Source organism: Artibeus jamaicensis, unplaced genomic scaffold (assembly GCF_021234435.1).
Source record: "Artibeus jamaicensis isolate MK-2021 breed Jamaican fruit bat unplaced genomic scaffold, CSHL_Jam_final scaffold_754, whole genome shotgun sequence".
In the NCBI taxonomy this organism is placed as follows: Eukaryota; Metazoa; Chordata; class Mammalia; order Chiroptera; family Phyllostomidae; genus Artibeus; species Artibeus jamaicensis.
Window position 1 is genome coordinate 6,331,555 of NW_026522054.1, and position 141,848 is coordinate 6,473,402.

General features: G+C 51.7%; 1 protein-coding gene across 4 annotated transcripts; it reads left to right on the forward strand.

Moving 5' to 3' along the window:
• Window positions 1-2,546: 2,546 nt before the first annotated feature.
• NEK7 (NIMA related kinase 7) lies at window positions 2,547-119,900 on the forward strand. 4 transcript variants are annotated; one of them, XM_053659548.1, is made up of 10 exons: window positions 2,547-2,565; window positions 70,955-71,039; window positions 80,972-81,112; window positions 86,717-86,779; window positions 88,651-88,761; window positions 97,700-97,808; window positions 98,612-98,719; window positions 107,308-107,402; window positions 111,343-111,456; window positions 117,000-119,900. In XM_053659548.1, exons 2-10 carry the CDS (start codon window positions 70,983-70,985, stop codon window positions 117,108-117,110), a joined length of 909 nt encoding a protein of 302 aa, XP_053515523.1. In that variant the 5' UTR covers window positions 2,547-2,565; window positions 70,955-70,982; the 3' UTR covers window positions 117,111-119,900. The 4 variants fall into 4 exon arrangements, with proteins under 4 accessions (XP_053515523.1, XP_037006777.1, XP_037006778.1 ...); XM_037150882.2 differs by lacking the exon at window positions 2,547-2,565 and adding an exon at window positions 42,537-42,830; XM_037150883.2 differs by lacking the exon at window positions 2,547-2,565 and adding an exon at window positions 43,218-43,301.
• The last annotated feature ends 21,948 nt before the right edge of the window (window positions 119,901-141,848 follow it).

Genomic DNA, 141,848 nt, shown 5'->3' on the forward strand with positions numbered 1-141,848 from the left:
GGACCAGAGATTTCACCTGTCCGTGCCTCAGTTCCCCGCGTGGGAAAATGGAGGTAGTCATCCCTACTTCCTCGGGTGTTTAACACATACATTAAATGAAGCAACGTAGCCACCCTTGTGCAGAGTCACCGCTCAATAAACGTCAGTGGTTCTTGCGATGGCTATATTGTATTTTAAATCTGCTCTTATTTCAGGGACCACAACATCCCATGACTTCCACAGACAAAAGTTTCTGAGATGAAGGGGGTAAAGGGAGAATAATTTTGCATCAATTTGCTGGTGACTCTGCCATGTAATCAGTCCTGACTTCTGACGGGGAGGCAGCTCTACTTTTGCAAACTCGACGAGCGAGCGCGCGTGCACATGTGTCACTCGGCACTGGGCGGGGGCACCTGAGAATCCGTCTGTCACACGGCGAGGTGAACGCAGCTTCCCCCATGGGGTCTGGCACCGCCTCGCCCGGTCCCCACTGAGAGAATGGGCTGGCAACGAAGGAACCTTTGGAACCAGACTCTGGCTGTGGACGCAGAGGGTGAGCTGAAGGCAAACTGTGGCGTGGACGCTTCAGGTGGGGGTCAGAACTGGTCTCTGTAGAAGGCGTTGTTTCCCAAGTTTGAGCTTGTTTTTAAGAAATGATGTTCACTGGTAGGTGGGACCTAACACAGAAAGAAGCAAATGAGCAAACCAGATAAACAAAAACTCACAGATGCCAGCAACAGTGTGGTGGTTTGCAGAGGGAAGGGGGTGGAAGGCAGCGGAGGGCAAAAGCGCTCAAAAACGTGGTGACGGGAGGAGATGGCTCTGGGTGGCCGGCGCCCAGGGCAGAGGACACACCACCTATCATGGAATTCACACTATCTCACTCACCAATGTCACTGCAGAAACATCAATGAAAAAAATGATGGAAGTCGATGACAAAACTCAACTCCTGCTTCGAACAAAGGTCCCCTGCCCCCAGAATGGAGCTCACCCTGAAAGTGATGTACCAGAGTTGATGCTTAAGAGGAAGTGAGAGAGGCCCCTGGAGGTGCTTTTGGTACAGTAGGAGGGAGCCTTCCCCTGGGTGACGTTAATTGTCCACGCATTTTGATGGAGAGCTACTTTTCTCTTGTCTTTTGGGGAGATTACTTAACTTTTCGGTGCTTCAGTGTGCTTATCTAGAAAATGGGGATAATAATGCCATCTCGTTACAGCTCTAAACGTCCATGATTATTTTAATATTATTTTCTTCCTTTGCTAATATAAAAAGCATCCAAACATATTTGAAAAATAACTAAATAAATGTCAATAGAAATAAAGGAAACACAGTGTAATGACAAAAATACAACTTATGGATTCAAATGTAAATGAGATGTGTATACTCCGTGGAATGTAACAGACGTTTGTAAAAGGATTTCATTTAAAATCCAGTGTTGCAGACTGCGTTGGGATCAGCACCTTCAAGTCTCCCTTTGGGGCATCCTCCCCGCCGTCTCTGTGTAGCTCGACCAAGTTGTCAACCATGGTGCCTTGACCTTGGACATGGGAGTTAAACCTGGACAACCAAATATCTCATCCCACTGACCAGTGGTTCTGAGATGAGCAGGAGAATAAGGCTGGGCACCTCCTGGGACTTGTTAGCTACGGCGTCGGGGAAGGCTCTGCCGCCTGCTTTGGGGGTCACGAAACAAGAGAGCACGAACTTAGCCCGCAGTCCTTCGTGGTGCCTTTGTATACGTTTACCTCTTTCATGAATTTCCATGTCCCATTTTCTGACCCTGAGAATTTAAAAATTTATATATTTTTTCTAATCGCTGGAGAAAAATAGCGTAGTGGTTAGTATTTTGCTTAAAAATTTGTAATGTTTTAAAACAAGTATGTGTGATAAGCTATTAAATCTTAGTAGTGGTTAAATTTTGTCTGGATGAATTTTCCATAATGACAAATAATGACTGCCATACTTATTAGGTTATTACATAATTATGCCGATGTTCATCCAAATAATACTTTGTGAGTCACTATGGGTAGGCGACTATCAGTTCTCACGTGGAGATTTGAAATGTAATGGCTCATTTACATGTATAGGTGAACTGAGAACTCAGAGATGCTATTCCAGCTTAGTGCACAGAGGGCGGATGGGAGGAATTGCATCCCTTTATCTGGTACACTCACACATCAGCAAGAGAGTTTTTAGAAAGTTGGGGTATTTACCAACCAAGATGGCAGCCCCCAAATGGAAAACAGCACTTGGTCCAGAAGCCCAGGTGAGTCGGTCATTAGACCAACTAGGATTTTAGATGATCAGTTTCATTTTTCGTCAGTCGCAGTAGAGTGACGTATCGCATGAGAACAAAACACTTGTTCTAATTATTGTCATAAATACAAAAGTTGCTTATCTTAAGAGCCAATCAAACTGTAGTCACAGGGGAAAAAGGATTCTATGAAGTAACCAACACCCCTTTCCAGGCGTCACCTTGGTGTACACTGTGGGACCTGAACGACCGTGCCCGGCAGCCAGCCCCGTCCCCCGGCCCCTGGAGAAGGGGACGACCATCAGCGCCTGAGCTGGTCGAGCACCTGTGACAGGTGAGCCGAGTCTGACCTCTTTGTCAACCTCTCTTCACCGTGGCATGATTTTTCCGGGGACCCACAACAGCCCAGTTCTTGCCAGGGTCAGATGTTGGAAGCTGCGTCTGTGCGATGCAAAGGCTACAGCCTGGCAAGTGTTACTTTAACTGTGTCAGCCTGAAAGAGTTGGACGATTGTTTGTGTTTCCAGGGACATTCTTTTCTCTGCCCACTTGTGAGCAGATCAGAGGTGGCTCGGCCCAGAGGGAAGGCTGCTTTTTGTGGGGGTGTGTCACAGAGACTGGGGCTCGCACCCCAGCCCTTCTGCACCGGACCCTGAGCTGCTCTTATGTGCCTTCCTTTGCGGTCAAGGTCAGCGCTGTGGCAGACAGAGTGATAGGCAAGGCTTAGGAGGAAATGAACTGACTGTGAAGAGAGCTGCCCACATCAGCTTTCTACTGAGGCAACACTGTGTTGATTACGCAGGGTCGGGCAGAAGCAGGGCCTGCGTGAGTGGGGTTGGTACGGTAATAATAGGGGTGTAATCATTTACAGCCGTAACTTGCATATCTCACCTAAAATGTCCTATGGTGGGCTTGACTGCCGTATTGTTACGTTACAGCATGGCATGCTTATGATTCTGCATTAAAAAGGGGTGTTATTTGTGCTGGACCCTGTATGGCTCACAAGGTAAAAAAAAACCGCATGTAGGTGAAAACACGTATCAATAATACGTGTGCCCTTTGAGAAACAGCAAACAAGAAGGTGTGATGTATAGCATCCTGGGCCAGGACAGGAAAGATTAGGCACCAGGCTGGCAGCTCTTGTTCTCGGCAGCAGGTGACAACCGCCCGGTGCCCAGGTGACAGGCGGGGACCCTAGACCTCAGTGCAAAGACGTGGACTCAGTGGGTCTGGGGCAATGCCCGGGAATCTGTGTATTTTTGAAGCAACACTGGTGGGACTGGGATCCATCCACGCTACGGGCTCTTCCTTTTACTCACCCAGCCTGAAGCTTCCCACCCTCTATGGCTCTGCCCCTGAGAACAAGCCTGGTCCTCCCTGCAGTCACTTCAGTGTCCAAATGCCCGCTGTGCTCAGAGCGTGGTCTGCAGTGTGCTCGGAAACCCAAGTCCATGGGGCCCGGTTTTTCCAGAGGTGAGAATCTACAGGGGGAGGTGAGAGGCAACCTGGGAACGGCAAGGGTTTGCGTGAAGTCCTCGCTCTACCTGGCCAGCATGACAAACCCGGGGACCTTCCCCAGGCCTCGGTTGTTCTACCGGGGATACGATGTTGCTGGCAGAGGCTCCTGGCTAACATTCAGAGATAAAGGAGCCCATGAATTATTCTAGACAGCTCGAGGAAACTGCATAGAGCAGTTCTCTGTCGTATGAAAAGGCAGGAACGGTTCCTACCTGGAATTCATCACACAGAGAGCCGCGTTTCAGGTCTTCAGATCTCACTGGAGCATCCCACGCGCCCTTCTGATTGTTGTTGTGGATATACTGTCTCCATTTATTTAAAATATAAAAGTGCTATTTTCCGAATTGATCTATAATTTATAAAGAACATCATTATAATTACAAATGCGGCATCATTATTCTGCATTCATCGTGGTGGAAGGGGAGCCCGCAGCTTATGGTAATTCCTCCCTGTCCCCCGGCTGATTTACCACGTTCTGACCCAGCATCCCTGCCCACCCCCACCTCTCACTTCTCAGAGGGATGTGAATCACGCAGTACGCTGGTCAGGGCCGCCTCGTGTGCTTCCACGATGCGGTGCTCCGTAATTCATCACCACCACGAGTGTGCTCCCTACACCTGTACTTTTCCTGGGTCACTGAACTAATGAAACAGCTCATCCTAACCATTGTCGCAAACCACAGCCCATGGCTTCAAGGCTGTTAGTAAAATGCGTAAGGTACTCGGACAATTGCCAGGTGTTTTTGGTTGGGTGAAAATGTTAGAAAGCTTTTGTTTTGAATTAATGTGTGTGCTCATAGGATCAAAAGTTGCCTTCTTGTGTTATGTCGCACGGAGGGTATTGTTTTCCTAACTTTTACGTATTTGTAAAAGTTTTAAAGATAAAATTGGAGACAAGACAGGGCTCATCTCGGGTCCTTTTTCTCCATAAAACAAACTCGGTAGCACGTTCCAGGTTTTAAGTGAGGAGTCTCGCTCCAACGGCGTTTTTTTTCATCTGCGGAGCAGTGGGCTGCTCAGAAGGCGAGGGGTTGAAATGTGGATACCTTTTCTTACGCTTTATTTGGGGAGAGCTGTATCTAGAGAGGGGGCCCTGTCATCCTTTATCCCCCATGAGTTTAGTAGTGGCACTGACAGGGACACGACAAGGTTTATTTCCTTCCAGTGTGGAGGAAGGAGCCACAGGTGTGGTCCCCAGGTCAGCCCAGGCCCAGAGATGCCCACAGCAAGGGCACGTGAGAAACCAGGACCAGAGCAGAGTGTCAGGGACACGGGAGTCAGGATTTTAGGCTGGGCAGAGGGGACGCAGCTTGCCGGAGCCAGGTCAGCACCCGCCTTCATTCGCTGACTCAGGCAGTCACGCAGCTGTTCAGCTGTCACCTGTGGGTCATCTACCCTGTGTGAGGTCCTTCCCCTTATGGGGCCTAAGCTGAGGGGTGTGGGGGGTACAGGCAGACCACATGTGATCACACGTCATTTGGGTAGGTTGGTGATGGGTGTCGGGACTGCCCACGCTCCTGCGTGGCGTGGGTACCCAGGGGCCACAGGATGAAGCCAAGGCTGGGATGAGCTGAAAGGATGAACAAGAATTATTGGAACAGGAAAAAATACACAAAAACATGAGATCCAGGCCAACCTTCCAAGCTGGCGTCAGGGCAGTGGGGCGGGGGGAGCAGATGGTGGGGAGGTGGGAATGTTCATACAGTGTGGAGCGGTAGGGATTCAGGCAGACAGAGTTCAAATCCCAGGCCTGCCGTTTACTGGCTGTGCCACCATGAACATGGCAACATCTTCGAGCCTCAGTTTCTTTAACAGTCACAAATGAATAATGCAACGTAAAATAAATAATGGCTAATAATACCTACTGGCCATGGTGTTGAGAGAACTAATTTTAAAATTTTGCTATTCTGGAATTTAGGCCTCCATCCACATTACTAGCTACCAATAATTCAGATTGCATTTGGGTTATGTTTGGAGTTCATGGTGAGGTATGCCTTCATGCTGGACAGGTGTTGTTGATTTGCCTCGGAATCAGGGATTCCAGTGAGAATATTTATAGACATTGTATAGTATTTTAATGAAGAATTTGGCCTAGGTTTCATATTCTGGACTTTCCTTACCTCCTGCATTTTATGAGATAATCAAACATGCAAACATAACTGTTGACCTCAGAAGAAATGAATTGACTTGGTCACTAGGGGGAGCCCTAGCCAGGTTTTGCAACTTGCCCCAAGTTTTCAGAGGAAATTTTTTCTTTACACATTTGTCTCAGGAGATAAATGATGACATAGGAAAATACAATAAAAAAAACTTGGCAGTCCCAACAGGAGGATTGGAGATGGGCTTTTTGTCATTGTTACTTTTTTAGGGGCCCTTGGCTAAGTGTCAAGGTGCAGAATACACCTCCGGGGACACAGGCTGAGGCAGCTGAGGGGACTGACTGACAAAGGGTTTGAACTCAGCTCCCCGTGGCCGGGTCCTGGCGGGGTTGTAGGGGCCTGGAAGCATCTCCAGGGGCCGAGACTTCAGGGCAGGTGGCAGACGGGGACTGAGTGTCTTCCTCAGCGGCCACCAAGAAAGCTGGGGCACTTAACGAACACGTGTTTTTCACTGGGGTTTTGGCAGTAGTAGTCCGTGCACGCGTGTAGACCTTTTTCTGTTTTCTGGTCATCAAGGTTTTCGATGTAATCTTGGATCATAAGCACTTCCAAGGAAGTAGATGGGGCAGGAACTCTCTGGAACATTCTGGAGAAGGAAAGGGGCGAGGAGTGCAGAGGAAAAGGCCTCCGGGAGGCAACGTTCCACGCACTGCTTACCCGAGACACTGCCTCAGGCAGGTGTGCGGACACAGGTGCTGGAGTGATGTTTGGGTGATGACACCTCTTCTTTTAAAATTTATTCTAATTGTTCAAGTGCAGTTTTCTGTCTTTCACTCCCATCCCAGCCCCCGTGCTCCCCACCCCCCGCCCATTTCCACCCCCTTAGTTTCTGTGCACATGTCCTTTATACTAGTTCCTGTGAATCCTTCCCCTTTTCCCCTGAAATCCCCTCCCCTCTATTCTCTATTTCAGTGTCTTTGGTTTTATTTTCCTTGTTTGTTGGTTTGGTTTGTTGTTTAGGTTCCTGTTAAAGATGAGATCACACGGTGTTTGTTTTTCCCCGCTTTATCAAACACAGATTCCAGCACAGAACTCAGTTACCGGCAAAGCTGTCTGTCATCTCAAGGTCCTTGACTCCTCCAGTGCGTGCGTGCTATTTTGTGAAGGACACGGCATACACCAGTAGACTTTTAGTGACAAAAATTAAGAGTTAACATAAACACGGAATATAACTTGGTTAAGAAACTTAAAAAAGTCACGTTGGGTATATGGTAGATATTAAATGCTTCTGATTGTTCAGTTTATAAACATCGAATTCTGAACTACTTGCCCGAGAGCTACTTTGTGTCTCACAGCTAGGACAATCGGCTGGCTGCGAGGGGCAGTCGTCCGAAGTCCAGGTGACTTCCATCAATCGATACTTCAGAAGATGAACCTTGGTTACGTGTGTTTGAATTAGGTGTCTAGAAAACCAATAGAGATATTCTAAGGGGGTGTTTTTCCTGGTCATAAAAATGAGTGTATGGTAAGGAGATTTCTAGCCATTGTACTTTCTTCCGTGAGTGAGAAACACTGTTAACATGGGGGCTACTTACTTCCTCGGAGCCCTCAGTTCATGAATTTTCTCAGTTGTTTGAAATCATGCCGTGTGCGTGATTCTCTAAATTCTTTTTCCCAGGAAGGCTGCTCTGTTGTCCCCACATCATTGGAAATGGGTCACATTTTATGTTCCCCTTTTAAGGACAGAAGCACCACATGTCGTTCTAAACTGCATAGTTCTCCAACCCTTTTTTTAAATCATTAAGAGCCTTTGTAAATATCATTTTAATAGTTAGAAGATATTTCATCACATAGACTTATCACAATTTATTCTACAAATTCCTTATTTTTAGAGACTTGACTCTGATAAATGATGCTGTAATCAGTATCTTTGTTCATAAAATTTTAGGCACATTTCACTGTATTTAATAAATATCTTTTGTATTGAAACCAAAAAGCTATCTTTCTAATGAGGTTAGGTTATTTTAAAACAAACACGAAGAACCACTCATAGTGGGACTATGAAAAGTACAAGAATGAGACATTGGACCCCACAGCGAGCGGGAAGTCCCATCCTGGAGCCAGAATTCGCCTGCCACATCATCCGTCCCCAAAGCCAATATTACTGTGTCATCTTGTCCCGTGCTGGTCTTATCCACCCTGCACCAGGTAGGAATATAAAGTTGTAGGGTTGGAAGAGACCGTCTCTGTGGGGCCCTGAGAGCATCAAGCACCTTTAGATTCCTGGGGGGCGATACTTTGTATTCATCTGATTGGCCCGTGATCCCTCCTATCAGACAAGGTTTCAGGATTATTCACCACGATGTTCAGCATCTCTGTTATCAGCCGTTTTTACCCCAATGAATGCTCAGCACCCACTGTAGATGTTAAACATGATTATATGCAATTATTTCTATTATTTGCCATAAGAAGGCTATGATTTCTAGCTGGACTTAATAATTAATACCCACACGTATAGTATTTATTATTCAGAACATTAGGTAGAGGCAGAGCCACGCTGTGCCATAATTAAGACCTTCTATGAAACTCTTTTGACATGAATTTTTAGATTTAGGGAAAGCGAAAGGTTGATTAATAGCACATTCCTGCTAAATGTCATGAAAACAAAACATATGCTCTCCGCCAGTGAATCAAAATTACTGGTAGCCCTGGAAGAATGCGTAATTAGAAGAGTGGGTGATAAGATGCGGACTAACTTTCATATTTGAGTTATTCAAGGTGAATTATTAATCTTTACGGACCATAGAAATTATATTATTTGAGCCAAAAGGGTGAGGCTTAGCACGCCACTCAGCAGGTCTAATTTGTACCCATGACTACACAGTTAGCTGTTGGCTGCGGTGAGCCTGTGATAACATGGTGTCACGCCTTATACGAGAACGAAGGTTTCTTGGTTGGGAAAAGGCACGCGATGGGCTCTGCTGTTACCCGACATAAGGCAGTTCTCAGTGGCTTCCCTTCACAATTATTGAGATGCAGTTTTGGGGTCGACACACACATTATTGGGACACGTAACTTTACTGCTTGATTATTCAGTTCAACATGTGTTTATCGAGCCCCTATTCAGTGCGCAGCCCTGGACGAGTGTTGAGGGGTGGAGGGACCCACAGAGGGTGATTATAGTAGGAAATTCTGGCTTGTTGCTTCCGTATCTATGACAACAAAGAGTGATCTCAGAGGTGTCAGCAGGCATCCTGAAACAGGTTCGTTTCTGATTAAAAACACAAAAGTCAGGTCCCTCATAGCATCTGGTTGAGCTTCGGGTCCCCTCTGGGTTCAGGCTGTTTGCTCTGACAACCCCCCTCAGCCTGTTCCACCGTGACATACCGGGGAATTGAACGGCGGCCCAAATAAAGATGCGGTCCTGCCACTTCGAGACGCCTTGCCGCCTTCTGTTCTATTCTTCCTCCTAGGCTCCCACCTCACTTTTCATTCCGCTGCTGCCCGGATGGCCCCCGCGAAGCTTTGAGAAACCAAAGTGTCCTGTGAATATGCTTTGGGAAGTCATATCACCTCCTAATTGCAGCTCGTGCCAGTGGCCCCAGGGACACTGTGTCACTGTACGAGAAGTCTCTATTCTCTGCACCACACCCTTCCTGGTGTGGTCTTGTCTTCCTGCCAAGACACGGCCTGGCAGAAAGTTCCTGCATCTTTCCTACGATATTCCCTGAGTGGTTCAGGACTGCACAAAGCAAGTGACAGTCCTTTTTGCAGAAACAAAACAAAACCCCCCAATGTGTTAAACCCATGTGCTCAGTGTTCCCTGCAAAGGGACCTAGGGGTCTCTCGTACACTTGGGTGGGGCTGGGGAGGGGTTGGCCTTCGCTGGGTTTCCTTACCACGTTGGGGTTGATCCCCAATGCGTCCTGCGCCGGTAGTATCTGGGAGTCTGGAGTGTAAGACCATTGATGCGATTCCGTGGAGGGTGAACTAGGAATGTCTGCGATGGGCAAGCTGCACAGAGGCACCCAGGCACCATGCAGAGCAGTGACTCAGCCAGTGGTTGTGTAAACCAGAGCTCACATGGAAACTTGTCAGTGCGTTCTGTGGGCAACTGGATTGAGCACAGTTTCTCAATTTCTGAGACTCAGGTCATAAGCCGCCGGTTCACCCATCCGCCCCACCCAGCTTCATAGTGTGGGCTTAGAACTGAAGGCCAGACCTGTTAGTAAAGGAATAAAACAACATTTTTTTGAGCAGGAGGGGACTTACAATTCAATTCTAAAACTGAGGATTCCCTGACTCATCAAGATATTATAAACATCTGTAAGTTCAGTGAGTGATCTCCAAGGAGCTTGAACATGTGTGCAAAGGAAAAGTTTAACGGTCTCTTAAGCCCTGAAAAAGAGCCTTGAGGAAGGTCCAAAATAATAGTTCATACTCAGGAATAGCACTTTGTTCTGCAATCTCAGAGCAGGACACACCACCGTATTCTTACGGTGACCCTTAGGCAGGTAAACATGTCACGTTAAAACTCTCCCCGCCGTGTGGTTGGCAAACACGAGGAACACAAGAAGACGGTTGTGAGGTCACCAGGTCAGAAGCCTTGGTTCCCGTTAGGCTACGGTTTTGGCTCAGAGTAGACAGATTTTTTAAAATTAATTATTTTTAAAGAAGGAAAGAATGGAGTACAGAGCATAGAAAGTTATGCTTAGTCTATATAGTATAGAAGGTCATGTCCATGATCTAAGCAGACTGTCTCTGGTGTGATCTTTGTTGCCCTCTTTATAAACATGAAAGGGGTAGAAATAAAGTTAAGGACACAGGCAGCGAGCGCGAATTTCCCAGGGCGTCTGTCTTCCTCCCCGCCTGCTCTCACTTCCTTCTTCTCACCTGGCCCTTTGTTTTCAAAGACAGAGATGCTACGAGAGCAGGGAAGGCAGTGGCATTATGATTAGACGGTGGCCCTTTGGGCTCTGTCTCTCCTTGGATGTTCTGGGACCACCCTCATTGCTGGCCGGGACCCAGGAGAGGCTTCTGAGAGCACCTTTTGGGCAGTCACCCCGCTGGCCTGGGGTCCCCAGTCTGAGGCTGTGGCTCACAGCACTGAAGACCCCAGCATCGAAGTGCTCCGCCACCTACCTCATCACCCCTCACCCAAGGCAGATTCAGTCTCCAGTCCATTCCAGTACAAGTCTGCTTTTAGTTTCAACAAACCACAGTTCCCCTTCACCCTTGGGGCCCACGACCAGCGTGAACCAAACAGGACAGGGAACCATTTGAGTGGCATGTAAAGCAACCCAGGAGAAACAAGGAGATGTGTGTGTGGAAGTTGACCCCCCCTCGGACCGTCCCTGTCAGCTGCTGAAACCTTCTACAACCTGTTCCTGTGACTCAGCCCCACAGTTGATTGTCCCAAAGGAGAAAGCACCTACGTACATCTGGGGGGTGGGTCTCACGTCAGGCCCTCAGGCAAAAAAGTCATTAGGAAACAAGGACTTCATCCCTACTGATCACTCAGGTCGTTTGCTGTCATCAGCCTTGCTGTTGGTGTGACTCTGATCCTGGGCTCCAATATTTTGGAGCCCTGAGTCCCTTTCTCCAATGCGTGCCTCTGAACCTGAAGAACCTGCTGGGCCTGCTGACCAGGCTCTCCGCTGCCAACTACCGCCCTGTGTTCTGCCATTGGACCACCTGTCACCGTGGATACCTGTGTGACAGGCACAGCAACCGTGCCCGCTGACGCCAACCCCCGGAACCTGTAACCATGTCAAGTTACATGATGGAGCATTCAGGTTGCAGGTGGAATTAAGATTGCCAATCTGTTGACCTTAACATAGATTTTCCTGAATTACCCAGATGAGCCCAAGGCAGTTGCAAGAGCCCTTAAATGTGGGAGAAGGAGGAATTTGTGTCAGCGTGATGCAGAGGGACAACAAGGGGCTGGCCGTCGCTGCCTTTGAAGAGGAGGGAAGGGGGTCGTGAGCTCAGAGATGTGGGCAGCCTCAAAAAATCGGAAAAGGCCAGGACGCAGATTCTTTCCCGGAGCTTCCAGAAAGAGTGCACATCTCGTTTTAGTTCAGTGAGACCCACTGCTGACTTTGACCTCCAGAACTGTAACATAATGAATGTGTGATGTGTCAACCCCCCAGTTCGAGGTGATCTGTTCGAGCAGCGATAGAAAATGGATTTGTCCTTCTCTCCCACGGTGTTTCCCCAGCAGTGAACCAGCTACGCTGCAGTGTCTTGGTGGCTGTTCTTGCGACCGTCACCACAGTGATGTCTGTTGAGTTGGTCTGGGTCACAGGGTGTCTCCTCGGCTCCGGCAACGTTGACCTTCCCATGCCCATGTCACCATGGTTGATGCTCAGAAGCCCAGCGAATGGAGCCTGTGGTTCGGGAACTGTAACGAAACCCTCGCAATGCAGGGAACATAAGTCAATAATGTCGTCACTCTGTTTGGCGCCAGACGGGGCCTACCGTGGCAGTCATTTTGTAAGGTAGGTAAACACCGAATCGCTGTGATGTACACCTGAAACCAATATGATATTAAGTCCCCACTCTATGTTGATAGGAAGGGGCTCGTTCTGTGGACACCCCCCAGAGGAACCCCGTGTTCATAGTAGGCCACTTACATGTTGTGTGTCTTCAGTAAACATCGTTAGGCAGAAAAATAGTCTATGGAACACCCATTGGAATGACAATCGATGTTCATTATTTTGAAATACTGGTACATTTTCTGGTTCACTGTCACCTCACCTTAGTGTCCATGGAATAAGCCAGGTCTGCCAGAGGTCTCTTGGTCCTGAGGTCCTTGGTCATCGAGACTCACAGTGAGTGGCATGGAGCGTCACATCCTGACCTGCCGAAATGTGCCCGCCACCCCTTGTCTCTGCCTGAAGATCCGGCTTTGTGATCGTACAACCTGCTTCATTTGTGTGGTCAACTCAGCACACTCTGGTGAAGAGGCCAGGCAGGGGTCAGGGGTTCGAGACGGCCCCGGGACCAGGGAGCCAGGGCCCACGTGAGAGTCACGTGGGTGTCACGAGAGCCAGGCTCAGAGGGGCTCTGAGGACCCGAGGGCTGGACCGTCAGCCTGTCGTGCCTCTCGGAGCTGAAGGTCCTTGTGGCCCTGCCAACACCGGGGGTTAATTATCACGAACCCTGCTTTTGGGCTTTAGAAGGAATCCTGCTGTAAGAATTTGAACTGTGATTTCCCGGCTCCCACCTGAGGTGTGTGAGCCTTTCATTTTTTGGGGGGGGTGGAACTCAGAGAAAATGTGCCGCGTGATTTCCCCCGAGACCCGAGGGTCGGGCTTCCTGCCCGGTGCCCTGACTGGTGTCATCAGAACCGGCCCACTGGTGGCTGGGGGAAACCTCATCCCCTCTGCTGCATCCCGAGATGAAAATCCTATGCGTGTGCCCTGCAAGAGCCTATAAAGCAGTGTCCTCACTTTGGCCTTATATTAAGTAATAATAGGCGGGCTGCACTGTTTTACGAGGCCATATTCCAGTTCCTGAGTGGGTAGGAGACACTGGCGCTTGCCAAAAATTGTAATTTATTCTGACAAGTACCTGCCACCCCGCTCCCTCCCTGTAGGTGACGAGGGAAATGGGTCGAGGCGTGTACCTTGTCGAGGGTTAGAGACAAGACAATGAAGCTCACGTGGAGCACTGACCAGCAATCGCAGCTGCCGCCTGGGCAGGCATTTGGATCATTTTGAAGAAGAATTCTGGGTTAGGAAATGAAGGTTTTCCGACAGTTGACTCTTTGTCCACCTAAGACACCAGGCAGAAGTGGTGGGACCCACTGCTGGTCCCCGGCAAAGTGCGGGAGCCCCGGGAAGGTGCCCCGTCTCACAGAAAGGAAAGTGAAATGTGTTTTCATTTTTCCCCCATAAAAATAATTTCTAAAGTACGGCTTGGTTTCCAGACATTTTTAAGAGCTGAAAGGCCCAGGGGCTGGGGGCAGGGTGCGCTAGGAATGGTAGTAACATTGAAATGTGCAAAAAATTACCTCAGTGTGGGACTTTCAGGAATTCTATGTTTGACATCGATTTCCTTTCAGATCAGGGGCTGAATTCTGAAAATATTCATATTCTGCAGCATCTGGATACAACTCAGTGATAAAATGAGATGTTTGAAAAACATTTGCTTCCAGAAACTATGGTCCCAAAGGTCCCCATTTTGGTCAATTGGACGTTAGAAGACCTGTTCTGGGCAATCAAATCTATGCCACTTAACAAAGCCCAGGAACCAGGCTGCCTTCTACTCCACTGGTAGGAGAAAGAAGTCCCTGGAAACTTGCATTCTTTTATTCTGTTCTTGAAAATGATTCTTTAAACATGATTCTGCATGGCAGATGCATGAAGCAAACTGATCCTCAAATGAACCTCAACTTATAAAATGTCTGAGAAAGTGAGTCCATCTCTGGGCCCTTTCGCCTGGAAGGAGGGGGAGGTCGCACGGACCTGAGACACACAGGGATCAGCCGGATTCGTTCCTTGGCCCCTCAGACATTATGTGCATTTTCCCAAAAGCCTTTTCACTGCCAAGAAGCACAGTCCAAAGTCATGCACATTTTTCTCATTTGGAGAAAGAAAGTACATAATTGAAATGTTTCCAAGAGCAAAATATTTGACTGCACCTTTGGAAGTGGCTTTTGGAAAAGGTCAATAAATCCAAGGACCCAACAATATGAAAAAAAGAATCTAGAAATGTCTTCCTTGTGGTCTTCCAAGCAGCTGAAATGGTCCCTTGGACTCAGGAAATAATGGGATACCCCAAAATCTACCTGGAGGTCTTTACAGTTCCCTGTTGCATATAGCAAACACCCCCAAACACAGTTGCCATCATTTCTCATGGTTCTGGAGGTGACTGGTTTCACCTTGACTCAGTCACCCTGGTCCATCCATTTTCTGCTCTCAGCTGTGACCTTTGGGCCCTTCTCCAAGGAGCCTCTTGTCCTGGAAGTCTCTGTGCCCAGGTGGCCTGCTGGAGTGTCCCAACAGGCTTGAGGTGGAAACTGTAAGGCCTTTTTAGGCCCAGACTCTGGACTTTAGCCACCTTGCCTCTGCCACAATCTACTGGTCCCAGCAAATCACAAATGGAGCCCAGATTCAAGGGGAGGGGAGAGAAACAGACCCCAGCCTGACGAGGCCAAGTCACATGGTGAGGGCGTGCGTGTAGTGGGAAGGGGGACTGTGTTCACTCTCTCAGGCTGTGCTGACTACATGCTGTTGGCGGGGAACCTATTGTCACCAGAAACTTATTTCTCACAGTCCTGGAGGCGGGGACATGCCGGGGCAAGGCGCTGGCGGGGGCAGATGGCTGGTGAGAGCGCCCTTCCTAGATGGCTGCCCTCCCGCTGTAATCTCAAAAGGGAGAAGGGATGAAGAGACCCTTCTCAGGCCCATTTCATAAGGATGCTTGTCTGTTCACAAAGGCTCTGCCCTCCTCAATCACCACCCCAAGGCGCCGCCTTGACCTGACCTGATGGGGGTGTTTTTGTTGACCAGACCGATGCTGACAGACCGGGAAACGCGTTCACAGTGCCTAGCAATTTTCGGCAACCTGGACTTGACGAAGCACCAACGTGACCGGAACGTGGCCAGCCCCTGGGGGAGCTGAGTAAATACTGACTGCGTGGACTTACAAAAACACAGGTGGATCAAGCTTGACTCCTTCCCTAAGCAATGGGTTTCTGAGAAGAGGAGCCCGTGGTTTTCTTGAAGGGGTGGGTGGGGTGCCGTGAAGCTGGGTCCGCACTAGCAGTCAGATTCGAATGCCCCGTGTCACACTTTCCTGACGCATTGCAGGAACGAACAGCCGGGTGGTGAAGGGAGGAGGCAGCTGGCGTGAGGAGCCTCCCAGCCCCAGGGCCGTGGAGGTTGGTATCTCTCAGTTCTCAGCAAAGCTGGCATGAGAAGCTCTGAATGCCTCCGGTGACCCTGGTCACATCACTTACCTGTGGCGTGATAAGCATCAGGTTATCACCCTCCCCTGCTCCCAACAGGTGTAGGAGCATAAAGTAGCACCAGGCAGAGTTGGGGGGATGGCGCCCTGCATTCCCCGAAGTCCAGGGCTGGGGTGGGCATGGGTGGGATCCCATTATTTTTTGCAAGTGAACAAAATCACTCATGGAATTATAATAGTCATCTATCCGTCTGACACCAACAGGATCGCTCTTTTGTGGTTTGGAAACTCAAAGCAATGTCTGCTCAATAGTTACAGCCGTTATTCCTTCCTTTGTTGCCTAGAACACACCCAACCCCTTTGTGTGTGTGGGGGGGAGTCCAGGTATGTTTCAAAGAAAAAGCAAAGAGCTGAACATTATGAAGTTCTCCTGCCAATGTAGTCCAGTCCCAATAACAGTTTCTATGAGCAAAACGGTTCTATGCCGCAGTCCATAAAACTCCTTTTACATGTTACCCGTTTGACTTCTTTCTCCTGCTGTTATTTTAAGACGTGTAGGAGGGTGGCCAGAAACATTCCCAGGGTCTCAGGTCAGTGCGAATTCCAGGAAAAACTGAAGCGCACTGAGGCGCACCCCCAGGGCTGGTCCTGTCACCCTGGGAATGCCATCCGGGAAACAGGGCAAAGTTGGGAGTTAAGTCCCCGGCTTCCCGGTGCATAGCCCGGCCTGACTCTGCCGGCGTCCACCCAGCTTGGAAATCCCATCCTTTGCTAATACATTGTGCATTGAAATGAAACAAAAAATGCTTTTACCAATCATTGTTATGTCTTAGAAATTTCTCTTAAGAATTTGAAGATCACAGTCTTTTCTTACTCGGCTGTCTTCATTGTATTCTTACTTCCCCTCACTTTCTGCCTCATTCTTCAAGAAAATATCATTCTCCTTATTTTCTATGGATCAGCCCTCCTGCTTGGAGGACACCAGAGGTCTCCGAATCCCAAGTGAGTTTATTCATCATTTCCCCATCCAAGGTTTCTCACTGAAATAATCCCCATGTGAGTGAATAAAAAGTGAATAAAAACCTCTCTATCCGTAAGCATTATTTCATGCCCAGTTTTTATGGTGTGAGCTGATGTCTATGTTCTGTTTTATTCATTGAGATTTCTAATGGCATTCTATTGAAAAAAACTTAATTGTGAGTTGTTCTCTTAAGGTTTAAAGTGATCCTTCAGCAAATTGTCTGCATGTCCCAACCCTTCCAGTCCCCCCCAGACAGCATCACACTTCCTCCCCAGCCAGCTCTTTCTTCTCAACCTCTGCCCTGGGGCCTTCCTTCCAAACTCACAGATAAAACAGGGGTCACGTGGCGTTAGTCCTCAACTTGGTGCCCCTCCGCCTAAAAGTGTATTGACATCAGTACCCAAACCTTCCTTCTGTCTGGTCTCAGACGAGGGGGTCCCTCTACCAGCTCAGAGCTCATTCTGCCAACCACCTGTTCTCTTGATCCCATCAACTCCTTGCGCCTCTGGTTTATTCCACCATCTCCCCCTGATCGGATGTGCCAGCCTGTCCGTTTCAGCAGTCTCTCCTGAAAGTCATGGTCAGCCCCACTCTTACTATAGTGCCCGATTCTTGCGTCCGCAGCCGAACTCCCTAGGTGTCGGCTCCTACCCACTGTCGTGACTGACTCTTGTTGCCGCTGGTGTTTCATCCTCTCCCTTCTGGTGGTCGCGTCTGATTGCCCTCCCAGGAACCCATCTCTCCTGCCTCCTGGGGATTGCAGCCTTATCTACCCAGTTGCTCAATTTACACCAGCAGTTCTGATGGGTTCAGAGACAGAGGCACGACCCAACTCAGGCCAACCAGAACCAATCGGACTCAACTTTGGGCGTTCGTTTGAGTTCTTGAGAAAGTAGATTTCCTGTTCCTAGGACTCCGCGCTGGACACGCCCAAGCGTTGGGGCTGCCACAGGCTGACCACCAAGACCAGGGGCCGGGCCCGCTGACGACGGGAAGAAAGGAGAAACGGGATCCGGGTGACATCATCCGGCGGCTGAGCCCAGTGATGAGTGAAGAGAGAAACACTTGGTATTTTAGTTCCATGAGCCGGTACATAGCTTTCTGCCCGAGTCATCGCCGTTGTGTCATTTTGCCTGTTATTTTCAAGCAAAGAAAAACCCAGCCTTACATGAGGCGCCTCACCGTTTCCAAGTTCCGCTTCTCATTCACTCCTCAGTTGGCGGTGGCCTGCCCTCCAGCCTCGGCGCCCACCATGAACACCCTGTTGAGAATGTCACCTCTCTTTGCCAGAAATTACCTCACTTGCCCTTTCTGAAGAACTTGGAAGTCTGTCCTTTTTAAAAACGACCTTATCCCTTGAATTTCATTATTTTGTTTTTTATTGGTCTTGCTCCCGCCTCTCTGCATTTTCTCTGCTCCCTCCACTCTTCAGTATCGCCTGCCATCATGAGAGGATCGCCCTCTTCTTATTCTCTAAATTGGCATTCTTCTCTTGTGCGATTGCATCAGCGGCCAAGGTTTTAATGATCATGCATGTGCTAGTAGTTTCCAAGTTTCTATCTCTAGCTCCAAGTTCTCCTTGGAGAACTCTAGACTCCTAGAGCCCAATGTTCTTAGGCTTCTTCCCGAGAAAGTCCGTCTGACTTACCCTTTTCCTGAGTCTCCTATCGTTTCCTGTGTTCTTACATTTCTTGTCAGGTGATGGCAACACTGCCACCCAGGCAGCCACCACCGATGGCTCTGTCCCCTTTAACCCTTCTCTTACTCAATGTCTAGTTCACCACCAATTAGTTATAAGACCTTGGGAAGGTGTTCCAGGCTTCAGGCTTCTCCCGAGTACAGGAGGATATTAGCTCGATTGGTTAGGAGCCTACATGGGACATTTCCTCAGTGCTCAGCACGTACGATGTTTTATGCAAACATTGGGTTTTGTGTAAGTTGTCTGTTGCTGTGTCACAAGTCACCCCCTAAGTCAGTGGCTTAGAACCCACCTCTCAGGAGTTTATGTTGCTCGTGAATCTGTAAGGAGTTGAGGCGTGGGGGAGGCTGCTGTCTGCTTGGTATCAGCTGGGCCAGGGGCCCAGGGGCTGCACAGCCCACCCCGAGACGGCTCGCTGAGGTGGCGTCTGTGGCTGCGTTAGCTGGGGCTGTGGCCCCGAGACCCGACCTCGTCTCCATGGGACCCTCTCTGCCCCTTAGCTTCCCTCACAGTGCAAGGCACGACCACCCACGAGACAGGAAGTGAGCCCAAGACCAAAGGCAGGAAGTAGGGGCTGTTCATTTCCAAAACGCGCTCGCTGTCACTTCTTCCATATTTGATTGCTCAAGTGGTCATGGGACCTCATTTGAGGTTATGGACATCACGTTTTTTATGGGGAAGATTGTCAAAGAATTAAGGCACCAAGGTATAACACCACCATAGTTTTTTCCCTCCACCCTCCCAGTGCCCCATAGTGACTACCAGTACTTTGCTGCAAGCTTTAGTATATTTTCTGAAATTTTACCACTTATGAATTTGTCTCCTTGCTCCTCCAATCTCTTTCCCACACCGGTATGTCTAAGACAACATTGCTCCCTCCTTCAAAATCCTTCGACAACTTTGAACTCTAGACCCAAATCCTTTAGTGCCACAGTTCCCAGACTGTGCACCAAGGTGCCTTGGAACATAACATGGTGGGAGACTTCAAAATCTCAAGACAAACACAGGCACATCTGTCAGCTCCTGCACAAAATTCTAGCTCAAGGTCAATAACAGTTTCAACATTAGATCGAGCTCCCCTTCTTTACATGATGCCATACCTTCGCAAAGCTTGGCGTTGGGCGACTTCCGCTACAAAAAATGAGCGCTGTGGGAAACTCAGTGTGGGATAAGAAAGGAGTGGGAGAAGAGGGTGCAATCTGGCGCCAAAGGCCGAGATGATTGATGCTCAGTCCCCACAGACGTGCACATCCCGTTGGTCAGTGACAATGACATAGAAATGACTTTTTCAACTTGAAATGCCTGATGTTGGGACACAACTACTTAGTAAGTTGTCTGGACCCAATTACTTAATAAAAAGAACTGTTAAGCATTTCACATATCCTAGGAATCATCGAGAACTTTGCCCATAATGTAGGAGACAGAAATTTAGGAAAAGATACTCAGAAGTGGTCGGCCACCCTTTGTTTTCGAAACCTGTCCCCGACCACCAGGGTGCCTGGGTTGAGTTTGTCGGGGTCGCATTACTGTCTGCCTCCAGTCCTGTTTCCTCTGACTCTGCCCAAAATGTCAACCCCTCTGGCCGACGTTTTTCTCCCAGGTTCTCAATCCCACAATGCTTTGTGCTCTCTCTCTCTCTCTCCTCCAATCTAGGTTCCCCTGCCTCCATTCTTTCTCCCAGGGTAGCCTCTGGAACGTTCTCTATGGCCTAAGAACTGTCAACACCCTGAGCTTCGTCACAGCATGCATTCTGCTCTTGAACCACAACCAGTTTCTCCCCTGAGCCACGGCTTCACCAGCAGGCTTCTTGATGTCAGTGTCCGTTCCCTTCTCCTAGGAGTAACTCCTTACACATTCTCTGAGTGACTAGCGTGCTCTTCCAAGCCTTCCCTTTCTAGTTTTTTCGGAACACTCCTGCCCCCGTGAGGCTGTGCCATGACGTTAGAGCTCTTACCTGCACTCCAGCTCCCGTTGGGGTGTCCTTACCCCTCTCTGCACCTCCCACCCTCGCCAGTGACTTTGCCCTCTGGCTCCCCGTCCTTCACTCCACCCTGTCTAGTGTCCATCCTGAATGACCTCAATGGCCATGTGGGTGAGTCACCCGCAGCCAGGGCTCTAGGTTGCTTGGTCCCTCACCTCCAGTTATGCTCCCTTCTACCCTACATCACACAGATGGAGTTGGAGCCTAGGCCGGAGTCCTCGGAGTGCGTTCGGGGGTCGGGAGCATCAGGATTGGGTAGGAGACTCGAAAAAACACGAATTTTGAGGCCAACTGCCCAGTTCTACTGAATTGCATTCTTTGAGAACAGGTCCTGGAAATCCACAGGTTCGCAGTCCTCCCCAGTGATTCTCACACAGAATAAACGTCAAGATCTGCTGTGCTATGAACTTGCTTCTCATTAAGAAAAACTACCCCACGATGTAATTTAACAACTTGGAAATCTCAGCCTCTTACCAGGATCTCCTGTCTTTCCAGAGAATTCTCTCAGTTATTCCAGCTACAACGGGTCTTTATAGAACGAGGCCCCTCCTTTTGCTTCTTTCTCCTCGTGTGCCGTCTCCTGGCTTGATTTCCTTCTCTCTTCAGCCTAGATTTTTAGAATTATTATTAATAATAACAAACATCCACTGAGCACCTATTATGTGGCAGGTGTTATTCTAAATCTGGTATTGTATTCATTTCTTTAACACCAACAACTTAAGGTGGGGACTCATTTTACTCCTTATTTTTTCTTGCCCCAATTTTCAACCGCTTCCCACTGCAGTCTTTCTCTCCCTCCATCCGGCCATACCTACCCCAACCCAGGGTCCTCCGTCCAAGGCTGCACCCTGGCCCCGGGCACAGCAGGAGGGGTTGGCAGTGTCCGTGCAGGGCCACCTGTCCTCGTGGGCCCTGAACACCAAGTCTCTGGAGCCGGCCCTCTCTTGCTCTTAGCCAGGTTTGAGAATCCACTCTCTCTCCTTTCTCCTGGCCCCTTTATAAAAGGCCACCTGTGACCCGTATCTTCTGATGTCACAGCGGGGTGTTAGGAACCGCTTTGTGGACTCTGGGGAATCCATTTGCCTTCTCTGCTTGGTGACAACCGCATGACCGATGACAGTAAAGATGTGCTTCGTCATCCTGGAAGCTTCGGGCCACGTTCCAGCTCAGTAAGGCGCTTGTGACTTATCAACCTGTGGTCTTTTCTCTGTGATCTTAACAACGCCCTCCCATTCTATTTTCTCCCTTGTTGGTCCAGAGGCTTTGACCTATGAAACATTCTAAAATCTACAACAGTAAATGCGCAAACATAAGGAGGTAAATACAAGACTTTTAGTCTTTTCAGCCACTGCCTTCCAGTTCAGCCATGTGTCTCAGAGCAGGTGAGTTAAAGGTTTGGAGAACCAGACATTGCCAGGGTCCCCCACCAGACTATGGGCAACACTCAAACACAGGGGTCATGACTTAGCAATTTCAGAAAAGTGGGGATCCCTCATTCTTTTAGGTATTTAGCGTGCTTGTTATTTTCATAACTAATTTTTCTAGGAGGGGGTTTATTCTATTGGATGCCTTCCCTGAATGGTCCGCTTCATTAGATCATCGGTATACAGCAGGCATCCAGGGGGAACCTGTGCCTCTGGCCAGGTGGCCACTCATGGCTTGGAACAGGTTGAGCTCAGAATTACAGGTTCACTTAAATAAATGTTGCAGCCACACAGAAAGGTCCCTGAAGAAAAAAGAGTACACAGTAATATTTCACAAAGAAGAAAAGTAGAGAAGCATTCCATCGACTCTCAAAGTATCGGGGGCCACCCACACACCAGGCCAGTTCTGGGCACCAAGGACCCAATGAGAAAAACCAGAGGCAGGACCTCTGCGACCTGGGAACTGGACGGAGGCTTTGCCCAACCCCGGATATCGTCCTGTTTTAGAAAAATGCAGCCCATTAGAAAATTAGCCCATGTACATAGACGTACCTGTTTTAAAAGCCATAACCAGTCAGCACATCCATGACAAGAAAGTGCTCTTCCTAAGTATTAATATTTGAGGGTACAAAGCTTTTCATGACGCGTGATCTGCTTTGATGGTATTCCCACTGCATAGCTCACTGCAGTGGCCTATGTAGGTATTTCAGAATTCCTTTGGTTATTTTTTATTTGCTCAAAGGCACACTGGATAACTCATTGAAATAAATCTGTTTTAAAAAATAAATAAAGATTTAAATAGAAAGCACAGGACACTGTTTTTTCTCCCTTTAAACCAAAGCTTTCTTTTTCAATGATTTATATGAGTGAAGGAATGTGTAGTCTTATAAACTCTTGAGAGTTGAGGGATCAGGCATGAATATCAGTACCATCACTATAAACCAGCTGCAAAAAAATGGGGAAGCGTTATTCTAAAAATATTTCAGATGTAGGATAAGGGAGAGGACATATTTCCTTTACGTGCAAGATGAAGAATGTTAAGTATGATTCAGCCGCTTTTATCTGAGTCATAAGGTTTATTCCTCACAGCTTTGCTTTTCTTTCTCATTTTTCTAATTTGACTTCCTAGTCTGCTCTCTCTGCCATTTGCCGCACTTATTCCCCAACAAAATAAATAATTAAACTATAGATGAACTGTCAGAAGGGAACATTATTCCAATGCAACATTAACATTTTGGTAATTAACATGGAAGTTAATGCATTTAGCAGATGTAACAACATTAGACTTGTAGATTTTAATTAAATTAATGGTTCGTGATAGCTGTAGGGAGCAGGCATGCTCTCTAGGTGCCGAAAACACGTCCAACGCGATTACAAATACTGACTGTGGGAAAGAGGACCACACTGGCGGCGACTAGTCCCCATGTCCTACAGAACCGGGAACTGGAAAGTCGTTTTGAATGAGGAGCTGGCAAGCAACTAGAAGTTGATAGAAGAGGTGATAATAATATCGAAGGCCTGAATCTACACATACCGACTATTCCGGTACACTTCCCTTTCTGTGGGAAGCTAGCTTAGATCATTCCAAGACAAGCCAGGACAGTGTTGAGTGATTTTAACCAAGGACTGAGGTATCATCTTTCACTCTGTCTGCAGGTTCTAGTAGAGAGCTGCCATTCAACGTCATGTACAGGGGGCTCAGACTAGATTTTTAAAAGAAAGAGTCAGTTTCTTTGAGTGGCAAACAGACAGAACCCCTCAATAGCACAATTTTGCTAAAATGATGAAAACGATGGTTGATAGGTAGCCACACTTATTAGCCAGCCAAAAGTGTACATACTATTTAAATTCAGTGCCAATGATAGACACTTCATATGGGAAGATCAAGTTTGTGTATTTACAAATAGGGTCATATTCCTTTAATGTTTCCCGAAGTATCTTTATGTCCACTAAGGCCCAATTAAGGCTACTTATTTTAACCAATTCACTTAAGTTACTGTAAATCTTCAACCCGAAGACATATCTTTTTATTTACTAGAGTGTAAGTTTGTTGTTTGTCTTGCTAAAAGAGCACTTGACAAAAATAGAAACTCAATAAATATTAGTTGAATGAAAGACTAACTATAATAAATTTAAAGGTAAATTAGCATGCTAAAAATTTGAATATCATAGCAATTTAAATTTGTAAACTTACATAAATTTATAATTAATATCTACATTTAGTACTGATTACTAATGATATATTTTGCATATTATGTTCTATATACAGTTAGTATTGCTTTCTTGTTTTTTTCCCCAAAGCCGTCCTAAAATCCATCATGTCTTACAAGGCAGTGGTGTGGAATCAAAATGTAGGAGGTTAAATGTTTCCATCAAACACTTATTCTCTTAAGAATGCACTGGACGCCCAAGGCAATAAATCACGCCCGCTCTCTAAGTAGCCGTGAGTGAAAAAATTTCCTGAATCTTCAGCGAGAGCTCAAAATGCAGAAGGCTCAATCCCGATAAGCTTTAAATACCAGGGACTTTAGCTGTTGGCCCCCCACCAAAGGAGCCACAGGCCCAAGACATCAGGGCTCGCTCGTCACTGTCAGATTCCTCCAGTGGACAGCACACCAACTGGTCAGCCCTGACTCGGTCTGCCCGTGCCCGGACGGCGGTCTGAGCTGCGTGGCAGAAACTGGGGACAAAATAGAGGCCATTTCACCTTCTTTTCACACTCTCTTCTTGGCTGGGTTTCCAACCTCGAGGTAGACGGGCTAATTTGCTGAGCTAGTGAAAGCTGGTAGCCCCGAGGTTTATGGTATATTATAAATCTAATGGAATGTTGAGAATTAAAACTCACCTTCCAATTGGCTACTCTAGGACTCTTTAAATGACTTTAAACAAAATGACTACAACTACAACTCGGACAGAGTCTGTTGGCTAATGACCATTCAGCTTCTCACATTTCAACACATAAAACATTGATTATGTAATATTTTCGTTATGAATTTTAAGCCTCTTCCAATAATAACGGTCACCCCTAGGTCAGGTATTTTCTGGTAATTAGTCACTAGCTGGATGCAGAGTCCAAGTCTCATAAAATATTGTTGAGATGATTTTATGCTTTTATAATTCAGAAAGGTCAACCAGTCAACTCAGGTAGTCCTCTGTGTGGTGGTGTTTTTTTTGGAATGGTGAGTATGAACTTCCATCTCACTTAACATCTCTTGTCATTTTATAAAACATGGTTTCCTACTCTAATCAGAGGCAGAAGAAGACAGTTATGAGAATATACATGTTTGAAAACACAGTGAAGATAAAGAAATAACATGTACTGGCATCAGCAGAATCTAATTTAAAGCACGGCCCACTGGCCAATCCGGTGTGGACACAGAGAGGCTTCCAGCCCCCAGTGCACGGTCTGTTCGACCCTCAAAAGGGTGGAGATGGTATATCAGCAGGGCAAAGAGTGTTCTGCTGCAGTTACCTGGCTTACTAAATAAAAATATGAATGCCCATTTACACTGGAATTTTAGATGAACAAAGGCCATTTTTTCAGTAGAAGTATGACGTAGGACATACCGAAATAGAATGTCACCTCTGGCTCAGGGTTTTGCCTGAAACTACTTCTGAGTTTTCAGGTTGAACGAGTGGTCCTGTTCACTGGTGCATGGGCTTCTCAGTGCGCTGTGTGGTGCAGCCAGCCTTTCTGGTTCTCAGAGTGCTTTCTTATTTACGGAATAGGACAGGTTGGGGGAGAGTTTAGGTAGCATTTATCGGACGACTGTTATGTGGCGGGCAATGTGACGTATTTCATCAGACACAGGTCGAGAAGAATTCCTAACCTAGGGAGACCGAAGTGCGGGCAAGGCACGCATTGGAGGCAGACGTTGTGAACACGGGGCCTCGGAGGTCCCTTCTCGTTGTAGAGAGCATGACCCTGTGCGCCAAAGCCATCACTCGATGTTGGGAGCGGATCCCAGAACTTCGCAGTTTCAAGGACCCAGGTTGTTAATGCAGTCAAATTGCTTCTTTCAAAAGTGCACGGCTGCATTGTTCAGTGGTTGGGAAGTTTCAGAAAGAGTCCCTCTGTCCTCTACAACTGTGTGGTTTGACACTTCACGTCCGTCACACTTACCCTGTCCCGTTTATCTCATCAGCGGAGCTCGTTACCTTGTAGATTGGCTAGTCCAAATCAGAAATGGTCATTTCTCTGAGATTGAATTTGCCTTTATGGGGGTGGGGAGTACCCACACTCATGTATGTTTCCTTCTTAGCTCAAAGTGAACATCACAGTGGGATCAGGTCATATATACTGTTCTACAATTTTCTGTCCTCTGACCTTTGACCGTGAGTGTTTTCATCATCGTGGTTCAATTATAGCATTTAAAAAAGTACCCCCATCTTGACCTGCCCATTTCCGCTCTCCCTTCCCTCTGTTAATGGTCCCGCCAGGCTGTTAACAGGGAGGCCGGATGTGCAAGACCTTGACCATCTTTTCGTAGCCACTGTTGGCCACTTTCAATGTATTTTTTTTCCCTAATGAGCCAAAGTCATGTTTTAAAAATACTAAATTTAACTCTTCCAAGCATTAGCTGTGTCATCTGAAGGCTCCACAGAAAGAAGTTTGAACTTTATTGCAAATGAAAAGAAAAATCGCAGAAGGGTTTGGGGCTGGGAAGGTCACCCTGGTGACCTGAAGATGTCACCAGTTTCTCTGATTGCTGTAGGGGGTTTGGTGGAAGCAAAAACTAACAAGGGGGCTTGAGCAGGGGTTTAGACGGGAGGTGACAGAGGCTGGGCCGAGGTAAGAGCAACAATGACAGCTGCATGAGTTCTCAAAGCATACGGTCGGGTTAATTGGCAAGAGTGTCCGGTGGATGGGAGGCGAGAAGTGAGGGAAGGAGAGTAACTGAGGATTATGGGGAATGGGGGATGCATTCAAGGAGGCAGTTAGAGATTCCATTGTGCATATGTTCATTTTGGGGTGCCTCCAATATGTTCCGCTCAGGTGGAGATCACAGGTGGGCACTCATGAGCATACATGCGGGGCTGGTCAGTATAGAGATGGCAGGTGCAGCCATAAAAATGGAAGAGGAGAGGGCGCACAGTGGGCACAGGGATGCCTCTAAGGGACCGCTCTCTTTGGAGGCTGCACAGCAGAGGGGTCTTCATCTTCCAGCATGGGGTTGGCAAGAGAGTGTCTCTAGCTGCTGACATTCACCAAGGGTGCCAGCTGCCTGCACTTGAACAGGTTTCACTGAGCAAAGAGGAGCCATTAGCATTCATTATGAATCCAGCAATGAGAGTTTCGCTTCCGAAGGGCTTTAATGAAATAAGCTCAAGGCTGTTTCCAAGGGAAGTATTCCTGTCACAGAACAGGTCTGATGACAAAAGTCCTTGGTGTTGCCCACCAGACATGAGAAGGACCCGCCTCTGCTTCCTGTCAAAGCACAATTTTGTGCGGGGGAACTTGGGTACACAACAGTAGGAGACCACTACCACACTTAACACACACACACACACACACACACACACACACACGGAAGCTCCAAAGGGCTTGTTTCTTTTCCTGGTTGGGGAAGGTCATCAAGAAGATGCGACCAGAGGCTGACCTGTGAGCTGGACCTGGGTCGTTGGAGGCTCCTCACTCCCCCCGGGCTTCGGAATGTGCCCACCAGTCTTCCTCCATGTTCCCAGAAGCTGTTCCCAGAAGGCTACATACATAGCCTTGGGTTGGAAACGTGGGGTTGGAACTATCTGGACTGGGGACATGACTGACCCCAGATAAGACACCCTGGGGATGTGACTAACGCACATAAGTCCCCTATGTAAAATGTTAAGATTCTGTTGGGCCGGCGTGGAGACCTGCTGTCTCACAGCCACCCAAGATAAGCCTCGTAAATCCTTTTGCTTATTAGAGCTGCGACCTACCAATCCGCCAGCTACCTACCCTTCTCTTGGGTCACCCCCTGCCCCTTGTGTATGGGGGGTCAATTTCAGGTCACATCTGGGAAGCAGCCCCAAGAGGCTGCAACCCAACATTTGCTTGTGTTGTTCATGCACTAATTAGATTTTGAATAGACACAACTGATTGGCAGAAACTAGGTCATGTGGTCTGTTGTAGCGGACGGGGAAATGGGACTGAATTTGATTCTTATACGGGAGAGGAAGGAGCCACCCCATTGCTGTTCTCCCAAATGCGGTGGTCAGACATGTTGCTGGAGCAGATGAGAGCTGCCTCCTGCGTCAGTGGAACAGCACTCGAGCACAAGTGGATTATTTACAGCTGCAAGAATGATTTAGAGTCTGTAATGACTGCTTTGTCATTGTTTGTCTTGTTCTAACAGCCTGAACCCTACGCACAAGGACGTCCTGTTGGCCCCGTTTTCAAAATATATACAGAGGACGACTCCTTCTTAATGCCTGTGCTCCCGTCTGCGGCAGCCGGTGCCCCACATCACCGAAATAGCTTCCCAGCTGGTCCCCCGGCTTCATTCTTTGTCCCTTCAGAGAACACTCAGCTCAGCAGCCAGAGAATTCCTTTCAGGGTGTAAGAAATGTCCCGTTACGTCCCTGCTCGCAAGCATGTGAGGACTTCACAAACGACTCTGCGGATGACTCAGAGTAGAAATCTAGGGCTTCCCGGCCTGCTACTGACTCCTCTGCACTAGGGCCTCACCTTCCCCACCCCCGCCCTCAGCGCTCGGCCAATGCGCCTGCTGTTGCTCATCGGGCGTGAGTGACCAGCTCCTTGGCACCTGCCCTGCCCAGAGCGTTGGCCGGGGTCCCCACAGCCACCTCTCACACCCTGAAGGCCAGCCAGCGCCCCCCATCCCTTCTGCGTGACCACGTGACTTTTCCTCTAGGGTTCTCTGGTCACCTCCTAATGCACTACTTAGAATTTACTTAATTATGTTTATTTCCTGTCATAGAAAGGCAGTTTTGTCTCTTTTATTATCTGCGTGCCTGGATAAGCTCCTTGGAATGAGAAAACAACAAGCAATTAACTTTAATATTCCTTTGAACGAAACACCTTGCTAAATGTGCTTATTTTTATTTTGACAAATTTCAAGTGAAGAACAAATATGCGTGTGCTCCCCTCTTAGCTTTGTCAGCTCTTCCTTCACTTTAAAGTTATTTTTAGGATTTTGTTCTTTAAGTTGCCTGATGTGAGCCCTAAGTGTGGGTCTGGATGCTGCCTGAGCTGAAGGTTCGCCTTTGAAATCCTGCCAGGTGACCCCACGATTCTTACTAGTCATGGGGGTAATAACCCATGTCCTCCGTGGAAGGGATTTGACACATCACAACTAGAACGATGTCGTTGAGTTCGGATGGACAAAATATGGCTCAGAAGTGTGTTTCTAGATATTTTTATAAAACATACTAGTCAAATTCTCGAGACAGCTTTTTTTGTTTTTCTTGGCAACTCAAAAGCAGGCAGAGGGTCTCTAAGTCGTGCGTGTGTGCGGGAAGACTGCGCATAACCGAGACTCCGCTGATGACTCCGGAAAGCTCGTTGCCGGGCGCCAATCCATCCTTTCAATAACAATGGCCATTCGTGTCTGTTGTCTCCACTGAAATGTGCACGCCCACCTCCCACCCGTTCTGTGGAGTGCCATCTCGGTAACGGATGTGTGATGATGCTGTTCCCTCTATACCATGTCGCTTCCCACTGCTCTGGAGTGGCTTTCTGGAACATTTCTGTTACCTGGTTATAACCCACCACTCAGCAGAGATGGCGAGGAGCAGCTGAGTGATTTGGGGACTGAGGACGCCACATCACTCTTCAATCTGTCCTACTTGCCAAATTAATGAGCTGTGTTAGCTCCTGCCTCAGGGGAGAGTGTCTGATGGGTTCTGATCGGGCTGTCAGGGGGAGGAGTGGCTGAGGGATCGGTGTGGGGGGAGAAAGAAGCCTGGTTCTGTTAGGAAGGAAAAAGAGCGCAGCGTATTTTAATAAGAGCACAATTAATTTAGTACCTTGGACCATTGTGACTGACCGTAATTCTTAAAAATAGTAAAAGGAAAATCTTCACACGCTGAGCCTTTCGACCTGGTTTCCTCTCCCTCCTCGGGAATTTCTGAGCCAGCCCGGGTTTCAGGCCACCTGTTCATTGTGCAGTTGACTTGGACGGGGACAGAGTTCCTAAGTGTAGTGGTCTCTAGACCCTCCGGTGAACGCTGAGTAGAAAACTTAACATAAAATCCTTGGGAATTATAACATTCGCCTCAAGATTTTTCCGAACTCACATTAAGAACCAAAAATGTGGTTAGAGACAGGAGAAGCACTGATTTCCTTCCTGTGGAATCCTTCGTGCTCATCTGAATGTGACCTTAACCTCTTTTGAGGACTTCGCATCATTTCCATTTCTGTCAACTACAAAATACCGACTTCATTATTTTAATCATTGGGACAGATCTGAAATCTCCACAGAGCTGCAAAACTGCTTTTCTTCCTAAGTATCACATTTTCACAGCTAAAACCACCCAAACTAGCCCATTGCGCAAATAGAAATTCAGAGAAAGCTATGAAAATTCAAGAGAGCTATCAGAGTTTACTATCAAATCTATCTTACTAGATGTAGGTAAAAGACCAGCAAAGCTCAAATTTAAAACTCACCTTCCCCGCAAAAACCACCACACTTGTTAAAGAGGGAAAGTGTCGTGCCCTGGAATTCCCAAAGACTTGTTCCTCTCGTAGAGTTTGGAGACAAAAGGAAGCTTAGATTCATCTTTATTCATTTCCCAAGACTCTACTCAGCATCTTATCGATAAGGACTAAAGATTTTTATACTAATTCTTAAAATGCCACGTCCAGTTTGGTTCCTTTAAAAAGAGGAGCTGAATCTGCTTAGTTTTTAAAAAGGCCTCTCTACCACAGATGGATAAATGGGGTCATAAGATGCCGGGTTAGTTCGCGAGGGCGGCTGTAACTAAATGCCTCTGGCTAGATGCATTCAGCCACAGAAATCCATTTACTCACAGCTCTGCAGGCTGGACAACCCAGGTCAGGAAGTCGGCAGGGCCGGCTTCCTCCGAGGGCCCTCTCCTTGCTTGCGGGAGACCACTGTCCTGCTGCGTCCTCACACAGCCCCTTCTCTGGTGTCTCTTTTTGTGGGTCCAGATTTCCTCTTATATGGACACCGGTCAGGCTGGATTAGGGCCCAGGCACACAGACTTGTTTTAACTTAATCACCCTCATTAAGGCTCTATCTCCAGATAATCACATTCTGCCGGCCTGGAGGTCCAAGCTTCAACATTTGAAAGGGGTGGAAGGTGGTGGGGGTCACAATCCATCCCATAACAGACGCCACATCAGCTCAGCATCTCCGAAGTTAAGCAGTATCTTTGCAAATAGTCCTCTCTGTCCGCCCCCATAAACACCCACCTACTTATGCCACTGATATCGAAAAGCATATCTGCTGAACTTAAGAAGCTGGATGAATTAACGTGTATGAACATTTTAAATGGGCAGTGTGAACATTTCCTGTGTAAATGAACACCTTTCATGGATCCTTAGATCTATAAAGTGGATGATGAGTAGGGGCAGGGGGTGGACAAAGAAACCCAGGGATGCCGACACGCACGTGGGAGCTGGAGACACGTGGGAAGCAGAGGGTACCCGTGACAGAGACCGGTCACTACCCTCCCTCCCAGGCGCTGGTGGCCTTGGTCGTGGCAGAGTCCGTCCAATGCAGGGAGTCTGTCGACTAGTCCCTGTAATAAAAGAGACTTCTGCAGGGTGAGCCGCTTTCTTTCTTCGAAGCTGCGAAAGGATGAGGATTTCCACTGCTGGGAACCCTTGGCGTAAGAGCACATTTTCCCAGTGTTATCCTTACCTACTTCTTTTTCTCCTCTTCCTTCCTCATCCCTGTCTTCTTCCTCTTCCCTGCCCTTCTTTTATCATTTTCTTGGAAATTCAATAATTCAAAGTGTAGCTCTGTACTTCCACAATTCCCTACAAAGGGCAGAAAGTCAGGACGGAGAGTTTTGAAAATTAAGTCTCTTTTTTCCCCAGTATTTTGCTCTAGGTCCACAACTATGTCCTTGAAACAAATCAGTAAATTTGCGGATTGGGCAGTACTCTCAGCAAGGGCTTTAAAGTGTTGGGGCCCCCTTGACACAGATTGGCAGTGGCTTGTGTGTCTGGCTGGTTACAACATAACATATAAAATAATTCTGTAATCACATAATAAACCTTTGCTGGTATTAAACTTTCATCACTCTAAGTATTTGGAGTCTCCCTGTTTAAAATACTAGCAGTGTTATTCTGTTCTAAGAAAAAAAAGAAGAAAAAGGACGAGTAGAAGTTTCTCAAGAGTGTTCGTCCTGTGCGATGAGGTCATTTCCAAGGCTGAGCTTCTCTGCCTTTTTCCCAGCATGCCTGGCGGGAGGGCCCCGAACGGTGACGGCCTGAGCTCTCGCTCCCACGGGTAAGGATCGCTTTAGTGACGCTGAGCCTGCCTGTCATGCCTCCGCCGCAAATGTCATCTCGCTCCTTTGTCTAAAGCTAGTGCCCTGCCAGCTTTGAAATTTCTAGTACATGGCCCGGGAAGTTTTCCTGAATTATTGATAAACCTGCATAATTTGGGGAAGCAGAAAATGGAAAATGTGCTAGAATTAATAGTTGTTCTAATTCTTTCTTCAGGGATACAGCATTTTACATGTGTTCCGCAGAAGGAAGATCTTATAATGAAACAGTACCTTTGTAGAAGGTATATTTGCGTAGAAATAGGAGAAGAATACTTAGAGGGGAAGGGCGGGTACATGGTTTAAAGTGTAATCATCGACCTTGAACTCAGAATGCGGCAAACTAATGTTAGAACTCGCTGTTATAGTAACTTTGATAGAATAATTGGATGGGATGCATTTAATGATCAAACATGACAACCTGAAGAATAAAGAGAAATGGTTAATTAAAACCAGAGTGGAATGTTACTGTGCAGCCATTAGAGTGGCCAGAATTAAAAAGACTGAAAACGCCAAATGCTGGCTTGGATGCGCGGCCCCTGGAACTCGTACAGATTGCTGGCGAAAGGCACCAAAGTATATAGGCTTGCATTTAATGAGAAAATATAGCACACACAGCAGTAATCTCGGGGGAGAGAAGTCAACCAGGGTAAGGGGATTGACTGAAAAGGGGTGATGAAAGGTGTATTTGGGTTATACAGGCCAACATTCATCAATCTGTGCAATTAATTTCATTCTCTTTATTGTACAGAATCACACCTGCATATAGTACTATTAAAATATTACATGAATCAGTGCATAACTATTTTATAAAGTAAAAGTGCAACAATCCCCATGATTTTAAGTTAGGGAAATAATCTAATACATCTATTTTTTTAGTATAATAATATTGATTGCGTTTAATCTCATTCAACACTCATAATGACAGCTTGTGTTAAGGATCCTTGAGCCCAGCTCAGCAGCAAGGAGGCTGAGATGTGGAGAGGGTTCCAGATTCTGGCGAAGGAACGTGAGATGCGCCTCCACTTCACAGCTGTTCCATGTTTTTGAGTAGAGTACGTGAGAAACAATGAAGTGCCGAACTTACGGGGTGCCGTAGAGTTGTAATGTGTGGGAGACACTGAATACATCAGGGGAAGGGAAGGAAGGAAGGGGGGAGAGGGAAGGAGGGCAGAGTGTGGAAGGGGAGGGCAAGGGAGGGAGGAATCAAATCCAGAAAAAGAGCAGAAAAGAATAACTACGTATGCTTCCCAAAGCATTGGCATAATTCTAAGCCTTTCTTGGTGGGAAACTTTCCCACTTTTTTCACACATGAAAGTTTCATTCATTACATCAACTGTAATTTGACTATTTCTAAGTTAGTAACAATGCAGCCACTGAGCTGACACCTTTGTAGCCCCAGATCTTTGAGCTCCTCCGTGCATTCTTTTCTTCCATGTGCAAGGTGGGGGGGACAGATGTAGCTGCACTAGGGTGGCTTCTTTATAGCCTTCAGATTCCACTTTAAAAGTCACCTCCTCAGGGAAGCCTTCCGGGACTCCCAGCCTTAAGGGGGTCCCTTCCTCTTATTCCCTCTCAGAGCATCTTGTCCATTGTCTTCCTCAGACTGTCTCCCCACAGGGTGCTCCTTGAGAGAGCTTGGTGTGTAACTCCTTTCCAAAAGCACATACACTTTGACAGAGGTATTGAAGAGCAAAAAACACTTAGGAGCCAAAGGAATGAAATGCGTACTCATTACAGAATTCAGATTGAAAAATAAATGCAGTGATGTGCTCTAACACTCTTTAAATCTTAAAACTACAAAACTAACTAAACTAACACTTTATAGTTAGTGCATGATGTTAACAGAGGCCAAGGCTCAGTCCAGAGGGGACCGAGAGTGAAGCAAGAGTGCACTTGACTTCCACGCTTTCCTGGACCTGGGCGGCTCGTTAGCTAACGTGCAAGCTTGTTGTCATTTATTGTGGGGGTGACTTTCCTCGCAAGTCCCCCCATGTGCCACGGATGAGAATAAACATGACTGAGACATGATCTGCTTGGGGAGGAGAGGTGGCCAGCTTCCCAGAGGAAAAAGGCCTTCAGCAGTGGCCAGTTTCTCAGGGGAAAAGGAGTTGAGCCCCTTCCTCCAAAGACTTTTATTGGGTTGTAATACACCCAATAAATACAGGGTGGCAAGGATCAAACAGTAGATAACATTTCAAAGAAATCTGAGGGCTTAGTGTGAGTCAGAGTCTGTCGGGAAAGGGGGTTTCAGAAACTTTGGGAGAGATACTCTCATTTCCTCTGGGATCCTTATCATATGAATGAAAGCCCTCTTAGCAGAGCAGATTTCACTGGTTTATCAGCAAGTCTTTGTGATGCCAGATTTTTCCCCCGGGACAGGCTCTAGCAAGGCAAGGAGCTGCACCTCTCCCCATCAGGTATTCAGGCTTAAGGGGATTAGAGCCAGGAAGAGCTTCTCCCAGAGGACATGGGGACTCGGGCTATCTTAAATTGGGGGGCTAGAGTCCATTGCTCTTTGTTGCAGCCCCCTGAGTCCTTCCATGATGGCCTGCCAAGTGATCGTGTCTGGCTGGGTAGCCCCTTCTCTGAGGGGCCTACCTGTCAAGAGCTTCCGACCACACCTTGGGGGCAGGGAGGAAACTGAGGCAGCATTTGCTACCAGAGACAAGCTTTGTCTCCTGTGGCTTGAATTCCAGAGGTCTTTGCTCCCTCATCCTTAGCCACGGGGGGTGGAGTTACAATTCCTGAATCCAGGCAGAGCGGTCCACCACAATTTATGCCAGCTAGTAGGTGAGCTTGTATGATTCGGCTCACCCGCTCGCTTTTGGGCAGGTTACATTGAAACCAGGCGAGAGGGATGAGCTCCGCTGCACTGGCAAATTTTACTGGGGGAGGTTTTACTGGAGGGCACCGTGTTCACGGGCGTGTGAGGTCACTCCAAGTGTGCAAACCTCTTGCTAGGGCAGCTGGTTGTCTCAGTGAGTGTTAAACTGGTGGGGGTTGGGCTTGGTTTCCGTCCAGTTTATACTCACAGAACTTTAGAGGATCTTGGAGCAGGAAACTACGTAGAATATGATAAGAAGAATGAAAATGTTGGGTTCTGAAAGAGATGAAAGGAGATCCTAGCCTTCAGGGGCTGAGCAGCTCCAGCTAACATTCAGATGACGCGATCCTTCTGACTTCAGGGCAGAACAATCCCCTGTAATCAGTGGGCCACTGATAAGAAAGGTTTGGTTTCGTAATGCTGACAGAAGTGTATTTTAAAATTGTATGCAGGAAATTAAAACTACCTAATGTTGACGTGACGTGATTCATTCTCATGTGTATTTTTTTCCCAATTACCTGTAATTGACATTGTGATATTTCTACCAGCTTCCTGTGTCAGACAGCAAAACATACTGAACTACTTGGATAGAATTTAAGGATATAGACCAGATGAAGTATTAACTTCACTTAATTTACAACCTAAACGAGTAACATTTAGTGATACTTTTATTATTTACTTGTCTTCAGAAAAAAAAAGTGATAATTGTCTTTCTAGTTGAGCCAGGAAAGGACAAATAAAAACAAGATGGGATTTTAAACAGTTGCATACTTTGGTTGCCCCAAAGTACATCATGTGTGTATATATTAATATACTTTGAAATAATTTTTGAGTTGTTTACATTTATATAACTTTAAAAATTGCTTTATATCTCAAAAATAACAGCTATTTAAGAATAAAAGTCACATAAAATAACTACATTTTATATGAATAATTTGAAGTTCCTACAGGTTAAATCAACCTACTAGTTACAGAGTGATAAGTCACAGTGCTGGCCCACTGTGACATGTTTGTCCAATGAAAACAGTGTCTAGTCTCCATGGGTGACACTGCAGTTTGCTTCCCCCGTTCTTTCAGAGAGCGGGTTATCCCGCCCAGCTGTAGAGAACTTGCCTTTCCCAGTCCTCGAGTGGCTTGTGAACTCCCGGGATCCTGCCCTGGGGACTTCTGTGGTCGGTCCCTTCATCGAGCGTTGCTCACGTCTCTGACTTGGGCCCCGAACCTCGAGCTTTCCAAGCAGCACTGTCTTAGTCTACAAAAGGTTGCCTCAGGCTCCTTCCGATGCCTGGTCCTGCCTTCTTTGTGGAGAAGCGGAGGGGACAGTGAACAAGGAGATAGCGTGCCTGCATCCCTTGGGTGTGACCCCGCAGTGAACTCCGGGGCACAAGTGCGGAGGACGCGGGGCTGTGGGATGAGCTCGGTCCACCATCAGGACAGCGAGCCGCTTTCGGTCCACAGCGGGCGTGTGGTGGCGGGGTTCCGACTCTGGTCGCGCCCAGGTGCTGAGTTTCGGAACAGGTCTCGCATTTCTGAACAGGGCGATGGAAGTGCTGAGGAAGTCATCGTGGACGGGTTTGAGGGTGCACTTCCTCCCGGGAGTAGAGCAGCTACGGAGGAGGGACACGGAATGGGGGCTCGAGTGCTTTCAGCAATCCAGGCTCCAGGGCGAGCAAACAGGGTTAGAAACCGGGACCCCAGATGTCACCTCTCTCCGGGCCGTTGTTGGAGAGCTGCTTTGAGACCTGCATCCCCAGCGCAGCCTCTTAGTGCGACTTGGTGGCAACCAACACTACGTGTGCATGGAAATACTTAGAGTTTCCCATTTCTTTTATCCTAATTAGGAAACACAACTGCTTGGGTCGCTCCAACCAGCATGGAGTTCGCGCCCCAGGAGTGCGGTGAGGTGTCAGGGGAGGGACAAGGAGGCGAGCGAGGAAGGACTCTTCGAGACCGTGCCGTCTGGGGGTGCGAAGTCACGGGGTATGGGTAACGCCTGATGACTGCACCACCCCACCTCGTTGGCGTCAATATTTAAGAGGTGATCGGGGGCCCACGGCGAAGATGCCACTGTCGCTGAGGGCGGCTGCCCCGTGAACCGCCTCCTCCTGCGGCGCCACATGGAGGACGGGCGTCCAAGTGTGAAAGGGGAAATGGTTTCTGAGCGTGTTTCCTTCACGGCTCTGACGTGTGGCCCATTGCTAACGGCGCCCGGCTTCTCCACCGAGAGACGACAAGCATGAATTCAGTGGGGTTCTGTTGACCAGAGGAAATCCGGATAGAAGCCCAAAGTGCCTGCTGTACTTTATTTCCTCTTGTGCCGTCAGCATACGCCGTGACATTTCCCTACGTTTAAAAATAGATGTTTTATCTATGTGTCTGTTTATGTGTGTGTATATGTACGTATGTGTATATATACGTATCCATGACTGAAATGTCCCCTCAGTTCTCTAACTGCTGTGAAAAGGGCTGGACCATGTTTCTTCGTCTTCTCATTTTGGCAGCCTCCCCGCGTTTGAGTCTATGTATCAGGAAGAGCGGCTGTGACTCTGTGTCTTCATAGTGTGGCCCAATGTAGGAGGTGTCCTGTAGGGTCCAGTGGCACGGCCTCCCCTGTCACCTAAGCTGGGTGCTCGAGATGCACCCTTTGTGTGGCCTGGGTACACCCTCCTCTTGTAGTTGAGCCTTGGTTGCTGTTGATGGGTCAATGGGAGGGATTTACCCAGGCCGGTCAGCTGCAAGGACTGCCTGTGACCACTGACCGCCAAGCTCCTCCGCCCTTGGAGAAGGATCGGCTGTGCCGGGGCAGGTGGTGGTGTCCACTGGGTGCGCTGGTCCAGGGTTTTTCTGGGTGGTGCAGGCCAGGGTCAGCCATGACCTGTGTTTTGCCTGGGCCACCCTGCCTGAGCTATAACGCAATCCGAGATGGCTGCTCCTTGTGCTGGGCTTGCAGATTCCCAAGTGAAGCCAAACTGTGAGTCTAGGCTGCTGGTGCTGGGCCTGGGGCTCACTGAGGCCAGCTGCTGCTCGTTTGAGAGGATGTAGGAGCCAAGAGCAGCCGTTTCTGCGGAAAAGCCGTGGGTATGGGCCCAGAGGTTGGGGTGGGGTGGAGCCTTTTGGATCTCCAGGTTGATGGAGTCTCAGATGTGTGCACCAGCCTACCGCCTCTCTGCGGGGAAGGCTCAGCAAAGAGACAGTGGCTTCCGCTTGCCCCGATGCCAGACACTTTGGTCTCTCCCTGTGCACCGCTGCTGCCCTTCAAGCTGCCACCGTGGTGCCGCAGCCCAGAGGGAGCAGGTCTGAGTAGGTGAGTCCCTGTGTGGCTCCCCAGGAGGAACTGCTTAGGGCTCCAACAGCCTCCTCCACCAACTCAGCCCCCGCTGGTTCAGAAGTTGTGGGGACTTATCCTCTTGGGGCTGGGGGGTCTGGTGTGCGGCTGGCACTCCTTGCTCCTGAGCTAGCCCTCCCAGATTTTTATCCGTGTGGATGTGGGACCAGCCCGTACCACATGTGCGCCCCTCCTACCAGTCTGCATGGATGTGGTTTCTTTAATTCTGTAGTTGTCAGACTTCTATTCAAGTCCATTAATGATGTTCCTGAGTGATGGTTGTTCTATATTTTAGTTGTAATTTTGATGTGGTGTGTGAAGAGGCAAGCCATGTCTGCCTATGTTGACATCTTGACTGGAAGCCCTTCTATTTTTAAATCCCTTTGTTTAATCCTCATGAGAGGATATGTTTGACTTTAGAGAGAGGAAGGTGGAGAGAGAGAGTGAGAAACATCGATGTGAGAGAGAGAGAATGGTATGTTTCCTCCAAAATACCCCCAGCAGGGATGGAACCTGAGACTTTGGGTGTCCCAGATGACGCTCTAACCAACTGAGTCACCCGGCCGGGGCTGATCGGACTGTTTTCATTGAAAGCTCATCTGCGTGACCTATTGACAGTGAAATGCATGGAGCCATCCAGGTGAAAACATCGCTGTCTAATATTTTTCCTGAGCGTTTCCAGAGCATGAGAAAGATTTATCTTCCGGCACAGCAGTGGCCACAGCCAGGGCCCGACAGAGAGGAGTGACCTCGCTTGGGTCGTCTGCCGTCTGCACTTCAACTTCCTCCTCTTGGCCGTCCAGACATTTCAACAGCTTGACTAAGCCTCAGCACCGCGGAGCTGCCAAATTCGGTGGCTGCCAATATGCCCGGTAGCTTTTTAAATCCACGTGTTGCCAGCGCCGCGTTTGAGTCTGGTCTTCCCCTCCGTGGTTAGGATCCTTTTCAAAGGAGAATTATTTTTAATATTACCTCATCATCCTTCATCAGGAAAAAATGTTTCCAGCAAGCCTCTCTCCTTACAGACAAGTCGCCTTCCTGCGGAACCTGGGCTGGGTTTGCCTATGGATAAAAATCGGTTTTGATAATCAACACTACCTCTGATTTTTTAGATTTTTAATTGTGTGGGGCCTGGCAAAGCTGTGTGAATTAACACAGTGTGACCACTTGGTGTAAACAGACAGGTTTTTAGCGTGATAAGCAAGTAAAGTTACAGCGAAGTTAATCTGGTAATGAGTGGCGTGTATCGCATTGCCTGGCAATGAGACAAAACACTCAGTCACTCCTGTGAAAAGAACTGGAATGAACGTTTCTCATTGGGCCAGAGGAGCGTTTGTGGACCGAGCCGGGTGGGGAGACGACTAGGAAAGAGTGAGCCGGGCTCTGCTGTCGCCGTCTCTGTGACCAGAGGAGTTTCCTTGGCCAGGCTTCTGTTTTTCCATTAGCACTTGCTCCAGGCCAGGGGCCAGAGGCTGGGGACAGCATTCCCTGTCTACCACACAGGTGACAAAAACGTCACAGGGAGAAAGTTCAGCGGATTCAGTTCTGACAGTCCCCGAGACTTTGCAAACATGACCCTACCACTTGGTTGAAAGACTTTGTGGTCTTTCAAGGTGAAGAATAGGACGCATAGAGATGATTTCAACCCATTGGCCACCCTGTCCCCACTGTCAGGATACTTCCAAGACAAGGTGTGCAGCCCCTGGGGCTTCACGAGCTCATTTGGATCCAGTTGCCTATCAGTGAGTGTTCAGAAAGTGGCTGTTTTCCTTGCACTGGAAACCAGTGAAATATCTGGTCTAGAGATAGATCTGAGGTTTAGTTAACCTGGGCTGTTTTATCGATCATTGGTCGATCTTCATTTTGTAAAAGAGAAATGCCTTCTGTATTGCCTTGAAATGTCTTTACCCTGGGAACACCTGGTTATTTCTCCTGCAAGAGGTGCCTGTGAGCGACTCCAGGGGTGCTGCTCATGCTCGATTGGCTGATCTCGGGGTGGCGAGACCTCACAGATGATCCGGTTCAAATGCCAACATCGCCGGCTCCTCCCTGCCGCTCCCCCGTCCAGTCCACAGGCAAAGCGTGTTGGCCGTGTCTAGAAATGCATCTGGAGCCATTCTTGTCCACTCTGCTGTCGGCACAGTGGTCTAGGTCATCAGTGTCTTCCACCTGCCCATCAGAATAGCCCACCGTGCTAGCTTTCTCTATCCTAAGCTCTTCCCCACAGTACAGCTGTGCTCTCCCCAACCCGAGTCCTGCTCGGTCACTCCTGCTACGATTTGCCATTTCTTTCAGAATACCTCTTCAAAGTTAAAGGGCCCTCCATTTGTCCCCTTGCTGTACCCCACCCCCTCTTCTGACATCACCTGCTCACCCATTGTTCCTCGGATTTCAGCTGCTCTGACCTCTGTCCTCTTGGTCATTCCTCAAACAAACCACATCCGCTTCCAGGAGGGTCCGTGGGTTTGCCGTGAATGCTCCACTTCTGGGCAGACAGGTGGCTCACTGCCTCCCTTCCTTTAGGTCTCTGCCCCAGCCTCAGGTGAGCCTGTCCCAGACAGCACCCCGCCTCCCCACGTCTCCTGTGGAAGACATCTCCGTGTTTGTGCGCATCACCACCTGACATAGTACCTACTTATAGGATTATTATTATTGCCTTTTCTACTGTAGTGGGAACCCCAGGAGAAGGGGGGCCTTTGTGTCTCGTGATTGCTCAGAACCACATCCAGCACCTTGGTAAATACTTCTAGAGTGATTGGACTCAACACCTTCTCTTGAGATCTCAAGTTATTTTCCTTCCAAAAAGAAACTTTCCAAATCTTAATTCCATAGCCTTAACACTTGAAGTATCTGAGCTATAACCTCCTCGTGCTCAGCTTGAACCCCTTTGGTCGGGAAGGCAAACTGGTCACCAGACCTGGGGGCAGTGACGACGACTGTATTTTGCGGTGTCTGACGAGCACCCACGCCTCTCAGCACATTATGCCCGGGATTATTATACCCGATATTGTACCCATGGGACGTAATCATTATACCCACGTATAATGCACACCCTCATGGTTCCCTAAAGAATTTGGACGAAAACGTGGGCCTTATACACACTGTGTAATGAGTACTTCTTACCTGCGGGGCCCGTGGGCTTATTAAATACTTTGCATTATCATCTCAGGTAATCCTCGCCACTGGCTTAGAGACAGGTGTTTATTACTGCTGTGGTCTCCTCTCTCAGATGAAGGGACTGATACTTGAGAGAGGTGAAACCACTTGCCACCAGGTCAGAGTCAACAGCCACTGAGCTGGGATTAGAAATCGAGGTGTGGTTGACTGCACTCTGCCTCCTGTTTCCGCACTAGTGCCTGTCCAGTGACGGAAGCCTGGAAGGGGCTGGAGGCAAAGCATCGCCTTGGGCGGCTCCTGTGCTGGGGTTTTGGGATATGAATGTGTGTGTATATTATAGTGTATATTATGCAGAGCCTCCCCCCTAAGAGCGCAGGTACAAGCTGGGCCGCTCACCTCTCTGACACATTCCCAGAGCCACTGGCTACCAGGTTGGGACTTTAACGCAGGCTCGCTCAGCTCAGCTTACAGGCGGTTGAAACCCCATAGTAAGAGAGGATGGGATCCCAGCACTGTGACCCAGAAGAAAGGGGCCGTCACCCACTGGGTTCACTGCTTGCAAGAGGGGACATTTAAATATAGGTGAACAAAAACCAGCTTGTCCAAAAGCAGGGAGAGACCCCCGCCCCTAGTGGGAAGCAGGTTGGCCCAAAGGCCGGGGCGGGGTGGGGAATAACGATGCTCCCCCGCACCGCCAGGCCGGACGACAGCAGCAGCGATGTGTGGGAGGAGGTCTGCCTTGCTCCAGGGTAAGGTTGCGGGGCTCTCTCTGCTCTGCGGGGCACTTTGGAGAAGGCCGGCGGGGACCACCCCAGAGTCTGCCCTGGGGCTGGGGGAGGGGGGGGGAGGGAGGGGGGGGGAGGGAGGGGGCGTGGCTGGTGGCGCGGTGGGCGTGACCGAGGATGCCCCGCCCTCTCCTCGGGGATGCCGGGATGTTTACACTTCTGACAGCAGCGTCCACCCGAGGAGGAGCAGCAGTTGCGGGAGGATGGGCTGCTGCTAGGCTCGCGCCCGGGACCTGCGGGGCCGTGAGAGGGTGGGTGGACGCACCTGCAGCGTCTGCAGGGGCAGCGTGGCGCGAGGTGGCGTTGGGCTCAGGCCCCGCAGCCATAGCTCTCGGCCCTGCGGGCCTTTCCGCGGCGCTGCCTCGCTGGGCCGCCTGCCCGCCAGCCCCAGGCCCCTCGCGGGCAGCAGAACTGACAACTCCCCGCTTCCTGGTGAGTCGTTGTGGGGTCGCGGGCGCGGGGCGGATGGGGCCGGTGAGTCCAGGCCGCGCTGGCGTCCTCCGTGACCGCAGCTGGGAGGCCGGGCGGGGCGCGCCACGCTCGAGCCGGGGGCTTGGTCCCGCTCGTGGGCTGGCACTGGCGGAGGCTTTGCGCCTGGCACCGGTTCCGGCCGCGGTAACTAAGAAACTGCGCGCCCGCGGCGGCGGTGGTGGCGGCGGCAGCGGCGGCGGCGGCAACAGGTCTTCAGTTTCAGGACCCGAGGAACTTGGGTGGAGTCCCGCCTCCCGCCGCCCGGCGGGTGCTGATTGGCGGCCTCAGTTATTTTTCCGTCGCTGATTGGTTAGGCCTAGCTGTCAGGATTCCGCCGCAGCCAGACTTGGCAGAGTGAAGTTCAGTGGCAGAGGGCAGCTGGTGGGATTCCCCAGTGGCTTGAGAAGCGCGGGATGACCGGCCTGTTGGACAGTGAGTTTCGTGGGACTCCATTAGGGTGAGGAATGCCAGAGACAGGGATGGCAAGGCCCTAGCCATCATGGGTGGCGATGGTGGCAGTGGGAAGGAAATTGAAAATAGAGGCCAAAGCCAGAGAGACGAAGGGGAGCCCGAAGGAAAGAAGAGAAAGGTGGGAGGATCATGTTGCCCAGGACAGTCCCGGGAAGAGAATGCAACCCTGCGTATGCTGCAGCGAGGTTGCCCCTTTTCTGTACTCTGTAGGCATTGGGACACGAGGTATCCAACAAATCAATCGTGTCCTCACATTGCCATCGTCCTTGTAAGGGACAAATACTAACCATATACTACTTTACAGTAAGATGTGCCCCCTCCCCCCCTTGAGCAATGGTGGTGACGGAACTGAAAGTCAGAGATATGTTACAAAATGAAATGATTTTCCCGCTCCTTTGAGACTAGTGATCCGCAGGGTGCAGTTGGGGGAAAAAAATCAGATGCCCCTTTTTTTGTAGAGCATTGCGTACTCGTAATTACAACCGCTGTTTCCAATTCCTCCTTGGAGGAATTCTGAGTTTCAAGAAGCGTGTGCACTCCGCGCAGTGACTGAGGGGTGTCGTCAGGTAGTACAGAACGTGCATCCATCAATCCCTGCAGGAGCGCCAGCTGCCGCGGGTGGGTCGAAGAGTGGCCCAGTACTTTAACTCAGTGTGTGGTGTGTTGAGGACGACCCGATAAACCTGGCAGCGGGGAATCATAGCGAGAGGCCAGTAGCCCTGTGATGCATTGTGGCAACTCCTGATGAGTGGACGCTCGGTACGCGTGGCCACAGCAGTGGTGAAGGCATGCCAGTGCACGGAAGATAGTTAACGTAAAACTTAAGTTCTTTCATTTGCCAGGGAAGGAACGAACCTTCCGCTGGCCTCGGGGAGATCCGGGCCTCACTGGTTCACTTCTAAAACCGCAGCATCCTCTGGCCCTGGCCAGGGAGCTGGCTGGGCTCGGGAAGAGGAGGCGGAGCTTAAAAACTTTGCCTCCAGGAGGAGTCCGAGTGCAGAAACTATGGGGATGGTGGGAGACGGGCCTGCTATATAAAAGGGGAAGGACCCTGTTGTGTGTGTGCTGGAGGGTGGGGCTGGGGGGGCTGATTGCTTTCTTGTGGACTGGGGAGGCCCCGGCAGCCAGCCAGGTGCAGGCCAGAGATTTCGCTCCCGAAGCACTGACGGCCTCCGCAGCCAATGAGTGACGAGGACGGAGGGTTCCCGCTGGGGGGCGGTACTTCCGGCCAGGGCTGCGCCAAAGTGCGAGAGTTCCCGGGAGGGAAGTCTGTGGGCGGTGGGGCGATGTGCCATTGGGGCGCTGTGCCGTGGGGCGCTGTGCCACGGAGCTCGAAGGCCTGCAGCGTTTGGTGTGCACACGAGGGCGAGGAGCCTCTGGCGTCCTCTCGCCCCTGCAGCACGTTCCGACCCACAGGTTGGCTGGGTGCATGGGAAGCCAGGCTGCCCAGCCAACTACACGTGGCCCCAGGGACCGACCTGGTTTTCCCCTCAGGGTCAGACTCCACAGTGACCTGGGCATCTTCCCACGGTTAAACTAACCCTATCTCAGACCGGTTCTGTGATCCGTGTCCTCTGTCCCGCTCACGCGGTCCCCCGTGGGCGAGCCCCAGCGCTCGCACTCAGACGCCGTGGGGAGCGCAGGCCGAGTCCTCAGCCTGCGCAGGTCAGCGTGGCAGGCGCAGGGACCCGAGTCCAGTGCGGCTGGTGCTCCTGCTTCCCTTCCCTCAGTGGACAGTTTGGGGCTCTGGTTTATGTCGAACAGTTCACTATTGTTAATTATCGTGTATTTACTGTTTTTCCCCCCACTTAAATATGTGGTTTGAGATAGCATTAGAGATGTTTACAATGTATCTAGAACTAAACACCGTTTTCCTAGGAACCAGATCTGATGTTTCAAAATATTTCTGTAGGGTATTAGTAATGTAGCCATTGCCATTCAGTACATCTGAAGAGTGATGATTTAATGCAGTTTTCGAAAAAAAGTTGCTTAATTAGATAATAAGTTCCAACATTCCTTTCAGGTTTTGTTTCCTTTGATTTAAAAAAAAAATAGGTTTTGGTATTTTAAAAATGTGTGACATCACTGTGGCTGCACAGAGAAGCACCCTGTCCACATTCCTGGTGTCATTGAAATGAAAATATTTGTCTCTTCCAGTACTTGCTCAAGTTTAACGTGGTAGGTATTTTAATGCACTGTATATAAAACATGATAGCCAGCTTACTCTGATGCTTGAGGGTGTCTCACAATGACATGTATGATTACTGTTTGCTCTGAATTACTTTATCAGCAATTCCTCCACATTTCTATCACTATATAACAAGAGTTTCAATGAACATTTCTTCATACTTCTAAATGTTTCAGTTTAATTCCTTCTCCCTTATGTTTATAGGGCATGGGTAAACAACATTATATAATTGGAATCAAATATATTTTATGTGCAGATAAGTTGAGAGTTTTTAAACCTACACATACATGTAGGACCGTCTACTCAGAGTTATGAAACTTCTAAATTGCTGACTCCTTTTTTGGTGATTAATAGTTGGATTATTCTTATGTGTTATGTGTCTTCAAGTATTTTTTAATTCTAAAGAGAATACTTCGAGGTTTTTTTCATGGTTTTTAGTAGCAGTGGGAGAGGAGGACAGGCGGTCATGGCGCGTTCCTCAATTTTGAGCAGGGTTGTTTTGTGACCTTTGTCAGAAGAACAGCTGTCACACTATCCACATTTTTAATAATGAGCTTATATAATAAGATATTTCGTAATAGTTATATACAGAGATAATCAGAATAGCGTATAAGTGAACAGAACTTAATCGGTGTATAAAATTTAGAAAGGTGTGTGTTTTCTGTTACTTAATGGAAATAGATCTTTCTGCAATTCTTGACCTTGGGCTTCTGTTGATAATCAGTATAAGTAAGTCGTGGAGGGCAAGTTTTTCACTTCGGGTTGCTTTTGTGTGGGGTGGGGATTTCCACACTTCTCTCAAAAGCGTCAGGTGACAAATAATTCCAGCCTGTGAGCCGTGTGGCCTCTGCCATAGCTGCTGCCTTGTGGCCACGGGCAGTAGGCAGACAGACTGGAGTGGCTGCGTTCCGGTGAAACTCTCCTTCTGCCCTGCGGCTGGAGGGCCAGCGCTGATCTGGACCCCGGCACCACAGATCTAAAGACGACTCGAGGTCGCAGACACTGGGACTGACAGATTTGCCATAGCAGTGCCATATGGCCTGTTCCGTCCCGTGGGCCCCGTGACAGTCTCACCACCTTCTCTGATCAGCTCAGAAGAGTGTGCAGTTACTCGTCCCCAAACTCTGTGTTCTAGCTCAGAGATTTCGGCAGTGTATGGACCTCTTCTAGACTCCTCCACCTTGTGAGGGTTTCCTGTCGTTCGGTGCCGCTGGGGAGTCAAGCCCACTCCTGTCCTTCCAACGGGGAGTGCAGGTGCTCCTCCCCCAGCTCCCGTCCCACCACACTGGTGTGGAGTCCGGGGTCAGAGGCCCCTCTTTTCCCGTGGTTGACTGAGAGCACCTGAAATAAGCACGTGCTGGTGCGCGTCCTTGTGGCCGTCACTGTCAGCCTTCTGCCCTGACCACGTTCCTTTCAGAGGGGATGTCTGGCCCGAGCAAGGAGGTGGGCTGATTTTCTCTTCTCTAAAAAAAGCGACTTAGCCTTTCATAAAAGACCCTTTCCCCACTGAAGTAGAAAAGGAACACTGTGAAGGGCCGCTCTTCGTGGGGAGGGCCTTGAGCTGGGGCTCGCGCCCATCCTCTGGCCTTGTTCTGGCCCCGTGGCCCCAGCCGCGCCCTTTCTGAGGGTCCCGTGTTTGTCTCCTCCTCACTTTGTTCAGACCAGTTTTCTCAGCTCAGGTGAGATCGAGTTGAGGACAAGATGGGAGCATCTGTGTGAGAGTGTGCCAGGAAGCTCCGTAGTGTCAGTTTCATGTCACCTGTGTCTCTATTCTTAGGCCTTGGGGACCTTTCTCGTGATGACCTGCCCCGCGGCCCCTCGGCTGGGGCCTGGCGTTGTCTGCAGGGGCTCCCACCCAGCTCCACGCTCCTTCCCTACTTCTGCTTCCTCCCTGCTCTGCGGTTTCCACGGTCATAAGTTAATGGTTCCCACGTCTGAGTTAGTGTTTTGATGATTTTGGGGGGTGAAATGACAGGGAGAGGCAGTCATCCTAGTTCCTCAGGTGGAAGAAAAACCACACGCAAAGATTTTGGGGGTGTTATAGTTTAGACGACAAACAATGGGAGTTACAAAAGGACCCTTAAATACTGATTACAAAATGACAAGATTAAAAATATCCTTTCTAGTGTGCTTGTAATTCTGTTTATTGTTAAAATATTTCCTCCATAGCCTCATATTTACCTGGAAAATTGCTCTTATTTTTGTTAGGGTTGTAACCCTATTATATTTATTATATTATGATTAGGAGAAATAAACAGATATACTTATTAAAAATGATTATACTTCTGAAATGTAAACCATTGCAAATCTTCCATTGCCCTTCCCTTTACTTTTGAGAGAGAGGGAGAGACATCAGTGTGGGAGGGAAACTTCCACCAGTTGTCTCTTGTACGTGCCTGGACCACCGGGACCGAACCCGCAGCCTGGGCGTGTGATCTGACCAGGAATCTAACCCGTGACCTTTCACTTTGCGGGATGAGGCCCAGCCGAGTCACACCGGTCAGGGCTTCCATCACCTGTCACGTCCAACTGCTGGGCCCTGTTTTAAAGACATGCGGTACGTTTGCATACGGTCCTGAAGACGCCCAGAACCAGATGGCAGGTCATTTATTGGAGGCAGATAGAGGGTCCCCATTCTGAACAGTGGATTTCTAGGCATGAACCAAATACAGGCACATTGAAAAATGTTTATTATACACGGAGAATGCGTACTGATGGATGGACTTTGTGGACAGGAATTCATATTCTCAGTAGAGGCATTGTGTTCTCGTCGTCCACTTCTCCTGAATCAGCAGAACCTCGCTCTGTTTGCGACGCGCGCTCCCGGCACACCAGCCGATCACACGTGGGCGCTGCACCCCAGCCGCCCACGTGAGGGCTGCCACGCGAGGCACCAGGCCCCCCAGTGCGCGGTAGCCCCGTGCTGACGCATTTCCGTTGCCTCTAAAATGAGTCACGGCGGTGTGCTGCCACACCCTCGCTGCAAAATAGGACTGGAGCAGGAGCAGGAGTGACCGTGGTGGGGGCCGATCCTGGGAAGGACCCCTCAGTAGAGGCGGTGGAGGGTAGGAAAGGCCGGGACGGCCGTGGGTGGCCATGGGCTCGTCCGGGCAGTTTTCCAGAACTCACACTTCGGGACGTCGGATGCCTCGGTAGGTAGGGGCCAGCCTTTGCCTGGTTTTTCGTTTTGGTCCATTGACTATGACTCACGTGCCCCCTGGTGTCCTGCACAGGAGCCTGACTGGCAAGCCCACTGGGCAGCTTCTCCTCCCATTTGTCCTCCTGGATTCAGGGAGGCTCTGTTCTCTGCACCTCGGTAGCCATGCCTCTCTTCTCTTGAAATTAAAAGTTGGTTCTCATTTATTATCCGTGTTCCCTGTTTCGATGAAAATTTGAACTTATAAAGCAGAATGATCAGCAGTTAATGAAATCAGTCCTAAACAGTTTATTCCGTGAGTCCTTGAAATTGCTTGTACATGGAAAGTAACTTTTGCAAAATTTGTTCAGCTGTTCAAGGACATAGGGGTGAGCTGTTTGCCTCTGTCAAGATGGGCTATATTTTCAAAGCGTGGCTCGGGCGGTTTCCGCCTGCAGACTGGGAGAGCCGCTCGCCGGTCTGTGGCGGGAGCCGCACCTGCAGTGAGTAGCGCAGTGAGCCACCTGAGAAATGCCACGTGGTCTGTAAAAATACATGCATTGCATTTAAAGCATTCCGGATTCATTTATGGTGTCCATTCCTGCTACTGCAGCGTCTCCAGTAGTGTAGGCCTGTGGGTCAGCCTCCTCCACTGCTTGTCACCAGTGCCAAGTGCTGGCTGTGTGTCCTCGAGGACACTATTACGGGCCAGTTAAAATAAGTTTGATGGAGAAGCGTAAATGGTTCATAAGTAAAGCCCACTGCGAGCGTGTGAAAGACAAGAGCGCAGCTGAGTGTTGGTTCAGTTGCCTCCCAACTGAATGCCCCGCAGCCCCACTCATAGTGTGGGCTCTCTTAGCCACGGAGGGAGGCCCACTGCTTCCTGCACCCTGGGTGGCTGGCAGCCCCCCTCCCCGAGGTGATCCAGCAGCCCCCCTGGCTCCCGGGCCAGTGGCACCCAACGTTTCTGTCTCTTGTGCCTGGTGGTTTGGACGGTGTTCAGGAACGTCATGATGAGTGACCCCCATGGAACTCAGCTCAGAGGGGCAGGCGTGTCTGGTTGAGGGGAGGGCATTGCTGAGGGGCTGATAGGCAGCCTTGGCTGGGAGGGTGGGCGACCAGCATGGCGTTAGGAAACACGGGGCCCTTGTCTGGTGGGAGCAGTCCCTGACAAGGCCTTGTTCGGTCAAGTATTGGGTTGTCGCCCATGAAGGGCAGTATTTCCGCAGCAAGACACGTAGGCCCATTTTCTTTCACGTGGACTTGGTGGGGTGTTTGCATATGCTGCTGTGAGGGTGACTCGGGCAACTGCTCCATCTTTGAGACTCAAGTCAGCTGCAGGCCCAGGTCGGCTGGCTCTGGACTGAGCCTGAATACAGGGGCGCCGGGCACTGACCCCAGGGCACTCCCCGCAGCTGCAAGGAGACCGCTGCTGCCTGGCTTCTCCGTCTCGTTTGGCCCTCGTTGTCCCCACCCTCCCGCTGGGTCCCACCTGTGGTAGGTTGAAGAAAGGAGCTGGGGGGTTGCTGGTAGGTAGCAGAAGGCGGGTAAGCAGTCTAAACAGAGGTCCAACCCTCTGCTTCCAGAGCAGCTCAGCTCCGAGCGCCTGCAGAGTGTGGGGCCGCACGAGTGACCCCCCACTGCTCCGACGCGCCTGGCTCAGCTGCTTCTCGGGCTGTGGGTTTGCCCTGACCCCGACCTGTCTTTCCAGATTCCGTTCTTTGTGCTCCCCTGTGTTTCAGTCGGACCAGTTGCCATGGTTTTTGATAAATGTTGTGACCTTTCCGGTTTCCCTGGTTTATCTTTGTGCTCTTTCCACCACTTGTAAGGCCTGTGTTCTGCACCTCAACTGCTCAACCTCAATGTGTTAAAATCACCTCCTTTCTTCAAGGTTCTGCTCACACATGCACAGCAAGTCTAAAGAGGTTTCTCTTTGGCTTCCGTGGGCCTCGAGGACGGCTGAGCCTGCCCGGAGCTGTGCTCGGATCGGCCGCCGTCCTGGAATACGAGCTTCTGGAAGGTGTGAATCATGTCCTGCACGTCTTGTGTTTCCTCTGAGGCCCTTCTTGTCAGAACTGGCTATTCCGGGGCTGGCGGAGCCCGCCTCCCGGTCATGATGTGGGGCAGAAGGCCGGGCAGCTCTCAGCAGTGAGAGCGTGTCCAGGACGATTGAGCAATTGGTTTCAGGGAAGTCTGGGAGGAGTGCCAGGCGCACGTCCCTGCAGGGCCTGAGGAAGGACGTGGGGTGAGGGAGAGCTCGTGTGTGACAGCGACAAAGGTCTGATCCGTCGGTGGTCACTGGTGGGACACCCAGAGACCTAGTGGCAGAGTCTGGGTGTGGCGTCCGAATTGCAGGTTCTGAAAGATGTCCGAGAACGGTGACATGGGGACCAGGGCCGAGGAAGATGGGGAGGAGGGTGGAGTTCGTGTAGAGATGAGTGTGGCGATTAGTTCAAGGCCTGACCTGAGTTCTTGGAATTCCGATGGGGGGATGAGGGGGGTGGGCTGTCAGAGAAGACGGGTTTGAGCTGACTTAGCTGCTGTCTCCCTCCTCAGAGGCCGGCCCCTCCCAGTCCAGGGCTGCGGCTCCCCACCGAGGGGCGGTCACCTCTCCGCCATTGCTACCAGAGTCACTCCCCTCATGAGAAAGCGGCACCCTGAGTTTCATGGGGAATGACTAGCTTAACACTGAAATTATTCCCGCTTTTGAAAGTATTTTTATTGATCATGCCATTACAGTTTTCCCAATCCCCCCCCTTCCGTTCCCCCAGATTATTCCCTTCTTACTAAAAAGTACTTTGCGGTGAGTTGAGGGAAGATCGCCGCCCGGTTTGTGCCTGTTGGAGGCGGACGCGGCGTCCTGGCCTTTCGCTTCCAAACAGATGGGCCTTATTCAGCTTCTCTTCACAGCTCCGACTGCCGGAAGCCTGGAAGACCAGTTACAATGTCAACAATGACCTTTAAAGACAAATTGCTTACAGAGGGCGTGTGCCAAGCAGACCCGAGATACAGCGTCGGCTGGTGGACTGGCGAAGAAGCTCGAGGGACGTCCCCCTGGGGCGGGGCCAGAGCTGGCATCGCCCGGGCCCGGGGGCTGCGCCAAGGACGGACCCCCGCCGGTTCCGTGGGTGCCCGCGGGGTGCACGCCCACCTTCATGTTTTCTCTATTTTGGTTGCTGTAGCGACATGCGCTGTAGTCCCGTGACAGCCCCTCATCTGGTTCTTGGTGGACGGCAGGTCAGGACCCAGCACCAGAACAGAGCCGAGGGCAGTACTGCGGTAAAGAGGGGCTCCGGTAGCTTCGCTAAAATGGACCGAGATAAATTCTGCTTCTGCGCTGTAGGGAGGGATGAAGTTTAGACTTGAAAACCCGGACTGCAGCTATTCTGTCGTATGGCTTGAAATTACCCAGAGAAAGGGCCGTGTCATTTTTTATGGAGAGGCCTCGGTGGTGTCTTCTTCCCCCCCCAGCCCCCCTTTAAGATCTGGGATGGAGTTCCGTGTGTGTGTGCACATGTGTTCGCTTACCTACCTGTGCATCTTTGCAAAGGACACGCCCACATGCCTGCTCCTCGGAGGCTCTTTCCCACCAAAACTCTTCCGCCCTTTCAGAGATGTCCCCAGGTGGGCCCTGCCCTCGCATGGGCTCCCGCGTGGTCTTCCTCCCTGATGGGCGGCACCGTGTCCCAGGCTTTCCTCGGGAGGTCTGCCCCCTCTGCCGCCTCTGCCCCCACCCGGGCCCGCAGCCCCCTCCGAGTCTTCCCTGCAAGGCTTTGCCTGACCCGCAGCCGCTCAGGCGCCCTGCCTGCCCGCTCGGTACTGACAGTCCCCTTGCTGCCACTGGCCGCAGTCCTGGCATCCCCGAGTTGTCAAAGCCTCTTTCTTCCTCTCCCTGTGAATCAGGGCCAAATCCTCTTTGTGTTCCAGCAGCAGGGACGGACACACAGGTGTGCCCCAACATGCTGACGGAAGGGGCAGGGCAGAGAAGGGGGCGAGGGACCGAAACCCGGGTTCAGAAGGGTCTCCAGTGCCCACACCTCTCCTCCCTGCCCCGTCCCCCCCTCCTTGGAGACGTGCTGGCTCTCACTGAAATGGGGTGAAAGAAGGAAATGGGCAGCTCTCATCCCTGTGGGGTCTCAGGCCGCTCTCTTTGGGCCATGGGCTTGGCCGCCTCCCCAGAGCTGGGGTGTGGGTGGCTTCCACCGAGTGTGAGTGGGAAGGCTGTCCTTCCACGGGGACTGCTTTCCAAGGAGCAGGCAGTTGTGACTGTTGTCTTTTGCCAGCAGCCAGGGCGGGCGTTGGAGACCTTCTCCTGTCTTTGTCCCAAGCATGCTCACAGCTGGCCTGCGCGTGTCCTTGGTGCCAAGACCGCAAAATGGCACAGACTCCCGCGGGTGGGTTAGGCAAGGTGGGCGTTGGCACACTCTTGAGACGAATGGGAATACGGGTCTTGGCTCAGTTATCCATAAAGCTGTTACAGTGCCTGATGTTGGAGAACAGAGGGCGGCTGTCCAGATCAGCTGGGAACTCAGAGGCTGCTGGTTAAGTGGAGAGTGTAGGGTCACTGCCTGCATTCTCGTCGAGTGGACGTTCAGCAGAACCGGTGGAGGCTAAGCAATGGTTCCTCAGTGAGGCGGGGCGGCTCTCCTGGTCAGTGCGGGATGCGCAGTGACATCGTCCCTGAGGTGGGTGGTCGGTCGTCTGGAGCCTCAGCTCCGCAGATGAGCCTGGTCTCCCTGGACCAGTGCTCTGGTGCCTCGGTGGAGGGCACGACGCTGCCGGGAGGTGGCCGGCGAGTCTGTCCCAGGGGAGTGTGTCCAGGCTCCCGGCGTCCTGGCTCCAGGAAGGGCTGGCTGTCCTCGCTGCGGCCGCTGCCTGGCTTCGCTCGCAGAGAGACGGTGGAAGCTGCGGTCCTGTGAAAACCGAAATCATGCCATTGTCGCAACTGCAAATCCGTGCCTTGTGAGCCTCTTGCTCAATGCCAGCTTCCTCAGACTTTTTCGTTAGAGAAACGGACTTTTGCAGATTTAGACGCTTCTGGAAACAACGTCACAGTAGATTGCAGTTACATGACTCTGTTTTCGTGTCTGTAAGACTACGGTCGCTGTCAACCAGATTTCCAGTGTTTTCTGGGAGTCTTTACGAGTCTCTCAGGTAGAACCCTGGGTGGCTTCCTCAGCATGACGTCAGGTGTGCTACTCCTACTGTTAATGTCCAGTAATAATCCTGTTGTCTGGGTAGTGCCTCCATGACAGTGTAGCCTCACAGGCTAAGCGTGCCCAAGCGAGGCCACTGTTCCAGTGCACGCGTGTCTGCGTGTGCAGAGGGCAGGGTGTGTGGTCGGCCTGTGCCCGGCGGGCCGCAGCCGCCCGGGGCGAACGACGCGGGTTCGGTGGACGGTTGCTCGGCGGTGGCCGTGTATCCCACAGGCACACGCTGGGCCGGCTCTGCGGCCTCAGGGATGCAGCAGCCGTCAAACTTAGTTTGTCAGGAGGCAAATTTCAACACGGAAAACGTGTCTATGATCTACCCGATAAGCAAGGACATTGAAAACTCTTTTTTACAAAAAAGATTTTATTTATTTATGGTGGGGGGGAGAGAGGAAGAGAAACGCCCATGTGCGGTTGAGCTCTCCCAGCCGGGGCCCCGACCCGCAGCCCAGGCCTGTGCCCTGACCAGGAATCGAGCTGGCGACCTTTCGGTTTGCGGCAAGACGCTCCATCCACTGAGCTACACCTGCCAGCGTGAAAACTACTTTTATGAAAAGCTGGGGCAGTGATGGGTGACTAGGAGTCAGGCAGTGGCTTTTCTCCCTCCATTCTTAATTTTCTCATCATTTCAGTTTGCATTGGAAATCTGCGCACAGTGAACAAGAGACCAAGCAGGCTCAGGGATCTGGTTATTACTGCGCTTCCTTTGTTTGAGGGGGAGGGGGAGCGAAGGAGGGAGAAGGCAGCGATTTCAGCAGAATTAAGGTGACTGCTAGAGTTGCTGTGTTAGCCACCACTTGTCTCCTCCTCACCGAATTACCCGCTAAACAGACCGTTGAACGACCAGCTCAGACCCAAAGGCCATGAGGAGGCCCGGCCTGCGGGTCAGAGAAGGCTCACTGGCCGGGGCGGCAGTGGGCACGGCCGGCGCTGCCTCCCCCGGGTGCACTGGGCCGCAGCTCCTCGTCCAGTCTGCAGCAGCAACCAGGGGGTGACGGACGGGCGGCAGGTCCTTTCCTGCTGCTGGCAGGTTACTGTGCGGTGTGTGTGAACAGAGACTGGCTGGGAAGTTCAGCAGTGGTCAGCGCGGAGGGTCCGTGGTAGGGCAGGTGCATACAGCGGATGAAAGGACCGATTTCTATCCCGATGAAGTGTTAAGTCGTATGTCAATTCAGCCAGGCCTGTTAGATTTTTTTCCTGATTTTATTTAAATGAGAAGTGTCTTTTTCTGATGATTTTTTTTTTTTTGGTTCATAAGTAGTTGTTACAGACCAGAGGCTGTTAAACAAATGACCTTACAATAAATAATTCATACTAACGAAAGCATTTCCAAGTACCAGCCTGTATTCCATAGGGCCCTATCAGCTTTGCTACGATAGAACCCACTATGAATTATTTAGTACGAGGAATTCAGTGGGATGTTTCTGTAATCAGGTTCGGAAGACGGCCCCTGCTGTTTATCTCAGCTCTTTATATGCGTCCACCTTTGCTGTGGATGGTCCCAGGTTGGTCGCCCTGATTCTCCCAGTTTGACAGCGGAACGAGTGACCCGGCGTGGGGAGGCCCAGGCAGACTCTTGGGCACAGCCGGAGTGAGAGGCAGGCGGCATGACGCAGCCGGGCCTTCGGAGGACGTGTGAATGGTTCACAAAGGCCCGAGCACACGGTTTATACAGGAGACGTGGGGGCAGGCTAGGAGCCAGACTAAGAAGAGTATGTTTTGTTCAGGAAAGGGTCGCTCATTAAATCGTGCTATGATTAGATTTTCATCTCCGGTAGGTGGTCTGGTGAGTGTACAGAGTCGGAAGGGCATCTCTGGAGTCCTGAAGAGCAGCTGGTGGGTTACAACAGCGGCGAGAACCCAGAGGGTCTGGGATAAGGAGGTAGAATTGACAGCCGGTGACCTACGTGGCTGTGAGGGAGTGAAGGGGACCGTGACGGAGGAGTTCTCCGGGACGCCGGGTGGCGGTGCTATTCACTCAGGAGGCGCTGCAGGGTCGCTAGGAGCAGACCCTCCCGGTTCTCACCCCCTTTCTCTCCTCCTCTCCTCTTCACTGGACCCAGCGGAGCAGAGGGCTGGTAGAGCCCGTTGTGGTGACCACTTTAGCACAAGTGCAGAGCACACTGCCACGCTGCGCGCCTCGGACTTGCACGGTGGGGTGCATCAGTTATTTCTGAATAAAACGGGGCGAAGGGTTATCCTGGCCCGAAGCCTGTGCTGGTGGAACGAGGTTCCTAGATGGACTCCCGCAATGGCCGGAGCGTCCCTGCAGGGAATCCGGCCCCGGGCCAGAGGCTGGGTCCGGGCTCTGCCGGACGAGGTCAGGCCTCAAGCTCAGCCACATCCACCTTTCCCCCGGCCTCCCGGACGCATCTCCGCCCCTGAAGCCAAGGCCTCAAGCTGTGGCTTTGCAGGGTGGAGGACATTTCGTTTGTGTGCAGATTCCTGCAGTCTTCCCACTCCCGGGAAGAGGCTGCCGTTGCACAGGCCTTGGTACATGCGCTTGTGTGTGTGTGTGTGTGTGTGTGTGATCACATGGAAACAGGCTGCACTTGATACCACGTCAGAGGAGCCAGAAAATCCAAGTCTTGCTGTTCACACGGACAGTGTCCCCGGCCGTGTGAGGAGGGCCTTCCCTGCCTCCGGAGTGTCCCTGTTACCGCATGCTCGGCGTTGGAGGCGGGTCACTGTGGCAGGTGAAACTAGGATTTCTAAAGCTCAAAAATGGGCCCGTTTGGTAAAAATGGCAGAACACGAGGCTCCGACTCATCCTGTTTGTAGCTGCCAAAGTGGCGCCTGTAGGATGAAAAACCGACCCCATAGCCCCCCAGCTGAGAAGCGGCCTTTCGGGACGCACTGGCTGGCCTGAAATCCGAGACGCTGCTGATTTTCTGGGGCTGCTTCGAGGCAGGTTTTTCTGCAGATTTCTTCACTAGGCAATGAGCTCTTCAGTGGAAGGGAGGGTGCACTGCAGTCCATCTGTGTCCTCAGTCCCTGCCTACCTCCAAGGAGGAATTCATCGCATCTCCGTGGAACGAATAGGGGCCTGCGATCGCAGGCCAAGGGTGTGGACTTTGTCCTGAAGACAGTGGAGGACAAGAAGTCCTGACATGGAAGAGTGACGTGGCGGAAGGCACTTGAGCACGACCGACCTAGTGGCTGCGAACTGACTGCCCTCTCATCAGCCTCCCAGACCTCATGCTCCGACACGGTTCTGACTCATGGTGAACGGCGTTGACAGCGATGACCCTGGACACCTGTGTGGTCGCCTGGCGGAGCCGAGGTTCAGGCACCTGCTGCGTTTTTTACTCTGCAGGGGCACTTGGAGTTGCTTTTTAACCACTGGTTTTAGGCTCACAGAGACAAAGCAGGATTGGGAGGGCTTTATTTTCCCATTTGCTCAGCACGCGTTCCTGTGCCTACTGTGCGCCCATCGTGTGGTGAGCACCGGGGACCCAGACAGCAAGACAAGTACAGAGTGTCTGCGACCCCAGGAAGCGTACAAAATGGTCTGATGTCGCTGAGACCTCCAGCTCGAGGATGGGGTGGAGGAAACACAGACAGTCTCCTCCTCCTCCATTCCGTTCTCCTGCGGGGCATCGCGCAGAGGTCCGGGGCGCGGGGGCTCCGGGGGCGGCCCGGGCACCGTGCGGACCAGCGGTGCCAGAGTGTCCACAGTGCGGTGCCTGGTTACCAGCCACTTTCTTTAAAGTGGTTTTATAGTGAGGTACACACATGCCAGACCTTAGTTCTCCAAAAACGTTTAACTTACTGCTCAGTATTCACTGATTCCTCACCATGCACTGGATCCAGGGTCGAGCCAGGTTTTGACTTTATTCACTGGGCAGTTTTTACGTGTGGCAAATCCGTTATAAATACATGCATCACATTTCTCATAGGCATGAGGGTTCTTCAATAAGTTTATGGCTTTATGACTAAGTGCCATTTTTTGAAAGAGTGTGTGAAAAAGCTCCTTAAAGTTCTGAACTTTATTTCTTCAAGTGATAGGTGCGGCCTGCTTCCTGTCAACCTGTCTGACTGAGACAAAAGTGTTATTCGGCCCTTGCTGGGAAATTCTGAATATTTTCTTGCATTTTAAGTAGTCGTTCTATTTCTATATTTGTAGAGCTATTTTATTTTTTTCTAGATCGTTCAAGACTCTAGGAGGTTTATGGTGTGTGGGCGACTTCAGGATTTCCTAAACGAAATTCGGTTTGTGTTTGAAGCTGCTCCCCCAACTTTCAAACACACTCCCCACCATGCGACCAGTGTGGCGGCAGCCGCAGCAGCAAGACTGACGAACCACCTCATCCTCACTGAGGAAATGACGGTGTCCCTGGTGGTTCTGGGCGGTCTGGTGATGAGACACCTCCGAGTGACAAGTGTGAGGAAAGTGTATCAGACACAGTCTGGGGAGGGTGTCGGCCTCGTGGTTAGGGAGGGGAGTTAGACTCTTGGCGGTGAGCGCCAGGTGGTGCAGACAGGTGTCCATCTGCGTGGCACGCACCTGAACTTGCAGAGTGTTGCAGACCAGTGCTGCCTCGTGTGCTCGCTGTCCTGGCTCCCAAACACAGGCAGGCTTGCGGAGGCACTGGGCACACTGCTGGTCCCGGTCCACTCCCCCTCCAGGGGCCGTCATCACCCAGACGTTGCTGTCCACACTCTCCTTGTTTCTCTCCTCTCAGAAGAGAGGCCTGTTGCTTAGTGATCCTGTATTTGAACTTCGTGCCTGGGAGTTGTGCCTGTCAGCCCAGATGAGCGGGTTCTCAGGCAGATGCGCTGTGTAAGGAGGCCTTGTCAATGGCCGCCTCCTCCTCTTGTGTATTGTTCAGATCGGCGAGACCACGTGGGACGCGGGCTCCCTCCCCACCGCTTGCTCTGGGAGGGAGAGAGGAACGCAGCTGGTTCCACGTGCGCCTCGTGGGAGCTTGTGGGGGATCCGGGGGTCTCGCTCTGACTCAGGACCTCAGGACCTCAGGCCCTCGTTTCTTAAATTGGAGGGTCCAGCATAAAAGCGATGGAGGTTTGAGACACGCTGCTCTGACCTACTGAAAGGTCCCCGCCCCTGGTCATCGGGAAACTGAGACCTGACCGTGCGTGAGGTGCCTGAGTGCAGACTGAACCTGCAGGTCTAGGGGGCCCCCCTCCTTCTTCCTCATGGAAGGGTCCTGTGCACCCTCTTCCAGTTCTCCTGTGCTGCGTCGTCACCGTGTACTCTGCACCTGCCGGACGCCGCGCCCTTGTCACTACCCACGTACGTCAGCCATTCTGACTAGAGAGCAGGCTTTCAAGGGCATAGTTCAGGCCCATCTCTTCTCTCGTGGCACCTGTGGGTGCAGAGCTGCGCTCTGAAGCTGGTGCTCCTGCTGCTGCTGCTGCTGCTGCTCGGCCGGTGCAGCGGTGCTGCCCGGACACGGGGGCTCCCTGTCGGGGTCCGCCGCCACCACCTGCTCTTCGCTCCCTCCCCTGGCATCTCACACCTTTCGAGGTAACTACAAAGGTGACAGGAAGTCGAGTGAGTCAGGAGGCACAGCCAGTGACAAACCCAGTGACAAACCCGACACTCGTACCAAAGTCCTTCTGTGCGCACCTTGACCGTGAGCTGTAGGAAGCACCAGGGTCGGAGGATGAGTTGGGTGCCCTTGGTAAGGTCACACAGGGACATGCGGGACCCATGGCACACTGGCTGTCCTGACGTTTCATGGTAAATGCAAGGCACCCAGCACGTCTGAGAACGGGCGTTTCCGAAGTGCCATCTCTGCAGCAGGGTGGCCAGTCCGCTGCACCTGGGCTCTGCTCTCTGGGTGAGTCCGGCTCCTCCGTACGGTGCCACTGAGCCGTCCTGACCGCTCTGGAGTGGGACGGGCACGGGGCACCCCCATGCCGCAGACAGAGACCAGGGGCGTCCAGAGTGGGTGCGCAGTGCCGGCAGGCTGCACGTGAAAGGGCCGCAGCCGGGTCCTGGACCCGCGTCTGCTGACGCTGGTGCTTCCTTGTCGTCGTCCTGAACCGCAATGCACGGGTGAGTGGAGGGGCGTGACGCACAGAACGTCTGTGTACCAGGGACAGTTCAGTGAAGCCATGCTCTCCTGGGGCTGCCTTCAACATCCCGAGTTAACAATTTCCTTCGTGTTAAGACATTACTCAGTTCATATGTGGCTCATTATATGTTTTGAATATAATCCCGAATTAAGATTTTATGGGTTTTAGTGCCATATAGGAAAAAAGTGAAAAAGAATGTCATTTAGAATAGATATTTGAGAATTTTATTTTTGGTTATGATGTAAGGAATCCCTCACTCTATGAACCAACATCTCATAATTTGGGTGTACGTAGGGCTTAACTGAGAGAAAAAGGAGATATTTGCATCTTTCAGGTTCAAAGAACTAGGGACCCGTTCTGACTCCGAGCAGGACACAGCCATCCAGCTCATGTCAGGTCACACTTTCCACGGTTAATCTTTCTTTTGGTTTTTATAACTTTTGGTTGAAAATTCTTTCCAGGGGACAATTTGCATACAGATTTGTAGCCTGGGAATAAATATGACCCACCTACAGGTCTCTTTAAACATTCAGATTAACGTTAAGGACTTTTATGATGAAGGCACATTTTATGTTTCAAAATGTTTATCCTTTTGGGACCAACCGGTTACAATTATTTAATTCAATCTCATGGGCTGCATTATTTTTAGTGTTATACTCAGAATGGTTACTAAGCTCAGAGGACAGACTTTAAAAACTTATAAAATGTAACACCTCAGTGCGATAGCATGCAACTGATTATAAGAAGCTGTCAGAATGAAGGAAGAATTTATATTCTAAGTGGTTAAAAAGTTAAAGTTGAGATTTCGATGATTAAAAAAAGAAGAGAGAAGGGGGTTCTTATTGTGTTTCCCTGACTGGGGACACGTGTGCCCTAAACAGACGTCGCTTTCAGAAGACGGCACCGACTCAGTCGGGGCTGCGTGGAGAAGCGGGGCCAGAGGGCTGCATGTGCAGACATGCGGGCGTGCGTGTCTCTGCGTGGTCGCCTGGACCGGGCGACCAGCTCTGTCTGGCCTCACACACACGCAGAGGCTCCTTTTAAGGGACCGGCTCTCATGATTATGGGGGCAGGGGAGTCCCCAGACCTGCCTGCCAGCCGGAGAGCCAGCAAAGCCGGTGCCGTGGTCCCAGCCTGAATCCCAAGAACCGGGAGAACAGACTGGTTACGTCCCGGTCCTTGTCTGGAGGCCCGAGAACCAAGCGTGGCAAAGGTGGAGGTCGGTCCACGTCCAAGGCCGCAGAAGACGATGTTCCAGCCCAAGCAGTCAGCCCAGGACACAGTGCCTCCTTCCCCCTGCGCCTCCTTGTTTGGCCCAGGGCTCAGCAGGCGGGCTGATGCCCACTTACAAGGGCCGGGGGCGTCCTCCCAACCGGGCTGCCAGTCCCAGTGCTGATCTCATCCAGAAGCACCCTCAGAAACCCCGTTTGGGCAGATATCTGGGCGCCCTGAGGACCGGCCACATGGACACGCAGAATCAACCATTGCAAGCTGTATGAATGGCTTCTCCCTACGCTCCTGGTCATATTCTCTCCACAAACTGCTCATATTATACCTGAAACAAATGAAACAGATGAAGGTGCTCCGATGGAAATACTACTTTAGCATTAAGCCTCTTTCCCCTGACCATGTATGAAAAACACCAAGTGATCCTCCTGGCCCGCGGCCCCCCTAAAACTAGCTGTCAGAGCCCCCCCCCCCCTGCAGACCGGTAATTCAGCCTGTCTTAGGGTTCTCGCCTGGGAATGGTGCCCGTTCTCCATCAGCTCCTGCAAACACAGCCAGCTGTCGGAGACGCCTCTGAACTCCAGCCCCCACCTTCCCAGCCCACCCTCACGTCCGAGGGGCGGCGTTCCTGCCTTCGGTTTTCTTTCACGCCTTCAGAGGGCACTGACGCTTTGGCGGGATGAACAGTTACGCTGTTTTGTGGAAAGCGGGAATTAAGACGCAGTTTCTTCCGGTGGGCACGTCGCCTGCCACGTGGTCAAGTGGGCGCTGGTCTGCCTCGGCCGGCGATGTCTCCCGGCCCTTCCGCCCAGCGCAGAGCCCGCTTTCCCTGGGGGAGGGGGGGAGGCCCGGGGGATTCTTATCGTAACACTAGACTCAGTGAGCGCCCTCCCACTTGCTCACGTGGAGCGGTTGAGATCTGTAGGGCTTTAGGGGTGTTTCTCGCGGCATGGCACGCGTGGGGTGTGCTTTATTGTAGATCACTGTGTTTACCGATGGACGCTTTGGGGAGAGAGGCGTTGGTGTGTGCAGGTGAGTGGGGAGTCACAGGTGCGCAGACTGGCTTCCAGCAGCACTTACTCCGCAGGTCACGTCCAAGTTTGTCAGGCGGCTAGAGCAGCCACAAAACTCTTTCGGTTTTACTTTAGTGTAAACAGCTCTGGGCTCCCTTTTGTCTCATGGGTTGACTTTATGAGTTCAGTCGGGAAAACCAGGACTACATAGTGGAAATGGGCAAGAGAGGGTTCCAGCTCACCTGGGCCCAGAAACTACTTCTCAGGTCCCAGGTCCTCCCCGGGGCAGGACGTGACGGACGCTCAGGTCAAGGGCAGGCAGACGCCAGCCTGGGGGCCACAGGTGGCGCCACCTGTTTGTGAAAAGAAGCTTCACTGGGACGCAGCCTCTGCCCTTCATGTTCCGTGCGCGGCTGCCGAGCCGCTGCAGAGGCGCGCAGGGCTGTGACGGGCCGCGTGGCCGTGGAGCTCAGAACGTCTGCCGTTGGCCCCGGACAGTGAAGCCGCCAGTCTCTGCCTCTGACGTGGCGCATGCCCCCTGTTGTAGGTGCTGGCCGGCGCTCAGACCTGCATCTCTCCTCTCGTTGTCCTCACTTCACTTGTTGAATTGCTTTCTCCTCCCCTTTCTTTTTTTGGGAGCTCCACCCTATTGAGAGTGTGCTGGGGTGGGGGGTGGTGGTGACTCTGGTGACACTCGGGGTTCCCGCACTGGGGCCTGTGGGTGCCCAGAGAGCAGTGGGGGCGGGGCATCAAGCCAGAAACACTGGAGGGGCCTGTGCCAGCTTTGGTTCAGAGGTCGCATCTGTTAGGGTTGGTCGGAGGCGCCAGCTCTGGGGCAGAGCCATGGGAACAGGGGGCCCTCTGTTCGGCAGACTCACCGTGGGGCTCCCCCGCCTGACCGAGAACACTGCCGCCGAATTTAGCAGCAGGCTACCATTTCACATGTGAGGACAGGTTACGGCAGCCATTCATCCTGGGGCGACCATCTGCTGACTCCTGGCTGTACCTAAAAGTCAGAGGTACTTCAGCCACATCTGCTTCCAAGCCAGAAATAGCCCAGACGGGGCCTCGGCAGCTCCTGAGTCCCCATTTGTTGCCCTGGCTGAGGACTGAACGGTCCACTCATCCGTCACCACGGCCGTGTCCGAGCCCCCGGAGGTGTTGTCAGGACCTGGAAGGGGCCACCGCCTGGCGGGGCTGCCTGGATCCCCCTCGGGGACGCCTGTCCGTGAGAAGCGAGCACCTGGCCGCCGTCTGTCCCTTGAGGTGACGCATTCCTGGGGAACGTGTTATTTCTGGGCCGGGAGCGGATGGCAGTGGGGCCCTGCCGGTCTCCCCCGGCGGCCACTGCACCAGCCCCAGCGCCCCTTGTCCTCAAGGACTCTGGGGTCAGGGGTGGGATGATTGAAAAAACAACAAAGAAACACGAATTTGTGGTGAAAAGGCCTTCCTGCTACTTCTCTTTTTTAGACTAGCATTGACATGTTTGAATTACCAGTGCCTTTAGAATAAAATAAACTATTTAATACGAAGGTTTTTTTCATGAGTTCTTACAGAACATAACCATGTATTCCCACCGCCAATACTTTCTAAAGTCTGTTGATGTTTGTGATGGGAATTGTTTTATAAAATCAAAGGGGGTTGAAATAGAGCAGCGATTTTCAACCTTTTTTGTTTCATGACATGCATAAACTAATTTCTAAAATTCTTCGACACACCAAAACAATGTACCTTCTTGCCGATCTGACAAGAAGAATAGGTATAATTTTGATTTATCCACGCCAGACGGCTATTGCTGTGCTGGCCGCTGCCATTTTTCATCTGAAATCAAAGGAAGAAGAAGGCAGTGCCCCTGACTAAGCAGGCAGGTACCGCACGTTCTAGAAGTCCCTGGAGTCCCCCAGTGGAAAGCCGCCGAGACGGGTGGCCCTTCGCGTCAGCACTGATTCGGGAGCGCTGCGGCTGGGTGTGGGGTCCGAACAGCCCGTTGCTGCTCGCCCAGGGCTGCTTCTGGGAGCCTGGGGCCCGACAGAGTCTCCCTGGAGCACCGGTTACCTGTGAAGCTGGCTTTTGGAAGGATGTTTTGTAAAATGAAGAGGAGAAAAAAAAAGTCTCACCCTTTAAATGAAGGAGTGTACTTCGAATGCATTTCTCACTTACCTGGACCTGCTCCTGTGTCTCCCTCCCCCCACCCCGCTGTGCCCCCCAGACCCCCCATTCCAGGAGGAGGCTGGTCCTCAGGCTCAGCAGAACGGCCGAGAAGCCGAGCGGCGGACAAACGCGTGAGGGCTCCTTTGTTTAGTGTCCAGGAGACGCATGAGTTTGTGTCTGCGGGCGCCTTGCTGTCTCCCGGGCAGTTTCACAGTGGGTTTAGCAGAAAGGGAAGAGTGGGATTCTGAGGACTTAGGGCCATGTATTATTGTCTTACTGTACAAGTACAGTACAGGCTTTTGAGTTTGCAAAAACAAACAAATTCCCTATCGAGTATTTTTAGAGATTTTCATGTTTTGGCATCTTTTTTTTTGGTTTTAATAACATGTCCTGCTGGTTTTTGCAGTTTTAAGTTAAAAAATATATAACTTTACTCTCAGAATTAAGAAATAGGGCAGAGGCAATATATTCGGTAGCAGGAAGTCTGTGTTAAGTAAATGCCTCCAGCACCAATTGTGGTCCAGACCGGTTTTCGGGGGGCCGCAGGTTTGGGGGCCCATTAGCTGGCTGACATGTGCTCCCACAGTGCCAGGTCTCTGCTCCCTCGATTAACCTGGGGGTCCTGTTTCACCTGCTGCAGACACAGAGCCTTTGCATCTAAGACTCTTAACAGGTAAACGTTCGATAAGCAGTAAGGGAATCGCAGCAGCAGGCGTCAGCAAGGACTGAACTCAAACTGTTAGCCCGGGATCACCTCTTGGTGTTGCTTTGGAGACATGTGATGCCGGAGTGGGGCCTCTGCCTCCTGCGCAAAGCCCTCCTTTCTCAGGGTTGCCCAGCAGGAAGGAGTCCGCGTTTCAGAGAAGACACCTGCAGGGTAGCAGCAGCCCCCATAAGGTTTAGTCCAAGGGGTGTCAGGAGCTTTCCTTCATTTCGGTGTCTTGGAAAAAACTTCCATGTGCGTTACCCCACATCAGTAAAGCTTCTGTTGAACAGGTTAAAGGCTTCTTTGGTTCCCTGTGTTGTGCTTTTTCCAATACTCCATCCCTGTGACGAGTCAACGGCCACACTCGTTTCCTAGGAGGAGAAGTAGGAGTCTGTAACATTGGTCTGGTAATGAATGGGCATCATTTTCCAGTGAAAACAGCAGGTCCACACTCTGTCCGCGTACAACAAGCTGTTTTATTTCAGACCTCCTCTAGCCCGTGAATAGTCAGGGGAAGGTAATGTCTGCGTTCATGTGCCATCATTTTATCAGAACCGCGCTCTCATTTCCTTCTCACTTGATGGCGTGACGAGGACACCAACCCAGGAGGCACACCGGGCGTTCGGCCTTGTGCAGTGGTCTCAGGGGAGCGGGGACAATGAGAGTGTGGGGAGGAGGTCCCTGAGACCTCAGGAAGGGGCGCAGCCTGCTGGCCTCCGTGTCATGCCGCTGGGCATTGGCCTGTCCCCCTGCACCCGTCGCCTGGGGAACGCCGAGGCTCCTCAGCAGGCCCCCTCGTAGACGTGAGCCCGGGGGACGGGAGAACTCGCAGCTGGGTGTGTGTGAATGTTCAGAGTGGCCTCGTTCCTCCTTGCCCCACGCGGGAAAGTGGCACGTCCACCCAGTGGGTGCCCCCCCGTCAGGTTCCTCCGTGTTTGCCGGTTTGGCAAGAATAGCACAGACGCGTTTTCTTCTACGGAGCTTGTGTTCGGAGGCAAGAGGTGTCTATTCAACTTGACTTTCTGGCTGAGCTGAGGTCTGCGGGGTTCTCTGTGGTGGGATCGTCTTGTCCCTTGTAATTAATAAGTAATTTGTGTGTGTGTGTGTGGTGGAAGGAGATACTTTCAGATGCTCTAAATAACTTGCTCCACTAGTTAACATCCATCTATGATTCTCACCTGGATCAGGTATTTCCCCAAAGACTGGCAAAGAGTGGTTTTTTAATTCCGTCTCATTTTTTCTTTATAAGGTGACAGTATCTGGTACAGAAGAGTTTCTCCCTTTTCCTCTCTTTATTGATTTATATCCTTATGACTCATGGGTTTTATTTTATTCCGTGGGTTATAATGTTACTCTAACATTGTTCTGCGTGTGGCCAGTGGGAGCAAGTTTCCACCGGCTGTGTCCCTTAGAGCATGCGCACCGCGGTCCCCGCCCACTCGGGCGGCTGGTCCTTTCCCAGCCTCTGGCCAGTGGTCAGCCTGCTGGCTGCTCCGAAGGGCCGGGCTGTGAGAGGGGGAGGCCGGCTCGAAGTGCGGCTGGGCACCGGGCTACTTCCATGGTGTTCGCTGTCAGTGAGATGCTTTCGACACTCCAGAAGCATAAATCATTCCCTTCAAAGACCTGATAGCGATCTTCGCCGCTCTTAAATGTGACTCATGAGAGCAGAAGTGCGCGAATGAACTACTGATGCCAGTGCCTCCACTCAGCGCTGTGTCTGGTTGGATGTGGCCTCATCTGCGCCTAATGATGGGAAACACTGCGTGACTCAGTCCATTGAGTGGAGACCAGAGGGCGAGGTCAGGAACAGTCCTGCTGAATGGTGAGTTTGGGGCCAAGAAAAATATTTAGTTCTGCCTTTGAGTAGTCAGCCTGCCAAGTACCAGTCACCTCGACATTTCCGAGGTGCCCTTTTGCAGTTTTGAGGTGCTGCACGTACACAGTGCTAGGCCCGCGACTTTCTCCTGGACGAGAGCAGTAGCGCTATTTTAATGCGGTCAGTCCTCTTACTGCTCTTCATACACTGTAGCTACTTTGATCAATAAAATGTAACATCAACATTTTCTCATAGACATTAGATATATATGTGACTCAAGATTTTGTGAATAACCTTGATGATTGAAGGGCAACTTCATTGCAAGAAAAGAAAACTAGTAAGTGCGAACTAGTGTACTTCAGTTCTTTAGAGCTCCAAAAAACATAAAGCAGAGAAAAACTCCGAAAACTGTTCATCAGAAATCTCTCCTCAGACTGGTGTGTGCGTAGCTTCATATTTAAGATTTCATGTTGGGTCAAGAATCTATAGAGAAACCATGCAACATGATGGAGCTATTAAAATACATGTCTGCAAGCAGGAAGTGCTTTGAAATGAGTGGAATCTAGGCATAGCCTTTGTTCGTTAAATCGGATTTACTCTAAATTGTGAGTTAGAAGTTGCATTTGCAAGGTTGTAGGGTTGACCTTTGTGTCTTTAGGTAAGAAATTTGTGATGTAACATGAGGGAACTGGTCTCCTTTAGCCAAGCATTTTTTTATATTAACTCTTATTTTAAAATGCTTTCTATCCAATAGCTAGTTATGTATGTGTGTTTGTGTATACATGTATATATGTGTATATATAATACACTTTTCTAAAAAATAGTGTATATTTGGTGCAAATAAAATGCACCAAATGATTTTCTTTCAAATATATATTTAAGCCTCATCTTTTTTTTACTGTATTGTATGTTTTACTACTCTTTTTTTTTGAGGTTTTTATTTATTTATTTTTAGAGAGGGGAAGGGAGGGAGAGAGAGAGAAACATCAATGTATGTTCGCCTCTTGTGTGGCCCCCACTGGGGACCTGGCCCACAAACCGGCATGTGCCCTGACTGGGAATCGAACCTGAGACCCTTTGGTTCGCAGCCTGCGCTCAATCCACTGAGCTATGTCAGCCAGGGCTGTTTCACTAGTCTTTTATAATTGATAAAGAATCAGATTAGTGTTCTGAAATGTATGTTGGTTTATTTTAAGTCAATTTCTGTAGAAATTTTAAAATTCAGTATCTCAGAGGATATTGAACAAAGTAAATGTAAATTTTCTTACTTTGATTAGTATGTTGGCTATGGTGAATATATTAGCTGTGGTTGTTCAAATAATTGGGAAAAGTATACAGAATGATTTAATTTGCTTATAACGATCTCAGCTTTAGAAATTTTATAAATTGAGAACTAGGAAAGGTGAAAGGTACGTACAATTACCGTGCTGTGATGCTATTTCAGTGCTCAAAATAAGATGGCCATCTGCCACAGTGTCACTGAGGACTAGAGTATTCATTATATAATTTATAATATATATGGAATACTGTGTTTAAATTTGTAAATATTTACCAGGATCATGTGAATATTGAAAATGTAGCCCACTGATATAGTTTCTTAAAACTAAGCAGCTTTTTCATTGAGCTAGCTTTTATATCTGAAATTCAGATTCCTAATTACATAGTGTTAGTTTTTGCAAGTTATATGACTGTACACAAGAATAGGGGAAGATTGTTTCACTTTTTACCACGTGCCAAATTGGTGAATGCATGTCAAAACATGTGGCGCTCTTGAAGAGTTCAGGGCATGCGTCTTAGCCGCGTTGAACACACCCAGAAGCTCCCACTAAGAAAGAGCTGGCGGGCAGGAGGCGAGGCCTCTCCCGCCGAGATCCCCGCAGCAGCCGGACGCCTGCGGTCCTTCTCATCCCACCCCGGGCCCTGCCCGACACCCCCCTGGTTCCAAAGTTTACTCCTTGCCTGGTCCCCATGGGGTTGCCTTTCCTGTCCCCGCCCACTTCTACTCAGTTACTGGTCCTGGCAGACGGCCTCGCCACCCAGAACCGGAGCGTCTGTCCTGTCGTCCTCAGCCCAGTCACGCGTCCCTCGCTCAGCAGGTGCACAGTGGGCACTGCTGCATGCCGGGCGCTTGCTGGGGACACAGCAGGGAGAAAGGGACACATTCCTGCCTTCGTGGGACCGGCGTGGTAGCCGAGGAGACAGACAGCAAACAAGTGCCAAAACTGAACCCGGTGATTACAGGTTGTCATTGTTGCTTGTGGAAGGAGGAGTCTGAGCATGGGAGGGGTGCTCGGGGCGGGGCCCAGTCTGACCTGGGGAGGATGGGGCAGTCAGGGGTTCGGGGTCCAGAGGACAGGAGGACAGAGGAGGCCCTGACACCGCCAAGGTGGGCAGAGGTTCCCAGAGCAGGGGCCATGTGTGTGGAAGGGGGTCAGTGAAGGGCCCCGGGTGGGCTTGTGGGGCAGGCAGGCCATCGCTGACAGGAGTGGCACTTGGCGAGGAGTCGGGTTTAGTCTCAGGATGACGGAGGTGCCCTATAGTGATTCGTGTTTTCGGAAGCTGCTGTGAGAACGGTGGGAGAAGAGGGGCAGCCACGTGGGCTGGGGCGGCAGTGTCTGCCTGGGGGGCTCAGTGCTGCCCGCTGGGGGCCCTGGCGGCGGGGACAGGACCGTGGAGAAGCAGGGGCATTTCAGCCACAGAGCCAGTGGCCCCGACTGATGTGCTGGCTGGGTGCAGGGGCCACGGGAGAGGGCAAAAGGACGATGACTCTGGGACTTGAACGAGGCCTCTGCTCTGAAGTGGGGCCCACACACCTCTGGGGGTGCAGAGCAGGGGCGGGGTCCTGATGCCCTTCCGTGGGTGTGCAGGATGGGCGGTCTCTGCAGAGCCCCAGGACGCCTCTGTGGAGCCCAGGGGGCTCGGCACTGGGCCACGCTGGACTCTCCCATGGGCTCCTTAGCTGTCACACAGCTGTGGTGACACGTGCCCTCGACGAAGCAAGGCGTGCACCTTGACCCCTGCGTGCCTCTCGCGGTGTGCGGGGCAGACGCAGGCAGGCAAACTGGAGGGCTCCGCGGGCCCCGCTGCCATGCACACCGCTGCGGGCCAGGTGGACTTCACACCTGAACACGAAGGTCAAGTAGAGAAGCGTAGGGCAGGGGACACGGAGGTCAGAGTAGGGAGGGTTCTCCGGTGACTTGAGGAAGCCTTCATCTTGGGGGGAGGCCGATTCTTTGGACCACGTTGGAAGGATGGATTTCTCGTCCTCAGTTAATGGAAGCCGCCACTGGGAGGGTTTTAGAGGGACACAGGGTGGAAGAAAATACATGTAACACCGAGGACCCACGTCCAGGATGTTTTTGTCACTTTGTGAGGAGAATAATGAAGTGACAGTGTGTGTTTGTTACCCCGTCAGCTAATCCCACTGACCTGGGTGCCAGTTTCGACCCTGCAGGGCTTAGCTGTGAAGAGCTCAGACTCGCGTGGGGACGGCGCGGAAGCGGCGTGGAGGGCGGGGCCGTGTCGCATTTGCAGTTCGGTTTCCGTGTCCTGCGTGGGGCCTGCCACTCAGCCGGCCTTCAGCTCATGTTTGGGGAACTCATGGGGTGGAGGCGACATCACCAGCAGTGTGTACACGGAAGAGGAGACACCCTCCTGGAGGCCTGGCCCGGTCCGTCCAACCCTGGCCGTCACAGTGTGCGTCACAGTGTGCGTCTGGCTCGGACACGCAGAGCCGCAGGCCCCCGTCTGCGGCCTGGGACATCCTGGTGCGTGTGGGGCGTGCCAGGTCCCGAGCAGTTTGCAGGAAGCTGGCTGGGCGTGTTTCCCACATCATGGGTCGGGGAGGGAAGCCTCTTGGTCTGTCAGGCCAGACTCAGCAGAGAGAAGTTCCTCTCGCCCCCCAGGATTTGCTGAGCAGGCGCATTGCTGTGGAGACTGGGCGTGGCGTGGCGGTGGGTGCTGGGTTCGCCGGTCGGCGCTCAGGGCCGGCGAGTGGCAGGCAGGAGGGCGTGGCCGTCCCATGGGCTCCCTTCGAAGGGCTGGGTGGTTCTCTGATCTGGGATGGTGAGCCATGTGAATTGGTGCTGATGCCGGTACTTAACTTTCAACTTTGCATTTCTGCAGGTCCGTGAAGTTCCCGCTGCTTCGGACGATGGATGAACAATCGCAAGGCATGCCAGGGCCACCTGCTCCTCAGTTCCAGCCCCAGGTGATGTGTTCTCGCGAGGGCCGGCGGAAGCGCCCGGGCCTGGGTGGGCGTGGCTTACTCTTCAGGTAGTATTTCAGAATAGTGTGTCCCACGTGCAGAAGTGCAAACAAAGTTGCAGCTTCCGCTTTTAACGGCAATGGAGTGACCTTGAGAGATTTTGAGGGTTAACATTAGGCTTAGGGAGGGGAGCCCAAAGAGGTGGCTGTGTCCGTGGACTTTGTGCCCATCTCCGCTTTGGCCGGTGACCCTGCCTTGTCCCCAAATGCCTCCCATCAGGGCCACTTCTCTCGCTCTCTGACCAGTTGGTGCTTTTCCTTTCAGGCAGTTGCTTGGTTTTCCCTAACTCAAAACGAGGTAACTGTTTTAGTAAGAAACGAACACACGCCCTTGAAACTCGTGACGTGGGTGCGTGGCCTCCACCCAGCTCTGCTGGTGTCCGGTGGTGTTTGAGGTGGACGTCCTCGTGTGGCAACTCTCTCCACAAAGGCTGCGTTGCTCGGCCTGGCTCGGTGTTGCTTAGAGGGTCACCCTGAAATCGTGGGAAGGATTGGTGGGCCTTTCAGAAGAGCTCTGGGGTCACAGAGGTTTGGGAGGCGTGGGGGAAACCCCTGCTGGTCCTCCCTCGGAGCCTCTGAGGCACCTGCACGCTGGCCTCTCTCACAGGAGGAGGGGACGTCGGGGCAGCGTCCTCCACCCCGTCCTGACCACGGGGCCCTCTTTCTCTGCCTGTAGGACATCCACTGACTCCTCCCAGATCCGGGCCTGTGAGGGGTGGTTCCGGAAACACTGCCCACTGGCAGGTGCCTTAGCTCTGAAAACGGCCCCTGTGACTTTGCTCCTCGCGCCTCAGGCCCGCCCCCACCTTCTCCAATGTCAGAAATCCTACCCACCTTTCAAAGGGTGGCATCCATCCAAAATGCCCTCTCTCTGTGAAGGTCTCCTACCCTGTTTTCAAATGTAGCATCTTTTCTTAGCAACCTGAGGGTTCTTGTACTGTATGTCTCTTCTGGCATTTCCAAGACCTTGGTGTCCTCTCCTGCGGACCTGCCCCTCACCTGCCCTGCCGATTGGAGTGGAGTCCTGTCCACTGAGGCGGGGGCCCTGTGGACAGCCGTGCTCACGCGCAGCAGGGCCCCATCCGGAAATGCCCCCGAGCCAGCTGGGACCCGGGCAGACAAGCAGGGCACAGCCGGCCCCGCCCCGGACTGGGCCCCGCCCCGCTTCCCGTGGTCCCCGCCTGGCTCTCAGTGCTCGGAGACGAGACCCTGCAGCGTGGAAAAAGCCAGCACTCAAGGTCAGGATGCCTGTTCTCGTTCTTAAGTCGACTCTCTGTCCCGTGCGACGGTCATGAGTTACCAAGACTACAGGACGCGGCATCTATTAGATGTACACCTGGCCCAGTGCCAGTTCCGCACACGGACACGAGCACCCTCATTTCCTGTTACTTCGCTCTCAGCAAAGACTGCGAAAGAAACACCTCTGAAAACGAGGTCACGCGTGTTGTAATTTTGAAATTCACAGTTTTGAGCAGTCCTGAGTTGCCAGGGAAAAAGCCAGGCACTTTCATGTTTGCCTCCCGCTGGCTCACCAGCGGGGGAGGTCGGGCGGCGGCGGGGGCCAGGACGGAGAGCGATTGTTTCCGGAGAGGCTGGCCGCCACACAGCGGACCTCAGGATTCTCCGCCTGGCTGGCCTCCCTCTTCACGCTGTCCCTCCTCCTGCCCCCTGCTGCTGCTCCTGTGCGGGGGACCTGGTGCCTGCCATTGGGGGCGGGTGGGGGGCAGCTTCCCCTGGCCTCCACCCTGAGCGTGCGAGGCGGTGAGAGAGAGATGGCCTGACGGTGCGGAGGCCCTCGTGCTCTTGATGTCTCGGACCAGTGTGGCGGCTCTCGGAGCGTTATTTTAACCGGCTGAGGGGGACAGCCCTGCCCGGGGCGACAGCCTTCCTTTGTTTTGTTCCACGCCCCTGTCCTGATCACGGCGGGATGTGGCCACGTGTGGCCCACCAGTGACTCGGGTCACGCTGTGACACTGGCGTCGGCCAGGACATCTACCGAAAACCAAGGACGACCCGGCTTGTGTGCCGTAGACCGACGTCCTGTCGCCATGATGACACGTGTGCTGGGGGTGCCCCCCTTTCCCTCGTCCTGGGACAAGTGCCCCACCGGGTCTCCCCACCGTGCAGTTCATTTTCAGGGCAGCAGGAATTTAGGTTTCGGTGTGTGGGACCCAGAGATGTATGTGTCTTTATTATCATTATTATTTTTGCATTACTGCCATTTCTCGAGCTGAGGGATAATTTTTCCCCATCAGCTTTCCTTCTCTCCTTCCCTCCTCTGGACCTGTCCCCTGAGGCCTGGAAGGTGACGGGCCATTTTGGATGTTTGTCCTGTGTTCTCACTGCTTTAGTACCCTTGTTTACGGGATAATGGATTTAGTTCCGTTTTTACAGAACTACAAACTGTAGAAGGGTGGCGGCAGAGAAATAGTAAAAATATTTACTTTTGACTGAGACTGGTTCCAAGCAGTGGAAGTTTCCAGCTAACGTCACATGGTGTTTTGCTTTGTGGTCACTGTGTGACCAGGGCTGTGGCGTGTTCACTTTCCTGACGTACAGTGGAATGGAAGAGGATCGTAACCGGTGCAGTTCTGAGACTTTCTGGGAGTGATCAGAGGAAGGAATAATGACCAGCCTTGGGCCCTAATTATTATTTGTGGACTTGAAGGTGTCTAGGGTAAGGCTTTGGCTGCCTGAGGCAGAGGGAGGCAGCCAGACCCATGGCAGAAACACGGCTCTCTGCCCCTGTGGGGCAAGGATTCCATTGTCTCGGGGTCGCCCAGCCCGGGAGTGAGGTGGATGGCCAGCCTCGAGGCAGCCCCAGTGACAGCCCGCTGGGTACCACATCCTGGGGAGGGAGCCTGTGGGGGTGATGAGGGTGACCCTGAGACAGGGTCAGGCCGTCTCCCAGGGGCCTGAGTTGAGGGGGTAGGACTCTGGACATGATAAGGCCATGACCTTCCCCCTCATCAGCTGATCTTGCAGAACTACTTTCTTTATGAAATAAAGCTGCCCCTTCAGCTCCCTTCTTTTGATAAACTGGCTTTGCCCAGCGCTCGTCACAGAGCATCGGCAGGGCTGCTGTTTGGGGGTCTTCATGGAGACTTCGATGCGATGCTCTCCTCTAGACAGTTCACTTCAGCGAAAGAGCAGCAGCTGTTTGGGGGGCGCAAGGCCACACTCGGGTTTAATTCACGATCACGACCGGCGCCTCCCCCTGCACGCTGCCCGGGGGGGGCCCGCCAGCCCCGCCAGCCCCGCCCTTCCCCTGCCCTTCCCCTGCCCTGCGCCCGCTTGCTTCATTTTCTCCCGAACCTCCAGCACTTTCTCCCCCATCCCCACTCCGCCGCTTCCTGTTTCGCTGTAAGCAGGGAAGGACTCAGAAAAGGACTTCCCAGACGCCCGCAGGGTGTCCAGCTCCCCGAATCTGTCCTTGTCTCCTATCTGATGATTGAGCCGCACTGTTGTCACTGCCAGCCCCCTCCATCCCCTGCCCCTCTCTGCTCCCTTCGCCACGGCCACAGCGAGAGGCCAAGGGGCCGTGGGTTACTGCTTCCATCCTCAGGGCAAATGCAAACCAGCCAGCCTGGCAGGCCTTCTGTCCCTCTGCGGACCACCCCCCCCTGCATTGCAGAGTTCCCAGAAAGATGTGTTTGTCCCGCGTTCCCCCACACCCTCGCTGAGACGAGTGCACCCCAGTGATGCCTCTCCCACCCCACCCCACCCCTGTCCAACCCCCAGCGCCCCCAGTGCTCAGTCCCAGGGTCAGTTCCGAGGCAGCTGCACAGAGGGATGCTCAGAGCCTGAGCTCCGAGCTCACACAGGGTCGGAGAGCCAGGCGCGTGTGGCCTCGTGCGTACTTGTGAGTGGGGTGCCTGGTTGAAGGCCCGCAGGCCTCGCCTTCCTCTCTGACATGGGAGGGGACAGCCTCCTCACCACCAGAGCTGACCAGGGGCTTTTAGTGGCTGCTGGACGCAGAGTCCTCGCCCTCCAGAGGACGATGGCGACTGAGGTTGCCCGCCAGCAGGGTTGTGGCCACTGCTTCCCACCCACTGCTGGCCACTGGCCCCGCACCTGTCGCAGCCTTCGTTTCTACCCGGAGCCACTTGTCCCTCAGCCTTGTCTCCCAGCGAGGGGCTGCACTGCCCCTCCGGCGTGCAGGCCAAACCTGCAGCTCGCCGTCTCCTGGCCCGAACTCCTCACACCCACTCCGGCCCCTGGCTCCCTGGCACTGCCACACTCAGGCCACGTCTGGCGCCTGGTCCAGCCCCGTGTCCACTCCCACTGCACTCATTCCCCCCAGCTCCGTGGGAGCGTGGCCTGGGCGCGCTGCTGTGGTACGTGTGTGCGATCATAGCACGTGTGACCCCCGGCCCGGCCTCCCCGTGCCGGTCCCTCCAGCACACCGAGTCACACTGCCCTCCGAGACGTGCCCTCCAGTGCTTCCTCCCGCTCCTCCCTCTGGCCAGGAGGGAGGGCCACTTCAGTGTCAGCGTGACTGTCACCTGCTCAGCCGGGTCACCCCTCAGTGCCCCGGAAAATAACCCTCTGCCCACGTTCCCACAGAGCCCTGCGGTACACAGAGTGGTAGCAGACACGGGGTGTATTCACTTACTGTCTGTGTGTATACGGTGCACTTGTTGGTTTAACGCCCCCCCGCCCCCCCGTTAGTGTCTGTGGAATAAACGAACTCTCTTTGGAGAACTTGTGCCCCCACTTCTCCGTCTCTCTCAGCATCTCTCAGCAGAGGCTTTTCTCACCGTATCTGATGTCCCGGGTGCAGCTGATAGGCTGGGGAAGATGATCAGTATTTCTGGTTACATATCCGGATGTGGTCATTATTACGCTGAGTAGTATAACTAGTGATGATTAAATGATACCAATGCCAGGGACTAATAAATGTTTAGCTAGGTAATTGGTTATCTTTGGTCACTCATTTTTCTTGTGCGACAGGGGGTTTCCTCTTTCGCTTGTTAACAATCAGTTAATGATGATTAACGACACGCAGCCCAGACCGGTGTGCATCGCCCATGCTTCCTATCGCTGGGGACAGGCTGCGTCTGAGAGATCCCAGGAAATTTGGGGGAGACGATTTTTCACGTGGGAAGAAGAGTAATTAGACTGTGTTAGCGCATGTGGCGTTTTTGTGTGTGTTGTTTTGCTTTTTGGTTTACAGTGAGGTTTTTAAAAAATGCTGTATGACAGAGTTGTATGAGATATTGTCAAAAGTATATTCTAGTTGGTGTAGTTTGGAAAGGAGTAGTATCTTTTTTAAGATCATGGGATGAGCTTTCTTGACAGATAAAATTGAAGGATATGTTGAAGTTTTGTTACTTTTAAATTTCGGAGAGATTCAAAAACATTAATATAAAATATAAAGTAATTTATTAGTGTGCATGATTGGTCAAATGAAAGTCCTTAGGAAGGGAGGATTGTGGTAACGTGGAAAACCTTGTTAATGACGGAATATTACAATTAACTCGGGCTCGTGTATCTGACCACTGATAACAATGGCTCTAGGAATTACCAGGACTTGATTTCCTCTGGGGGGTGGTCTTTGGGGTCCGGGAGGTGACTCTAACTTCCCCAGAGAGAGCCGTCATCTTGCTGTTATCTCCAGTTACCTTATTGCTTCATACACGTCCTCGGATTCAGGTTCAGAGCAAATCAATTCATTTAGTCCAGCGAGGCATTTGAAGGGTGTGCACCTGTGAGAAGATAGCTGTGGCCGGCAGAATGAATTTTATTTTGAAGAGAGAGCTGTTCTCGTGCAGGGCACGGTGCACACAGCCTGCGGGTGGGGGTGGGGTGGGTGGGTACAAGGCCCGCCCCGGGTCCGTCAGAGAGACCCAGTGTGGAGTGGCGGGAACGCGTGCAGAGCACCCGGAGGTTCGCTGGGAAGAACCCGGGACACTCAGGCTGTGACGTGGGGCGTCGTCCACGCTGGGGGTTGGTTTCCCAGTCGTCCTGTGTGATTTTCAGCGTGCAGTTTGCTTCGAAGATCTCAGGATGCTTTTGTAATATAACCTGTTAGTATATAGATTCAGCTTCTGAAGAGACTGAACACAGTAATTTACCACCAAAACAGAACATCAGTGCTTCCAAAACCAGGTTTGATTACGCTCTTTACGTAAGAGTTGTGGGTGTCTCACGGTCAGTCATCACGAAGCAAAGCCACATTGACACCCAGTGCACAGGCCTGTGGCATCCATGCTCATCGGTCCCGCTTTGAGACTCCCTGAGCCCCGCGTGACTGAGTCGGTGCCGTGGGCTGTGCGGCCCTGTCCAGCCGCCGGCGGAGGCGCTGTGTTCGGCCGCTGCAGCCCGTGTCCCGGGGAGCGAGCGCCCTCACACTCCGGGGCTGCTGGGTGTTGGCCTGCCCGTGACCTTCAGCCCTCGGCACGTCCCAGCCAGGCACCCCAGCTGCCATTCCACCTGGTTTTCTGTTCAGCGCTCCCCCCTCCCGGTAATTATTAACGAGACTTTGGGCAGAGTCACTGTGCTGGGCATGCCACACTGCCACCCGAGGGGACCCTGTCAGGAGGCCGCACCGCCTGCAAACGGGCGTCCCAGTGGAGACAGAGCCCGCTGGCCCAGGGGACGTGGGGCAGCGGGTAGAGGAAACCTCCAGCGTGGCCCAGAGAAAGAGGCGCTGGACGAGAAGGCTGAGGCCGAGACTAAGGAATTCTCACCCCAAAGCTCCAGGACCCCCAGCAGCCTGCACGCACGAGCCCGGCAGGAGAGTGAGTCAACGGACAGGCGGTGGGTGCAGTGGCCCCTGGGGAAGGCAGTCGCCGGGGGCCCGGCCTGTCCTCAGTGCTTCCCCTGCTCACTGCACTCAGACTCCCGTCCCCGGGAGGTGTGCCGGGTCTGCAGAAGCAGGACACCCAGCTGGGGGCCCGCCCAGCCCAGGAAGGGCCTGGGCCTCAGAAGTGGGCTTTGACTCCCAAGCTCTGCCTTTCCTGCTGTGCGTCATGGGGGCTCAGGGGGCTCTTTCTCGGAGCCAGACCAACCAGGAGAGCACGTGCTCACAGGGATGGGGTGTTAGTGCAGTCTCTGTGGGCACCGGTCCTGAGACGGGGTCTGTTCTGCCTGTCGGGCAGCTGCTGGGGGCAGAGGCAGGGGCCCGTCGTTGCAGGTCTGAGGCTCTCTGCACCCTCCGCCTGCTTCCCCCAGACTCTGGGTGGAGCTGCCGGCAGTCACCGTCTGCAAAGTGCCCTGCAGGCCTGACGTGTGCGTGAGGGCGTCCCTCTGCACCCGTGTCACGAGCATGTGTGTTGTCCTCTTCACGGCAGGCTGCCTGGCCTCAGGCCACCCTGTGCAAAGACAAAAGTCCATTTCTGTCTCTGGGAGACTTAGTGGAGGGGGATGAAACACGTGCGAACGAATGATTGTGACCAGTGAGACCCAGGACCCGGCCTGGTCCCGGAGTCTGTACAGCCGTGTGGAGAGCTGCACGGTGGCCGTCAGTTGCCGTGGACGCAGACCAGGAGCTGGGGAGCTGCCCCCGTGAGCCCCCCTCGATTCCCGAGCAGGGCCAGCAGTGACTCCCGACGGCGAGTGCAGACTCAACAGGCGCAAAGAGCAGGGCTGTCCGGAAGGTCCGAGAGGCCTCGGTGGTGCAGGGGGTGCACTGGGGAGACAAAGCAGTGGCTGGTGGGCGAGGCCCCAGGCCAGGGGCACAGGTGACTCGGAGGCCTCCCGTCATTGGCGGTCATCACTGCCTTTGTTGTGTAAGGACCAGGGCAGGTTTTCCTTTGATAAAGTTGAGGATTCTTTAGGCAACTCCTGAAACTCAGAAGCCGCTTTGCGCCGCTCGGAGCAGCACCTGGTCCCTAAGGGGCTGCAGGTGACTGAGACCCGCTTTGCACACCAAATTGGGAGAGAAAAGGCACTTTTTCAGTATTCTTTGGTTTGAATTGCATTATTTTGCTGAGTTATTTTATTCCCAGCATAACTCCATTGTGAAATTAAAAGTATACGAAGAGGGTTGGACATCACACAAAAAAGAGAGTGACTCTTCCTAGAAACTGTTCTCCACTTGCGTGGGCGTTCACAGATGGCACCGTGCGTTTGTCTGAAGCCCCCAACACAGTGCTCCCCGCCACGGGACAGAGCCCGTCAGGGTGGGGAGGCTCCGAGTGCGGCCTAGCAGGGTCATTACCGAGGTGAGCGCTTTGCCTGCCTGTCCGCCGGAGTCCCCGAGGAGCCCGTCCTGTACACGCCGGCTCTTCTAGAAACTGCCGTGCGGCAGGGAGACCAGGGGCAGTTGGGGACGTGCAGCGAGGATCCTTCTCATGTCAGCGCTGCACGTCCACCCTGGGTGACAGGACATGGGAGCAGATGACACGGGCCGTCACTCAGCCACGCCGCCCTCTGAAGAGAGGCCATGGGGGGAAGGTGCCGCAAATGGGCTGTGAAGCTTACACTCGCTGCCCACTGTTAAACAGATCACGGCTAATGAAGTGTCTAATGCTCAGGCCGCATCAGCCTAATCCTCAGTGGCAGTTCGTCCCCCGATTGCCAAAAACACCGCCCTCTGGCCCTCGCTCGCCACGCCGGCCGCCAAGCACAGGGAGGGGCCCAGGCTTAATAAACCCAGACAGTGTGTGATCTGACATGCAAATGTAGGTCATTGCATATGTAAATGTGCGATTACAAACCCGCATGCCAAAACACATTAGCGAGCCCCTGCTCTCAGCATGTGGCTGTCACACTGCCTCGGCGGCTCGAGCTAATATTTGTCAGTGACTGTGCGGACAGAAGATGGGATTCCCATCCCATGTAAAGTGCAGGGACCCTGGGATGGCCCTCCCGATGGCGAAGCCGTGTCTTAGTGCTGAGACTGGGGACACACTGTCATCACCTGGAGACTCCGTGGTCTGTGTCGATGCGGAAGAGGAAGGGGGTCCATTTCTTAGATGCGGGAGACTCTTTAAAAATACAAATTGTTCTCAGAGAACCGAGGAGCAACAGTGAGCAGATCAGCGGCTGCTGGGGCTGCCAGGGGGAGGGCCGCCTCGGTGGGCGCGGAGGGTTTGGAGGCAGTGAGGATACGCTGGGCTGCTACCCTGCGCACACGGCACTCCGCCTTTGTCCAAAGCCAGAAACGCGCAGCACCCGGAGCAAACCATGGCGTCAGCCGCGGACTCTAGGTGACGGTGACATGTCAGTGCCAGTTCTGAGCCATAGCAAACATACCATCTGGTGGGGGTGCTGGTAAGGGGGGCCCGTGCGTGTGGGCAGAGCCCAGGGGTACCTGGGACATCTCTGTACCTGCCTCTCAGTTTGGCTGTGAGCCGACAACTGCTTTGAAAACATACGGTGTTTTCACAAAAGGTGCCGCTGTGGCAGTGAGCCCCCCGCCCTGCCTCCAGAAGGGCCCTCTGTGCGAGTCACACGGCCAGGAAGCTCTGGGCTTTCGTGTGTTACCAGGCAGGTCAGGCTGAGTGAGTATATGTGTTAACTGATTCTGTTTCAACTCAGAGATTCTTTGAAAAGGAGGAGGATTATCAAAGAAGTACTAGATCGCAGAGGGCGTGTTTATGTTCTCTGAATGAAAGACGGCTTTGGGACTTCCTGTCTTCCCCTTCCCCCGCCTCCTCCTGTCCTCCTTCCTTCAGAGGCTTTTCTTTCCAGCCCTTTCTATACAACACGATACACGTTTTTACACGTGGCTTGTCGGTTACTTTTCCTCCCCATCAGGACCACTGGTGTGGCCGCCGCTGTGCCTGCTGGGTTGAGACAGAGCCTGCTTGGCACGGGAGCCCGGAACCACCGAGTCACGCCACCCCAGGGCTTGCCCGCGTATGTGAAAAGCATCATTGATTGTGTACACCGTGTGATTGAAAACTTTTCTGACTTTTTTAATTGCAGAAGGCCTTACGACCGGACATGGGCTATAATACCTTAGCCAACTTTCGAATAGAAAAGAAAATTGGTCGCGGGCAATTTAGTGAAGTTTATAGAGCATCCTGTCTCTTGGATGGAGTACCAGTAGCTTTAAAAAAAGTGCAGGTAAGACGATTTCAATTTTATAAATCACTGTAACCTCCTACTGCGTGCATGATCCGTAATCAGCAGAGGAGTCTGACCTCACTGATTGGGCTCCGACTGTCTCACACTGGGAATTCTGGGGAAGTGTAACAAGTGTCCTTTGTACTTGCAGGCTGGCTTGGGGGGCAGTTGCGCTGCTGCCTCTAGGCTCTCAGACGTGGGGGTTTTGTCACCCTGACTCGGTGGAGACCACAGTGACCCCCCCGAAGAGCATCCGTAGCGCTGGGTTTTCTGAGGCCGACTCGGGGTGCCAGCTCGCCCCTCGTGGGACGTGCAGCTGGATGCCACCTGCTGGCTCTGGGCGTCTCGATGGGCGAGGAGACCCCCGGAAGGGATTCCTGGGTTAATGGAGGGCCGTCGAGGTCAGGGTGAGGCAGGAGATGAACGTGGAGGGCATGCTGGCCATGAACCAAAGCAGCCGAAGTGGATGTGAGGAGAAGCCTGCGGTCCCACCCGAAATCTCCATGCTGCCTCAGCGTCACTCTAGAATCAGCCGTGCTCCAGGCCTGGTGCTGCTTTTCCCGGCTCCTCTTACCGCGGGGGCCCGCCCCCACCCCCCCAGGGCTCACTCGCCCTCACGAGTCTGGAAAGTCCTATTTCTCTCGCCCTCTCATCTGGAGCACTTGTCTCCCTGCCTCCGAGGGCCGCTGGCCTCCCCCAGTCCCGCCTTCCCCAGATGAGGGGCCGCGGTTCACACGTCCCCGTGGACACCCGGGTGCCCTTGGCGGCCTGCTCTCGGCTCGGCAGCACCTGCGGAGGCTGTTTCCTTTTTCAAAGCTGATTACGATGTCCCCGGTGGGAGCCGAAAATTACCAGGCCTCGGCCACAGCCCGCATGCGCCCATGCCCGGCAGAAATGGCCCCTCCTGTCGGACAGTGTCCCTTCCTCTTCTCAATGCAATTTCTCGATGGCACAGCAGCCCTAGCTCACTGTCCTCACCTGCCCACGCCCCGGGTGACGCCCTTCTCTTGTGCCTCCTGGGAGACTTTCCTGCTGGCAGCCGGTTCCTCCCACGTCCGTGCACCTGCCCTGCCCTGTCATGTCTCAGCCGCCTTTACGCCCACAGCTGTGGCCGCCCCCGTGCCTGGTGACGACGCTTGTTGCTCCCCCCACTGCTATGGTCTCCCCTTTCTGTTCCCTCCGGTGGCTCCTTGCCGTCCCACTGCTGTGGGGGCGTTCATTCCTCACGGTGGTAATTTCAGATCGTTTGCATCTCCTACGCCCATGTGCGCACTCCCAGCTCTGCTGTCCCCGGGCAAGGAGTCCCTGACTCTCGCAAGGCCTGCCTGGGCTTCTCGGGGCTTCCAGCTCTCGCAAACCCGGACCACGGAGGGATGTCCCGTGGTCCTCCTGAGAGGCTTTGTGGCGTGGAGGAACCCGTGGTGCAGGGCTCCCTGCCGGGTGGCAGTTGGAGCCCCTGCACCAGCCTGTGGCGTCAGAGGGCACCGGTGTGCACGAGGGTTTTCTGAGTGTGGAGTCCTGAGGGAGGCGGGTGGGGCCTCGTTCCAGACCGCCACTGCGGGACCTTCGGCCTCCGCGGGAAAGGGCCTGGCAGCTAGTGCGTGGCTCAGACGTGTGGGCGCACCACGGGGGCCAGGCCGTGGGGAGAGCGGGCGGGCGCCAGGGGCAGGCACGTGGGGGTGGAAGAGGTGTGACCCGGGGCTGAGGTCAGAAGGGGCGGGCTGAGGACCATCACAGGACTCCTCTGGGGACCGGCTGCACGACTGGTTCCTCAGGCTCGGGAAAGCCCAGTGGTCCGGGAGGCATTTGGCTACAATTTCCCTTTAAGCGAGGTTTACTTAAAGCAAGAGGCACCAGCTTAGCTGGACTCTCTTGCTGTGTGTTTTGAAGTGCTTTCTGCACTTCGTTTTCGGTGTTTTTCTTGTAACAAATTGACACCTGCCTTTCAAGGACGTTCCTGCCAAGTCACCGGAAGGTCTCCCGTGCCTCCGAAAGGTACCTGGAGTTTACCTTTTCAGCTTCGGTCACTGGTGCCGAATCTGGTCATTTTGGCAGAATTTGAAGGCGACAAAAGAAGACTTTTTAAGGGGTTCAGAGAATGCTCATCAGCCAGTACCTGTGTAAATACCGCTAGTAACTTTGCTCTTCCTAAGTAGAAAACAGATTCCAAAACTCAGAGAAACCGGTGGAGCTGAGAAAGATGGCTTGTGAAGACAAGCCTGTAAATATTTTATGGGAAGTGTTTTTACAAAATCCAGATTCTTTTTTCCCCGTACGTGTTGCCTTTTCTTGCTTATGCAATAAGACAGCTTTGAATTTCTATCTAGGGATTATTTAATCTAAAGGTTCAGTTTTCATTTTGTCTTGACTTGCTGGCTAAGAAAAAAGAAAGATAAGACACTTCCGAAGTTCCCGTTCAATGGATTTGTGCACGTGTGTTTGGTTCAGAACTTAGTGGTGCCTTGAGAGTGCTTCTTTCTCTCCATGTCTGGGGACTGACTTCCGATGAAACGCTAACTCGCGATTCCAAAGCAGTTTAAGTTGGGGCGGAGACACGCGGCACGGTCTGCCCGAGCGGTTCCTGTTTCCTTGGGGCTTCCGAGAACTCACACGTCTCCTGCACGTCCGCAGGCTTCCGTTTCAGAGTATCTTTTCCAGCGTGAAGACTGGATTCCTGGGAGATTAGGTCTCTACACATCTCCAGGCTTTTAGTTTACTCACTGGGACCAGAATGACCCCTTCCCTATGTGCTGGAAAAAGGCGGTTTCCAGGAATCCCTTTAAGGCCTGCGACATTTAGAGTTCTGTACTTCCCCACGGTGTTCCGAGCCGCCTCCAGCCCTGGGAGAGGCCTCGTTCCCGGGAACAGCGTAGCCGGCCCTGGTTTGGCAGGATCAGTGATTTCTCTTGCCACTTGGATTTTTTTAAAGCGCAGGCAGTCTGGGCGTGTGTGTGTTTTCCCTGCAGCCAACACCAAGCCCACAGTTCTGTGTTTGCATGAACACTTGTTAGTGTTGTTAACATGTGCTGCAGTGACACCGTGTCCTGGCACCGTGGGGAGAATTCGGGGAGGTGAGTGGCTTGTCTCTGTGAAACGGCCGCATGGCAGGCTCCCTCCCTGCAGTAGTGAGCTCCTGACTTGACTCGCTCTGTGAGGACGCCTTGGGAAGTGTCTCCCACGCCGCTGCCTCTGCCAGCCTCGTGGGGAAGGCGCCGGCCAGCTCCCGGAGGAGGCCCCCCCCACCTGGCTCAGGCCGCGCCAATGCGTGTGCGTTCTCCGCGCACCTGTCTGCACCTGCCTCCGGCGGGGCGGCCCGCTCGCTTCCTCACCTGTTTCTCTGGGGCATCTCGGTGCGAGCTGGGGGTCAGCGCAGTTTTGGGAAGGGTAAGGGCACGGGCACGGGCACAGCAGGCCCCCCTGTTGTGTTAATCACTGGCGGGCAGAGTGCAGCCGAGCTGGCCCAAGAGGGCTGGGCGTGGAGGCACTTCCTCCCGAGTCTTCCTCGCTGTCCCCACTTCGCTGCGGGCGGCTGTGGGGCTTCGCCCTGCCTTTCACGTGCACCACCCCTCAGACAGGGCCTCGTCCACCCGACTGGTCCCTGTACGAGGGCTCGGTGGCTGCAGAGCAGTTTCTTTCCCGCATTTTGTGTGACCTTCCTGACGGTGGCTGGCCACTCACCATCCTCTCTTTCCTCTTCTCCTCTCCTTCTCGTTCCGATCTGCAGTCATAGCAGTCGCCGGTTCTCGGTGGCGGGGGTGAGCGTCGGCACAGGTGGAGGGAGGGGAAGCCTATTTCTGGTCTGTGGACGTGAGCGGGAGAGACCGCCAGGCCGTCCGTGTTCCGTGTCTGTGCGAACCATTAACTAGAACCTCTGTTCTCCCCAAATCTCAACACACCGCAGCGCTCAGCTGCTTCCCATCAGGCTAGAAAACCAAGCTCGATATTTGCGATTTTCACTGGAAACCGTGCCGTGAAAGGAGCGGGGAAGGCTGCAGATGCGGGAAGAGTGTTGGCTGTGCCACGTTAGGTGAGAAGGCACACGCTGTTTCACGGACCCCGTTGTTCTCACCGCGAGAAAGACGTGGGTTTGTGCAAGCAATGGGAGTGAGCGGAAGCCGGAATTGTTTAGGGAAGGGGTATGTGGGTTCCCTCTGGCTCTAACGTTGTGTGTTTGTTCGTTGATTCTTTTGGAAGTAAGGGAACAGTGCAACTGGGTGCGTTCGGACCTGAGGAGGGAGAGCGTGCCGATGCACCGCTCACGGCCCTGCCCGTGCCGCACTGTCTGCGTGGCGTTCACGGTGCTGCTGGCGGTGGAGCCTGAGATTCTGCCGGCTCTGAGCTTCGGGGCCACCCCACCCTCCATGGGGACCCCTTCCCTGGGTTTCTGAACCTGCCCTGGGCACACACATGCATTGTGGAGCTCCCTGGCTACCTGTGTGCATGAGACTTCACCCCAGCCGGCGGAGACAGCAGGGACCCTGGGCTGGACCGACCACCGTTCGGTCCTGGTTCTGTGGCCCGGGCTCCCCCGCTGGCTCTCAGCGATGCCTTCCCTGGCTGCTGGGCCTCGCTCAGCTCCTCCCAGGGGCGCACCCCGGCCTTTCTGGGGCCACCCAGCTGTCGCCAGAGGAAGTGTCCTCGAGTTGATGATTATAAATGTTATTAAAGTTGTTTTATTAGGGAACTAGGGTTTTAATCAGCTTGTAGTATTGACTTATTCAGACTTTAATGTTTAGGATGTTGCTTTGTATTTATTGTGATTTTCTACTCTTAGAACATTGAGAGATTTCTGTTGTGTTTGGAGGCATTAAATCTGCTTTGATGGTATTATGTCTTTCACATCAGACCAGTGTTTCTCAACGTTTTTCCTCATTGTTATTCCCCCAAAGGGTCTTTCCAGGCACTTTTTCCTGCTTGTCCCTCCCCATGAAATGTCTGTCACCCCCACAGACATGTCTGCTTGTGTGTCGTCGTGTGTCTGTCTGTGCCTCATCTTCAGAAAGAGGAAGGCTGTGTCGCTGTCACTGCCGTCTCCGAAGGGCCCGCTCCTGCCCCCGCGGAAAGGTGGTGCCCGGCAGGAATGCGGGCCGGCGTGAGGCCTGGCAGGCGCACTCCGATGGGGCGGCTCGGCGGTTCGGATCCTCGGCTGTGGGTGGGTAACTTCGAGAATGGACTGTGGCGGCTCCGTTACACCGCTGGGTGACCTTTTCTGTTTCTTAAGCTTTCTAAACTTTCTTCATCTGTAAAATGGGAATGCTAATATCCCCTCAAGGATTAGATGAGAAGTAGTTGGGGTAGTTCATTTAGCATGTAATAATTGTTCGAATGCATATTAATTATTGTTCTTCCCATTGAACTTGAGACTTGAAGTATCTAGCTGTTCTCTTTTCCCGCCTTTAGTACCGCCTGCCTGCGGGGGGCAGACTGGGCGCTCTGGGGGTGACATCAGAGCAAATGCCCACAGACCTCCGTGGTCCCCACAGCTAATCGGAGAGGAAGTTTTTAGTGTGTATTTAGTTATGTGTAAAATATCATGACGAACGCGCACGGTAGCTTGAGCCACAGAGCATCGTTCCACCGGGTGACTCTGCACTCTGTTTTTAGATATTTGATCTGATGGACGCCAAAGCCCGTGCCGACTGCATCAAGGAGATCGACCTCCTGAAGGTAAACCGCCCGCCGGCCGTTGGCTCTTTCAAACGCAGCTGGATGTGCTGATAAAGGTCCTGTATTAAAATGGTGCACTTAGTCAATTCCCAGTCAGGGCACCTGCCTGGGTTGCAGGCCAGTTCCCAGCCGGGGACGCATGAGAGGCAACCACACATTGATATTCTCTCCCTCTCTCCTTCCCTTCCCCTCTAAAGATAAATAAATAAAATCTTTTAAAAAATGGTGCACTTAGGAGCAGTGCACCTTTTCACACAATCGTGCCACTCTGATTCTGAGGAACTGTACAAGTTTGGTCTCAGTCTGTTGGAATCACTATAAAATAATTTAATTGGAACATTTGGTAGGATTGCTCCCCCCCATTTCAAACTATCTATTTAATAGATAAAAATGGGCGTAAAACATTGCAGAGACTGTTGTCTTGACCATCCCAGGCAGATGCCCAAGGCCAAGCAGTAACACACACGCACATCGGTTCTGTCGTAAGACTGGATGCATTGAGCACGCGGACCGGTCCCAGCGGCCCCCGTGTCTCTAACGCTGTTCCTGTGTCTGTTCCCAGGTTTAGGAAGGCTGAGGTGGGAGTGTGTCGGAACGACCTTCCCGGTGTGTTGCCCACTCACAGAACATGACCCAAGCGGCAGCTCCATCCTGCCTGTGTTCTGGGCGCATGTCTGTTGAGGGGGCTGTGACTCGCCTTTGTAACTTCTGGACAAGACCTGGGTGTTCTTTGGGCCACCTGGTTTTGTTGGTGTCTACAATGAATCAAACTGGTTCGGAACGGTACAAGTAGGATGGAAACGACCTTGCTTTAGACTGTTCTATTGGTTGGAGTCACTCCCTAGGAAATGAGTAACTACTTAAAATTACATATAAACCTCGTGGGGGGAAGCCTCTAAGTGGAAAGAGGAGAAGAAACTCATGTATACACTCTTTTAGAATAATTTTTGAATACCTTTCTTTGAGAAACTATTTGTCATGTTAACTTGTTTAAAGATTGAAAAAGGATCATAAAAAAGATCATACATGCATATGAAGTGATTCCTATATTTTTCTATGTGGTAAAATTTTCCTTGGGGCGATTTTGTGACTCGGCCCCATGGATAAGTCTGGCATATTCATTCACGTTACCGGGCATAGAAACAGCACAGAGGTGCAGTGTCCCAGAGGCTGCTTGTTACGGTTGCCACTTTGTTGGCTCTCACTTTCACCCCTGGATACGGTTGTACTAGGATGGGCTCTGATGTCAAACTGGACGTGAAAAGGAAAACTGTATCTGCCGTTTAGTGCCCTGAAAGGACAGGTCTCCTTTTGAAGGATGCGTTGTAATTTTTAGCAATTGATTTAATTATGTCATTCATTTATAGGCATAGATACATATGTTTATTGGACATAGCAATACTTTAAAAGATTTTAAGTGCATGAGTTACTGTAGTACTTTTAATAAAGGATATGAAAATAAGATTGATACCTAGTTTTACTTTCATAACTTAGAATAGTTGTTTTAAAACTCACAAAATGAAAGAAAAACGCACAGTCATGTTGATTTATTTCTATAACTGAAAAGTGAAACCAGTAACTAAATTTCTTCTTCTTCTTTTTCTTTAATTTTATTTCTTTATTTTAAAGAGAGGGGAGAGGGAAAGAAGCATCAATGTGTGGTTGCCTTTTGTGGGCCCCCACGGGGGGACCTGGCCCGTAATCCAGGCAAGTGCCCTGACTGGGACTCGAACCAGTGACCCTTTGGTTTGCAAGCTGGCACTCAATCCACTGAGCCACACCAGCCAGGGCTAAATTTATTCTTAAGTTATGAAACTATGGAGAATTTACAATGAGAAAACTTTTTGATACCTTTTTTTTTGTCTCCTCAGCAACTCAACCATCCAAACGTAATTAAATATTATGCATCGTTCATTGAAGATAATGAATTAAACATAGTTTTGGAATTAGCAGATGCTGGCGATCTATCCCGAATGATAAAGGTAAGGTGTAAAATAAAATGAGAAAACAAACGACAGACGCTCTGTTTCTAGTGGGGTCGTCAACTAGACCCCTGGGTCTGTCGGACTCTCGGAATAAAGACCTCGGTGCGTTTCCAGGCCCCGGCGGGCAGCCGGGTGCTCAGTGGCAGGCAGTGGTGCTGCTGTACCTGGTGATTTCTTTGTGACCTCAAATTCCGGGGCTGACACGGCCACTCTGATCTGTCAGATTCTTAGACACCGAACCTGTCTCAGGTGACCAAGTCACCGTCCCAGCATGAAGGGACAAAGGGCCTTGCTGGCTGTGTCTTCAGGACCCTCGCTGGGGGCTGCCACTCAGCGCTGTTAGCTTTACCCCACGGGCCAGAACACTGTCCCCGACATCTAGCTGCCCGGGAGGCTGGGACGCCCCGCCTGCGTTTGGCTGGAAGATGAGCCGAACAGTGTGGAAGTCATAGAAAACCAGCCAAACGACTCAACGAAAGCATTTGTTCTGAGCTTCCCGTAGCAAGGAAGTCAGCCGCTGTCACTAGCGTCTGGGCAGAGTCACCTTTGCAGTGGGACAGAGGAGGCTGCGGGTGCACCCTGGTCATCACTGTTACTTGGGGCGGAAGCTAGGCTTCTCCTGGGATTATCCGGTCGGTCCTGAGTGGGAAGCAGAGGCGAAAACGAGAAGAACTGTCAGTTGTTGAAGAAGTCCTGGCCATGCAGGGCTGATGGTTGGCGAAGGTCCTGGCTCGCTTCCCGGGCCGTCCCTGGGGGTGGCAGTCTGACTTCCCACCAGCCGGGCGCAGCAGGCCGGCGCTCTGGTCAGGTTGCTGCAGGCAGTGGCTCAGGCTGTCTGGGCATTTGTGCGAGGTCTAGGCATTGTCTGCTGGCACATTCGGTTTCTTGGCAGGTCCCTGGGCACGAGGGACAGTCTCTGCCTTGTGGAGTCACCATGTGGGCGTTTAAAAACAGTGCTGGGCGCTGCCTGGGCACCAGCCTGGTTAGCACGCACGGGGTTCTGAGGGGTAGGCCTGGCGCTCTGAGAACACCCGCGCCGTCGCCGGTCAGCAGAAGAGCTGGCGTTGGAAGCTGGGTCTGGCTCGTGCCAAACTCGCCTGTTTTCCTTTCGTGGCCCTGAAAGACTTGTATCACAGGGTGCCCCCTGAAAGTCAGATGTTCCACAGCCTCCCGGGGTTGCTGAGCCGGCGCCTGCCGACTCCCTGCAGCAGTGGGACCCTGCTCTCGGGGAGAGCGCGGACGGCCGCCCAGCACCCCGTGCATCCCTTCCGCCAGGTGCAGCGTCCTCCCCCGCAGGGCGGAGACGGCCTCCGGCTGCTTTCCAAATAGTAACACGGGGCAGAAAAGGAAGCTAATATTCTCATTATCACGAATGCCATCAGGCTGAGTGTGAAGTCCCGTGGGGAGTCTGACTCACTTCTGATCCGTTATCTGATTTTCGGTTCTAGGGACTTCCCACCACGGGCAAAGCCAACCACCAACAAAACGTCTTTGCGGATTAATGGCCAATTAAAAAAAAAATACAACTATAGGCCTAATTTTAAAAAGAAATGCAAATATACCAATGTGAAGTTTTACCAAGCAGCTAGGAGACACATAAAGAGATGACTAAAACAAAATTCTGCGCTGAGCCCTTTAGAAACAAGAGCTAACTCTAGTGGGAAGGAAGGAGGCGAACCCCTGCTGAAGGCTCGGAAAGGCAGCAGGCGGTTTTGGTTATGCGTCTTGACCCCCCACTGACAGGTAACTGGGGGCTTAGGCTGTCTCGAGGTCCTGCTCTTGTCCAAACCAGTTTTCTTCCTTTGCTGCCCCTGCTCCACACGTACAGGTGAGACCCTTCCTCCGCAGAACCATGGGGGACGCGCCTGTCCCTTCGCCGCCCAAGCAAACAAGCACAGGGCCCAGTACCTCGCAGGTACCTCGCCTCCGCCTTCAGCAGAGGCACCGCTCAGGCCAGTGGGGAAGGAGAGGGCTGTCCCCCCTGGTCGCGTGTCTGCTGTGGTGACAAGCCGGGCTCCCTCCTGTGAGTGGGTCTCGCCATCCGTGGACACCATCAAGGGAAAGTTCCCATCAGCCGACCCAGGGGAGGTCGTGAGAGGTTCAGAACTGCAGGATTCTGGGTGCGGTAACCGGTAGGGCCCGGCCGATGTGGAATTGATAACTGCACCTAAACGACCCTGGGGGCCTCTGACCACACTTCAGAGGGATCTACCCTGGAAAAGACTAATCGGGAAACTTCTGAAATAAAAGATAGCAACTGCTTCTTAAGCTTCTGGAGCAACCTGATGTGCTTTGGTAGAATTCCGAAGTGATTTTCCACAGAGGATCAGTAATGCCGTTCTCCTGCCTCCCCAGTGGGCACTGACTGCGGTCTGAGCCTGTGAAGAGCCTACGTTTTATGATGAGTACCGCCCGTTTGCCTAGGCAACAGGCAAGGCCTCGGGGCAGGTGTCGCGGATCCTCGTGAGATCATCCTCGTGAGAGCCGTGGCCTCGGCCCCGCCTCCTCCTGGGCACCAGTCCCCCTCCCCTGACCTCCCAGGCCCTCGGGTGGCTGCTGCCTCCTGCGTGGGGGCTTCTGCCCCGAGGCCCCTCCCCACCCTCGGGCTGTCTGTGGGTGACACAATCTGGTTTGTGTTACCACAGGGGCGTCACTTTCTCAGGCTGAGCCAGGCGGTGGACCTGCTGTGCTCACGTTTCGGATTGTGTCTGGAGTCTCTGTTTCCGAGTACAGGGACCTTGTCTGCTCTGCTCATCTGGTCCGTTTCCAGGGTGGGACCTGGCTGATGGCCGTGCCTCGCACCGAGGCACGTGTGCTGATGTGTGCGTGAGAGTGGATGGTTTTACGCCTGGCGCACTTCTCGGTCCAGGGGCCCACTGCCGTTCCCACTCCAATCTCACGGGAGCTGCCGAGATGCCGAGAGAACACAGCCAGCCATCTGAGAGGAGGGCCCTTTCCTGGCGGCCCTAAGAACTTCTGCTGTTTTCTAATATTCCTGCTGTAAGCTAACCTTCATAAAGTGGAAAAACTCCATTAGGAGAAACTCACAGGGACGTCTCCCCTGAAGGAACGTGCCGTGACTTAAGGCTGGAGGCAGGACAGTGGCAGATACTTGAGTCGTAAGGCTGTGGTTCATTTCTTTATAGTGAGGAGTGTTGCAAATCATCACAACCAAACAGCTCACTGTCTTGAGTCTCCAGCTTAATTGGGGTAGAAGGGAGAAGCGCGGATGCGGCTCCTAGTCGGCATTCCAGGAGCAAACCTCTGGACAGCACGGCATCAAAGATTTCTCCAGTAAATAATTAATTGGTTTGGAGCAGGCTGACAAATATAATTAAGCGATTTATAGTTGGAACACTCAGTATTTCTCTAATTAGTGACAAAGGAGTACCTGAGGCTGTGGTCAGAGGAAATGGTTCCCAGATGGGTTTTGACATGAAAGGAACCCGGGATTTGTCATCGGATATTTCTTCATCACCAGCAGTGCGGACTCTACAGGGGAAGTGAATGGGCGCGCACCGGGCGGGTGTCGGTGTGTCGGGTCGTGTTGGGTTGTGTTGTGCACGCTCTCGGGCCTCCGCCCCCGCCTGCAGCCGGACCGACGCCTGCCCCGTTTTGTAGCGTTCCTCGTCAGCGCCCTGCGTTTCGCCCTGCCGCGTGGAGAAGCGTATTTGGTGACAGCGACCTGGTGCGGAGGAGAAGAGAGATCAGCTGCAGAAACACGCAAACCAGCGTTGACTTCCGCCTGCCCGGGCCAGCCTCCCTTTGAAAAATGGAGAAGCGCCTGATCTGGAGCCCTCACTCCATCCGCAGCATCCTTTCTGCCACGCACGGTGACGCAGTGCGTGCGAGGATGCTCGTTTTTCACACTCACTACCAGCTCACGCTCAGCGGGAGGGGATTTCACACCCAGACTGGGGAATTTCAGGGGGAGGTGTGAGAATTCTGCTTACCATAAGCTTTGATAGGTTAGCTAAAATCTCAACCTGTTGGAACTTACGAATCTCGCTCACCTTCTTGGTGGGGTGGTTTCTTACCTTTGCAGACACTTTTGCATTTGTGCTTCTCCAGCCTTAGCGGCTGCGCTGGGAGTCAAACGTCTCTTGGCCCCTCGACCTTTGGGCTCCGTGGAGCCTCGAGCCCTTCCCCGCAGAGCGCCACCTCTCGGTTCTGACTCTCACTGCAGCTCGACACCTGCCTCCCCTCCCAGTCCCTGGCGCGGAGCTTGAGAAGGCCATGGATTCCGAAAGCAGTCTGTTCCTCGTCTGCCAGCGCCGCCCAGAAGCCAAAGGTGGCCAACCAGCGGTGCTCCTCGGAAACCCCGCGCCCCCGTGAGGGCCCAAGTCTGTGCAGGCACACGTGTGCGGGTGTGTCGCATAGGGGCACACGCATTGTCGCTGATAGATGCAGTGCGGGCCTTCTCTGCTCCCAGAGCAGTTGGGCGGAGGAGCGTGGTGCGGAGTGAGGGTTTCAGTGACCTGCGGCTGATGCACCCTGGTGACCTTAACGTCGCTCTGTGAGCCTCAGGGAAGGGCAGTGCACACATTTGGGCCGGGCTCACCAGGAGAGGCTGGGAGACTGTTCTCCAGGAGCTTTCTCAAACACACGCCCCGTGCGTTTGAGGTCGGTGCTAGCCCGCCGCGCGCCCCGGACAGAGCGGGCGCGCCCTGGACTTCCGTCGCACTTGGGTCTCTGCTGACCGGCTTGCTCCTCTTTGCAGTGCTGCCCCCCAGCGTTGTCCTTGCTAGGGGCGGCCCCCCACTGTCGGGTGTAAGGGGACCCAGAGGACGCGTGGTCTCGGACTCGGGAGAGGAAGGTCTTCAGCGTGTCCATGGGCCAGCGCTCTCGGTTTTAGGGGCCCGGAAGCTGCTCAGCATCATCCGCGTGGCAGCAAGGCGGCGCCCGGCCTCACAGTAACTGATGGGCTCATGCATTCTCTATCGACTTTAAAAAACACTTTAACTTCATTTCCTTGGTAGTTACGTCCCAATGTTCAAAAGATAGCTTTTGGGGGGGGGGAGAACCTTGTGACATTATAGGAACTTATTTTCTTTGTTTGCTAAATAATCACAGGTTCTGTTTTTCCAAGGCTTCATCACCCAGAAAAATCTTTACCTGTTTCACATTTTCTATTGTAAGACGAAATATATTTTCAGCTTCTGTTAATAATCTATACGACCAGGGACCGGAGAGATTCCATTGATAAATCTATTATGAATTATAATGCAGAAGCAGCTGAGTGCTCAGTGGGTTTTCCAAACTTACAAAGCTGGGGTGGAAACATTTTATCAAAGCCTCTGATAAAACCAGATGCTTTCGATGAGTGCGTTTTGCGATCTCTCAGCTGCCAGCCCCAGTCTGCTCTGTACCTGCTGGGGCGAGTTAAGATTCGTGACTTTTACTGAGAGTCCCAACAGGCAAAATTCTCACATGCTGTGAATGAGGACCACTGACCAAAATTCTAACTGAGACATAAATGTTTTCCATGTTTGTGTAATCCCCAACATTGTGTAGAGCAAATATTCATGGCGCTTAGTGGGGTGAGAACACACAGCTCCGAAGAAAAGGGTTTCTGTAGAAGAAAAAGTGTTTCCGTAGAAGAAAAAGTGTTTCCGCAGAAGGACTGTTTAGTCAGTATCACCCTGGGAGCTGTCAGTTCTACTCCATCGTCCAGCCTCTGTGCGCCTAATTCTTTGAAGTAACCACTGCAAAATGTCGTCTTAAAAATGCATCATAATTACAGAGGTGTGTTTGTCTGGGGAAGTAACATCCCTTCTGACAGTAGATGTCTGACCTACGTACAGATTTATGACAAAGGACAAGACCTTGAGCTACCTGTCTTCTCATGTGGAGGTCACGTGTCGTATTCACTGGGCCTGTGGGGATCTCTGAGGCCAAACCATTATCATTATCATCGTTGTTGTTTCCTCTGTCCTTATTAACCGGAGAGTTGAAGGATGGGGTATTCCTATAAAATATCACAAGTTTTCAGTGAGAAAATGGGATTTAGTTGCAGCCGGGGCTGTGGAACCTTAGTACGCCAAGCTCGGAGGCGCCGCCGCCTTGGCCATCCCCAGACTCTCTGCCCCAGGCAGTGAGGAGGCAGAGGCCCGGCCAGGGCACAGGCTGGTCCAAGGTCCCGCAGCCAGTTCCGGCCCAGCCTCACAGTCAGGTCTGATGTACCAGGTGGCCGTGGCTTGTGGTCGTGGCATGTTTAACCTGTGACAACACTCCCAAGCAGCGAATCTTCCCCTGCACTGAATGAAAGTCACATTGTCACATCCGTCCTCAGGTTCGACATGGGGAAGGGGCGGACACCAGCGGCTGCCTGGTCCCAGTTCTTGCAATGTCCCTGGTCTCACTGTCTCGTTGTCATGTCTCTCATCCTCTTGAACATGCCTGGCCCACCGGGAACACACTTACACTTGCTGCTTTCTTGTTTCTGTTTGAACTCCAGCAGCGCGTTTCCAAAGGATGCGCCGTGGCCAGCCAGGTGTGTTCTGCGGCGGCAGGTGTAGGGTCCAGGATGCAGGAGCCAGGGGCCCGGTCGAGTCTCGGAGACGGTGCTTAGGGACGAACGTCCCCCAGAGAGCTGGGCTTGTCTTGGGCATTTAATGTGCAGGGAGGATGTTTGATGATTGAAAAGAGATGTAGCTGTTTTGCCAAAATCTCATTTAAATAATGTTGATGGAAGATAGAGAAAATATGCTTTAAAATAAACAGTATTTGAAGCTTTGCATAGAGAAGAGAGTAGCCTGCTGAGAAAAAAACTAAATAAAGGGGAGGGGGGTATGAAGGGGGGAATAGAACAACTGTAACAGCATAATCAATAAAAAAAATTTAAAAAAAACCTAAATAAAAATTATGCCCATGTGACGAGGTACACCGAGTGCTAATTTCTACTTCTTCACTAGTTTTTAGATATTTCATTGGAACAAAAGTCACAATTCTGGTTCATAACATAAATACCGTAAAGATACCATATCGCATATTGTAAGTCTTTATCAATACTAACCTTGAAATATCCAGGTTGCATTAGCATTCGCCTAAATGCTTTCCACGTGACACAGACGTGCACACTTTTTATCTCTCCCCGTTGGCATTAGGGCCTATTCCAGTCAGAGCTCGGTTTTCGTTGCCGGCTCTCCTTTGTCAGAGGAGGCGGGGTCTGGAGGCGGGGTCTCCAGCCCCTCTGGCCCAGAGGAGAAACTTGCAGCAGACACGTGTGCGTGGGAGCAGGGCTCAGGAAGAGGCCCTGCATTTCGAGGGCAACTTTTTCCTTCTGCCTTTTCCTGGGTTTACGCCATGTTTTTTAAATAACGGGTCTTGAACAGAGTACACTGCCAAATTAGTTCTAATGGTGATGATTTTAGAGTCTACATGAAAGCATTAAGTTTTTCTCTCACGGCGTGATATTAACACGACAGGGTATATTGACTTCGGAGTGAAAAGAACCCCGGCCTCCCTCCTGCTGACATCAGACTGCCCTCCGACGCAGTCATCTGCGTTGGGGACAGGGCCCCCTACCCCGACGGCCCGCATTCGCACCTGGTTCAGGTCCGTGGGAAGTTCTCTGTGCCTCGGGGAGGGGGCAGCCTTGCCCCTTAGAGTGAAAGCTGATGGAGACTCTGTACGCGATTGAAAACGCTTTGTGTTGAAGTTGAAGCAGGACGGGGAAGGTTTCTATCATCCTAGTGACAAGCACCCCGATTGGCTGCGTGACACCTGCTCATCTGATTGTTGCTCCTGTTTGGCAGCTGCTGTCATGGCCACTGGAATTGCTAATAAGTCCGTTTTCCAATAGGACGTGTTGTAACAAAGACTCAGTTTGTGTGAACCCCGTGCTCTGTGACAGTAGGTGTGACCCTCTTGCTGACTGAGGTGCGGCCTGGGCAGACTTCCCCCAGCTGATTTCCACCGGCCTGCCCCTGGCCGGGCACCGGGGCAGACGGCGGCAGAGGTGCTTGTTCTGGAAGCATCTGGAGTACAGTTTCTCCACACTCAGAAACCCCATCAGCCGAACTTCCAAAAACGGCTTCTATCACCAGTTCTGCACTTTAACAAGATACTGGGAACTTTTGTGAAAACTTGGCTAAATACGATGTTTCATCTCGGTCATTTATAAATGTTGTTAAATAGCAAACCAATTGCAGTTTTGTTTTTGAAAAAAGCAATTTTTATATAATAAATCTCTATGAGTCTTATGCAACCAAGAACAGAGTTGAGTACATTACTCAACTTCACCAAATGTCGCATAGAAGGTGGATTTCCTCACGCTGCTGGCTGGCAGTTCATCCCGAGCGCGGCGGCCCCTCTCCCCGGCTGCCGGACCCGTGCTCCGCTTCTGCCCGGCCCCCGAGGCTTTCTCCTCCATCTGTGAAGTCCCTTTCCTTCATTCAGAGTCCACTGCAAGGTTGACTTGCGGTGTGCAACGGAAATATTTATGAGAACTTTTTACCGAAATCCCTTAAATGCTTAGTAAGTTAAGCGATATTTCAAGTCACCAAGGTGGCTCCATATTTATTTAAAAGGAATTCGGTGGTGAAACCTCTATCAGCAGAATAATTGCCTTTTAACGAACACAAATACCTTCAGGTTTCTGGAGCATTTTATCATGGCTTTTCCTCACGTGAAATTCGGCATCTCCCTTTTAGGATAAGAAACAATTTCAGATAGACATTGATGTTCTGAAATAGTCGCACATTGCAAAGAGAGCGTTCTTTGGCCTGTGCTCACTTTACATGCAAGTGGGAGGAATCGAAGCTGTTGCGTCTGGTAAAGTCTTGGGATCATTTTACCCTGGAAGACCATTGAGTCTTTCGTTGGTTATTAGGGAGATAAAGTAGGTATTTTTCTGACTCACACCTCAGTGCACGTCAGAATCTAGTCCTGAGGAGTTCTAGTGCTTCTAATTCTATTTCCCACTTTTAACAAGCACTTCAAGAAGCAGAAGCGGCTGATCCCGGAGCGGACCGTCTGGAAGTACTTCGTGCAGCTGTGCAGTGCGCTGGAGCACATGCACTCCCGCCGGGTCATGCACAGAGGTGAGTGTGGGCCGCTTCCCGGCTCCAGCCTCACTCGAAAGACGAGCCTGTGAGTGAAGCCCTGCACGCTTTCCAGTCACAGTGAGAATTAGTCATTTTTTGGCTTCACTCTCCTGAGCGTCTTATGGATTTGGTAGGTAAAGAAAAAAAAACAGGTGCAGGAAAACATAAGGAAGAGGTTTGGTTTTTGCCTTCTTTTTAAAACCAGATAAACAGTGTATATTACGGCTACTTAGATCTTTAATTCTCAGCATTAGCTCTCAATATATTCATCGTTCTTAGTCACATTATTGGGTATAATCTGAAGGTTACATCACTAAGGAACTGACCTCTGATTTGGGGGCATGAAAAATGTTATTTAACTTATTTAACATTTATTTAAGCAATTAAGATTTCTAAGGCTTTCTACATGAATTATATATAGAGAGTTGTGATTTTCTATTTCCTGTAAATATATCTGTAAGTTAATACTTAGTAAGATATTTTACTTGAAATCGAGGTAGAAAAGACACATTTTGTGCTTTGAGTTTCCCAAGCATTTACCCGAAAATGGGAAACGAAAATGGGTTGTAAAAGAAAACAAATCGTGGTCTTTATTGTGCTGCATTAATGATTGTTAGTTTCTCAAAGGACTGAGAGCACAGAAACACTAAGATACATAAAAATTACTCAAAGTGAAGTAATTGCTTCAAGATTCAGACTCATTTTCAGGATCCACTTTAAGTTCTGCCATAAAAAGTGGTTTTTAACCCTTGAAAGTAGCCACACTAACCTCCTCTTTCCCCAACGCCTTCCCCACCCAGACATCAAGCCAGCGAACGTGTTCATCACGGCCACGGGCGTGGTCAAGCTCGGGGACCTGGGCCTGGGCCGCTTCTTCAGCTCCAAGACCACCGCGGCGCACTCTCTAGGTAAGAAGGTTTTTAAACAAAAACTGTGTCAACATAGACCAGAATAATTTCTTTTTTTTTAATATTAAATTTTATTTAGTTACTTTTCAAGTACATTTTTTTTTATCTATTTCTCCCATCCCACCCCCCCCCCCCGCCCGGTCTCCCCCCTAGACCAGAATAATTTCTGAATGTAGGGTTAAACAGACAAACACTAAATCTTATGTCGATGGGTGTTCAAACCATGTTCAACTCCTCAAAACTGAAAAAACAACACACCCAAACTCAGAGGGCTTCACGGGTTCCCCGGCCCCCCCCCCATCCCCCCACCCACCCTGGATTCACTGAATCACAGTCTCCCTGCTTCCTGGTCCCTCCTTCTCAGTCCACAGTTACTTCATGTCTGGGGCAGGGAAACAGCCCTGTGGTTATAAGATTCTGTCCTTTGGTAAATGGAGCTGCACGAAAGCCCTATGAATCCTGAGCGATACCTTCCATGCAGGTTATCGCCCATTAATGGTTGTGAAATCGATTTAGCAGCCTGCAGCTAGCGTTGTTTTCAGTGAAATAAAACATTACGGGCAGACACTCCCAGAGGGCACTACAGCTGCGGCGGCAAACGCGGTTCCCTGCAACCTTTGTTCAGTGGCAGCGAGTCTTCCCACGGGGTCACAGTGTTGCTGGGGGTCGCTGTCGAGGAACCTGAGAGCCACTGGCCTAGATAAGGAGCTTGATTCAAGAGTCAGATGTGTCCTCGCCATAGAATTTAAAGGTGGAGACACACACACAGCACCTGTTACATTTACGAGGTTGACCGACAATGTGAAAGAAAGGGCAAAATCCACTTGGACAGGTACAACCCGTCGATGAGCCCCCCAGCCCCAGCCATTCTGGCTGGTGTGGGGGCGTCTCGGCTGGTCCTGGTTTTCATCTCCCTGGGAACTAGTGATGCTGAGCATCTCTTTGTGGCTTGTTGGCATCTGTGTATCCTCTTTGGATAAATGTCTATTCTGGTCCTCTGCCCATTTTTTTAAATGGGATTGTTTTTCTTAAATTTAGTTTTATGAGTTCTTTTTGTATTTTGGATAATAACCTCTGATCAGATAAATCATTTGTAAATATCTTTTCCCTTTCAGTAGATTACCTTTTCTTTTTGTTGATGGTTTCCTTTCCTGTGCAGAATCTTTTCTGTTCGGCATAGTACCATTTGCCTATTTTTGCTTTTGTTCCCTAGCTGGAGGAGGCAGGTCCATAAAATATTGCCAAAACCAATGTCAAAAAGCTCATAGCCTGCGTTTTTATCTAGGAGTTTTTTGGTTTGAGGTCTTACATTCAAGTCTTTGATCCATTTATTTAAATGTCATATTTAGTTATCAGTATGTACAAATACAATACATTTCTGTTTATAACTTTATATCCTGCAAATGTAATGAATTCATGCATTAATTCCAGTAACTTTTTGGTGGAATCATTGGGGTTTTCTATATACAATATTATGTCGTCCGCTATAAGTGACAGGTTTACTTCTTCCTTTCCAATTTGGATGTCTTTTATATATTGTTTTTCTTGCCTGATTGCTGTGGCTAGGACTTCTAATACTCTGAATAAAAGTGGCAAACATGGGCACTCTTGTTTCTGACCTTAGAGGAAAAGCGGGCAGCTCTTTCCTGTTACAGGATCAGCTGTGGCTTTGTGATGATACATGATGGTCTGTGCTGTGTCGAGGTGTTTTTCTTTTATATCCACTTGAGAGTTTTTGCCACAAATTGGTATTAAGTTTTTTCAAATGATTTTTTTTTTGTATATTGCAATGATTACATGATTTTTATCTTTTGTTAATGTGGTATATCAAGTTGATTGATTTGTGGATATTAAGGACATCCTTGCAGCCCTGGAATAAATCCCACTTGGTCATAGTTATGATTTTTTAAATGTATTTTTGAATTTGATGAATTTAATATTTTGTTGAAGATTTTTGCAGCTGTGTTCTTCCAGGATTGGAGCGTGTGTGGATGGATGGATGCATTTTCATGCATTTGGTTTTGGTGTCTGGGTGATGCTGGCCTAATAGAATGAGTTTGGAAGTGTTCATTTGTCTTTAATTCTTCAGAATAATTTGGAGGACACTAAAATCCTCTTTAAATATGTGGTAGAATTCACCTGTGAAGCCATCTGGACTTGACCTCTTGATTGTTGGGAGATGTTTTATTGCTGATTCAGTTTTGTTACTAGTAATCAATCTATTCAGATTTTCTATTTCTTCATGAGTTGGTCTTGGAAGATTGTGTGTTTCTAGGAATTTAGTCATTTCTGTTAGATCGTCCTATTTGTTGGAGAATAATTGTTCATAGTATTTCTCTCACGACTTCTGTGTTTCTGCAGGATCAGTTGTAACTTCTCCTGTTTCGTTTCTGATTTTACTCATTTGGGCCTTTTCTATTTTTCTCTTGACAAGTCTGGCGACAGGTTTATCAGTTCTGCTTTTCTTTTCAAAGAACCAGCTTCTATCTTTATTGATGATTTCTATTTTTTGTCTCTACTTAATTTCTTTTCTCTTTGATCTTTATAATTTCCTTTTTTCTATTCACTTGGGCTTTGTTTAATCTTCTATGTGTAGTTCCTTTGCGTGTAAAGTTAGAGTATTTATTTGGGATTATTCTTGTTTCTTGAGGTAGGCCTGTGGTGTTCTGAACTTCTCTCTCACTGCTTTTGCTGCTCACTAGAGATTTTGGAGTGTTGTGCTTTTATTTTCCCTTGTCTCAAGGTATATTCTGAGTTCCTCTTTGATGTCTCTGTTGACCCATTGGTTGTTAATGGCATATTGCTGAGTCTTCATGTGTTTGTGTTATTTCCAGGTTTCTCCTTGTCATTGATTTCTAGTTTTATATCATTTTGTTTGGTAAAGATGCCTGCTGCGATTTTTGTCCTTTGAAATTTGTTGAGAATTGGTGCGTGTCCTAGCGTGTGATCTGTCCTGGAGAACGTTCAACATGCACTTGAACAGAGTGCGTATCCAATGCTTTGGATGGAATGTTCCGTGTGTATCAGTTGTGTCTATCTGGCCCATTGTGTCGTTTAAAGCCACTGTTTCCTTACTGATTTCCCGTCTGAATGATCCATCCATTGGTGTAAGTGGGTGTTAAAGTCCCTCACTATTACTGTACTGCTGTCCATTTCCCCCTTTCTTTCTGTTAATATTTGCTGTATATCTAATGTTTGTGGGGTTCATAAATATTTCCAAATGTTACATCCTCTTGTTGGATTAACCCCTTTATTGCGTTGTGAAGTACCTTTATTTTTAAGGAAGAAAATACTACACTTAGCAAAATATAAATTTTATAAACCACTCCTTTTCTATCATTACTGTTAGTTTATTATTAGTTCTTTTTTATTAAATAAGGAAGTTTATTTAATTGTCAAGGGGCTTCTCTTCTTAGTCCTGATCCTGCTTCTGAGAGGCCTACTCCACCGTGGACTGAAGCAGAGAAGGAGGGAGAAGTGATTTTAAAAAGACCTCATTAGAAAAATTAATTTGCTGTGCGGTCTGACCACCTTGCAGACTCCGAGGGTGTGTCCGAGTAACTGGGGGCAGTTACCTGCTAGTACAGCAAATCTCTTTCCACCAAAGCCACACTTACAGTGCACGACGGTGCGTTCCCGTGTGACCGCTTCCTCTGGTGGAAGGGGAAGCCAGACAGGAACAAGGAGAGGAGCGATGTTCCGATGCGGCGTTCTCCTTGCTTTCGCGGTGCCCCCAGGGGCGGCGCGCCGTTCTCTGGCTTGGTGAGTGTGCCCGCTGAGCGAGTGCACGTCCCCTCCAACCAACCAGCATCAGAGTTCTCACACCAGGACCTCTCGAGGGTGTGCAGTTCATGCTCCCCACACAGTCTCAAGTGTGAGATGTCCTCTGACGTCAACTCGGAAAGCAAGTGTTCTGAGCAGGCGTTCACACAGCTGCACTTGGCGGGCCCGCTGCCACCACAGCCACACGGTGGCTCCCCAAACCCGCCCAGCCCCTCTGCGCCGTGCGCCCTTCAGCCGCCAGCGAGGCCCGGAGGCGCCATGGCCGCGCATGCTCAGTCTGTGCTGCAGGCTACTTTCAGCTGTTTCTAACTCCCACCCTCTCTGGGATTAAACCATTGCTCTGGGAAGAAGCTGTTCTCTGGTTTTGACCTCTCGGCCGTCTCAAGTGTTCATCTAAGACGCAGTGACTGCGGCGGATGTAATTTCACAGCGGCCCACTGAGCCGGACCTTCGCTCCTGGCTTTGCAGGCTCTGGCGTGTAGCGTTGCTGTGCTTCTTCGTTTGGGAAGATGCAGACTTTTTCAGTCATATTTCCAGTGAAGGTAAATGAAGTTTCAGTGAAGGAGCCGTGCGTGTGGATGCAGGGTTCAGAACTACCTGCTTTGAGTTCCGGGTCTGCACCGTATGGGGTCTGCGGTCTTTGGCAAAGCGCCTGGCCCCCGATGCCTCCATCCTGAAGGAAGACGAAACAGCAGTGTGGCAGCTGCTGTGTGATAGTCCCCGTTTCCCCGGCCCCGGGCCCCACGGGCCCAAGGGCCTCCCTGCCTCCTCCTGTCTCCAGCACCGAGGACAGTGTGGGCCCTGGGGCAGGTCTGGTGGGCTCGTTAGATGTGCAGCAAGTTAACGCTTGGACGTCTAACGGCCCTCAGCGCAGTGCTGGGGCAGAGGATCTACCATAGGAGTCAGTAACGATAGAATTTCCTGGATTTTCCCCTTGCATTAACTCAAGCTCTTAAATGTTAACAGTCACACTTAACAGATGACAACTTTTATGTAATGCGTGTATTTTGTAGAAGAATCCCAGATCTGCCACACAGCCTGAAGTCGTGTCTGTGCATGTTTTCAATCAAGCCAAAGTGTCAGATGACTCGTGGGCTTTTAATTTCCCCAGCCCGGAGCTTTCCTGTCTGCAGTTGGCTCTGATTCGAAGGGAGAGCAGCCGAGTTTCTAAACTGACCCGACTGGTTTGTATGTTCTGATCCAAACGCGTCCCTCAGCTGTCCTGGGCGCCGGTGTAGAAGGACTCCCTGCTCTTCCTCCTGGCTTTCCCTGCGGATTCCTTCGGGTCCCTGTGAACCCTGTGGGCTTCATGGCCAAGGGGTCTCAGAAATTGCCTCGACCTCCCCATCCCTGCCTCTCATGGACAAGGAACGCGAATAAACAGAGACGTTGGGCATTCTCGGCTAGTTAGTGGCAAAGGGGAGATGAGGCCAGACTCCCCGACCTTTGGCCAATTTTGTCCTGACTCCCATTTACCAAAAACAAGGAAAGAGCAACGCAGATGTGATCACCTGAGTGATGCTTCGGTGCATCTGGTCTTTTTCCTCATGGAAATGTGTGCAGGGATGACGGTGCTGGGTTTTAAGCTAAACATTCTGTGTATAACTTATTCTGATGACATGAAAGTTGTTACCGAATTTAGCCCTGCGTTCCACAGTAGCAGCAGGTGAGGGGATTTCCTGTTCATTCTGTTAAATGTGCGGTAGAACTTGAGGTAAAATCAGTCTTCGTTGGCCAGGGCAAATTTTAGGACACACTTCTTGTTAACAGAGCACACACCCCATGTAAAACTTTTCTCACGGAGCTTGAATAGTCAATTCATGTGATGAGAGTTTTTTAATATTTGAATAACTGCCTTAGTGTATTTTTTTAAAAGGGCAGAGAGCATTGCAGTCATTAGCAATTTTCCCGTAATATTAGCCTTTCTGTTTTTTTAAACAACGCTGTCCTTTGTTCCTCACTTTCACGCATGTGGGGAGGTGAAAACGTGGATTATCTGCTGGAGTCTGGTAGATTCCCGCCCCAGCTGCAGCTGCAAGCTCTCCCAGGGCCTGCGTGCTCCCCGTGCTCCTGCGTCCACGGCTGTCTGTGGGGTCCTGTTCCTGCCTCCGCACATGCCCCCCCCCCCACGCAGCTTCCGGCAGGAACGTCCTTGAGGCAGCAGCAGTAATAGAGGCCGCTGTTCGGGATTCTAGAGAAAGGGTTTAAGAAATAATCACACACGCACTAACTTTGAAATGGCAAACCTCCGTGTGCCGGCGTGTTTTCCTGAGCAGTTTGCATGGTTTGGCCCCTCGGCGGGCGGAGCAGGGAAGGCGGGCCTTGCTCTGAAGAGTCTTGGCCGCTGCTCCGCACGGAGCGTGTGTGTGGGGGCAGGAGCCCGAGAGAGGGTCTGGCCCTCCGAGGCCTGAGCCCCCTGGGTGCCCTTGGACCTGACACTGTGAGTCCTTGAAGTGCAGGACAGACTTTCTCCTGCTGCTGACGTAAGGACGCCTTGGGAAATGAGTCCATCAAAGTGGTGAGCAGCTCACTTAGATTTACGGTTCAGCATGTTTTGGGGATGTATGTAATTTAAATATTAAAATAAAATATGCATATGTAGTATAAAGGAGCTTGTGACTTATAAGAAGATGAAGAATTGTGTCTAAGCTCTAACTAGGAGCGTTAAAAGTCTGTAACTTTTCATGAAGACCTTCAGCAGCTCCCAGAGGCTTTCTTGTCTACTCAGTGTTTTGACATTTTCAGTTTAGTTCTGCAGAAAACATAATCATTCTTCTCCTCTGTTCACCTCACGTGCACGGCCAGCTGGTCTGGGTTTTGTGCCTTTTCCACACGATGCCGGGCGGGTCTCTGTCCTGGGCCTGTGTCTGTCTCTCTCGGGCCCTCAGCCCTCTTCCACGTAGTATCTGGAGTATCTGGGCCCTGACGGCCACAGGCTCCCCAGAGCTTGCAGGAAACTCCCCTTCCCTTCCCGCGAACTCCGCCCCTCCGAGCCTTGATGGGTCAGGCTTCTGGGGGCTGCACGGGGTCTCTCTGCCCCTCCATCCTGGCCAGCCCCCGGCTCCCAGGAGCCTGGAAACAGCCTTTCTCAGTCTGGCGTCCCGCTGCCCTGCGGGCGCGCAGAGAGATGTCCCTGTCCCAACAGTGTGTCCCTGTCCGGACAGCATGTGCCTGTGCGCAGCCCTCGTTCCTCACGCAGACTCGGGGGAAGGTGCAGGAGCCAGAGAGCCCCCCTCGGTGTCACCCAGGAACAGGGCAGCCTCTTCACACCCAGCAGTTTCTCGGTTTCTTGACTTTTCTGACCCAGACGGCAAGTGCCAAATGTGCGTGTCTGTGCGCAAAGCACACGCTGCCCGTCAGGAATCTGTTTCGTCGAGTTGCCTCGTTGGCGCCGCATCTGAAGAGCCCACGTTCTGTCTCAGCTCCCGCTGTTCCCCGTTGGCCTGTCCCCTTTCCTCATCCTCCGCACCTGAGGCCTGACCGCCACTGGGGTTTTAGGGAGAGTGGATCCCACCCAGATCACATTTCCTGTGAACCGTGGTCCGTGACCTTTTCGCCTTGAACCCGGTGTCATCTCTGCACTCAGCCGCAAGGCTGTCTATTCTAATTTTGGAAAACTGACTCCCGCCTCTGCTGTGGAGGCTTGGATCGTAAGGGGGGGCTGTCCTCGCTGCCTCTCACCAGACACCCCAGCCCCGCTTCGTGAGCCATGGTGGTCGTACTCGGATTTGCAGGAAATGCCTGGGTGTTGCTGGAAAGGAACAGGAAGAGGAGAATTTCCTTGGCTCCACGGGGAACAGGGTAGCCATGTGTTTGGGTGGCTGCTGCTTCAGGCAACTCAGATCCTCAAATATTGTTCTCAAACTTTGATTTTCTACTTGGCAAAAAAAGCGCCTTAGGCTCATACTAATGGTGCAATAGGTTGAAATTTAATATATTCCCGTTGAAAGCCATACATAGTTTTACCCTTCCAAATAGAATGCATATGCCTTTGTTTATTGTTAAATGTTTAATATTTATTTTATTGACATTTACTGTTAGCGTTATCTTGAATGCGCACAGGGAAAAGGCATTTTAACACATCAAAACAAACAAACAAACCCCCAAATTATCTAGAATATCCTGTCTCTAAAAAGGTCTCAGTAGCGGTACCAACTGACATTTTTTCTGAGATTTCAGCAACCTTTCCCATTTATCATTAGGTAACCCTTTGATGTAGGGAAGTCTGTTATATTCTGTCTGAAGTAGGAGTGAGTGAAGTAGGGAATGGTTGTATGGTTTGTAATTTAAGAGTGGCCTTGTGTTCTGAGAGATGTTTCTACAAAAGTTAATGAGTGTGACTTATTTATGCACACTCTGCCTACACCCATACCATTGTTATACGTTAATATTTAAATGAAGCATTGCATTATCGTGCTTATTCGGGGTATGCAATCCTGTATTTTTTTAAAAGAGAGAAATGAAGTCCCTGCGAATCACTTCCCCAGGTTTCCTTGTTAGAATGCCTCTCCCCCCTTCGGTGCTGCTGTTCCCTGATGCTCCTTGGGTTGGGGACCAGGAGGAGACAGGCTGGAGCTGACCCCACCCACCCCCCCGTCAGTGCAGGGTGGACGTTCAGGTGCCGTGTGAGGGTCAGGGGTGCAGAGGAAACTCGAAACTTCAGAGTATCCTCAAAGACAGTTTTCTGGCTGTCATGAATTACCTTGGTGACATTTTCAACCCAGAATTTTGAATGTAACTTCTCACCCGGCTGCACCCTCCTCACTCTTGTGTCCCTCTTGTCTCCCCCGGTCTGTGCGCGGCAGTGGGAACGCCGTACTACATGTCTCCCGAGAGGATCCACGAGAACGGCTACAACTTCAAGTCCGACGTCTGGTCTCTGGGCTGTCTCCTGTACGAGGTGGGTCCCGCCGAGGACGGCGTGCACTCGAGCAGTGCACTCGAGCAGTTTGCCGACTGCACCACACTCCCCCGTCCTTACGGCCTGCGCTTCGTTTTCCTGGGCGGTGATCGGCAATTAGTGTTTTAACTGTGAAGACTTCACTCTCTCTCTCAGTAACTGCTTTTACAATAGAATTTAATAAGCCATGCATTCTTGCATATTTACTTTCTCGAATGGATTTTTAATTGTTTCTCTTTTGATGAGAATTTTATTTTTAATATTTTAAAAAATGGTCCTATGCTGTCTTCCAGCACATCTTACTTACGCAAATATGCGTCTGAGCATCTGGGGAGAAACTCGCTTACCCGGGCATGTTCAGGAGAGGCGCAATGGAACGGGTCTAACCCACGAAATTTGGGAAAGGTCTTTATCACCCCCTTTCCCCCCTCCCACATAGAACAGCTGGGCGTTAAGCAGAACACACAAGCCCACTTCTAGGTTATCACTTAATTTCACTTCCTCCAGTAACAGTTTGTATGGGCCCAGCTCGGCGGGACACTCCCTCCCGTTCTGCTATTGCGCTATTGCTCAGGCATCCAAAGGACGCGGGGTCGCGGGGCTGGGTCCTCTGGCAGACACTGCAGCGCCGTGACCCAGGGTGACCCAGGCGGGCCCTCGCCCCTGTGCAGACTGTCAGCATGGGGGGGGGGCGTCTTGAGCCAGTGACGCTGTCATTTTACTGAAGGGGGATCCTTGTAGGTTTATGGGCTTTGAGTTAAAGGCGTTGATTTAAAAGGAGCCTACATTCGAGTGACTCTTTCAGTAAAATAAAGTGAAGGGAAATAATACATGGAGTCACGTTCCCATTTTAACGCACACGAAGGAAGTCCGAGTGGGTACAGAGGAACCAGTGTGTTTCCCACTCTGATCGTGTCTTGGCCTCTTAAATGGAACACACAGGGAGGCCCCTTTTCCAGGGCACCACACGCACTTGGAAGTGGAGCCTGAGAAGGGGTGTGTTTATTTTTTTAATCTTTAATTATTATTATTTTATCGATTGCAGTTCCATGTTTCCAAATTTTAAGAGATTATTCATTTTGTTCTCCCTACTAAAGTGACTAATGGTTATTTAAAAAGAAAGGATTTTCAAATGTCCTTAAATTATATCTGTAGGATAATTTTTATTCTGAAAAATCATGAGTTAGTGATATAGCAAATACTTTTGTGTATGCAGATAAGAGATTTATGCTCACTATGTCCTGTCAATAATTTTGTACAGTGTTAAAAAGAACTGAATTGATTATGTAGAGTTACTATAATGTTTAAAGACACTATACATTCTAAAACATTTTGCTCCTGTTTAGTCATCCTTAGACTCCTTCAGGCCATAGTCTAATAGTATCAAAGCAACATTTTCCTTTTAAACACCTAAAATAAACAGCCACATAGAACTTCTCTCGTGGGATTAAATTTAGCAATGAAGCAGTTTGGCAGATGCGGTAAGTGTTTTTTGTGAAGTTTGCCTAATTCTTTTAGGGCCAGCAGGCTCTCACGTCAAAACCGAAGTGACCCTTCGAGCCCGCCCTTCCGCACCGACAGTGACCGCCCGAGCGGGCACTGCTCCTGCATCCAGGAGCCTTTGCGCTGTGGGTGACTTTGAATTCAGGTGTTTATCACGTTAACATTCGTGTTCATCTTGGTGCATTTTCTCCGTTCCCGCATGCAGGGCATTTGGAAGAGCTGGAATTTTCTAAAGATTTAATTTACGTTTATGTTGTGTCTGCTTCCAGTTTGGTTTTAATAATACCACCTTACTGGAAACACCCGGTCACTGGGCTTTAAAAAGCTGGCCCTCACAGGACCTCGAGTCTCCACCCTGTGTCCCACTGAGAGTTGACAATGACGGCGTCGGAAGCCTGTTCTGTTGAAAATGTATTGGAAACTCAGAAAATTAGACTTTCAAATATTTCTGAAACCTCAAAAAAAAAAAAAAAAAGAAAAAGAAACCCACCCTGCACTGCCGTTTTAATTGATATGCAACAAAGTAGACTTTCCTAATTACACGGAGACGCTCTGCTCTCCTACACGGCCCCTTACATGGAAAAGTCAGTTCTACACACTCCCTTTATTGTTCGGCTCGGCAACCGCATCCTTCCAGGGTTGTAGGTTGGTAGCTTACAGTTCAAAAAAAGAGAGAGCTGCCACCAGCCACGAAGATAGACAGTGGGCTCTCGGCCCGCCGCCGCCCCCGGAATACTAATCAGCAGAGCCGGACCCCGGAGGTCAGGGAGCGAGTCAATCATCCCGCGATCGTCTCAGTGTGGAGGATCAAATTAGCCTGAAAAATTCAGCTGCCGGGCGCGCGGCCGAGCAGCTGTCAGGGCGGCGCGGAGAGGCACTAATGAACCAGATGAATAGTGCAAAAGCTGGAAAATAAAAACAGGGCAGTTGACATTTTTCATCTGTCAAAGCAGGAGATGCATGGAAAGAGACCGTTGCTGTTTAACTCCTTAGGGGACGTTCTGGGTTTTGGTGTGGGTTTTATTTTATTTTATTTTACTTTATTTGTTTTTTTAAATACTGCAGCATTGAGACAAGTCCTGTAACGGACCCCTGGCCCAGGGAGCTGAGTTGTGGACACTCAGGGTGTTCGCCCTCTGGGACGGGGCAGTGGACACACGGCCGGGGCTCTCATTGTCCAGTTGGTCAGTACGCGCCCTCGCGATTTGAACGGAAAACCCAAAATGTGGTTCTGCCCGCAGCTCCTCCCTTCGAAGTTCCCTCTCTGAAGGAGTGTCTCCCGTGTTTGGGGACACTCAGACGTTCACTCTCTCCTCTTCGGGTGGGACACCGCTCCCGAGGGGGCTTTCTGTGGCGGCGTGGGCAGGCCGCCCTCCTGGCCCGGCTCCGAGGGGGTTAAGCTGCGGGCAGCTGAGAGCCCTTTGCAGCCGTCCTGTCCCCGCTGACGCCCACTGAGTAGCACAGCACGGGCCAGCGTGTTTCACACACTCTCTGCCTGTCTGGGGAGCGCTCGCGCCACCCTCCCCCAATCAAACTTATTAGCACGTGGAAAAGGGTGACTGGCTCCGGGGCGCCGGCGGCTCTGCGGACACCCCACGGACACCCCACCACTGCGGCCAGGGGGGGGGGGCGGGTGGGGAGGCTGCGAGCCGGATGCAGAGGCTCCGGATCGATTTTTTCGTTTGTAACCCTGCTCACCGCGGCCGCTGCTTGCACTTTAAAAGTGTCGAGTTGCAACCTTGTCTGGAAACACATTGAAATTCCATCATGTCTTTTTTAAAGTTGTTCATTCTGTGAGCCATTTTTTTCCCCTGCATTAGAAATCTCATTCGGATGCCTCGAGGTAGCGTCTGACTCGCAGCGCTTTTGAGCACGTTTAGTGCGTTTTTGAGGCGTTATCAAAAGAGAAAGAAAGCTCTAAGTCATTGTAACCTGCCTGAGATCCTTCTCGTTCCGGTGGAGATTTGTCTTCCGGCTGCAGCTACTGCGCAGGAGAAACCTGCGCCTGCTGGTCCCCAAACGAACTTTGGTTTCGTTTTGGTTATTTTTTGGCCGTTACATGTTCGATGTAAGCCACCAATGTCTGTTTAGTCACAAGATAATACTAGTGCCTTTCATGGCATTGCAGGCACGAAGAATCTTAAGTTACTTTATGTTGTTCTTCCTTTATATTGTTTTATGTTGCGTGTATAAATAAATATTGTTAATCACGTCTCCCTTTTAGGGAATTTTAAATGTTGAAAAAACTAACCAAAAGCTGAAGTACGATTTTGAGAAGTTACTAAAGAACGACCAGAAAGGGGGTGTTTGTAAAAGTCAAAAGCCCCAGCTCACTTTCTGAAAAGTGTTTGGCGTTCTTTTCTACACGCGTGAACGCCTGATGAAACCGCCCCCGGCATGACCTCTCACTGTGCTGTGTCATTGGGGCATCTTGCAGATGGCGGCACTGCAGAGTCCCTTCTACGGCGACAAGATGAACCTGTACTCGCTGTGCAAGAAGATCGAGCAGTGCGACTACCCCCCCCTCCCTTCAGACCACTATTCGGAGGAAGTAAGTGTTTCCTGTCCGCGTGCCCCCCAGCGGCCCTGGCCAACAGTGCGTGGTGCTGAGAATTGCCCCTGTGTCCCCAAATGCATGTGGCTGCAAGGCCGGGTGGCAGGAGTGGCTGTCTTCTCTGTGGTCACCGCCATGGGGCAGACTTGGCCATCTCCTAGGGTGACCGAACACGCCCAGGCCTAGTTGGGGCCCTGAGCGGCCCAGGCCGAGTGGTGCAGGGGGGCCCTGCTCACGGGCAGCTCCTCCCGCGCCCCATCTCCGGACGGTGGGCAGGGCGGCCAGAACTTTTCCTTCTCGGCAGAGCTCGCTGGTTCATGTTTTTCAGAAATCGAAACAGTTGTCTTGGCCGCCTGTCCCCAGCCTCACACTCTCAGCCCAACCCCCCCTCCTCTGACAGGGCCAGTCTCGTGTCCACCTCACTGTGCACTCAGATTCCCGTGGGGACACGTGCTGAGGTTCTCACTGTCCACACGCTAAGAAGTGGCCGGGTTAGGAGGGCACATTTTAGAAGACTTGTCTTGTTAAGATCCGAGTCTGAACCCTCACTTGCCTCGGTAACCCAGTGGAACAAATTGTTTTGGCTCTACCCAGAATGCCCCGTTTTAACCTAATACATCCTGATTCTACCAGTTCCATCCTGACTTTACCAGTTCTGTCCTGACTTCACCAGTTCTGTCCTGACTTCACCAGTTCCATCCTGACTTTACCAGTTAGGTCCTCATTTTCCCAGTTAGGTCCTGACCTTCCCAGTTAGGTCCCGACTTCACCAGTTCTGCCCAACTTCACCAATTCAGAAGGAGCTGGGCGAACAGCGGTCTCAGGCCAGCTCAGGCTCACGGCCTCCTTCCCGAAAGCTTGCTGGCCGTCCCCTGGAGAAGACACTGTCAGGAGTTGGGGCATCTCGCCTTCTGACGAGGGAAAGCCTTCTGTGTTGGAAGAGTGGGAAGGAAATTGTAAAGCAGTTACCACACTTGTTTATCAGGTGGTCTGGCGTCCCTCTTTCTGTTTTGAAATGAGTAGCCCTCGGTTTTAGACATGTGTAAGGAAAATTGAGTCAGTGTGACTTGGGTAACAAATATCACTAAAGCCTTTTTACCACGGAGAACATCTGGGGGCTTGGAATGTTTCAAGTGCCTGCTTTTCTGGCGGTTTTGCTGCTGATCAGTGATGCCTGCTTTCCGTTCCATAGCGTGGGGCGTAGGCAGCTAGAATGCACTCTCGCCAGGCGGGGGCGATCACTCAAAAGTACTGTCTGTACTGGATGCTCAGGCTATTCTGCTGGCCGTTTAATTACTATTTTGGGCATGGCATAGAAGCATGGCATTTCGCAAACCCAGCCTCAGAGCCCTGGGCCCGAGACGCAGGAGGGTGTGAACAGCCCCGCGGAGTGATCGCAGGGTGTCAGGGTCCCTGCTTTGTTGTGTCACTCACGCTGTCTTCCTTCTTCCGCGGAGCGCATGAATATTTCACCAATCTGCAGCGTCGTCCCCCATTCTTCTTGACTAATTTTCAGACTGTCTGCATTTGCATTTCACATGGTAGCTGATTAGGAGGTGCCGAGCGCGCAGCAAGGCCTCAGCAGGCGGTTACCATGGTGACCTTCTGCGGGGATTTTAATGACGCTGCGCTCGCGCTGATCCAGGCGCGCCTGCCTGCGGGGTCACTTCTCCGCAGCCGGTGTGAAGTCGGAGCTGCGGCGGCCGGCCCAGGGGCAGGGATCAAAGCCGGCCCGGGCGGAAGGTCTTAGGGTTGGGAAGCAAAGCAGCTTCCCCTTTCATGTCCCCCCGTAGCGTGGCCGGTTTGAAAAGGAGACACCAAGCAAAACGTGTGATCTGGTGTCCTTTCCAAAAAAATCCCAGGAAGAGGTCGCTTCCTCTCCTCGGTAGACTCTTGTCACGCCCGTGAAACAGAAAGAGGTAACGTCTGGACAGAGATGGGCACCGGTCCTTACCCAGCAGAGGAGGGGTAGCAGGTGCAGACGCTGCGCCTTCAGTTGTTCAGCTGCGGAGCGCACTTGGACGCAGAGCTTTGAAGTGCAGATGTGCTAATAAATATTTTCTCCCCTTAAGTCGGAACTCTGCGAAATAATTACTCAGAACTCACGACACAGAAAACACCCAAACAGATTTGGCGCTGCTGTTACTCAGCGCTGTCCGCAACATTTCCTCTTACGGTGGGGCTTTGAGCTCAGCTCGTACGAGACTCCACATTGAATTTAATTTCTTAGTGTGGTAAATACAAGAAACAGGGAAGAGTGAAGTATGAAGTTTTTAAACCGCACTTTTGATCAGAAGACTGGGTCATTAGGTGTCAGTGTTATAGCCAAACCGGGGTCAGGCCCCGTGATCCCCCCCCACCTCCAACCTGCCCCTACACATCCTATGGGATGGCCCACTGGTCGCCCTGTCTTCACGACACCGCTTCCCTTTCCGAAGTCCCCCTCCCGGCTCCCTAACCTCAGCTTCCAGCATTTTGTTTTCCTCTCCGAGACAACGCCACACGCCTGTCCTTTTTATCTGGCGCCCGTAAGAGGACAAGAGGAGCAGAGGGCCCCCTCCCGCCGTCCCGGGCCTGGGGAGGTGCCGGAGAGCCCAGGGTTCAGTGTCGTCTCCAAGGGTAGAGAAGCACAGGGCCTCTTCTGTGCTGGGCTCTGTGCGAATACGAGAGTAATAACCTGGATTTTAATTCAACTAAACTGATTTCGGGTGTCCGGAGGCCGTTTCAGAGTGGAAGTCCACGGGGGTTCCAATGAAACAGGAATATTGAGTGGTCAGCTTCCGAACGCACGGTTGCCTTCAACCCATTAGGGGGCGCTCCTGTTCGAGAGGCGGGGTAGGGCCTTACTCCCCTTTTACGGGGGGGGGGGGGGGGGAATAGGGACCCGGGGGCAGGAACAGCGACAGGGCAGGAGGGAGAGACAGAAGGATGGGCGGGGGGTGGAGCTTACCCGTCAGGCTGCGCACACACCTCTGCCAGCAACGCGGAGCAGTGAGAACGTTCCCGTTTGCCGTGATCCTGCCACCCTTACCTTTCCTGTAAGGAAAGGAAAACACGAAATGAAAGCCTTACAAATGACGACTGACTTTTTACCGGACATTGATGAATCATTTCTATTTGAATTCAGAATCTTCTTAAAGAAGCTTTTTAACTTTGTTAAAAAAGTAGCAACAACACACGTGACCCTAGTGTTAGCTCATAAAAGAGCTGCTTTATGTAAATAAGAAAAAAAAAAACAAGAGGAAAAGTATCAGGTATGGGTTTGTTTGCATATTGTGAAGTTAAAACTAAATTTATAAAACTTTGTTATTCAGTTGAGCAGTCTAAACGGCTCTATCTTATGGTTGCTGGATTCACTGATTTTAGTAAAACTGTGTAAATCCTGTAGTTCCTACCGAGCACCACCCAACGTTATGTAAAGTGGTGCTGGAGACCGGTCCTAGCCCGCTGTGCCAGGACGCCTTAAATGGCTGACCTCGGATCCCCTGGCCCACACTGTGTCGGGAGGCGAATGTGTGTTCACCGATACTTTGTAGTGCTTATAACTCTGTGATCAGTGCTGAGGGAGGTGAGAGTTGCCCCACTTGGAAACATAGAGGGAGATCCATGCCAATTCTACATGTAACACGTAACTGTGCCACTTGCTAAAAGTATCTCAGGATTGTGTGTTTCCTCGCACACACGGGTAGCATTTGGTTCCTTCCCGAAACGGTTCAGTGAGTGTCACATTCTCGTCATTTGTGATGCAGGTGGGCCACCTCACTGAAAGTTGCCACATAGATTTGATCTTTAAGCTTCAAATGTCTCCTGTTTGTTTAAAAAAGACAGTTAAGCCCTTTGTCCACTTAGGCTTCTGTGGTGAGTCAGGGGACTTGCCCCTTAAAGACACGAGTCCAGCCCCAGGCCCTGTGTCCATGTCCCGTGGGGTCCCGTGGAACCGAGCAGCTCCCGTGGCCTTGCCCAGCTTCTGAAGGATGTGGGCAGACCTTTGGCTGTGGCGTAGCCCTTATGTGCCTCCCATCTATGTGAGTCGCTTTGCTTCCTGTTCGCTTGTCCCCAGGCCTGTCACCGGGGCACTGCCGTGTACAGGCTGGAGACGCCGAGTCACTTTGTGTGAAGACCCAAAGCACCGGAATACGGTGCTTTCACGCATTAGACCCGCTTTGGGTGCTAACATGTGTCCTTGGCTGGATGGAGCGGGGCCATGTCTGGGAGGCCGATGCAGTAATTGGTCTCAGAGGGAGGAAGACGGGGGTGAAGAAGACCCAGTGCCCGCACTGCCGTCTTCATTATTCCGTGGAGAGTCAAGTTAGTGACCTGGAGCTGTAATGCACAGAGAGCCATCGTCGTCTCCTGCATGTGATTGAACTTGCTAGTAATTGGGTTACCGCCCCGACAGCAACTGAGAACACGCTCTTCTTTGTCACGTTTTTGGTGCCAACCTCCCGGCTTTGATATTTTTTTAGAAATACATAGATCACAATATATTACTATTTCCCACTTTATTGACAACAAATAGTCATTAATTTCCACATGCCTTATGATTTTGTAATGCTCTGGACATGATATAAATAATTCATCTTATTTTTACTTTGTACGCTTTTCCTCATTTAAATGTTTCTGCATTGCCTTTTAAATTTCCTTCTTGCATGTGAATTAAGCAGCTTTTTCTTCTCTGGCTTTGTGAGGACCTTCTGCATATTCGGCCTGGTCTCCCCCTCCCTGTCGTGGCTGCTGGCCAGGCCCTGCCCCTGCTCACACACTCACGTCCGTGGGTGGGCCACCCCGCAGATTCGGTCAGTGCTCCGGTTTCCTCTGGATGAACACATGTCATGGTAGGGGTTGATGGCTGCGAAGAAACCACAGTGATTCGATAATTTAGAACGTGCTTCTGTGCCGGCCAGAAAGAGTTAATGCACATTTTCAAAAGATCTAAATTATTCCTAAAGGCATACTTATAAGGCAAAAAAAAAAATCTGGCTCCTGATTGTGGAAAATACTGCTTTCGAAACAATCAGATTTGCTGGGGTGACACTGGTTAATTAGATTGTGCAGGTGTCACAGTTCCAGACACAGGGCTGTGTGTGCGCTGGGCGCCTCCCCCCTCCCAGAGCCAAGCCTCCTCCCGTCCCTGTGTATTTGGTCCCCTCCAGCCTGTGGTCCCCTCCGGCCTGTGCCACCGCCACCTCCTTCCCTCTGGTGACCGCCAGTGTCTGTGAGGTTTTGTTTGTTTTTGGCTTTTGTTTGTCTGTGGTTTTCAGTTTTACACCCCACATGGGAGTGAAGCCAGGTGGCTCTTGACTTTTCCTGGCTGACTGACTTCGCTTAGCACTACCTGCTCCAGGTGCATCCATGCCGTCAGATAGGGCAGCGTTTCATCTGGCCACTCGTGCTCACCCACGAATACACCCCGTAGGACTTTCGAGTTACTGTGCGGGGTCGGGCCGCGGTCGCGCGTACTTCTGGGCACGTCCTTTCCCGGTGCGTCGTCCCGCCCCAGCCTGTGCGTCCCCAGTAAGCGCGGCGCCCTGTGTCCGCAGCTCCGGCAGCTGGTGAACGTGTGCATCAACCCAGACCCGGAGAAGCGGCCGGACGTCACCTACGTGTACGACGTGGCCAAAAGAATGCACGCCTGCACCGCGAGCAGCTGAGCGCCGGGGGCGTCACCGACACCGCCGACCGGAGTGAGTGTCTCCGTGCAGGCCGCGCCCGCGTCTCCGTTGGGGTGTCGGCGTGGACTTGGCGTGGACGCGCAGGAGCTCGCGCGCTTTGAATCCTTAACCAGTTTTCATCCAGGCTTCATTTTGTACCCGTGTAAGTCGCCTTCCTGCAAACCCAAGTGACTCTGGAGTGATCGGATTGCATGCTGGGAGAGTGAAAGGACCGTGGTAGCTCTCGGGGGACATAGGTCTGCGCGCCGATGTGTGTGCCCGCAAGTTGCGGTCAGATCCCGCTCACTGGACAGTCCCCTCCTGCGAGGCCTGCGCAGTGGTGTCTGGGCCACGGACCGCGGGCCCCTCAGTCCCTCCACGGGCAGTTGACATGAACACAATTGTAAACTTGGGTGACTATTTTATTTTTAAAAGTTGAAGTATGTGTTTTAGTTCTTAGCACCGTAGCATTTAAATAATTCTTAAGGTAAACGTCAACATAAACTGAGAAGCATTTAAAATTCTTAGCTCATACATTGCAAATGCAGCTCTTAAATGTGAAAACATCGGGGGACGAGATGTGAGTCAGACACTGAAGAGTTTTTCACCTCCTTTCGTTTTGTCTTCGTATCCTCGATACTCTCTTTGCGTTAAAAGGGTATAAATGAATCCGTGTAAAAAGTGGTTAAGGATTTGTTTGGGTGTTGTGACAGTAATTTGGAAAGTTGCACATGGCCCAGGGCTTTTCTGTGTTTTTACTGTTGTTTGTACATTTGGAAAATATCCTTTCAATAATCTTGCAGTACTCCATTTCCATTTCTTTATCGGTTTAAACGCTCCACTCATAGTTGTACACTATAGTTTCAGCATATGTTTTTACTCATAGATTTTAGTGAAGGTCTGATTGGTCCCCCTTCAGAAATTTTTTTATATTCTGCAAGCTACTCTCTTATTTATATTGTATGTGCATTTTATCCGTGAATATTTCAGATTCTCTGACAACCTAATACCTTTAAAAAGTCTTTGGTATTTGAACACTTTTCCTGGATTGGAAACATTTTTTTTCTAAACTTTTTAAAACTTGGACCGCCCGGGCCGCCTGCACTGGGTCCCGCTGGAGAGGAAGGAAGGATGTGAGCTGAGGGGTGCAGACCGCACCTGTGAACATTGAAACTGTTTCGGTTCTGTTGACGAGGTTGCAATTTTAGATTTTGTTTGAAGAAATGGAACAGGCCATTCCCACGGGCAGAGTTTTTGTGAAGCTGACAGTTCTGCTGAGAAGCATTTGAGCAGAGTGCTGTGTTCAGGCATGAAGGTGACGGAGGTGATGATGTGTTGAGGACAAGGGGGTGGGCAGAGCCCCGTAAATGCGAGCGGAAGAGTGCCCATGTGCCCTCATGTGGGTGGTCCGTCCCCAGTGCCTGCCAGCACTGTGAGGTCGGCGGAGGCCGAGTGGCCAGCCACCTGGGGTGGGTGATCCCAGCAGTGTGGGGACCTCACCTTCGGACAACACCTGCCTCTGGCCTGTGTTACGGCCGGGCTTGTTCCTTTCGTGTAAGTATTTTTCCTGCAGTAATTTGAATGCGGTCAAGTCATTTATAAACTTTACAAATGTAGAAAGGGCAAAAAAGTATATATAAACTCTCCCTTTTCCCAAATGTAATCAGTCTCGGTATTTTTATTGGTTATGTGCGTGGAGGATGATTTTGTCTTGGGAGGGGCCCCTGCTCGCTCCCTCCGCCGGCGGAGGCCTGTTCTCGCAGGCCCTGGTGGCTGACGCCGGCACTCTCACGCGGACCACCCGCAGCTCTGCTTCCGGAGCGGGGGCGGGAGTCGTTTTTCTGCCGCCCACGGTGCCTTGTGCAGTTTCGTGTCCCGGGGTTGACGGGATGAATGTCCTTCGCTTGGGACAGATGTCCCCTTTTTCCTGTAATTTTCAAAATTCCGTGGGTCTGAATCTCCTGTGGGGGCCCGCCCCGCACAGAGACAGGTAAGCAAAGGTTCCAGCTGACAGCGCGGGCGGCGCCGGGGAAACCGGGCTTACTTGCTGCACAGGCGACCTGCTGTGTGGGCTCTTCTCTCTCTCGTTTCAAATCTAAGTGTTCTTATTCTCTCCCGAACAAACCACTGTGCAAGAAACTAATTTTAACTCTGAATGGGATCATTTCAAAGAATTATGGAGATGATTAGAAGTTCTAATTTTTATAATCACCTATAACACGTTGCCTTTATATATTTCTGTTCATAAGTGAGTTTTGTGTGGATGAAGTGAGATGTTTGAATTGATTTGAGAAACAGTAAAATGAAAGGTACCTCTGACTCTAAACCTTATTTAGGCACCGGGACCAGTTCCCCAGGGGAGGAGGTGGGGAGACATTGTTCTGTAAGCCAAGGTCTAGGGCGGCAGATGAAGGGCACCCCCGGGTGAGAAAAGGGCCCCGTCATGGCTGCTGGTTGTGAGCCCCGTGAACGCCTCACCACGCCGCAGACTGGCCTGGTTGATACAAGGCCTCTCCCCTGTGTCAGTGCATTTCCGGTGCCGCTGTTAACATTTACACGGTATTTATTTTAACCAAATTGTTACTCATACTAAACGTTTTTCCCTTAAATGAATGTATTATGTCTATACCCCGCACCTCGTATTTCAATAGTACTGTAATATGGCCTTTTGTGAAATACTTTCATTTTGTTACGCTTTACATACACATGCTGAACAAACTCTGATGTTAGCTTTGAAAATTGTCTAATATCCTCATAAAATATAAAATTAAAAAAATAAGCACAATAACATTTTTACGTATCTGTGATTTTTTTCCCCCTAAAGCCTATTGTTCTTTACTCACCGAAGACCCTGCTCTCACAAACAGCTCTCGTTCATGGCTGCGACTGTTACCTTGGAGTCGCCGAAGGGCGAAACTGCCCGGGGTGGCAGTGAGTTCCGACTCGCCCTGGGAGTGGGTCCCCCAACCCCCATCAGACGAGGCGCGCGCCCACGGGTCCCCTCTCTCTCCCGCACGTGGCTTTCTGTCCTTGGCTGTGAAGCGTTCTCCGAAGTTATAAAAAGTCTGTGATTCAGGCAACGTGTGAATCCCCGTCACTACGAGGTGCCGCTGACCCCGCTGCAGGCCTGTCTGGAGTCCTTTTCTCGGAACCCATGAGGATTCTCATCTCACCCCGACACACCGGGGCAAAAGAGCTCGGTGGGCTCCGCCCAGTGGCTGGGCTGGGCTGTGGGGTCGCCCTGCCCCACGGAGTCCCTCCCACGAGGACCTGGTGGCAAAGGGCTAGTAAGTTTCAGGCACAGCATGACTTTGGGATAGTTATAAGTTTATTTCAAAAGGACGTCATTAGAAAAGTCAGTGCAGGTGTGCACACTGACACGTTCATTAACTGGTGAGGCCACAGTTCCCAGCAATCGGAGGCAACGCCCTTCAAACCCAGTGATGACATCATTGATGAGGAATGCCAGGCAACATAAATCCCCAAACTTTGCCACATGGTTGCAGCATCTATTTTTCCAGACATGTGACTTCTGGGCCTGGCTGGTATAGCGCAGTGGCCTGCGTGCAGACCTGCAAAGCCAATGGTCGCGGGTTCGAGTCCCAGTCAGGGCACATGCCTGGGTTGCAGGCCAGGTCCCCAGTAGGGGGCGCGTGAGAGGCAACCACACATTGATCTCTCTTTCTCTTTCTGCATCCCTTCCCCTAAAAAATAAATAAAATCTTTTTTTAAGGGAAAAATCAGGTCTCTTTCCTGCCATCACTTTGCATTTCTGGGTTCATATACATATAGATGTGTTTACTCCATATGTGATTTTCAAGCCGCCCACATGGACATTTTGCTCAAGACTGTGCGTTCGGATCCTGCACGTGGGGCACTCAGTACACCTGTGCAGTGGAGGGCAAGTGGTTTCTGGGAGCCCATCCTACCTGCCGCTGCCGGGACCCCCTCCCGGGACCCCTCTCCCTTGGCTTCAGTCCCTTCTTCACGTGGCACGTCTCTCAGCCTGCGGGTCGTTGGAAGCTCACTTCTGCTGTGGAACTGGAGCTCCCACCACTTCCGGTCACCACCGAGTCTTCTCCGCCTGCCGTCATTCCTATTTGTGCCCCAGTTTGTCATCCACTCCGGTCTCCTCTGGAAATGGCCACCTGGGGCTCCCACCTTTTTCCTTCCGGTGCTGGGGACGTCCTCGGCACGAAGCCAGTTGTCTCAGCAAGGGCTGGAGCGAGGAAAGGTACTGAGAGCCCGGGGCTGGGGGGCGCTGCGTCTCGACTGCAGAAGCCCACCTGGCATGACTGCTCTGTCCCTCACGTGTAGTCCACTGTCCGCTGGGAAGCCGTGACTTGGCTCCGAAGGGGCAGGTGGCTCTGAGTTGATGCAATTCTTCATGGAAAGGCTGCTGTGTGTGTGTGGGGGGGGTGCCCAGGACAGGGGAGGGCCTGGCCGCTGCTCAGATCCAGGTTGGCAGGGAGGCCTGAGGTGGGCTGCGGGTCACCTAGGTCCCACAGAAGCACAGGATGCTTTTTTGTAAATGAATGGATGGATGCGTGAAACCCTGGAAGCTTCTGACAGCCGAGTCTGGCTGATTAATGACACCTCAGGAGTGCCTGTTGTGGGTTAACATGTATGGTATTCTCTGTCTCGAACGTATACTTATATTCCCAACAGTCAGACGTGGAGGCTTAGACACCTCGGTCATCAGAGGGACAATCTGCATCCTTTCCTAGACCCCTGTGTGTGTGCGTGTAGCCACGGACTATTTGCACAAGCATTTTTGAATGACAGTGAAGTCAGTTGAGTGCTCAGGAGACATTTCTCCATTTCGATGGTGGGGGGAATTCTAGGTCCAGAGACAACAAGGTTCGCTTTCTAATTTATCGGGGAGCCAACATTAGCCTCATCGTGGGCAGCTTCTCCCGGCGTTGCCTGTCCGGACGCGTGTGCCCAGCACACTCTGCCTCTTCAGTCTGCATCCCTCTGGTTCTCCCATGTCCTGCCGTTGGGTCTTGTCTGCTCGCCATGCAAAGTTCTCAGCTCCCCGACAGCAGGGACACTGTAGTGACACCGTTGGGTCCCCAGTGCTTGCTGGGGCACCCGGGACGTAGTGACAGGAAGTGCCCAGCAGTAAGTACTCGCGGTCTGAGTGTGCCACCTGCATGAATTGGTCCCTGCAGGTGTGCAGTCGACGTCCCTGGGAGGGGGAGGGCGCCGCCCCCACCTAGCAGGGGACAGGCTCCTCCCAGGGTCCCTGGGGGTTGGGTTTCTTCCCAGTTCTGCTCCAAGTCTCTCACTGTCACTGGTGGACCCCAGAGACTCGCCCGTGGAAACCCAGAAACGCACTGAGGGGCTGAAACTCAGGTAAGTGCAGACAGCCGCTGTGCCCGTCATTGTCCCGCTCTCGGCTGTGGTTCGCTGATGAGGACCCTCGGCAGGAGCAGAGGGCAGGAAGGTCTGCCCAGTGGGTTTGCAGGGACCTGATGCACGAGGGGTCCAGGGGGACCTGCAGGGAGGGCAGGCCAGGGAAGGGGCTCCTTCCACATCCGGGAAGCCCCCTGTCCCTGGTGCTCAGAGGGACAGAAGGTGGCACGTGCTTCCATTTCAGTGGTCGTCCCTGGGGGCTCCGTGTGCCTGGCCCGGTGCTGGGACGCATTCCCTCCATTTGCTTTTGTCAGTCATAATGACTTTAATAAGGTGGTTGCTGATGTGACCCCCATTTTAAACAAGATTAGGCAAATTTACCTCAACATGGTGACTTGCTGAAGGTCACAGCCTGGAAATGGGGTAAACATGATATTTTTGTGGGATATGAATGGATGAAAAAAATGTTAGGAAGACGAGAAAACCAGGGGACTGTGGAAAGAATGCTGGGATGCTGAGGTTCAAGGGAAGCAGTTCATGTCAAGGAACAGCTTGTGTGACTGACTTCCCACGTGGGTGTCCGTGCCTTTGAGTTGGTGCTCTGTCCCTCTCAGACTGTGGGGGGCAGCTCGAGTCGCCACTGTTCTGCTTGTTACCACACCGGTGTTGTCCCCAAGCTCACATGGCCTGTGTTAGGGACCGATGCCAGGCACCTAGGGAAGGACCGATTCGCCCCAAGGCTGAGAAGCAAGCACAAGTCCTTTGTCACCTGATCTAAGGTGAGCAGGGAGGTAGCAAATCTGAGAACAGGCCTGCATGCCACACACAGGGTCTGAACGCCTCACTGTGGGCCATACTGTGTTCACATCCCAGAGAAAGCACGCCGCCATTTAAATCTTAGCGACACCCAGAAACATCATGGAGAGGATAGAACTGCCTCGCTGACCAGGTGGTACAAAGGATGCTCAAGGAAGCTCAAGAAAATTCCAGCATGAGGTCGCCTCCACTTCCCCTTTAACCTTCAAGTGTGTGCCAGATGGAGCTGTGGGAGGTGCCCTGCAGAGTCTCCCCCATAATAATGAGGAATCGCGGGGTCCAGCCAGTGTAAATCACATCACTGGGATTTTTCCTGCCTCTGTGGATTTACCAAAACACTTGGTCACAGAAAAGCACAAATGGGTACAGCCGTCCCTGGACCGGGGGCAGCTCTGGGGCCGGCACCCCGGACAGCAAAGCCCGGGGTTTGGTGAACCAGCCTGCGGAGCACAGCCTCTTCCCCGCACACCCGGCGCTGTGCTCTGTGCGCCCCAGACGCTCTCCCGGGCGAGGAAGCAAAGCTGGCGGTCAGGTGCACAAAGCCCCATTGATGTCTTTGTACCACCACGTGGAGCAATTATTTTGCCTTCCAGGGGATCGCGCGGGCCTTCGGGCGGGTACCGGCCCGCGCACTGCAGCGGCCGCGAGGCCTCATTAACTAGAGCCCCGCTGGCCCCGAGCATCGATCCGGCGGGGCTCAGGTGCGCGCGGCCGCAGTTGGTCCTGCTTGGCCCTGCGCTTCTCTCCGGGGACAGCCAATCGCAGGAAACGCCCCGCGGGCCCCTCGCGTGGAGAGGCTGAGAGCAGTGCGATTTCAATCACCAGCCTGTCCCCGAGCTTGGAAAACCGGACCGCACTTTCCCAAGGGCGGAACGAACAGGCAGCCTGTGTGCGTGTGTGCGCGCGCGCGCCTGTGGCCAAGTATTCGCGTGCACGCGTGTGTGTGCACGCGCACGTTGTACTCTAAGGTCCAGCCCCTCCGTAGGTTAAGCCCAGAATTCCCGAGGTGACTTAGAAATGAGGAATTCGGAAGTACTCCCTCTGGGAGGGAGAGTCGTGGTTCTAGAAACACCGCGACTCCCTGCAACGGCAGGTCGCGCGTCTCCCTCCTGCCAGGGACGAAAAAGGAGCACGTTTAAAACTGACCCACCTCATTACAGGGAACTGCGCCAATTTTATGTGTCTGGTGGCAAAGGGGCAGGATATTTTTAAACTTGTATCTCTGCTAAGTCACCCATCGAGGGTGTGGATTTTTTCTAATAAAACTTCCAATAAATGCCATTTCCCGCAAGCGTTCCCTCCCGTGAGACTTGGCGCATCTGGGCCCAGATCTCAGGGCAGTGGGTCTGGGGCGCCCTTGGGATTTGGGGATGGCTGGCGCTGCCCGCTCACGCCAGCTTTCTACCCTCTTTCCCTGCTCCTAGGCAGACCTCCCTCCGCCTGGGAGGTTCCCCTTCATGGTTCACGGGTGCCAGCTGTAAATCCATCTGCTCTGCCCCTGGGCACGGGCGACTCTTCATGTGTCTTTAGAGACGGAACTCACTCCAGCTTTGCTGTGAGGATACTTTTCATTTTCAGGGTACGTTATTCCGCTTGTAAAGACTCCCCTTAAAACACCCAGCTCACGTCACTGTCCCAAACCCTTGCCTTTAGCCTTGGAAACAAACCCCAAAGTTAATGTGGTTCCGGGAGGAATGGAAGTGGTATCGAGCTCCATAGTTCCTTCCGGAACCCCTTTTCCTGGTCCACAAAAGGGCACGAAGCATCTGTATGTAAACCTGTAAAAAATAAAAGCTGAATTTTATGAATGTTTTTGTTTTTGCTTTATTTTTTGTTGGTGCTGTTGGTCAGTTGCAGTGGTACCCATTCCCCCTGCCCCTGCTGTTCTCCCCCAGCCTGCACGCTTCACAGTTGTCATGGCATCGAACACCTTGAGCACCAGGTAATTCAGGCATCCAACTATCTTAGGACAAGAAGTTAAACTTTTGCCTTGTTCTAAGTCTCTGCGCATCTGCCGTTTGCGGATTTTTTTAATGCTCATCCTGGATAATGTATGTAACATTGAGTGATTTTCTATACATTGAGGCCATTAAGATTTTATCGTGTTTAAGTCTCATCTACGGCAGTCGGTAAAATGACTTGGAAGCTCGACCAGCAGAATGGTATGATTTTGCCAGAAATGGCCGGTGGTTTTAGAGTTTCGCTGAGATTCTGGCTGTGAAGCTGTGTGACCGTGGCGATGTGGCACCTGTCTGTGCTCTGTGGATGGCACCGTGTGACAAGGCAGTCCCCCAGGAGGGCCCCCTGTGGACCCACAGGGCCCTGCGGATGGACGCTGTTTTCGTCACCGAGTCAGTGATAGGACGCACAGCCTCGAATTATTGCAAGGAGCTTTTGTGCCTCCAAAGATTTTTCTGTTTTCTTAGTTACACGAATCGCTAGTCGTCACTCAGGCTCATAGTTCTCAGCTGAGAAGACTTGGCCCCAAAGGACGCTGGCACTGTCTGGGGCTCCTTCTGATTGTCCAGACGCGGAGTCGGGCTGAGCGGGGACACAGGGCGCTGGCCTCGGCAGGTAAAGGCCGGAGATGCTGCTAAACCTCCCGGGGCGCAGGACAGCCCCGTCCCGGGCTCTGTGACCCCGTCGCCAGGGGAGTGGAGGCTGCGAAATCCTCCAAGGCCAGAGAGACGTGACGGGGGGATCAGAACTAAGCTGCACACCCACACGCAGCCGACATCTGTAGAGACTCTCAGTGTGAGCCTTCTTCATTAGGTGATGAGAACAGTCGTCCTTGTAAAAAACGGTGCTTTCTTCTGTCAAGGTCAGAGAGCAGGCTCCTTTCTCTAAGTCTACCATCTAGAAAGCCCGGCCTCTTTTCTAATTTATCCTCACACAAGTAAGGATGCATTTCTACAAAGAGACACGGTACGGTTGAGAATACTAATCTCCAGCCAAAAACAAGATAAATAAAACACAGTCAGTTATTTCCATGTGTGTCCTCCCCGCTCAGCAGAAATGTGGTTCGTTTGCATCTTTGTGTACCTGCTCTGAGAACCGAGGTACCCGTGTTGCCGGCTCAGGCCCCTACCGGCCTCAGCCCCTGGCAGTGACCCCGTCCCCCCGACAGTGGCTTTCTCGCTGGGCTCGCTCACTTCTGCAGCTGGAATGAGGAAGGTCTGTTCCGCCATTTCGCCTAAAGCCCCCGTGGGCTGTAAGTCCCCCGGTCCTGGCAGGAGTCACACGGAGCCTCGAATGTCCCTTCTCCGTGTCCCTGGGTTGATGGTAAATGACGTGTTCCTATGCAGAAGCGCGAGTTACGATTTCTTGGAAGGAGCTGTGTGTTCTAGAATAATTGGCAGTTTTGAAGAGGAACGTACTAATAGCTAAAGCTTTCCAGCATCGCCCTGCAGCGCAGGCTGAAGCACAAAGAGGGTGGCCGAGGTTTCAGCTGCCAACACCGCATAGAGGGGCAGGTTTTACCATTTCCCAGTTAAAAAGGGAAGTGAGACTTAGGCTCACGGCATAACCCACAGGGGGAAAAAGGTGAGTTCTCAAAGAAGTAACTACCCTTTGCTTGGAGCGGCCACCGGCTGGCAGGGCATTCAGGAACGGTCAAAAAAATGATAGTTTCTCCAGTTGAATAACTGATAACACAGAAAAACAGAAAGTACTGCTGGCAGGCTCCCTGCCCAGGACCAGAGGAGGGCTGGGGGATGCCTGGGGTCCCGGGGCGGGGGCGGCAGTCCCCGGGAGTCTCTGTCACCCGTGTCCGGGCAGCCCACGCCAGGCCACCGTGACACTCCAGGCATGTGGCCAAGCCACCCTGCTCTCAGCCAAGGGGGATCTCGCAGGAACGGCCCAGCAGTGCAAGGAGACACCCTGTCGCCCACCGCCGCCCTCAGGTGCAAGAGCTGGCCCGCGAAGGGGTTTGGAAGTGGCTGTTGGCCAGACTGCGTCAGCCACCGAGGGACTGGGTGGGTGTCCTGGTGCTCTGAGGGCTGTGCAGCAGCGGGGGGCGCACTTCAAGCAGACCCCACCAGACAGGGCGGCTTACGGCCCCCCGTTGTCCCGAGCCCCCGGGCCTTTGCCTGTGTGTTTCTGAACGGAGAGGAGACGAACAAACGTTGTCCCTCCGTGGCCTCGCTGTGGGGGAGGTTGGGACAGGCCTCGGTTCTCCTTCGACTCTTCCCCCCAGCTATACACCCTGAGGTGCCACTGGACCCGTGACCAAGGTGAGCCTGTCCTTGTCACATTGTGCCAGCCGGGGCTCTGAGGAAGCCTTGGAGAGATGAGACCCGCGGTTTGCTGACGTCTCCGCTTTTCCGAAGCGTTTCGAGTGGACAAGCTCGCGGCTGTAAACCCTTCACCTTCACAAACGGAATCTGATTGTTTGGGACGTTGTCATCAGGTGACAGGATGGGAAGCAGCGTCCACTCTCGGGGCCCAGTCACAGGATTCATTAAATGGTCCCCAGGAATGAGCGGCCCCTGGAACTCGGGGTCATAAATCGCACTGTTCGGGAGTCTCAATTACGGCCGCACATCTACTCCGAGAGGCCTTCGGAGTTGAAACGCCATATTTCATTTCTGACACTTAATCTATGAGGGCGTCCTCGGAGATCTATTAGGCCTTTAAAATAATTTACGCACGTTGTCTCGCTGCGCGATGCCGAGGGTGCTGTTGGGATGCTTTGGGTTTTAGCAACAGGCTCAGTGGGGAAGTTGGAGTGAAACCTGTCGTTGGGAGTCCTGGACCGGGACGGTCCCTGGGGAAAGGCAGGCCCTCGGTTCTCCTGGTGGGGGGCCCCACTCGGGATGAGGAGGGGGGACCAGGGGTTTGGCGTCCTGCAGGCAGGGCTTGGCTCTGCCTCCGCTCCCCAGAACGTTCTTCTGGCTGGGGTCACCCCTCAGAGCCTCAGATCCTTTGTCTCTAAAACAGGGATAAAAAAGTGTGTGTTTCACACTTTGGTCCCAAGGCCCACACACGCCACCTTGCACAATCCCCGTTATATCACAGGTGAAGCTAGAAACTTGTTTGTTTTCAAGAAAAGTCATGCAGATGACTGTCAGCTCACTGATTCTTCCCTGCGGGTTATTTTGGGGACCACATCTGTGTGAATCGCCTACGTCGGTCTCAGGGGCAGTCTGTGGGCCGCTGTAGGAAGGGCACAGAAGTGGGCACATCACAGCTGCTGCTGAGAGGACTGTATCGTTCAGGTCTTGGAGGTGACAGTGACAGTTGTCCCCAAAGTAGCAACCGATGACTCAGAGGAGACTTTGAAGTCGTCACATGGGACCTCTGTCAGTGCCTCCTGGCACAGCCAGCCGGTGCTCACCCCTCCCTGAGCTCCGGTTTGCAGCGTGAGTCACCACGGCAGGGAGCAGGTACAGGTCAGCGGCGGGACTGACCCTCGGGTGGTCTCAGCTGTCCGTCACCATCCCTCCTCAGACACTGAGCGGCCACCGCCGCTCTCCAGGACCAGCCCCCAGAGTTCCAGGTTGAGTGGGACCTCTTAAAAAATACGAAATGAAGTTGCAAAATGAGATAAGGACGGAAACAATCAACATGAAAATCACAAAGAATTTTGACAACTAAGAAGTGGATGAAGACCACAACAAACGTGATAGATTTCAGAAAAACAACCCAGTACTTTTACCATTAGCTGCTTCACCCTCGTTTGCAATATTGTCTTTTCCTGTGGGTTTTTTTTTTTTGCCTCTTATTGCTTTTAACATCTTCAGGCAACAATTTTGAAATTTCGTTTTCTATAGAAAATACTCAGTGTAATCATTGTTTTGAAATAGTTCCTTATTTTTAAAAGTTACTGATGGTATAGTAAAGTTTTCCTCAGCTTCATGAATTATTTTTTAGTGATATGGAGTAAATTTTAGGGTAGCTATCTATTTATTTTTCTTCAAATTTGAGCTATAATATTTGGAAGAAAAACCCGTTGCCTATCTTCTGGTTTCAGACACTGCAAATTCCATTCCTGTTGAGCCTCCTGTGCATGGTCCACGGTGGGCGCTAGGGGGCGTCGCTGGGCCGCCACCTCTGTCATTCATTTCATTTCACAACGTCCGACAATTTGGCCCCTGGGAGGGGCATGGTTCTGGAAGTTATTGCTAAACCGGGGGGCGGGGGGGGGGGCAGCAGTACTCTGTACAGAGAAGGGACTGCAACCCACATACGTCTATCCCCCCGACCCCAAGCTAAATGTGTCCCCGGCTCCACCTCCTCTCAGCTGTGTCCCAGGGCCACTCTACCCGAGGGGACACGTGGCCCCAGGAGACTGGAGTGGAGAGAGATGGTGATCTCGAGGCCTTTCGGTTACAATCCCCTCCTCTTGTGGATGTGACAGCAAACGAACAGAAAACCAAAAAAGCCACGGTGACGTCAGTAGAGGGTTCCACCCCCTTTTAGACAATGGAAGCTGGTTTCCTGGGCATCATGGGAAAGGTGTTTCAGGTGACAGGCATCCCGGGACTTGCTGTCCCCGGGGGAACCCACCAACCTCCTGCCTTTGCAGCCTGAGAGCTTGGACCCCGCCCTCCGCGTCTCTGCCTGGTCCCTGCCCCCTGGGACGGCTCCCGGGCCCCTGTTGGGTGCTCAGTCCTCTCAGGCCACGTCCCTGCAAGACTGGGACACCATCTCCATCATCCTCCTGACACGGAACACCCCCTCACGCTCCTGTCAGGTGTGCGGCTGCCACCCAGCTGTGCCGTCCCCTCCTCCTCCCCCCCCTCCCCCTTTGACCCTTCTCTGTCTCCAATAGGTTAGGCAGCCAGATGAATAAAACCATTTCCAGGGACTGTCTACAGAGAAGATGCACCTCTGCCTCTTCTAGGCCCCTGGCCACCCCCGGCGTCGCTCCCTGGTGCCCTGCGGGGAGGTGACCGAGCCCCGTCTGCCTCAGACGCTCCACCAACTGAGCCTCACAGGCGTCTGTCCCTCTTCTTTCCTTGGTCACCCCTGGTGGACTGAAGAGACCAGGGTGGGACGGCGGCACAGAGGGGACTACGGTGTAGGCCCAGACCTGAGTCTCTCTGAGCCCCTGCAAGTGGGTCTGTCTCCTGGTGGTGACGTTGGTCTTAGAATATGTCCTGCCTTCGGCGTCTTCTCACCAATTGTAGGGCAAGAGGGGAAGGTAATGTAAACGTCAGAGTCTTGCTTTCCGGCCCCAGGGGGCACATGGATGAGGAAAGTATAGACCAGCCGCGGTCCCGAATTTGTTCTGCTTTCATCCAAGTGGCAAATCTCTCTGCTTCCCTCCCCTCTCTCATCCGGCCTCCACTTCTCTCGGCATGCGCATCCATTATATCCAGGGAGCCCCCCAACTTACAAACCAGGAACCTTCAGTGTTTATACGGGGCCCAGGTGATTCTCAGCAAACACTAATGGGTGCTGTCCTGACCAACGCCTTTCAAAGGACCCTTACCTGACCTGAGCAGCCGGGGTCTCGGCGGCCTCAACAAGGGGCTCTTCCACTACCACCGAGACAAAACAAACACACACACACACACAAACAAACAAGGGGCTCCTTGTTGGATCAGCCTCCATCCGCCTCGGGGCCTTTCTAGACACCCCACCCCATTTCATCCTCACCCCTTCTCTGCCCACCTGCGTGGATGTCTACCTTCACCGCCGCTTCAGTGGCTGAACATTCAGGAACCAAGCAAGCCTGAGGCTCTTTTACGTTGCATGGCTTTTAATTCACTGGGAGAGATGGGGCCACCCTTTAATGGGTAGCGGCTTTTGGCCAGAGAAGATGCTTATTTGTAACAACAAAGTCAGCCGATTTCCTTAAATCTCATATCTGGCTAACTTAGCTGCATTCCAATCTAGAACTCAAGGAGAACAAATGGAATTGCCCTCTGGAAAACCTCAGCACGTACACACACTCTCACTCTCACACACATTCTCACACACACTCTTACACACACTCTTACACACACTCTTACACACACTCTCCTACCAAACACGTCCTAAAAAGACAGCAACAAAAATCCACTCTGTGTGTGCATGATGAGACTGTACAAAGGGAGGGAGGGCTTATTTGGGAAAATGTATATATATATATATATATTTTTTTTAATTTTAATTGTTCAAGTACAGTTTTCTGCCTAAAATGTGTATATTTTTGATGTTTAAGGATTCTGTGTGGTGGTAGGGGAGAGAAAATTCCCCGCCAAAAGTCGATCTTATCGACTGGCAGACAGAATCAATGGCAAATAGATTCTTTAAACTTTTAAAGTTTTCCTGCAGTCAAAGATAAAAACTAAGTACAAACTGTCTGCTTTGTACCATTTTCAGATTTTTTAAGGCCCCAGGAAAGTGACCCAATAAGAAGGTGGTCTGTCAACTATATGTAATGTGGATTAGACTCCTTTTTAGTATGAAAGGAGACTCTTTGATCCATCTGCCAAGAACTCCAGGTCAGCGAAAGCTCTGTCGAATGGTGGATATTTTCTGGGGCTAAAATACGGGAGCCACGTGCAGTAACGTCCAGTTAACCAAATCACCGAGCTGGCACAGCGGCGGGCGGTGTTTTCCTGGAGGCTGGCATCCGGCCTTTCACGATCTACGACATGCCGTCAGCCCTGTTTCCAAGAGATGGTGTTCTCGACGCTCTCAGCTCTCAGAGCCTCAGCGCACCAGGCCCCCGGCTGACGCCAGCCTCTGAGCTCAACCTCCACCCACCCAGGAGGGACTCCATTGCTTCCACAACACAGACACTGCCTTGTATCAGACCACCCACCACTCACTCTACCGCAGGGTCATTCTGGGTTTCTGAGTCACATGTCTAATGATGCTGGTCTTGTATGTGTGCAGATGGCAGGCACGTATATATACATGTAAGTGGAGAGAAAGACTCAAGTTTTAAGTCAGAGCAAGAGCAGGTCCAAGTCAATATCATGGTTACATGATTGTCTTGAGTAACTTTAATATTCAGTGAGAGTTTGGGTTGAGAGTTACCGACCATTAGAGTTTAACAGATGAGTTCTTTTCTGAGAGTTGTGTTCATTGGATCTTAAAAAAAAACCCCAAAAAACAAACAAACAAAAAAAGCTCCCTCCTGAGTTGCATTAATTAGATCCAAAAAACCAACAACAAGAAAAACCACTCCTTCCCCAGGGACACAACAAGGTTCTCCCTGGAGAAACACTATATTGCCTTCCCTATGTGTCCCCTTCTCCTCCAGTTCGTTCCTGGACCAGAATAGCCCCAGCACCGCAGGGCTCTGCCCGTCGCCTGGCTCGGAGGCCTGAGTTTGCATCTGAGTGTGCCCAGCATGAACACGGGCCCACAGGACACACGTGTGCAAACCAGAAAGAAATACCTGTCCTCCAGACGTTTCCTCCCTGTCAGCCAGGTTACAATCTACTCACTGATTTCGAACAAGACTCTTGACTGCCACCTGCTGGAAGAAATGCCGTACCATTAGCCAGGCAAACACATGACTAAACACCGGCTTATGGGGCGCCCTGGGGCGGCCATTGAGACCCCACAAGTTTTTTCAGCTTAAATTATCATCGATTTTAAATTTTCTTTTTAAAAATAGACCACTGCAACATAAGGGACTGACAAAAGCTGAGGCCTTTGTTTGCGGGAGCTGGTCTCAGTTGCAGAGTAGTTAGGTGGGTGAACTACAGTATTGACATCATGGTCAGGAATTCTAGATTTCCCTTTATTGCTTTAGGGCTAAAGAGCGTGTCTCGAATTCATATAGAAACACCTGTCTAAAGGGTGCTTGATCTTAAACACCTGAGTACCTAAATGTCAACTTATTTGGCAACTTACAAGCCCATCTTCGCCCTCCCCCTTTTTCTTAATTTATATTGAATTTATTGTGGTGACATTAGTTAACAAAATTATCCAGGTGCCAGGGGTACATTTCTATAACACATCATTTGTATATTGTGTGTTCACCACCCCAAGTCATGTCTCCGTCCGTCCCCATTTGTCCCCCAGTTGCCCTCCCCCACCCCCTTTCCCTCTGGTCATCCCCATACCACTGTCTCCCTAGGAGTTTTTCCCTTCGCTTAACCCCTCACCTTTTCCACCCAGCCCCCGCCCCACCCCCCTGACAGCTGTCAGACTGTTCTCTGTATCTGTGCGTCTGTTTCTACGTTGTTTGTTAGTCTGTTTTGTTCATTAGATTCTACATATGAGTGGGATCACGTGGTACTTGTCTTTCTCTGACTGGTCATTGCACTTCGCATAATGCCCTCCAGGTCCACCCATACTGTCACAAATGGTAAGAATTTCTTCTTTTTGAGGGCCGCGTAGTATTCCATTGTGGAAATGTGCCGCAGCGTCTTTTATTCACTCCTCTACTGCTGGGCTGCTTCCAGATCTTGCTGACTGCAAATAACGCTGCAATAACCTCAGAGGGGCATCTGTTCTTTGGAGTTAGTATTTCGGGTTCCTTCGGATGAGTTCCCAGAAGTAGAACCGCTGGGTCCTCGGGCAGCTCCATTTTTAATTGGTTGAGGAAACGGCACACTAAAGAATGGGAATCTGCCGGTTTGGAGCAGACAGCGGGGAAGACGCCCCCTGCTCTGTCACTTTCGAGTTCTTCAGCCCCAGGAGGACAAATGCTGCAGCAGTGTCCTGGACTGTAACTAGACGTGATCTGTCATCTCAGAACTTGGTCACACCCTGGGGACCCATGTGGCATTTTACGAAGGCCCATAAATAAGTGAAAGTTGCCTTAGCGGCTGCTCACCCACCAACTGCTTCCAGGGAAGACCGTGGGAAGAGCTCCCGGTCGCAGCAGAAAATTCTCCTGAGCTTCCACTTTCCCCTCCCCCTGGAAAAGAGTTTTCCTCCTGAGCTTTGTGTGCCCTGCAAATACGCTTGAGAAGGACGTGTTCTGTCCACCTCCCCACAGGGAGCTGCCGCCCCCTCCACAAATCTCTCCGGGGCTTGAGAGCCTGCCAGCTGTGGGGGTTAGATGACCGCTGACGGCTTCCTCGGTGAGTGGAGCCAGTGACCACTACCAATGAATAAATATTTATGCTTGGATGCAAGTTTATTTGAAATGGATTTTTGCCTAAAAAACGTACTAAGGCTGAGAGGAGAGGAATCGATGGGTTACCGTATGTAAGGAGCTTTCAGCAGGAAAGCCTTCTGTACCTCTCATTTCCACCTTCTCCCGATCGCCCTGACGATCTTCATTCATTCTGCTTATCACGGACTCACCGGAGCACGTGCTGCAGCCTTTCATCACTCTGTGGCTGAACCCACTCCTTGTCCTCCCTCCCTCCCTCCCTCCAGCAGGTCGGAACCCTCTCTCTGACTTCGGCGTCTTTCATTCTCTACAGCTGACACCAGCAGATGAAGAAAGAAGGTTTGGGGGTAACGTGTATCCGTTACCAAAAAAATGCCTGGACGTCAGCAACAGTGGTTAACCAAACTTCCCCGTTTATTATAGTCACGTGACGGTGGAAAGCTGTGAGCATCCAGATACAGCAAAACAGACGGTCCACCGGTTACTGGTGGACGCATTTAAAAATATTTTGAGTGCTTACCTCCAAGGGATGCAGGCTGTGTTCTAATTCCTTTGCGGATTGTAAGCCAGGGATATTTAGACAACCCCAGAGTGAGCAGTTTGAGGGACGGACGTGTGCTTAGCTCGGTTTCCCGGGCTTCACTCCCAACCCAGTGTTGAGAGTTTTGCTGTCCAGAATTTCAGAAGCTGAGGGCAGATTCATGGTGCAGAGCAAGAAATGCCACCTCTGGCTCCGGTGAGGTCATGTCAGGCGCACGGGACCAGAAGGGACCGGAGGGATGTGGTTTATTTCATGACATCACGTGCAGGGTCTGGTTCTTGTTACTTGGCGGGTGAGAAAGGACCGCAGCGGTTTGACCGAAGTGAATAACACATCGGCGAACACCCGAGCGGGTGGGTCTCTTTTAATTGGGACTGTGGGGGTGGACGGTTCCCACTCTGAGTACTGCCAGCCTCAGCACCTGTGCCGGAGGAAGGGGCGTGCCTCCTGTGGGCGTGGGAACGGCCCCACGATTTGGACAAACTGTCCACCTTCTAAAGCTTCCACGTCGTTCCAGAGCTGAGAGGATTCAGTGAGACCGTGCCCAGAAAGTACTTAGCGTGGGCAGGCGCATCACAGATTTTCAAGGCTCACTGGCCATCACGCTCTTTTAATAACAAGAAAACAAATAATGTTCTTCGTACATAAGACCTGTTCAGATAAGCTCGCTATTGTCTCGTGAATACTGCATTGAACACTGGGCAGTAGAAACACTATTTTTTCCTTACCCAAGATTTTGAATGACTTTTGTTTTGTTTGCTTTTGAAAAGGTGCTAATTCCCTTTCTGACCTCTAAGTGGTTTCCATAATACCCCAGACACACCAGAGCTAGCCAGAACCTTTGAATCGACGCATTTACTGAGCCCCGCCCATGCCCTCGGAGAAGCAATTTGTGCCTGTAACTCCTTGCTGATTAATTGTACACAGCGGCTTCGGGGAAATGCGCAGAGCAGTGTTTCGGTGTCAAATAGCTGCGGTCAAATACAAACTCACGGTGTGTGTAGGCTCCCAGTTTCCTTCTGTGCAAACGCATTAATAAGAGGCTGGGACTGCGCAGCGTGTCCCCTCCAGCGGAGCTCCGTACAGGGCCCCCTACAGGGGGACACAAGAACGGCAGCCAGGGCCCTGGTTCTGTCCGCTCCAGGCCGCTTGCTTTTCATCCCCGACCTGAGTCCTCCGGGCTCCGCGCCCCAGTTTTACAGAAGCGGAAGTGGAGCACCGGAGGGTTTTGAGAACTTGAGCCAGTCTCTGGGACGTCCAAGTGCAGAAACTGGAGTCCAAGTGCATACCCAGCCTGCGCCCCCTTCCGGCAAGGACGCCCTGCCTGTCTTTTCTCGCGCAGGCCGGGCGCCACCTGAACTCGGGGGCGGCTGTGCCCCGGGGGGACCCCAGGCCATTGTCGCTCCTCCACAGCCAATTTGGCTGCTCGTATTTGATATGCACCTCGTTGAACATCACACAGGGATACAAGTTAAAGTTGCCTGGAAAAAAAAAACAAAAAAAAACCCAGAATCCGTGAGTGGTAATTGTGGTCCAATCAAAGAGCAATGGAGTGACCCCAGGAGAGGGGACAGTGCCCCAGGGTCATGCGGGACTTGTGAGCCTTCCCACACCCTGAGCGTCAAGCCAAGGCGGACATCCCACTCGGCAGTAACGCGGGGAGGGGAGCGGCCGCACCCCGTTCTCGGCCATTACGCGCCCCCTAAATTGATTCCCGGAGAAATTACAGGCAAGGAGCACGGTCCCCGCCGCGCCTTTTTCCTGCTCCAAGGTAAGGATTAAGAAACCCCGTGGCCCAGTCAGAAACCTATTTTGTAGTCTCTTTGTACCGGTAAAATTTCTCCTGGCACTGAACTCCCACTGTCAAAAATACTATAACATTTTACTAGTTTGCAAAAGATGAAAATGTTACCAGATGTTAAAGTCAAGGAGCACGTTAACAACTTCTGTTTTCAAATGGGTGGGTTTCCACTTTAAAAAGAAAGAAAAAGAGACTCCGCCGGCCTGCCACTGTGTAAAAAAAAAAAAAAAAGAGTCGAGTCATTTCTGACTTGAATTTTATAATTATTTAGTCTCACGGGATGGAGCGTTTGAATAATGGGGTATGTGCTAATGGCCTTAATTCCCTGGAGGCCTCGGGTATCCAGAACCAAGTAATTAAATAACTTTCACCCACTGGCATTCTGGCCACAGGCAGCCTGGGCCTCATGGGAAACCGCGCTATTGTTGGTGTGGTCCGTAGCTTTTCCGCGGCTGTGACCCCGTGTCGCCCACCCTGGCCTGGCTCCTCAGCATAAAAGGTTCATTGAAACAAAAGCATCTCGGGGCTGCTGCCTCCCCCGACTCGCTCATGGGGGCTGGCGTTTTTCACCCGGCCCTGCCAGGCTCCAGGGGAGGGGGGGAGGGGCAGCAGCTCCTCAGAAGGTGCCGGAGGAGAATGAGAGAAAGGAAGACCCATCCTCACTGAGCCCAGGCCTGCGTGTTTCTCGGCCTTCTGATGGGTCGCCCTGGATACTCGGGGAAACATGCCGGTGGCCTTTGTCATTTGTATCCCAGAAGAATTTCTCTAGGTCGTCCCTCAGGTTCTTCAAAGAATAAGTCTTTGGTTCCTTCGTAGCTATAGGAAGCTTCTCCTTTGATGCCCAAGGGTAGCAAGGAACTGTCCTTTTGATTAAGGGACACTCGGGTGGCTGATGAACCTGACAATGGACAAAACAGGGAGAGGATGCCCCCCCTCCTCCTGCAGAAGCAAGGCTGCAGCAAAGACCGGGCCGGTGCCGGAGGAGTGGCGGATTCCTCGGACTAACACAGGTGGCAGGCGCCCAGCCCTCCGGGTGGGAGTTTTCTTTCTCTGCGTCTCCCCGGGATGGGCTAAAATTTTTAGTCCTCACTCCAGTCCTTGCTGATGGTGGAGGGGCACGTGGTTAGAGCCGAGTGCCGCAGTCAATAGCAACTTGGTGGAGTTGGGGGTAGTTGCTCCGATGCAGGATGCAGGGTGGGGCTCTCATTGTGAGTCCTGGAAACTTGGGTCTTGGGGAATCGTTTCTCTCTTGGTGTCTGAGCGCCGTCTCTGAACACTGGAATCGGCCTGGTCCTTCGAGGTCCGAGGGAGGAAATGTGTTCTGGGCGACACTGTAGTGCTCTGTACTGGGATGCAAAGAAGGCACCTTGACTTGGCTGCAACGGTGTCAGAATGCTTCCACATTAGGGCAGAATAACAGTTCAGTTGCAGATACTCCCTTAACCACGAGTCGGGCAGATGCCACTGACCATGTAGAAAAGGTGCCCTTCAGCCCAGAAGCACTTGGCTGATTTCTGAAGTCCCCTGGGGCACGGGAGTTAACGCCGTGTCTGTACATCCCTGGTTTGGTGACTTGGCATCCGAGTGGGGGTTCTGGGTGTGATTCTGTTAGCAGACCCGGTGCGTCTCTCCTGAACGCTGGGCTTCATCCTGGACGAACCGTGTCTGCTTCCCTCCGTCCTTCCCTCCCTCTCGTCTTTCTTCTCCAGGGAAAACCAGGCACCTGCTCCGAGCCCAGTGTCTGTCTTGGACTATAAGGCAGCTGTGGACTTTAACACCTAAAGGGGAGACATGTCGAAGGACTAAGTGAGCAGAGGTGGCCCCAGAACCCCCACTTTCTGCCCCTCATGAAAGCCTCCCCAGACTTGCCTCTTTTCTCCTTCAAAATGCGTCACGGTGAGCTTCATTATTTCACAGAGGGAGTCACTGCATCGGACACAAGTTCCTTCCATGACTCTCCGCCCACGACCTCCCTGAATTTGTGTGACAGGTTGGCCACTTGCAGGGACGCCTCCTGGAGGTGGGTTTCCCGACACCGTGTGCACATGGGTCCCCATGTGCAGACCCGTGTGTCCGAGTCAGGGACGCAGACATGGGCCACACCTCCTCCACGGGCAGCCCTGGAGGAAGAGAGTTCATCTTCTTGCATCCGGAAGACGCGCCACCCACAGGACAGGGCGTTTCCCTTGGTCCATCTCAATAATTCTGTCTTTTCCACTGAAAATGCTGAGGATTGATCGACTCTGGGACTGAAAGTCTCTGCTGGGTCTTGTGAAATGACCAGTGTGGGAAGGGCAGGGCCCCGTGCCGAGTGTGCACAGCCTGGGGGGGCACCTCGCCTGCCCCTGCTTCTCCCGGTGCCGGCTGCTCCGGTGCGGGGGCTGGAGACGCAACCCTGACCAGGAGCGCTCTCTCTGTCCTGCCCGATCGCTCCCTCGGGTCGGCGCTGCCTTTGGAGGCCATTTCTCTTCAGCTGTGACAGGGAGGTTCCGCCGGAGACCACGGTGAGCGAGTTCCTGGAATAAGTAACAAGAACCGAAACAGTGATCTCAAGTGCAAGTCTGACAACTGAGCTACGTCTGACTAATATCGAGCATCCGTATCGATCTACCGAGGTCAATAGTTGGGCCTAGTTATGCTCGGTATTGACTTTTTACAGTGGCTAAATGAGGAGGAAAAAAAAAGCCAAATGACCAGGGTGGTTTTTTTTAAAGACTGATTTAATTGTATATAGTAACTGAAGGCTCTCTCTAGAAAATGTGGTCTTAGGCTTATTTGCTCCCATGAATTAATCGTGGAAAGACCAGTGTGTTTTTAGAGAAATCAGGATGAAAGAGTTGTTTCCATATGACTATAAATCATGGCCCGGAGTGTTTTTCATCGTCTGAGAGATAGCGCAGCTTCTCGGAAAGCGCCTTTGGCGTTAGATCCATCGAGATTTGTGTCTGAGCTTCACCCCCATTTATGCTGGACGGCGTCCTTCATCCAAGTGCCTTAAGCTAGTTGGCTCTCATTTTCTTAATTAAGAATAATATAGCAAGAAGTCCTTTCATCCAATTAGGGCTGGTCATGAGTTAGTGAAAAAAAAAATAGTTGAGGTGGGGAAACATAAAAATAACATCTGTGCAACACAGAATTTTTTATTTTTCCTGGAATGCGTACAAGTGCATTCATCCGACACCCTGCTGCTGCCTGGCCAGTGCGGGCGCGTGGGTTTTGCTGACCGGTGTCCATTTCCCGCCCAGTCGCGCCAATGCTAGTGATTCCTAGTTTTTGTTTCTGTCAACCGGGAATAACAAAGAGGTTTCCCTAAGACACTCGGTAAGATGGTCTTTGACACATTTTAGAATTGTCTCCATTTCTCACATTTGTCGCCTTTACACCTAATTTAATAGTAATTTATTTTAGCATCTGGCATTTTCAAGCCTTCCCTCGAAGTAACGAGCCTCTCTTGGTTCTTATATTTTAATATTTTTACCAGGGGGCATGACGGCAGTGGTGGGACCACGGGCCGTCAGCAGATGCGTGAGCCACGCAGCCCATTCTGCGTCCCGAGAGTGAAGAGACTTTGACACAGCGTGGCTCTCCAGCCACGAAGAGCACTTGGGAGTTCCTAGAATCCACCTTAGAAAGGAAAAAGGGAAAATTAGTTTCAGTACTATCTTTGTGTCAACATATCACTTCAGGTAACCAGTATAAAATAACCGAGACGTTCACCTTCTTTTCCGTAAGGGGTCTCCCAGTGGGGTCTGCAGCTTGGTGTCTCCATCCCGACCAGCCACACCACCAGCGTCCGGGAGCCCCACATGGCCAGTGTCCACCCCACCAGAGAGCACAGCCCTCAACACAAGCGGCTGGTGTGTCCTGGGCGGTGGTCCTCATTGGCGTGAGGGGGACAGGCGGCCGGTGAGCAGGGAAGTGGCTCTCAGGACGGCTCCTCTCTTCCCTGGGGAATATGTGCTCCCCCCGGCCCCCCCACTAGACTTTGGTCCTGCAGACTTAAATCTATATAACATTGGATTCCTTTCTCTCTCACTGCTGTGGCCAGCGACCACAAACAGGGTGGCGTTCACCTCAGAATTGTGCTCATGTCCGGATGCCCAAAATCTGAGCTGAGTCTCGTGGGGCCGAATCCAGGCGTCAGCAGGGCTGCTCCCCTTGGGAGGGGCGCTTCGGGGACGAGCCTGTTCCTTTGCCCTTGGAACTTGGGGTGGCCACGGCGTGGAGGAGGGGTAAATGTGCACCCGGCAAAAGCCACAGCAGAAGGGGGTGGGCGGCCAAGGCAGACACAGCCCCAACCTGAGGATCTGCTGGGTGCACGGGGTGGACAAGCTGTTGCTCCTGAAGTTGAGACGTCAGGGCAGAGACCTTCACAGTGAGAGCTCTTCACCCAGCATTTAAGGCAGAACACGCATGAACATGACCGTCTGCCCCATGACTGCCGGAAGGAGTAAACAAATCAATGCTCCTGTTCTGCGGCGTGTTTTGCAGTGGTTGCTGATGTTTTTGGACGTTCCCCACAACTCTCTGAACATGTGGGCGATGAAGTTCTATAAGGTTCTCCCGGCAGCAAGTCGGCAAAACGAACGTCCGACGAACCGGAGAGTCTTTGTGACCCCGTGCGATGTATCGTGACCTCGCCTGCACGCCCGGACCCGTTGTGGTGGCCTTGGGCGACGGCCCGGAGAAATTCGGGCGCCCTCGCTAACAGAGATCGCTGCTGATGGAAGCCCGGCCGACACACTAGTTTTCTTTTGTGTCTCCACGTGATAGCATCTCCTTTCAAGACCCGTGTCCAGGACCTGCCCCTAGAACCAAGAGAGGGTCTTAGAATGAGCCTCTCCGTGCAAAGCCCAGCAAAGAAATGAACAGACACGAAAAGTAAATGCTCGGGAGCCCATTGTGAGTTGTTCTGAGCCCCTGAGAGCCAATTGGACTGGGTCCCCCCCCCTGGGGACTATGTTTGGGGAGCACGTGAAAGCTGGCTTTCCAAGTCATCCTTGAAAGAGTCTCTGGGAAGGATGGTTCCTTTCAGAAAGTGTAAAAAAAAAAAAAGGTAAAGGGGATGAAATCAAAGCAGGACAGCAGGGAAAACATCACGATAAAAGGTTCACGTGGTGGGGACTGTCCCCTGGGCCTCGGGGACGGGATGGGAGTGAGCTGGAGAACTACCAAGGACCGCGCGCGGCAGAGCCCGCTGAGGAAGGACTG

Excerpts from the sequence above, each read along its gene's own strand:
- NEK7 (XM_053659548.1), top strand. The coding sequence starts at position 70,983 with ATGGATGAACAATCGCAAGGCATGCCAGGGCCACCTGCTCCTCAGTTC. Across the intron at positions 88,762-97,699 it reads ATCTATCCCGAATGATAAAG|CACTTCAAGAAGCAGAAGCG; the intron begins GTAAGGTGTAAA and ends ACTTTTAACAAG. Across the intron at positions 98,720-107,307 it reads CACCGCGGCGCACTCTCTAG|TGGGAACGCCGTACTACATG; the intron begins GTAAGAAGGTTT and ends TGTGCGCGGCAG.